General features: G+C 47.1%; 2 protein-coding genes across 9 annotated transcripts in view; one reads left to right on the top strand and one right to left on the bottom strand.

The window, feature by feature from the left end:
- Nucleotides 1-16424, bottom strand: part of LRCH2 (leucine rich repeats and calponin homology domain containing 2) — a 121666-nt gene extending 105242 nt beyond the window's left edge. For all 5 annotated transcript variants that reach the window (XM_056540276.1, XM_056540278.1, XM_056540277.1 and 2 more), the window contains exon 1: nt 16090-16424. In XM_056540276.1, the coding sequence (XP_056396251.1) occupies nt 16090-16420 (331 nt within the window). In that variant the 5' untranslated portion in view covers nt 16421-16424. The remainder of the gene's footprint in view (nt 1-16089) is intronic.
- A 13057-nt stretch (nt 16425-29481) lies between these two features.
- Nucleotides 29482-103442, top strand: LOC130291508 (UAP56-interacting factor-like). 4 transcript variants are annotated; one of them, XM_056540293.1, is made up of 9 exons: nt 29482-29548; nt 68485-68619; nt 69781-69926; nt 76651-76760; nt 77083-77164; nt 81320-81372; nt 81809-81883; nt 81982-82102; nt 102791-103442. In XM_056540293.1, the coding sequence occupies exons 1-9, from the start codon at nt 29497-29499 to the stop codon at nt 102884-102886; spliced, it is 870 nt and encodes a 289-aa protein (XP_056396268.1). In that variant the 5' UTR covers nt 29482-29496; the 3' UTR covers nt 102887-103442. The 4 variants fall into 4 exon arrangements, with proteins under 4 accessions (XP_056396268.1, XP_056396265.1, XP_056396266.1 ...); XM_056540290.1 differs by lacking the exon at nt 29482-29548 and adding an exon at nt 43356-43489 and having other exon boundaries at nt 102791-103438; XM_056540291.1 differs by lacking the exon at nt 29482-29548 and adding an exon at nt 43357-43489 and having other exon boundaries at nt 76663-76760; nt 102791-103421.
- The last annotated feature ends 40737 nt before the right edge of the window (nt 103443-144179 follow it).

The following is a 144179-nucleotide window of genomic DNA, read 5'->3' as shown; positions in this document are numbered from 1 at the left end:
TTTGCAGCCAGTAGTAAAGGAGCGCGGACAACACTGATTAACGCTATGCTATGGCGTAAATGGTATCGGGACATCCCTAGTTTCTACTATATTGCAATGAAGGTTACAGCCTGGCCCTTTAAAGTGTACCGGTCATTAGCAAAAACTTTATACATTATAATGTAGAATATTATTCTACTATTATACTATATGTATATTTGTAACATGCATTGATTTAAAAAAAAAATGTGTATATTTTTGTCCCTGAAGCTATTGCCTTTGTGTCTCTGTAAGGAGTCCAAATACAGGAAGTGTGGGTGGACAAGCGGGGCCCTGTGCACAGAGGACAAGCGGGGCCCTGTGCACAGAGGACAAGGAGGGCTCTTTACACTAAGGCTCTGTGACACACTTCCATCTCACACAGGTGGATGATTGACAAGCCAGGAACATGCACAGAGCCCTACTTGTCCCGCCCTCACTTCCTGTATTTGGTCTCCTCACAGAGACACAAAGGCAATAGCTGTATATGACAAATATACATATGTTATTATCTATATTATATAAAAAAAGGTTTTGCTAATTAAATGTACACTTTAAAGAAACAATTTTCAACTAAGATAATCCTATCCATATATAAAATGTATAAATAGCTATAAACCAGTTTTAAACCTTGGTGTGCAAGGCCCTGCGAGAGCTTACACACCCCGTCATAACTGGTGAGGGCATCTTGTCTAGTGTTTAGCCCAGATAAGAATGTCTCCAGTATTCATATACAGTTACATAAACTAGCACTACATACAAACACATGTAAACAGATTACACAATGTCAAGGGATTTTTACATATAGCAGATTTGTAGTAGACATTTCTGCACTGAAATTCCTCTCCGTTCATCTGATTGGGGCTGTTTCTGCCGAATGTTCATGGATTATCTCTATCCAGATATTTCTGTAATAATTCTGCTGTGTGAATTCACTCTAATGAAGAACATCCCCATTGTAGCAGATATTAAAGTGGATCTAACAAGCCCTATTGTGCTGTATGTATTAATCTGCCTTAGAGAGAACCTGGCTTTGATGGCCATAGCAACCTACTGAGGCTGTACCGTGAAGGCTGAGCTGAAAGGTTGCTAAGCTTTTTTCAAGATGTGAGGACTAGATACGGATACAAGACACTTTCAAACCCATTCATCCTAAAAAAGGTAAATGCAGATGACAAGTCTACTGCAGAATCCAAAAATAAGAAGTGATCATATTCAGAAACCAAGTAATGTTGCAACATAACAGGGGTGTCTAAGTTTTTATCTGCTGTGGGCCACTTCATCGGAAATGTATGAATGTGTGGCCACATACCATTACTATCAGCCCCAACACCAACCACACATCATTATTATTAGAACCCCCCTCCCCAGCACATACCAATAGCACCCGACTAATCCCAGGCACTATGCTGCACCTCCCTATAAAAGGAGGCAGGAAACAACACAGTCGTTCTCTAGCAAGGTGGACAGGAAAGCGCCCACTCTTCCAGCAGCCAAGGGTGCACGCTCGGCCGCACACACACCGGTGATATGGGACATCACTACCCAGTCACTTACGTGATGTGGCATCATCACTCCTATGTGCCTGTTCACAAGCGGTCACTCAGGACTTGCATGTCAGTAGGAAATCCTGAGCGAGCAGCTTGGGGGGTGGGATTTGGCCCACATGATGGATGCCCTGGCACTACAACTACTGGAACTGATGGAGACCCAACTGCATGGTTCCCTGGGCTCTAGAGTCACCTGCCCTTCTATGCTACAGCCCAACTCCGGGTTTCTGATGGTTTTGGTACAACTTGCACAAAACAACTTGCATGTATGGTGCGCACCACATTAATTATGTTTTAGGGCATGGTTTAGGTAAGAACCAAAACAGGATACCGACTCTGATAAGTCTAACAGTTTTTGTATTCGACCAAAAGAACAAATATTTTGCTATATGTAATGATATCATGCAATTTGCAAATCAGCTTTTTTTGTGTGGGTGGAGGGGGGGCGGGGGAGGGGGTATGAAAACCCAAGAACTGAATTTTCCAGAGATAACTTAAAAGGGGTACTCCGGTGGAAAACTTTTATTTTTTTTAAATGAACTGGTGCCAGAAAGTTTAACCGATTTGTAAATTATTAAAAAAAATCTTTACCCTTCCAGTACTTTTCAGCAGCTGTATGCTACAGAGGAAATTCTTTTCTTTTTGAATTTCTTTTTTGTCTTGTCCACAGAGCTCTCTGCTGACACCAGATGCCCGTATCAGGAACTGTCCAGAGCAGGAGAAAATCCCCATAGCAAACCTATGCTGCTCTGGACAGTTCCTGACACGGACAGAGGTGTCAGCAGAGAGCACTGTGGACAAGACAAAAAAAAGAAATTCAAAAAGTAAAGAATTTCAACTGTAGCATACAGCTGCTAAAAAGTACTGGAAGGGAAAAGATTTTTTTAATAGAAGTAATTTACAAATCTGTTTAACTTTCTGGCACCAGTTCGTTTAAAAAAAATTAAAAATGATTTCCACCGGAGTACCCCTTTAATACTGTATTTATCAGCATACAACTTCCACTTTTAAAACCAAAATATGAGGCAGAAACCCTACTTGCGTGTTCTAGGCAGAAAAATAATTTTTCCTGCCTCTCAGAAAATCTGGACTGCAGATCTTGAACAAGCAGCTGGCGCTGCCGCCACTTTAAATTAGTGACCAGCGGCGGCTGCCGGGACTGATGTTGCGCTGAGGAGCTGCGCAGAGGACATGATTCACAAGCAGGGGAGCAGAGGAAAGATGTGACACAGGAGCAGACAGAGGGGAAGATATGGCGCAGGGGGATCAGAGGGGGAGGGGGATTATAAAGCAAAGAACGATCAGGGGGGGGGGGGGGAAATTATAAAGCACAGGGGGAGGAGACTCAAAAGCAAAGAACGATTAAGGGGTATGTGGGGGGGGGGGGGAGAATTATGCGGCCCGGAAGTGAGGGAGGGGTTATGTGGTAAATGGCAGGAATTTTTTACTCAAGTTTCCATGTTAAAATGAGGGTGCATGTTATATACGCCAATAAATACGGTAGTCAAAAGCGTCCCAAAATACAGTATGTGAACACAACCTTCCATCGTCTACTCCAAGTTTACTCTGTATAAAAATTACGCTTTATTTGTAAATAGACCCCAATATCAAAAGCTCATCTGAAACATTACAAAACAGCTCACGTGTTACCCACCGGATGCGGCTGGGCTGACATAGGCTGGGCACCGAGCTCTCCCAAACAATGACTGGCTGCTTTAGAAATCAGGAAGTTATTTTTGGATGGCGCTTTGTTAGATTTAACAGATACATCATCCTGAAGCCATAGCAGTAAATAGCTTCCTCCTTCATTTCCCAGGCACAAAAGAGGCAGCAGAGGAAGAGCGGTTACCAGCAGTAATCTGCAGTACTTAGGCTGTGCCATTACAGTGAATCCGTCATGGCAGACAGCTCCGCTAGATATGTAATCCTGCCCGATAGACACTGCGCGCAGCCTCAGCCTCCAGTCATCCAACAGTGTGGAATATAAGAGCCAACAACTTTATAATGGTGCTCGATATTAGGGCCGGGTCACATACTAGGTTTTAGTCATATGTGTAACCTCTTATAATTATACTAGACATTCCTATTTTGGGCTATTTTACTGATCTCCCTCCGAGTAACACAATGATCAACTTGAAAGAATAAACCTGACCCCATTGCATGACTGAGCACTGTAACCCTTTAGGTACAGGATGAGTACTAGGCCCCCTGTATAGCCTGTACATGACTGAGCACTGTGACCCATTAGGTACAGGATGAGTACTGGGCCCCGTGTATAGCCTGTACATGACTGAGCATTGTGACCCATTAGGTACAGGATGAGTACTGGGCCCCGTGTATAGCCTGTACATGACTGAGCACTGTGACCCATTAGGTACAGGATGAGTACTAGGCCCCCTGTATAGCCTGTACATGACTGAGCACTGTAACCCTTTAGGTACAGGATGAGTACTGGGCCCCATATATAGCCTGTACATGACTGAGCACTGTGACCCATTAGGTACAGGATGAGTACTAGGCCCCGTGTATAGCCTGTACATGACTGAGCACTGTGATCCATTAGGTACAGGAGGAGTACTGGGCCCCGTGTATAGCCTGTACATGACTGAGCACTGTGACCCATTAGGTACAGGATGAGTACTGGGCCCCCTGTATAGCCTGTACATGACTGAGCACTGTGACCCATTAGGTACAGGATGAGTACTGTGCCCCGTGTATAGCCTGTACATGACTGAGCACTGTGACCCATTAGGTACAGCATGAGTACTTGGCCCCGTGTATAGCCTGTACATGACTGAGCACTGTGACCCATTAGGTACAGCATGAGTACTGGGCCCCGTGTATAGCCTGTACATGACTGAGCACTGTGACCCATTGGGTACAGGATGAGTACTAGGCCCCCTGTATAGCCTGTACATGACTGAGCACTGTGACCCATTAGGTACAGCATGAGTACTGGGCCCCGTGTATAGCCTGTACATGACTGAGCACTGTGACCCATTAGGTACAGGATGAGTACTGGGCCCCGTGTATAGCCTGTACATGACTGAGCACTGTGATCCATTTGGGACAGGATGAGTACTGGGCCCCGTGTATAGCCTGTACATGACTGAGCACTGTGACCCATTAGGTACAGCATGAGTACTGGGCCCCGTGTATAGCCTGTACATGACTGAGCACTGTGACCCATTAGGTACAGCATGAGTACTGGGCCCCGTGTATAGCCTGTACATGACTGAGCACTGTGACCCATTAGGTACAGGATGAGTACTGGGCCCCGTGTATAGCCTGTACATGACTGAGCACTGTGACCCATTAGGTACAGGATGAGTACTGGGCCCCGTGTATAGCCTGTACATGACTGAGCACTGTGACCCATTGGGTACAGGATGAGTACTAGGCCCCCTGTATAGCCTGTACATGACTGAGCACTGTGACCCATTAGGTACAGGATGAGTACTATTAACCATTTAGATCACCGCTGTCAAAGCCTGGTGGGCTAGTGGGGTGGATCGCCCCTGCCCCCCCCGCAGTGCGATAGGGGGCGGGCAATCCACAGAGGGCTTACCTCTGCTTCCTGCTGTCCCGTGGCGCTGTCATTGATAGATCCTGGCTTGACCAGGCTCTATCAATGGATCGCAGATGAATGGAGTTCAATAGAACTCTACTCATCTGTCTGAGGAATCTAATGATTCCTCCTAAAAGTCTAATAAAAAGTGTTTAAAAAGAAAAATAAAGTTTTAATAAAAGTGTAAAAAGACATTGTTTTTGAGACAGAATCGGGATATATCGTCCCGTAAACAGAATCGGGATATATCGTGATATATATCGTGATATATATCGTATCGTCATACGTGTATCGCGATACGTATCGTATCGCCAAATTCTTGCCGATTCACACCCCTAACTGTGACCCATTATTAATATACATACAGCACATGCATCACTGAGCGCTGTTCCCCTTTAGGTACCATATTTATATCAATGGTGCATGACTGAGCTTTGTGCCCCTCCAAGTGACCGGTTTTTGTATGTATAGCCTGTACATGACTGAGCACTGTTCCCCTCCTAACTATTATATCTAGTGATTTGATCTGGCATGAACTTCTCGGCTATGCAGTTGCTGACTTTATCCTGCATAAATGAGTTCAGGTGCTCCGGTGGGCTGGAAAAGGTGGATACAGTCCTAAGAGAGCGCCTCTTAGGACAGGCTGAGCGATGAGGTTGGTGCAGAATCGAAGTACTGTAACTTCGCTCATCTAATTATATATGTATAGCCCGTGCATGACTGAGCGCTGTGCCCCTACAGGTATCAGATTGATATCTATGGCTCATACATGACTAAGCATCACTAAAAAGGGAGCTCTGTTGGCAATTCTGTCAAAACAATGTGAGTTTACCGGAGGAAATAAAAAAGCCAAACTGACCCAGAATGGGACTAGGCATAATGGCAATGTGAACCTTCCCTTATATATATGTAAAGCCTGTACATGACTGAACGCTGTGCCCCTTCTGGTACCAGATTAATATCCCCCATTGATTTAAAGGGCATTAGGCTGCATAGGTCACACGTGGGAAGTTCCGAAGAGGAATTTGATTCATATACTGATGGAATCCGCACAAACGTTAAACGCCAATTCTGGAGGAAGGTGAGCGTATGAACAGACAAGGCAGCACATGGCATTAACATTTTTTGATTTCTGCAAACGGAGGAGAATGGAGGCAATTACCATGGGCTCTGCTCCTGAGCAGTCCATCACCACTATGGAATAAAGAACCCATTTCATCAACCTACAATCCTCAGCTTGTAATTCTGGGGGGAGCAGCGCCAACAACAGTAGCCTCTCTTTTCTGCATATATTTCCAAACGTCCCAGGGACAGACCTGAAGGAGCCCATCGCTGGTGCCAACATGTATAGAGGGTCATACATGGATAAAGCAATACACAGACTTGTACCCATCCTCAGTACAATCTAAAAAGTACAGCACCCACTGGTTTTGTTCTCGCTCCGTAATCTAAAACGCTACAGTTAGCGGCCTCTGTTTCGCCTAGTTTTTTTTTTTTTTTCCATTTTTTTCTACAGATGACAGGCGGCTTTTTCAAGCTATTTTGATGTCTACATGACACAGACCACAGAAAAGTCAAAACAGTCTGGGGGGTGTATGGATATCGTTTACTGGCCAGAGTTTATTATTTTCATTTTACAGTCTTTTTCTTTTTGGTACGTTCACACATACAGGATCCTGCACAGATTTGATGCGCAGGATTTGTAGCTGCAGATTGGAAGCCGTGTTCAGTCATTTAGTTTACTTTGAAATCTGAATTTCCACCTGCAATTCCGCTTTGAATTTGCAGGCAGAAACTCAGCTTACTAAAATGTACTGTATAGTGAATGGGTTTCTGTTCACAAATTCACACTTCGGAATTTGTGAAGCGGAATTTGTCAACGGAAAATCAGCTTGAAAATTTCCGCCTGAAGAATGGCGTTGCTCATTCTTCAGGCGGAAATACTTGCGGAACACATTGCAGTCTATTGGAGACTGCAGTGTCCACGCGGTCCTAGCGCCGACTGATTCAGCCGCACTCAGAATCTCCGGGTGGAAATTTTCTGCCTGGAGATTCCGTAGTGTGAACCTAGCCTTAGGGTACGTTCACACGCGCTGATTTTTTTTAGCACATTTTCCGCTGCGTATTTGAAAGGGGGGCGGGCTCTTCTCGGCTGTCCGCAGCCGATTTTCCACAGCGGAAGGTACACTGCGGAAAATCCGCCGCAAGCCCCATTGAAGTCAGTAGGGACTGTGGCGGATTTTCCGCAGTGTAAATTCCGCCACGGAAAATCTGCTACGGACAGCCGAGAAGAGCCCGCCCACTTTCAAATACGCAGCGGAAAACCTGCTAAAAAATCCGCGCGTGTGAATGTACCCTTAGGGTGAGATTTATACGGTGTAAATCAGATCCTGTCTTTTTGGTTATTTTCACTATATAGCTTATCAAAACCTGTACAGAGGAAAACTGGAGCAGTTGCCATTAGCAACCAATCAATTGCTTCTTTCAATTCGTTAAAACCTGATGAAAAATAAAGAAAGCATTTTGATTGGTTGCTACGGGTAACTGCACCACTCTTACACGGGTTGTGATAAATCTCCCCCATAGTCATTTTCATCTCCTATCACTATGGCAGCCTTATCTGGGTAATGGCAGCATGCTATCATGTTCAGTCTGCCTAGGACTTACAGATGGTGGACGCGTTAGGATTATCAGCTTCCTACAAAACTGGCTGCTGCGTATGTGTGTACGACAGAGGAATATATATCTCTTATCTCTCCATACCAGTGTGCCTCCAGCTGTTGCAAAACTACAACTTCCAGCATGCCCGGACAGCCGAAGCCGAAGGCTGTCCGGGCATGCTGGGAGTTGTAGTTTTGCAACAGCAGGAGGTGCAATGGCTGGGAAAACACTGCCAAAGGCTGTCTAGGCATGCTGGGAGTCTTAGTTTTGCAACAGCTGGAGGCACGCTGGTTGGGAAACACTGCTCCATACACATGAAATGGATCTCACCCCCTAGTTGTACAACCTTCCAAAGTTATAATTCTACAGGCCTAATATAAAAAAGTTAAAATATTCCATTTTAATGTACATTTTCAAAGCATTCGAATCATACAAAATAATTTTTTTTAAAACCAACAATAGCAGCAATTACCAGTCCCTTCCTAAAAAATCCAGCTCTCATTGGAATTCCATGGCGAGAGATCACAAAGACCATAAATATACCCCTGCCTCCAGCAACAAAAGCTCCTTGTGCAGGCCGGGAAACATGAAAGCGAATGGGATAAATGGATGGGTAACAACACGCACATGGGCGCCTGGAATAATGACTGGTACACCACACACTACATGGGCCATGATCACAGACCCAAGAGGAATACCTGAGCACATGTATGGACGGGGGACGGAGAGCGATCCCTAAAGAGAGGTGGTAATAACCGTGATCACTAGCGACCGGCCTGGAAGACCCGACACCATCACTTATCACAGTATAAAGGGGAGAATACTAGGTGAAATGCACCTCCTGTATCCTCTATTAGAGACAGATTCATTACGAAGCAAAGCTGTGAAGGAAATTCTTCCTCCCTGTTGTAGGATTTGCAAGGCTGAAGAAGAGCACAGAAACCAGGGGACTCCCTGTTTCCAATAGAGAGCACTGACACACGATTGTTGGAAATGAATTAAAGGGGCAGATGACTATTCACCAGCACAGCATCTGCCTACACAGCAATAGAGGCAACCAAGCAAGGAGCCGCACTATATATTGATTCTTGTGAAAGGCTTAGCCAGATGCTAGAGGAAGGCGAGCCAGCCAGAAAAAGCATTCAGTCCAGGGAAACCATATAAAAGACTGTTACCGGCAGGATGTCTTCTTATACCTTACATTCATCTACTGGGAAAACACTCAAAACCTCTCTCTAATAAAATGTATCATATCTCTAAAAATGTCCCCGAGTGATACTTTGTTACTTTATTTTTATGAACCAGGAGGCTCAGGATGAACAGTTTTATACATATAACCTGCTTCTTAGGTGAAAAGCTTGCTGTTATGGTTAGGATGGGTAGGTATAATACAGGCTGGAGCGGTTAAATATAAGTATATGATGTGTGGGACCCCCACTAATAAGAATGGGGGGGCTCTTGTCCCCTAATGAATTAGAGGCGACTAAGCATCGGTACTCAGGCTTCATTCACATGGAGGATAAGTGAATAATTCTTATTATTTGTAGGGGTCCTAACAGTTGTGCCTTCACAGAGCAGATAGTTATCCCCCAGCAAAGGTGACAAGTATAATTCTAAGATAACTCCTTGAGGCTAGGTTTCCATTACTTTTTCTCTGTTTGAGGTTTTTTTTCCTTCTTACAAAATATTGCCATTTTTCTCCTAGAAGTCTATGGGAGGCAACAAAAAATTTAAAAAAACCCATGGCAGTCTAGCATCGGCGATCTTTTTTCTGACTGCCCCCAATTCTTGAATAGAAATTCTTGAGTCACAGGATAAGGTAATCACCAAAGTCACCAAATAAAAACACCAAGACTAAAGCCCAGTATTTAAAAATAAATAAAGAAAAACACACCAAGTGAAAACCTAGCTTTAACCCCTATCCATAAACATGAATGGAGGGGGCGTGGCGTGACTGCAGGGAGATTGCGGGGGGGGGGGGGGGGGGGGTCTCAGCAGCGAGCCCCCGCGATCAGACATCTTATCCTCTATCCTTTGGATAGGGGATAAAATGTTTTTGCCCGGAACACCCCTTTCGGGACTCAAAGACTTAAAGGGGTACTCCGGTGAAAACCTTTTTTCTTTTAAATCAACTGGTGGCAGAAAGTTAAACATATTTGTAAACTACTTCTATTAAGAAATCTTAATCCTTCCTGTACGTATTAGCTGCTGAATACTACAGAGGAAATTCTTTTCCTTTTTGGAATTCTCTCTGATGACATCACGAGCACAGTTCTCTCTGCTGATGTCATAATAATAACAACAACAACAACAACTCTTTATTTATTGTTGTCCTTAGTGGGATTTGAACCCAAGGCCCCAGCACTGCAAGGCAGCAGTGCTAACCACTGAGCCACCATGCTGCCCTTAGCATACATCTGCTATGCATGGTTGCTAAAATGGACAGAGATGTCAGCAGAGAGCACTGTGCTCGTGATGTCATCAGTGCTCCAAATAGAAAGGAATTTTCTCTGTAGCATTCAGCAGCTAATAAGTACTGGAAGGATTAAGATTTTTTAATAGAAGTAATTTACAAATATGTTTAACTTTCTGCCACCAGTTGATTTAAAAGAAAAAAAAAAAAAGGTTTTCACCAGAGTACCCCTTTAAGGCCTTAAATACTTTTTTCCTCCTCACCTTCTAAAAATCATAACTCTTTTATATTTTCATCCACAGACTAGTATGAGGGCTTGTTTTTGCACAACCAGTTGTCCTTTGTAATGACATCACTCATTTTACCATAAAATGTATGGCACAACCCAAAAAAAAATACTATTTGTGTTGGGAAATTGATAAGAGAAGCGCAATTTAGCAAATTTTGGAAGGTTCAGTTTTCATTCTGTACACTTTATTGTAAAATAGACCTGTTTTCTTTATTCTGTGGGTCAATACGATTAAAATGATACCCATGATTACATACTTTTCTATTATAATACCGCAAAAAAAAATAAAAAAAAAAAAAAAAAAAAAAATTGCTAAATGTACGTCCTGGTGCATTAAGTACCACCTAACCAGGGTGTACATTTATGGCCAGCATCCTTAAGGGGTTAAAGAGGGTACTTCGGTGGAAATTTTCAATCAACTGGTACCAGAAAGTTAAACAGATTTGTAAATTACTTTTAAAGAATCTTTAATCCTTCCAGTACTTATCAGCTGCTGTATAATACAGAGGAAGTTGTTTTCTTTTTAAATTTATTTTCTGTCTGTCCACAGTGCTCTCTGCTTATACAGCAGCTGATAAGTACTGGAAGGATTAAGATTTTCAAATAGAAGTCATTTACAAATCTTTTTTTTTTTTTTTTTTTTTTTTTTTTTTTATCAACTAGTGCCAGAAAGTTAAACAGATTTGTAAATGACTTCTATTTAAAATCTTAATCCTTCCAGTACTTAGCTGCTGTATAAGCAGAGAGCACTATGAACAGACAGAAAATAAATTCAAAAAGAAAAGAACTTCCTATGTATTATACAGCAGCTGATAAGTACTGGAAGGATTAAGAGTCTGTAATAGAAGTAATCTACAAATTTGTTCAACTTTCCGGCACTAGTTGATTTAAAAAAAATAAATAAATAAATAAAATAAAAAATTATATAATGAGCTGCTTTGCATATTCCCCTACTCAGAATGCCCACGGAGTGCTTAATGGCCTTCTGAAGCTCCGTTACACCAGGAGTGGTGGCCTCGCCCTGAGGTAAATACTCAGCCCCTTTAGCTGCTCTCAGGCCTCTTACCCCAGCCAAGCCAGATCACCCTGCTCTGTACTGACGAGTGGCAAAAACCACGAAACAGCTGTCTGCAGATGGGTAGAACCTTCCCTTTTGGGGAGTAGTATGGCTTGGCATTAATCCTGATCAGCTTTTTATATTCCTTAACAGGAGCTAAGCTGATACCAGGGAACACTACCTGAAAAGGTGATGTAATGAGCTGCTTGGCGCATATTATATATATATATTTATATTTCCACCGGAGTCCCCCTTTAAGGGGAAGGTAGAAGTTGGCATTGTGGATCTTGGCAAACACTTTTGGCATTTAAGTCCCACTTCACATGTGCATTTTGTAATTAGAGCAGCAATAAAATACGGTATGATTTTCCTCCATATAAAATCAGAGGCACACTGCGGGTACAGTATAGGCCAACATACGCTGTATATGGGGTATGTGCAACACAGACTAATTTTTTAATTTTTACTTGAAAAAGGGATGTATACGCCGATCACAACCATGTCCAGTATATGACAGCTCTGTTCTGGGTGGGACATATTTCCAGGGGATCTATGGGGTTTTCCATAGCAGGAGGCTGCACACCACACTACTCCTGCACACAAAATCAGCTACAACCATTGTCACAATGAAAAGTAATGCTAATGTGAATGGAGGCCAATAGTGACTTTTCAGGACCCAAAACAGCATTAGCATCTACTAATATAACCCACTGACAATAACAAGCAAGAAAGAGTGTCTTGGCAGAATGGTTTTCAATGCAGCAGATTTCTGGGCAGTCATGGGATCAGAAAAATACAAATTAACATGCAAGGGATCCGTCACATGGCATACACCAATGGTGCCCAGCAGGTGCCCCTACTGAATTATAATGGAGTTCATTGAGTTCTATTGTAGTATCCATCAATAGCACAGCTATTCTTTCCATTCTGCAATTTAAGACATAAATAAGCCTCTACTACAGGTCTGAACAGAACCTGAGGGGGTGTTTCCCAACCAGTGTGCCTCCAGCTGTTGCAAAACTACAACTCCCGTTGGCTGTCCGGGCATGCTGGGAGATGTAGTTTTGCAACAGCTGGAGGCACCCTGGTTGGGAAACACTGATCTATGACCTGGTGCACCAAGTACCCGGACAGGTGTGATTAATCTTGGCAGACTTATGTGTGCGTGTATATAATTTATATATACAAGCGCACACACACACACACACACACACATTATTTACAGCTAGATGTGTTTGTTTAGGGGCAGCATTGTTTATATTTCCCTGTTGCCCAAAGGGTTAAAGTAATAAAAAAGGGAGCGGGGATTTCCTGACAAAGAAAATCAGTGCATTCAGTCAGTGCAAGTGTTTCCCAGGGCAAAACCCCCAAAAAGGGATATCCTGTACTGTACATGTGCTGGAATGTAGTGAATGGAGAGAATACGCCAATAACTACAGATAAGAGACGTAGTGGATCCGCCCTCGGGGGCACAATCTCTATTTACTGAGCAAATGACCAGGACAGGAGCCCTTGTCTACAGTAAATGGAGAAACGTAACATTTGCAGTAAGAACTGAATAGACAGTACGGTGTGTATATATATATATATATATATATATATATATATATATACACACATACTATCAAAGTATGAACTACAGAGATTTCCTGAATGAATGAACACCGCTTGAAATCCTGTGCATAAAATCTGCGCAGCATACTGTATGTGTGAATAGACCCGTAGGGTACGTTCACACGTGCACTGATTTCAGTGTAAGCTGAATGACTGAACACAGCTTCTAATTTGCAGTTACAAATCCCGCGCAGGATCCTGTATGTGTGAACGTACCCTTAAAGGGGTACTCCGCTGCTCAGCATTTGGAACAAACTGTTCCGACGCTGGAGTCGGGAGCTTGTGATGTCATAGCCCCATCCCCTCAAAGCAAGTCTATGGGAGGGGGCAAGACAGCCCTCACGCCCCCCCCCATAGACTTGCATTGAGGGGGCGGAACAGTTCGTTCCAAATGCCGAGCAGTGGAGTACCCCTTTAAGGTTACAAACATGTTTTAAACGGTCTTTGTAAGGATACCACCGCCTGTTCCAATGGATTCCTCATAGGATATCATCACAAAAACCCCAAAATGAAGGGGGGGGCAGGGATTCCAATTAGTTCACAAAAACCCAGGGCACAAAGCCTCATGAGGACGGTGTTGGTGCACCGAAACATGTAGAGGGGGGCACATTTTTTTGTTTTTTTAAGATTGCTGGAACTGTGCTGCAATATCACTGATATGGGAATGGCCCCAATCTCTGAAGGTGGAACATAATAAAGCACAGTCACAGCACTATTCTTTTAACAATTTTGTTGGTCACCATACACTTTTGTTGGTCACCACAGTGCTCTCTGCTGACACCTCTGTCCACATCAGGAACTGTCAAGATTAGAATCATATCCCCATAGAAATCTTCTCCTGCTCTGGACAGTTCCTAACAAGGACAGAGGTGTCAGCAGAGAGCACCGTGGTCAGACTGGAAAGAACTTCACAAATTTCTCCATAGTATACAGCAGATGATAAATACTAGAAGGGTTAAGATTTTTTAAATCCCGTTCCAATGGCTTCCTCATAGGATACCACCGCCCGTTCCAATGGCTTCCTCATAGGATACCACCGCCCGTTCCAATGGCTTCCTCATAGGATACCACCGCCCGTTCCAATGGCTTCCTCATAGGATACCACCGCCCGTTCCAATGGCTTCCTCATAGGATACCACCGCCCGTTCCAATGGCTTCCTCATAGGATACCACCGCCCGTTCCAATGGCTTCCTCATAGGATACCACCGCCCGTTCCAATGGACTGTCAGACTCCAGCAGGTCATAACGCTTTCACATTGTTAGAGGTAACAAGAATACATCAATACGACTGTCTCAGAAATTGATGCCCCACGTTGGACACACCCACCAGACACTTAGAGATGACTTATCTGCCACCAACAAACAATCTGACCAAATAGATCAGATTTCTACTGATCACAAATCACCTGCTCTGTCACCACAATATAGGCTGTGATCAACACTATCACTCCGGAACAGCGTTTCCCAGCCAGCGTGCCAACTGCTGTAAGGGCATGCTGGAGGTTGTAGTTTTGCAGCAGCTGGAGGAACGCTGGTTGGAAAACACTGCTCTGGAGCCTGCTGTACGACACCCTCATTGTCAGCCTGTGCATCACATGCAATCTACCGGCATCATGTTACAGAGCAGATCAATATATAGATTTATGGGAAAAGTTCCGGGATAACTTGTCATTTATTGATGTTTTTGTGCTTAGGAGTCCAGTAGGCGGTGCTAATGACTGAGTTTACCTGACTGTCAGTTACTGATTAGAACCGCCCACTGGACTCCTAAGCCTGGAATGAGAATTAGATTGATAACGCTGAACCTCTTCCCATAAATAATTTAATACATACACATATATATATATATATATATATATATATATATATTAAAACAGCAACGCAGCACTGACAAAAATGACAGCTGCTGACATGGGCTAAATAAATCCACTTTAATTTGGGTTTGGATCGCTTGCTCCCACCTTTCCGCTGATTTCTAAGTAGTGCTGCTTTACACACATATATATATATATATTTATGCAGTACTACTTCACCATAGGTTCCTGGTGCCAGCGCCCCGACCAGATCACAGTCCAGTAATAGAAGATTGGCGCAGCACTCGATAAAATGCAAATAAAAGTGAATGTATTCCCACATGTCCAGAAGAAACAAGCAACGTTTCAGCTCCTTAATGGAGATTTTTTCTAGCTTGAAAAAAGCTCCATTAAGGAGCTGAAACGTTGCTCGTTTCTTCTGGACATGTGGGAATACATTCACTTTTTTACATTTTATCGAGTGCTGCGCCAATCTTAGATATATATATATATATATATATATATATATATATATATATATATATCTATCTATCTATCTATCTGGGCAGCATTAGTCGGCATGCCGTTTTATGACAGCGAATGTTGTTTTACTGGTCACTCGTGTAGTGGTCGCCAAACTGCACACCTTCAGCTGTTGCAAAACTACAACTCCCAGCATGCCCGGACAGCCGTTGGCTGTCCGGGCATGCTGGGAGTTGTAGTTTTGCAACAGCTGAAGGTGTACAGTTTGGGGACCACTGTTTTAGTACCAGCACACAATGTGACTAGTCTGAATGGTCACTAAAGTGTCAGTGAGCACAGCGATCAGACAGGAGATGGGGGCACTGTGGGATGTGAGCACAGCTGTGCCTATGGGAAAATACTACAATTCCCATCATGCCTGGGCAGCAATGGTGGGAGTTGTAGTTTTTAAACAGCTGGAGGTACACAGGTTGGAGACCACTGTTTTAGTGCCAGCAGTTGTCCCCAATGTGAATGGTCAGTCATGTGTCAGTGAGCTCAGTGACCAGACAGGAGATGGGGGCGCTGTGGGGTGTGAGCACAGCTGTGTCTATGGGACAATACAGGGGCTCTATGGAGGACGGTCCCTGACAATGGCCCCACCTGCTTGTGTGGTGTCCGTCAGATCATAGCCGGTGCCCGGGAACTCCCTCAGCTTACGGCCGCTCAGGTTGAGGATGCCGGAGGTGACCGCCTCCTCCAGGGCCCGGTCCAGGCTCCTCACCGTGTGCTGGTACAGGGTCCCCGTGCTCCAGTGAGGTCCATTGGGGAAGCTGGGGAACATAGACAACGAGCCCGGGCAGACAGGGTTCACAGCACTCCCTCCTCCGCCGCCACCTCCACCACCTTGCCCGGTCCCTCCTCCTCCACCGCCGCTCTGCCCACCGGTGCCCCCCGCAGCGGCAGCTGCCACCGCCGTCTGAGTCGCCGCCATTTCTGCCAAGGAATAGCCCTGCTATAATGACACCGTTAGCAAGTGTTCGGCTCCGGGCGCATGCGCGGTGTCGACTGATGGAGGGGGGGCTGTACCATGAGCGGAGACGTGCTGGGGGGGAGGCGAAACCAAAACAAAAGTGCGGCTCTGAGGGGCCCGTCACGTCATATGGGCAATGAGGTGCCCACACACTGGGGAGGGGAAATGGGAAAGGTATCATTAAATGGATACTTTATATTAGCTTGACAGAAAGAATAGGAAACCTACAGACTAAGGGCTTGTTCACACAACGGAAATTCTACGAGGAAACGTCAAAGGACATGTTCACACCTAGGAATTTCCGTGCGGTATTCAACATTGGAATCCCGCGCAGAGATTCCGCAGCAGCAGAGTCCCATTGTATTCCGTGCACAGCGCTAGATGTTTCTGGCTCAGAAGTTCTGTTTCCGCAGAATGAATGAACCTGTTCATACTCTGTGCGGACTCCGCACGGATTGCATAGCCATTTATGAGACGGCGCATTTCCCGGCGGACCTAGTGCCGACATGTTATGCCAGCGCCCACAGTCTACAAAATGTCCATGCGGACATTCCGAAGTGTGAACATAGCCTGAGCGGTTGGTGGAATTGGATTCTGCCAGAAGATGGAATGTTTTCAATATTCCAGAGCAACCTGCCAGAGGAGTTGGGGTACTGCGCTGTAGCAAATGGGGCGGCACTTAGGCTAAGTTCCCACTTGTTTTTTTTCTGGCAGTTTTTGGAATACAGCCACTGCAGTTTTTGAGCCAAAGTCAGAAGTGGATCCATAAGGGAGGAGAAGTGTAAGTCCTTCCTTTATATGTCCTATTCCTTTTGAATACACTTCTGGCTTTGGCTCAAAAACTGCAGTGGTAGTATTCCAAAAACTGCCAGAAAAAAACACAAGTGGAAACTTAGCCTTAGGGTGCGTTCACACTATGGATTTTCCAAGCAGTATAACGCTTGAAAATACGATGTAGCAGCCTCCCATTGTTTTCAATGGGATTCTGCTGCACTATTTATGCTAGTGAATTTCTGCGGCAGACGTTCCACCACAGAAACTCCAGACTCCACCAAAATAATGAACATGAATGAACAATGCGCTTGGAAATGCATTATCTATAGATAAGGCGCATTCCTGAGTGGTCCTAGCGCCGACCTGTTCTGCCAGCACTAGCTCCTGACAGAATCCTGACTGTGGAGATTCTGTAGTGTGAATGAGCCCTTACTGTCCACATGAGATTGCCACGGACACAAAGACCGATTTCAGAGGAGGCTGCAGATAGCAGAATATCCGTCCGGAATTTACTATTAAAAATTCTGGGGGTGAACAGGGCCAATTCACACTGTGATATTTCACATGGTCTTCAATGGCATTCTGCTGTACTGTGCACAAAGCAGAAAGTCTCATTGATAATGGGCTTTTCTGTTCGGAATCTGATGAAAAATAAACATGTTCAATCTGCATCAGGATCAAATTCCTTCATAGCGGAACTTCTGACGTCTTAACTTAGCGGCAGAATCCCATTGATATCAACAAGAGGCTGCTGCAAGCGGATTTTGTTTGGAATTTCCTCGTGGAACTTCCAAGCAGAATCTTTGTAGTGTGAACATTTACCTGTATTTACCTCATCCCAATGAGTGGTTGGAAAGATAATCATTGAGGCTCAATTATCAATAGTGTCCCTAAATGACAAAAATGCTCCTTGTATCATTGTGGAAAATATTCTTTGAAAGTTGTGTACGTGGTTTGTGGGATTTTTCACTACGATTATGTATTAGGTCTTAAAGGGGTACTCTGCCCAAAGGATAGGGGATAAGATGTCTGATCGCGGGGGGGTCAGCCGCTAGAACCCCCGCGATCGTCGTGCGGGCACCCCGGCATTCTGAACATTATGTTCAGAACAGGTATGTGATGACTGGTTCTGCCAGAATCCTTAGGGTTATTGCTTTCTAGCCCTTTTGTTATTTTGTTGCTGGGACTATGCCTCTGTGCTCCTGGGTGTGGTTCAGCTTGCTGAGTCAATTAGAATCCTCCTGCTAGCTGCACAGGAATATATATAAGGAAGTCTTTCTCAGTCTTGCCTTGTCTGTGAAAGTTCTTGTGACTGTAACTAGCTATCTCTGTACTTATATAGTTTATTCTGGTTCTGTGACTTTTTGGCTTGGCTTTTGACTACCCTTTGGCTCACTGTTATTGTACTCCATTCCCTCCTGGCTTGGACTTGACTTGTTGACTGCATATTCAGTGTGTGTGTGTTTAGGTTTATTTCTGTTAGTTTTGTGTGCCTCCAGCTGTTTCCAACCTTTTTCAGTTTTTGTAGTTTATTGTATTGACCAGTGACTGTCCATCACTTATTTAGGAAGGGACCGGCACCGTGGTTGTGGACACGCTTCCTAGGGCAGGGACAGAGGGAGTGGGCAAGTTCAGGGCTGCACTCTATCCCTGCCCGACGTGACAAGGTAAAGCAAATACAGTAGTCGGCACTAGCTCTTTCTCATGTCACTTGGCATCCGCAAGCTCAAACAACCAGTAGCGTAGCAAAACACACTCTGTCCCAAACCGAAGGCGAATGGAGCTCACCTTACAAAAATACACAAGCTTTCAATGCAGTGGCGACAATTGACACCATTATGTTCAGAATGCTGGGCCCCTTGGGACGTGCCGCCATGCCACCACTATTCATATCTATGGTAGGGGGCTGCATCCCTGGATATATCTCACTGTATATAATTCCTATTCATATTTTAATATCTGCTGTTTATCTAGTTTTGGTTCTTAGGCTGTTGGCTGTAGCTATATTCCTGATTCTATGTTTTCCTGATTCTTCCTGATTCTATATCTGCCCTGTGCTACTTTGTATTCCAGTTGTATTTTGTATTTTGATTTGTTGACTCTGTATTCCCGACTTGTACAGTATCCATTTATTATGTTGACCATGATGCCCCTGCACTTTATATAGAAAGGGACTGGGGCCCAGTTGTATCCACTATTAGAGTGGTTAAGCAAGTAGGCAGGGAAAGATGCTTAGGGTCAGCTTAGGGCTCACTCTTCCCTGTCTAACGCGACATAACTTTTCATGACACTCAATCGTGATAGCAACAAAATGTATGGCTCTCTCTGTTGGCCGAAGAGCCAATGCCAAGATCGACAACTTTTCACATGTCAAAAGTTGTTTTTAATGACAGTAACGCTTTAAAGTATACATTTAAAGTGGAACTCCTGCCCATTCTACAGATTGGACATGGAGAGATGCAGGTCAGCGCTGGTGTAAGGGCTGCACAAGGCTTTGCATGTTGCACTCTGGTCAGTAAGGAGTTACAGGCCTGGGCCAATCAGCAGCTGAGGAGGGGTATTTGATTCTTCCTCAGTCATCTGGCTCTTGTTCTTTATTTCAGCTTTGTTCTGGTTTTAGTCCTGTTGGTTTCAGTTCAGACTTGTTACTTTGCTTTAGCCATGGCTTTGTGGTTCTGGCCATATTGTTTAGCCTAGTCCTGTTTGTCCTGTGAGCTGTCTGTACTCATGGTTTTAATCCTGTTTAGTTTGTATCCTGATTTGTAAAGTATCCTGACTTTTGTTCAGACCTGTTTGTGTTTTGTATTCTGCCACTGTATAGGTCCTGATCCATTGCTTCTTGCCTTGCCGCTATTCCTGGTGTTGTTTTACTATGTTTAGTCTTGTGTGACCCAGAACCTGTACATTCTTATTTGTATAGAATTGTAATTTGTATTCAGACCTGTTTTTGTTTTGTACTCTGCCATAGTATAGGTCCTGATCCATTGTTTCTTGCTTTGCCTCTATACCCGGAGTTGTTTTATTGTGTTTAGTCTTGTGTGATCCAGAACCAATGTATCCTGATCTGTATAGTGTCCTGATTTCAGTAACCTGTTAACTCACATTCATTCCTTGAAAACCTGCCACTATTTCCCTGGTAACCTTTCTGTCAATGTTCTCATACTTGCTGTATATTGTTTTGGTCCTGAAGCTGTTAGTCAGTACACTATATACCTGCCAATATATCTCTCTGTTATATCTGCTTCTTACTACTTTGCATTCCTGCAGTTAAATATTATCCTGGTTCCCTGTCTGATTGATCTGGCTTGTTAACCCTTGGCATCCTGACCTGTTTCCCCAACCTCTGTGCAGTTCTGTTTTTGACCTGATGCCCCTGCCCTTTTTTTCAACTGTAAGTTTTTATTAAAGTATTTTAACATTAAAGAAAAATAAGACAAAAAAGACTATATATAGTGTAGAGACCCAACGGTCAAAAAGAAGATACATGCATTATAACAAGCAACATATGATATTTAGGCATCCACAGCCCATCATCCACACCTTCCCCCAGCTGGCCCCAGGCAGGGCCCATATAGGAGCAACGAAACACCGAAGCATATCAAAGGTAGGATGGGAGGGGAAGGGGAGCAAACCAAAAACAAATGTCAGAACACAAAGGCCTAGAGAATAATTCTCATAATCAAGCATGGATACATACACAAAAGAAAACACACATAGACAAACATGAAGCAGAGTCAGAGGATCAGTGTAAGAAAAGGATAAAGGTAGAAGAAAAGGGAAAGAGACTCAGAGTCAAGGATGCCATTGATCAGTAAAGCGATCCCATGGCTCCCAAACTGAGAGAAATAGAGGCACAGTATCATTCAAGGAGGCAGTAGGAGATTCAAGAGAGCGGATCTCACGGATACGGGCAGCAAGATCATCCTCAGAGGGAGGGATGGTCCTCTTCCAGTATTTTGCAATTAGAGTCTTTGCATCAAGAACTACGTGCATGAAAAGTTTGAACGGCTTCTTTGACAGGGCAAGATAGGAAAGATGGAGTAGATAAGTCAGGGGATCAAGCGGAACAGAAACACCCACCACAGCACAAAACAACCTCTGTACCATTCTCCAGTAATCCACTATAGGTCCAAAAGATGTGATAAAGAGTACCTAGACCCACCCCACAATGCCAACACTGGGGAGGAATGGCAGGGTTCAGCTTATTCAATATTTCAGGGGTATGATACCATCCCATCAGCATTTTGAATTGGGTTGCCTTGTAGGCCGTGCAAATGGACGCCTTAGAGGCGTGTGTTACGCCGAGCGCTCCGGGTCCCCGCTCCTCCCCGGAGCGCTCGCTACACTTCCCTCACTGCAGCGCCCCGGTCGGTTCCACGGACCCGGGGCGCTGCGTTACCACCTCCGGCCGGGATGCGATTCGCGATGCGGGTAGCGCCCGCTCGCGATGCGCACCCCGGCTCCCGTACCTTACTCGCTCCCCGTCAGTTCTGTCCCGGCGCGCGCGGCCCCGCTCCCTAGGGCGCGCGCGCGCCGGGTCTTTGCGATTTAAAGGGCCACTGCACCGCTGATTGGTGCAGTGGTTCCAATTAGTGTTTACACCTGTGCACTTCCCTATATCACCTCACTTCCCCTTCACTCCCTCGCCGGATCTTGTTGCCCTAGTGCCAGTGAAAGCGTTCCTTGTGTGTTCCTTGCCTGTGATTCCAGACCTTCTGCCGTTGCCCCTGACTACGATCCTTGCTGCCTGCCCCGACCTTCTGCTACGTCCGACCTTGCTTCTGTCTACTCCCTTGTACCGCGCCTATCTTCAGCAGCCAGAGAGGTTGAGCCGTTGCTAGGGGATACGACCTGGTCACTACCGCCGCAGCAAGACCATCCCGCTTTGCGGCGGGCTCTGGTGAAAACCAGTAGTGACTTAGAACCGATCCTCTAGCACGGTCCACGCCAATCCCTCTCTGGCACAGAGGATCCACCACCTGCCAGCCGGCATCGTGACAGTAGATCCGGCCATGGATCCCGCTGAAGTTCCTCTGCCAGTTGTCGCTGACCTCACCACGGTGGTCGCCCAGCAGTCACAACAGATTGCGCAACAAGGCCAACAGCTGTCTCAACTGACGGTTATGCTACAACAGTTACTACCACAGCTCCAGCAATCATCTCCTCCGCCAGCTCCTGTACCTCCTCCGCAGCGAGTGGCCGCTTCTGGAATACGACTATCCTTGCCGGATAAATTTGATGGGGACTCTAAGTTTTGCCGTGGCTTTCTTTCCCAATGTTCATTACACTTGGAGATGATGTCGGACCAGTTCCCCACTGAAAGGTCTAAGGTGGCTTTCGTAGTCAGCCTGCTGTCTGGAAAAGCCCTGGCTTGGGCCACACCGCTCTGGGACCGCAATGACCCCGTCACTGCCTCTGTACACTCCTTCTTCTCGGAAATTCGAAGTGTCTTTGAGGAACCTGCCCGAGCCTCTTCTGCTGAGACTGCCCTGTTGAACCTGGTCCAGGGTAATTCTTCCGTTGGCGAGTATGCCGTACAGTTCCGTACCCTTGCTTCAGAATTATCCTGGAATAATGAGGCACTCTGCGCGACCTTTAAAAAAGGCCTATCCAGCAACATTAAAGATGTTCTGGCCGCACGAGAAATCCCTGCTAACCTACATGAACTCATCCATCTTGCCACTCGCATTGACATGCGTTTTTCCGAACGGCGTCAGGAGCTCCGCCAGGATATGGACTCTGTTCGCACGAGGCGTTTCTTCTCCCCGGCTCCTCTCTCCTCTGGTCCCCTGCAATCTGTTCCTGTGCCTCCCGCCGTGGAGGCTATGCAGGTCGACCGGTCTCGCCTGACACCCCAAGAGAGGACACGACGCCGCATGGAGAATCTCTGCCTGTACTGTGCTAGTACCGAACACTTCCTGAAGGATTGTCCTATCCGTCCTCCCCGCCTGGAAAGACGTCCGCTGACTCCGCACAAAGGTGAGACAGTCCTTGATGTCTACTCTGCTTCTCCACGTCTTACTGTGCCTGTGCGGATGTCTGCCTCTGCCTTCTCCTTCTCTGCTGTGGCCTTCTTGGACTCTGGATCTGCAGGAAATTTTATCTTAGCCTCCCTCGTCAACAGGTTCAACATCCCGGTGACCAGTCTCGCCAGACCCCTCTACATCAATTGTGTAAACAATGAAAGATTGGACTGTACTATACGTTTCCGCACGGAGCCCCTTCTAATGTGCATCGGATCTCATCACGAGAGGATTGAACTGTTGGTCCTCCCCAATTGCACTTCTGAAATCCTTCTTGGACTTCCCTGGCTTCAACTCCATTCCCCAATCCTGGATTGGTCCACTGGGGAGATCAAGAGTTGGGGGCCCTCTTGTTCCAAGGACTGCTTAAAACCGGTTCCCAGTAAACCTTGCCGTGTCCCTGTGCTTCCTCATGTAACCGGTCTCCCTAAGGCCTATATGGACTTTGCGGACGTTTTTTGCAAAAAACAAGCTGAGACTCTACCTCCTCACAGGCCTTATGATTGTCCCATTGACCTCCTCCCGGGCACTACTCCACCCCGGGGCAGAATCTATCCTCTGTCCGTCCCAGAGACTCTTGCCATGTCTGAATACGTCCAAGAAAATTTAAAAAAGGGCTTTATCCGTAAATCCTCCTCTCCTGCCGGAGCCGGATTTTTCTTTGTGTCCAAAAAAGATGGCTCTCTACGTCCTTGCATTGACTACCGCGGTCTTAATAAAATCACGGTTAAGAACCGCTACCCCCTACCCCTCATCTCTGAACTCTTTGATCGTCTCCAAGGTGCCCATATTTTTACCAAACTGGACTTAAGAGGTGCTTATAATCTCATCCGCATCAGAGAGGGGGATGAATGGAAAACGGCATTTAACACCAGAGATGGACACTTTGAGTATCTGGTCATGCCCTTTGGTCTATGCAACGCCCCTGCCGTCTTCCAAGACTTTGTTAATGAAATTTTTCGTGATCTCCTATACTCCTGTGTTGTTGTATATCTGGACGATATCCTGATTTTTTCTGCCAATCTTGAAGAACACCGCCAGCATGTCCGTATGGTTCTTCAGAGACTTCGTGATAATCAACTCTATGCCAAAATAGAGAAATGTCTGTTTGAATGCCAATCTCTTCCTTTTCTAGGATACTTGGTCTCTGGCCAGGGACTACAAATGGACCCAGATAAACTCTCTGCCGTCTTAGATTGGCCACGCCCCTCCGGACTCCGTGCCATCCAACGTTTTTTGGGGTTCGCCAATTATTACAGGCAATTTATTCCACATTTTTCTACCATTGTGGCTCCTATTGTGGCTTTAACAAAAAAAAATGCCGATCCCAAGTCTTGGCCTCCTCAAGCGGAAGACGCCTTTAAACGACTCAAGTCTGCCTTTTCTTCGGCTCCCGTGCTCTCCAGACCTGACCCATCTAAACCCTTCCTATTGGAGGTTGATGCCTCCTCAGTGGGAGCTGGAGCTGTCCTTCTACAAAAAAACTCTTCCGGGCATGCTGTTACTTGTGGTTTTTTTTCCAGGACCTTCTCTCCGGCGGAGAGGAACTACTCCATCGGGGATCGAGAGCTTCTAGCCATTAAATTAGCACTTGAGGAATGGAGGCATCTGCTGGAGGGATCAAGATTTCCAGTTATTATTTACACCGATCACAAGAACCTCTCCTACCTCCAGTCTGCCCAACGGCTGAATCCTCGTCAGGCCAGGTGGTCTCTGTTCTTTGCCCGATTTAATTTTGAAATTCACTTTCGGCCTGCTGATAAGAACATTAGGGCCGATGCTCTCTCTCGTTCCTCAGATGCCTCTGAAATTGAACTCTCTCCTCAACACATCATTCCTCCTGACTGCCTGATTTCCACTTCTCCAGCCTCCATCAGGCAAACTCCTCCAGGAAAGACCTTTGTTTCTCCACGCCAACGCCTTGGGATCCTCAAATGGGGTCACTCCTCCCATCTCGCAGGTCATGCGGGCATCAAGAAATCTGTGCAACTCATCTCTCGCTTCTATTGGTGGCCGACTCTAGAGACTGATGTGGTGGACTTTGTGCGAGCCTGCACTATCTGTGCCCGGGATAAGACTCCTCGCCAGAAGCCCGCTGGTTTTCTTCATCCTCTACCTGTCCCCGAACAACCTTGGTCTCTGATTGGTATGGATTTTATTACTGACTTACCCCCATCCCATGGCAACACTGTTATTTGGGTGGTCGTTGATCGATTCTCCAAAATGGCACATTTCATCCCTCTTCCTGGTCTTCCTTCAGCGCCTCAGTTGGCTAAACAATTTTTTGTACACATTTTTCGTCTTCACGGGTTGCCTACACAGATCGTCTCGGATAGAGGCGTCCAATTTGTGTCTAAATTCTGGAGGGCTCTCTGTAAACAACTCAAGATTAAATTAAATTTTTCTTCTGCATACCATCCTCAATCCAATGGACAAGTAGAGAGAATTAACCAGATCTTGGGTGACTATTTACGACATTTTGTTTCCTCCCGCCAGGATGACTGGGCAGATCTTCTACCTTGGGCCGAATTCTCGTATAATTTCAGAATCTCTGAATCTTCCTCCAAATCTCCGTTTTTCGTGGTGTACGGCCGTCACCCTCTTCCCCCCCTCCCTACCCCCTTGCCCTCTGGTCTGCCCGCTGTGGATGAAATTTCTCGTGATCTTTCCACCATATGGAAAGAGACCCAAAATTCTCTCTTACAGGCTTCTTCTCGCATGAAGAGATTCGCAGATAAGAAAAGAAGAGCTCCTCCCATTTTTTCCCCTGGAGACAAGGTATGGCTCTCCGCTAAATATGTCCGTTTCCGTGTCCCGAGCTATAAGTTGGGACCACGCTATCTTGGTCCTTTTAAAGTTTTGTGTCAAATTAATCCTGTCTCTTACAAACTTCTTCTTCCTCCTTCTCTTCGTATCCCTAATGCCTTTCACGTCTCTCTTCTTAAACCTCTCATCCTCAACCGTTTTTCTCCTAAATCTGTTCCTCCCACTCCTGTTTCCGGCTCCTCGGACATCTTCTCTGTCAAAGAGATTTTGGCCTCTAAAAAGGTCAGGGGAAGAACTTTTTTTTTAGTGGATTGGGAGGGTTGTGGTCCAGAAGAGAGGTCCTGGGAACCTGAGGACAATATCCTGGACAAAAGTCTGATCCTCAGGTTCTCAGGCCCCAAGAAGAGGGGGAGACCCAAGGGGGGGGGTACTGTTACGCCGAGCGCTCCGGGTCCCCGCTCCTCCCCGGAGCGCTCGCTACACTTCCCTCACTGCAGCGCCCCGGTCGGTTCCACGGACCCGGGGCGCTGCGTTACCACCTCCGGCCGGGATGCGATTCGCGATGCGGGTAGCGCCCGCTCGCGATGCGCACCCCGGCTCCCGTACCTTACTCGCTCCCCGTCAGTTCTGTCCCGGCGCGCGCGGCCCCGCTCCCTAGGGCGCGCGCGCGCCGGGTCTTTGCGATTTAAAGGGCCACTGCACCGCTGATTGGTGCAGTGGTTCCAATTAGTGTTTACACCTGTGCACTTCCCTATATCACCTCACTTCCCCTTCACTCCCTCGCCGGATCTTGTTGCCCTAGTGCCAGTGAAAGCGTTCCTTGTGTGTTCCTTGCCTGTGATTCCAGACCTTCTGCCGTTGCCCCTGACTACGATCCTTGCTGCCTGCCCCGACCTTCTGCTACGTCCGACCTTGCTTCTGTCTACTCCCTTGTACCGCGCCTATCTTCAGCAGCCAGAGAGGTTGAGCCGTTGCTAGGGGATACGACCTGGTCACTACCGCCGCAGCAAGACCATCCCGCTTTGCGGCGGGCTCTGGTGAAAACCAGTAGTGACTTAGAACCGATCCTCTAGCACGGTCCACGCCAATCCCTCTCTGGCACAGAGGATCCACCACCTGCCAGCCGGCATCGTGACAGCGTGTTCCCAAATCACCCGCCACTGAGGGAGAGTAATAGAGGTTTGGAGGGCTTCCTCCCAGCTATGCATATAGCGATGTGACGGGGCCCCACCACCTGGGGACATAAGAAGGACAGAATAGATATCAGAAAGAAGTCCCTTCTGCGGCCCACTCTGACACAGTCGTTCTAAACTTGTGGGTAAGGACACAGCCATAGACCCCTGCCTGGAGGACATATAATGATGAAGCTGTTGGTAGTGGAACTCTTCAGACGAAGGGAGATTCCAGCGAGAGACCAGTTGGTCAAAGGACAGAAGAATACGTGAAAGGGGGTCAACCACATCAGCCCAACAGAAAAGACCCGAGAACCTCACTCCCGGACCATTCCCAAGGTCAGACCAGAGGGAAAAGCAGGATGGTAAAGAAAAGACTGGAGGGGAGAGAAAGAGGAGTAGGATGCCCCTGCACTTTAATCCAGTGGAAAAACTGCCACCCAGTTGTGGATCCATTGTTTACAGCAGATATACAAGGAAAGGGGCTCTGGGTGAGAGCAGAGCCGCACTATTCCCTGCCCTATGTGACAGCTGGTCTGTCAGGTTGCCAAGGCAACCACATGGGACCCGGTGAGTTCCGTGCATGAGTCCTATTAATTAGAACTAGACTTATGCACATGAACTTGCTAGGCATTGTGCAGTTACCTTGACAACCTGCCGCCCAGTGTGCACCTGCACTTTTCCATGATAATCTGAAGAACAGGCAGGAATATAACTTACCAGGTACAGGAGGCCCCAACCATGACATGTCCTACACTTTCAGTATCCTAAGAAGCCAAATAGAAAATGGTTGTCCTAAACCAACAACCCCTTTAAAAGAGGTTATTGACTTTGGACTATCCCTGTTTGTCAGAAGAGTCCATTGACAATAAGCTGATAACACGATGTCTCCCTGCGGGGATCTGCAATACCAGGCACCACCCATGACCTACAATGATGCAATGTTTGGATATTTGGAAAAGCTATACAAATAGGCTGCATTGGACTAGGCCCACCAAGGTAGCAGGAGATTCTATGGTGGGTCCAGTCTCTGGCCCCAAAGCTTCAGTGGAACCAATAAAAACATCTTAGTGTATAAAGCAAGAAATGTGGATCAGCACATGTTCTGTTCAGATGAAGGATGGGCGCTCAGAATTATTTCCTCATGTGGCCCCAAAGATCCCTAGCCCATGTATCCTATTTATCAAGTCCCTCATGATCCTGTTGGATATGTTTTGAAACAATGTCTTCTTTTGTACAAGTTTTTGTTGGGTATTCTTATGAACCCTTTAATGTAAATTGTACTCTATGGGAGATTTATCAAAACCTGTGTAGAGGAAAAGTGGTGCAGTTGCCCATGGCCCAGATTGTGTCTTTAATTTTTCACAGATCTCTTTAAAAATTAAAGAATTAATCTGATTGGTTGCCATGGGCAACTGCACCACTCTTCCTCTGCACTGTTTTTGATAAATCTCCCCCATAAATGAGCTGACAAGGTTCTTATATAGGGCAGAATTGTTCTGTAAATACTTAGAGAAAGGAAACTACCTACATTTATATATAGTAAGGATCACACTATAGGATCGGTCTCCTTGACATCATTCCAGCTATGAAACCAGGTACATGAAATATATAGCACACGCTGTTGCTATGCCAACGCAGTTATGCTTAATACTAGCTCATCATTTCCATTTTGCAATATGTAAATGGAATTCCATCAGATTTTATAACAGTGTTCTCTTATTCTGAAAATCGCATAGAAACAGAAGTGTCAGTAGGCATTGCCCAGGATAGATTGCCCATATGCCAGGATAGAACATTGTCTTGTTAACCCATTCCCTTCTACATCACCAGATAGTCCTCTACTCTGTGATCTCGTCTAACCTTCTATTATACATTGTCATCATGTTACATCTTGGGAACAGTAGTGTGTATTAGTATTATTAGTTTAGTAGGGCCTCAATCTATAGTTAGAAGTAAAAAGAGGATCAGACAAGGACTTATGGGTTGTGGATTAAAGTAGGACTCAAACTGATTCGTACTGTAAAAATATCAATGACAAAATTTGAAATGGAACCCTAACATACCTACAACTCCTTGGCTGTGACCCACCAGTCTAAGCAGAGGACATGAACTAAGATGTCAGTCTTTTAGATGTGTTAGAAGCTTACATTCAAGTGTAGGGTCAGATTATGGTTTGTGGAGGCCCTGTGAAAAAATACCACCGCTGCAACACAGATGCCAAATTACCATGCCAGCCCCCTAGGTCCCTCAAGGTGGAGGTGCTGGCCCTATTCATGTAGGTTCAGGAGCAGAGAATCCTATGCGAGCCTTGGAGAAAGGACCTGGTAGCAGCCTGCAGGACAGATTCAGAGGTGAGTAAAAGCAAAGGGGGGGGGGGGGGGGATGAGGTGTTGGACAGTACTGAATTCTGGATCCCCTTTAGAATGTCAAAAGAGGCTGCATCCTGGTATATCTATAGTTTCTGACAGCAGGGAGCCTCCTTTAAAGGCAGTTTATCAGTAATTTGAACCCTTAAAGGGGTACTCCAAAGGGGATAAGATGTCTGATCGGGTACTCCAAAGGGGATAAGATGTCTGACCACAGGAACGGGAGTCCGTGATGTCACGACTCAGCCCCTGTGTGATGTCACGCCCTGTCCCCTCAATGCAAGTCTATATGAGGGGGCGTGATGGCCGTCACGCCCCCTCCCATAGACTTGCATTGAGGGGACGGGCCGTGACATCATACGGGGGTGGAGTCGTGACGTCACGGACTTCCGTTCCCGTGGTCGGGACCCAGACCCTCCAGTGCTTCCAGACAAGAAAGAGGTGGGTGCCGCATGCTATATTGCGGGGGTCCCCAGCGGCGGGACCCCCACGATCAGACATCTTTTCCCCTATCCTTTGTATAGGGGATAAGATGTCTAGGGGTGGAGTACCCCATTAAGACTGGAAAGAATTCTATATGGAGTTTAGAGGGTACCATCACATATATCTGGTGGTCCAATAACGGGTTCATCTTTTATTACTGTAGTCTCGATCTTGTACCTTTAAAGGGTACCTCTCATCACATAAACTTTTGATATATTTTAGATTAATGAATGTTGAATATCTTTCCAATAGCATGTTAATGAAAAATATGCTTCTTTCTATTGTATTTTTCCCGATCAGTCCTGTCAGCAAGCATTTCTGACTCATGCTGGAGTCCTAAACACTCAGAGCTGCCAGCCTGCTTTGTTCACAGCCAAACAGGCTGTGAGCAAAGCAGGCTGGCAGCTCTGAGTGTTCTCCTTTGTGAAAAAAGCAGACTGGCAACTCGTAGTGTTTAGGACTCCAGCATGAGTCTGAAATGCTTGCTGCCAGGACTGGTAGGGAGACCCCTAGTGGTCATTTCTTCTAAGTGGAAAATTTAAATAGAAAGAAGCATATTTTTTAATAACATGCAATTGTAAAGTTATTCTGCATACATTAATCTATAATATATCAAAAGTTTTTTTTTTGATGAGAGGCACCCTTTAACCCCTTAAGGACGCAGGACGTAAATGTACGTCCTGATGAGGTGGTACTTAACGCACCAGGACGTACATTTACGTCCTAAGCATAACCGCGGGCATCGGAGCGATGCCCGTGTCATGCACGGCTGATCCCGGCTGCTGATCGCAGCCAGGGACCCGCCGGCAATGGCCGACGCCCGCGATCTCGCGGGCGTCCGCCATTAACCCCTCAGGTGCCGGGATCAATACAGATCCCGGCATCTGCGGCAGTTCGCGATTAAAATGAACGATCGGATCGCCCGCAGCGCTGCTGCGGGGATCCGATCATTCATAACGCCGCACGGAGGTCCCCTCTCCTTCCTCCGTGCGGCTCCCGGCGTCTCCTGCTCTGGTCTGTGATCGAGCAGACCAGAGCAGGAGATGACCGATAATACTGATCTGTTCTATGTCCTATACATAGAGCAGATCAGTATTAGCAATCATGGTATTGCTATGAATAGTCCCCTATGGGGACTATTCAAGTGTAAAAAAAAATGTAAAAAAATGTAAAAGTAAAAAAAAAGTGAAAAATCCCCTCCCCCAATAAAAAAGTAAAACGTCCGTTTTTTCCTATTTTACCCCCAAAAAGCGTAAAAAACATTTTTTATAGACATATTTGGTATCGCCGCGTGCGTAAATGTCCGAACTATTAAAATAAAATGTTAATGATCCCGTACGGTGAACGGCGTGAACGAAAAAAAAGTCCAAAATTCCTACTTTTTAAATACATTTTATTAAAAAAAAATTATAAAAAATGTATTAAAAGTTTTTTATATACAAATGTGGTATCAAAAAAAAGTACAGATCATGGCGCAAAAAATGAGCCCCCATACCGCCGCTTATACGGAAAAATAAAAAAGTTATAGGTCATCAAAATAAAGGGATTATAAACGTACTAATTTGGTTAAAAAGTTTGTGATTTTTTTTAAGCGCAACAATAATATAAAAGTATATAATAATGGGTATCATTTTAATCGTATTGACCCTCAGAATAAAGAACACATGTCATTTTTACCAGAAATTGTACGGCGTGAAAACAAAACCTTCCAAAATTAGCAAAATGGCGTTTTTTGTTTTAATTTCCCCACAAAAATAGTGTTTTTTGGTTGCGCCATACATTTTATGATATAATGAGTGATGTCATTACAAAGGACAACTGGTCGCGCAAAAAACAAGCCCTCATACTAGTCTGTGGATGAAAATATAAAAGAGTTATGATTTTTAGAAGGCGAGGAGGAAAAAATGAAAACGTAAAAATTAAATTGTCTGAGTCCTTAAGGCCAAAATGGGCTGAGTCCTTAAGGGGTTAATGCAAAAGTAGACGAATTCAGGGTAGAATTGTTCCGTATTCTTTCCACCTTGATGCATTGTGGTTCAGCCCTTAAGAAGAGAAAGGAAAAGAAAAAGCACTGGCCTAGAGAGTAAAAGGTTTCCCTGTTTTGTATTTCTGACTAACAGAAAAACATCTCAATATGGTGCCGTAGAGACGCATCATACAGCAGCACACTGAGTGCGCCCATATAGATGGAGCATTAGCCAAATGGTTTCTAAACAAAGTATAGGTCGTTCTAAAACCAGTGGGTTGTCGTGCTTGCGGGTTACATAAAAGTCAAGCCTTTGAAAAACATTATGTTGGCCATACAACTGCATGTAAATGTAACATAAGGAGAATGAATACAGCTATACATTGGGCTAACAGTTACATTACACTGTACAATGCATGGCAAAATGTCAACTATCTAAAGTACTTACCAAATGAATAGTGTCCTTTGTCCCATCATTTTCTCCTATAACCCCAGTATAGTATTTGGGAAAATTAACAAGATTTCTATAGAAACCTAAACATTTAAATATAGATATGTACTGTAGCCTGTCCCATAACTAGAAATGCTAATTCCTCCATGGGAACCAGCCAGCCAGAATCCAGTGCGGTAAATTAGATGAAAAGGGTCGCCACATTGATGACAGTCACTTATACCGTATATACTCGAGTATAAGCCGACCCGAGTATAAGCCGAGGCCCCTAATTTCACCCCAAAATCCCAGGAAAAGTTATTGACTCGAGTATAAGCCTGGGGTGGGAAATACATCATCCCCCCCCCGTCATCATCCAGACCCCCGTCATCATCACCCTGTCATCATCCCCTTGTCATCATCCCACACCCCCCCTTCATCATCCCCTTGTCATCATCCCCTTGTCATCATCCCACACCCCCCCTTCATCATCCCCTTGTCATCATCCCCTTGTCATCATCCCACACCCCCCTTCATCATCCCCTTGTCATCATCCCCTTGTCATCATCCCACACCCCCCCTTCATCATCCCCTTGTCATCATCCCCTTGTCATCATCCCACACCCCCCCTTCATCATCCCCTTGTCATCATCCCCTTGTCATCATCCCCACCCCCCTTCATCATCCCCTTGTCATCATCCCCACCCCCTTCATCATCCCCTTGTCATCATCCCCTTGTCATCATCCCCACCCCTTCATCATCCCCTTGTCATCATCCCCTTGTCATCATCCCCTTGTCATCATCCCACACACCCCCCCTTCATCATCCCCTTGTCATCATCCCCTTGTCATCATCCCACCCCCCCTTCATCATCCCCTTGTCATCATCCCACCCCCCTTCATCATCCCCTTGTCATCATCCTACACCCCCCCTTCATCATGCCCTTGTCATCATCCCCACCCCCCTTCATCATCCCCCCTTCATCATCCCCTTGTCATCATCCCACACCCCCCCTTCATCATACCCTTGTCATCATCCCCTTGTCATCATCCCCACCCCCCTTCATCATCCCCTTGTCATCATCCTCTTGTGAACTATCCGCCCTCAGTGGTCTTCAACCTGCGGACCTCCAGAGGTTTCAAAACTACAACTCCCAGCAAGCCCGGGCAGCCATCGGCTGTCCGGGCTTGCTGGGAGTTGTAGTTTTGAAACCTCTGGAGGTCCGCAGGTTGAAGACCACTGCGGCCTTCGACATCATCAAGCCCCCTCTCACCCCCTTTAGTTCTGTACAGTACTCGCCTCCACTCGGCGCTGGTCCGGTGCTGCAGAACTGTCCGGAGTGGAGGTGGTCCGGTGGGATAGTGGTTCCGGGCTGCTATCTTCACCGGGGGCGCCTCTTCTAAGCGCTTCGGGCCCAGAATAGAGGCGTTGCCTTGACGATGACGCAGAAGGACGTTGGTAATGAACGTACCTCTGCGTCGTCGTCAAGACAACGTGACTATTCTGGGGCCGGGCCGCGCCCCCGGTGAAGATAGCAGCCCGGAACCACTATCCCACCGGACGACCTCCTCACCGGACAGTCCTGCAGCACCGGACCAGCGCCGAGCGGAGGTGAATACTGTACAGAACTAAAGGGGGGCGAGAGGGGGCTGGATGATGTCGAAGGCCGCAGTGGTCTTCAACCTGCGGACCTCCAGAGGTTTCAAAACTACAACTCCCAGCAAGCCCGGACAGCCGATGGCTGCCCGGGCTTGCTGGGAGTTGTAGTTTTGAAACCTCTGGAGGTCCGCAGGTTGAAGACCACTGCGGGTGGAGAGTTCACTCGAGTATAAGCCGAGGGGGGGTGTTTTCAGCACGAAAAATCGTGCTGAAAAACTCGGCTTATACTCGAGTATATACGGTACTTATAAGTAGTAATACAAACAGCAACATAACTAGCGTATTTTTCGTCATATAAGACGATCCGGCATATAAGACGCACCCAATTTTAAAGCATAAAAATCTAGAAAATAAAGATTCTGAACCAAATACAATGTAAAGTATAGGACAGTGATCTTCAACCTGCGGACCTTCAGATGTGGCAAAACTACAACTCCCAGCATGCCCGGGCTGGGAGTTGTAGTTTTGCAACATCTGGAGGTCCGCAGGTTGAAGACCACTGGTATAGGAGGTAATACTCACATGTCCCTGCCGCTCCGGACCCGTCACCGCTGCCCTGGATGTCGCCCTCCATCGCTTTCGCCGCATCCCCGGGGTGTCCCAGTCGCTCCGGAACGTCTCTGCTGCTCGGTATCCTCGCTCTCCGTCGCCACCATCACATCGCTACGCACGCTGCTCCTATTAGATGATGGGACGGCGTGCGCGACGACGTGATGATAACGAAGTAGAGCGCCGGCCATGCAGGGGATCCCAGCACCTTTTAGCAGACACCAAGGCGGCAGTTAAGGTCCCTCCCGGTGTCCGGTAAGCTGCTTGGGACACCGCGTTTTCACCGCGGCGGTCCCGAACAGCCGGGTTAGTGTCACTTTCGCTTCAGACGCGGCGGTCAGCTTTGATCGCCGCGTCTGATGGGTTAAAACAGGGCATCACCGCGATCGGTGATGTCCTGTATTAGCCGCGGGTGAATGTGTTTTTGCCGTATAAGACGCACAAACTTCCCCCCCCCCCCCCCCCCCCCAGTTTTGGGCAAGAAAAAATGCGTCTTATATGGCGAAAAATAAGGTACATGTAAAGTGGTCCCTCAAGTTACAATATTAATTGGTTCCAGGATGACCATTGTATGTTGAAACCATTGTATGTTAGGACCATAATTCTATGGAAACCTGGTAATTGGTTCTGAAGCTCCAAAATGTCATCCAAAAATAGGAAAAAGTGAGGATTAAAGAAAAATAAGTAGATGACTAATAAAAATGTGGTGACTGGGGTGTTGCAGTATGTAGCAGGGTCTGGTGGTATTAACCCTGGGGGCAAGATGTTGTTAACCCCTTAGTGTTCGTGATGCCAGGGTGCAGTTGTTTCGGTATAATAACCACCGAAAACCAGCCCAGAAACGTTATGCAATAAAGGAATGTCCATGGCAAGGGTTTGGCAATAACTGGAACTTTTACTTGGAATATTCAGGAAACAGTCTTTACAGTAATGCAGTTTCCACAGAGGCAACCGGGACACAGGATACCTCGCAGGCTTGCTTGGACTTATGAGGATATTTATACAGGCCACTGTGCTACTAATATATTCCTTAGCTGAGTAGTAGTCACTGGATATGTAGAGAGAATTGTAACTCACATTTTAGAAGTGGCTGCTGTTCCTTAGGCTTTGGCCTAGATGTAATTGTGCAGGAATTTACGCTGCTTTGGGGTACAGGATGAGAAGCAGGAACTAAGAGCCCTAACTGAGAGACTACAGCCCCTTATATACTAGGGGGGTTGGACTAAAGCCCATTGGTTGCTAATGCCTGGGGTTCCTGTGCCCAAGGAACTCTGGGTATATCACATGACAGTAGGTCACATGACCAAGGAAGGTCCTATACATTTCATACAAACTGTACAACTTTATACATATGAACAATAGATACACATAATGAATATACATTGCATTTATATGAGACAACAAGGGAGGGAGCCCTGCAGGAGAGCCTTATGTGACTCTTCCTGAGGGGACTTAAAGGGGTATTCCGCCCCTAGACATTTTATCCCCTATCCAAAGGATAGGGGATAAGATGTCAGATCGCCGCGGTCCCGCTGCTGGGGACCCCTGGGATCCCCGCTGCGGCACCGCGCTATCATTACTGCACAGAGCGAGTTCGTGATGTCACGGCCCGCCCCTTTCAATACAAGTCTATGGGAGGGGGCGTGGCGGTCGTCACACCCCCTCCCATAGACTTGCATTAAGGGGACGGGCCGTGATGTCACGAGGGGCGGCGCCATGACGTCACACAGCTCCGTCCCCTGTATCACCCGTCATTACGCACAGAGCGAACTCGCTCTGTGCTGTAATGATAGCGCGGTGCCGCAGCAGGGATCCCAGGGGTCCCCAGCAGCGGGGACCACGGCGATCTGACATCATATCCCCTATCCTTTGGATAGGGGATAAGATGTCTAGGGGCGGAATACCCCTTTAACCCCTTAAGGACTGAGCCCTTTTTCACCTTAAGGACTCGGCCATTTTTTGCAAATCTGACCACTGTCACTTTAAACATTTATAACTCTGGAATGCTTTTAGTTATCATTCTGATTCCGAGATTGTTTTTTCGTGACATATTCTACTTTAACGTAGTGGTAAAATTTTTTGGTAACTTGCACCCTTTCTTGGTGAAAAATCCCAAAATTTGATGAAAAATTTGAAAATTTTGCATTTTTCTAACTTTGAAGCTCTCTGCTTGTAAGGAAAATGGATATTCCAAATAATTTTTTTTTATTCACATATACAATATGTCTACTTTATATTTGCATCATAAAATTGATGAGTTTTTACTTTTGGAAGACACCAGAGGGCTTCAAAGTTCCGCAGCAATTTTCCAATTTTTCACAAAATTTTGAAACTCGCTTTTTTTCAGGGACCAGTTCAGGTTTGAAGTGGATTTGAAGGGTCTTCATATTAGAAATACCCCATAAATTACCCCATTATAAAAACTGCACCCCCGAAAGTATTCAAAATGACATTCAGTAAGCGTTTTAACCCTTTACGGGTTTCACAGGAATAGCAGCAAAGTGAAGGAGAAAATTCACAATCTTCATTTTTTACACTCGCATGTTCTTGTAGACCCAATTTTTGCAAGGGGTAAAAAGGAGAAAATTTTTACTTGTATTTGAAACCCAATTTCTCTCGAGTAAGCACATACCTCATATGTCTATGTTAATTGTTCGGCGGGCGCAGTAGAGGGCTCAGAAGGGAAGGAGCGTCAAATGGTTTTTGGGGGGCATGTCACCTTTAGGAAGCCCCTATGGTGCCAGAACAGCAAAAAAAAACACATGGCATACCATTTTGGAAACTAGACCCCTCGGGGAACGTAACAAGGGGTAATGTGAACCTTAATACCCCACAGGTGATTCACGACTTTTGCATATGTAAAAAAAATATATATTTTTTTTACCTAAAATGCTTGGTTTCTCTAAAGTTTTACATTTTTAAAAAGGGTAATAGCAGAAAATACCCCCCAAAATTTGAAGCCCAATTTCTCCCGAATCAGAAAACACCCCATATGGGGGTGAAAAGTGCTCTGCTGGCGCACTACAGGTCTCAGAAGAGAAGGAGTCACATTTGGCTTTTTTGAAGGAAATTTTGCTCTGGGGGCATGCCGCATTTAGGAAGCCCCTATGGTGCCAGGACAGCAAAAAAAAACCCACATGGCATACCATTTTGGAAACTAGACCCCTCGGGGAACGTAACAAGGGGTAAAGTGAACCTTAATACCCTACAGGTGTTTCACGACTTTTGCATATGTAAAAAAAAATAAAAAAATTTACCTAAAATGCTTGGTTTCCCAAAAAATTTACATTTATACAAAGGGTTAAAGCAGAAAATACCCCCCAAAATTTGAAGCCCAATTTCTCCCGATTCAGAAAACACCCCATATGGGGGTGAAAAGTGCTCTGTTGGCACACTACAGGTCTCAGAAGAGAAGGAGTCACATTTGGCTTTTTAAAAGCAAATTTTGCTCTGGGGGCATGCCGCATTTAGGAAGCCCCTATGGTGCCAGGACCGCAAAAAAACCCCACATGGCATACCATTTTGGAAACTAGAGCCCTCGGGGAATGTAACAAGGGGTTAAGTGAACCTTAATACCCTACAGGTGTTTCACGACTTTTGCATATGTAAAAAAAAATAAAAAAATTTACCTAAAATGCTTGGTTTCCCAAAAAATTTACATTTATACAAAGGGTTAAAGCAGAAAATACCCCCCAAAATTTGAAGCCCAATTTCTCCCGAGTACGGCGATACCCCATATGTGACCCTTAACTGTTGCCTTGAAATACGACAGGGCTCCAAAGTGAGAGCGCCATGCGCATTTGAGGCCTAAATTAGGGATTGCATAGGGGTGGACATAGGGGTATTCTACGCCAGTGATTCCCAAACAGGGTGCCTCCAGCTGTTGTAAAACTCCCAGCATTCCTGGACAGTCAACGGCTGTCCGACAATACTGGGAGTTGTTGTTTTGCAACAGCTGGAGGCTCCGTTTTGGAAACCGTGGCGTACCAGACGTTTTTCATTTTTATTGGGGAGGGGAGGGGGGCTGTGTAGGGGTATGTGTATATGTAGTGTTTTTTACTTTTTATTTTATTTTTTGTGTTAGTGTAGTGTAGTGTTTTTAGGGTACAGTCGCACGGGCGGGGGTTCACAGTAGTTTCTCGCTGGTAGTTTGAGCTGTTGCAGAAAATTTGCTGCAGCTCAAACTTGCAGCCCGATACCTACTGTAATCCTCCGCCCATGTGAGTGTACCCTGTACATTCACATTGGGGGGGACATCCAGCTGTTGCAAAACTACAACTCCCAGCATGCGCTGAGAGACTGTACATGCTGAGAGTTTTAGTTTTGCAACAGCTGTAGGCACACTGGTTATGTATCACGGAGTTTGTGACCTTACTCAGTGTTTCAAAACCAGTGTGCCTCCAGCTGTTGCAAAACTACAACTCCCAGCATGTACGGTGCATCGTGTAAGGTGACTGCTGGGAGTTGTAGTTTGCAACAGCTGGAGGCACACCGGTCGTGAAACAATGAGTTAGGTAAAAAAAAAAACTAAGTTTCACAACCAGTGTGCCTTCAGCTGTTGCAAAACTACAACTCTCAGCAGTCACCGACAGCCAACGGGCATGCTGGGAGTTGTAGTTATGCAACCAGCAGATGCACCACTACAACTCCCAGCATGCACTTTAGCTGTTTGTGCAAGCTGGGAGTTGTAGTTATACAACAGCTGAAGGTACACTTTTCCATAGAAAAAATGTGCCTCCAGCTGTTGCAAAACCATAAGTCCCAGCATGCCCATAAGGGAATGCTGGGAGTTGTGGTGGTCTGCCTCCTGCTGTTGCATAACTACAGCTCCCAGCATGCCCTTTTTGCATGCTGGGAGCTGTTGCTAAGCAACAGCAGGAGGCTGTAACTCACCTCCTGCTGCTGCTCCATCGCAGGACTGTCCCACGCCGCCGCCGTCGCTCCTGGGGCCCCGATCCCAACATTAACGCCGGGGATCGGGGTCCCCAGCACCCGGGGTCGTCTTCCCGCACCCGCTCACGCCCTCCGGAAGAGGGGCGGAGCGGGTGCGGGAGTGACACCCGCAGCAGGCGCCCTGATTGGTCGGCCGGTAATCCGGACGACGAATCAGGGCGATCGTGAGGTGGCACCAGTGCCACCTCACCCCTGCAGGCTCTGGCTGTTCGGGGCCGTCAGAGACGGCCCCGAACAGCCAGTTATTCCGGGTCACCGGGTCACTGGAGACCCGATTGACCCGGAATCGCCGCAGATCGCTGGACTGAATTGTCCAGCGATCTGCGGCGATCGCCGACATGGGGGGGCATAATGACCCCCCTGGGCGATATGCCGGGATGCCTGCTGAAAGATTTCAGCAGGCATCCGGCTCCGGTCCCCAACCGGCTAGCGGTGGGGACCGGAATTCCCACGGGCGTATGGATACGCCCTGCGTCCTTAAGGACTCGGGATGCAGGGCGTATCCATACGCCCTGCGTCCTTAAGAGGTTAAGTATGGCACAGGACAGGTCCTGTACCGGGACACCACAAAGATAAAGCAAGTCCTTACATATAAAAGTAAGAAAGATCTGCTGGAAGCTGTAATCACTGTCTATGTAGAGGACAGGAGCTTCTTCAGGGTCCTGTACTGGAAAATGGAGCCGCCCCACCTGGTGTAAAGGGTAGTACAGAACATGTAATACCTCCCTGTACTGTAGAGGGCGCTACCAGACAGAAATTCAGTGCATACACTTCAGTAATACATGGGGTTTTACCAGTAAAATGCCCATTCTGATTGGTTGGTTCTTCCAGACATTGACACGTTTCACAGATCTGGACTGTCTGTACATTGTATGTTACAATGGTCCAGAAAAGTGTTGAAACTATTGTATGTTGAGGCCATTGTAAGTTGAGGGATCACTGTACATGATCAGCAGCCAAATGATGGCTAGTAGGGTCATATATCAGATAAACACAGCAAAACATATAAAGTAGTTACACAGCAAAAAAGTCACAATGGTGTTTATATCCCCAAAGAAGTAACAGCACCTCAGGGAATCCTCTCAGCCTCTAGACCAAGGGAACCTCATGTTGTGCAGCGCACCAGTGGTTCTCAACCGGAGCAATGAGAGAACCTGCCAGGAAAAAGGGGAAGTTGGCTACAAGATGCACTAGGATGCCTGCTGCATAACAATATCGCAGGTGATGAAGTGCATCCTACGAACTAGTGACTCTACCTGCGGCCACAATAGGCCAGAAGCATCGCTACTTCCTGATACACATAATGGCCCTGATTTACTAAGAGTGTTGTGTAGGTTTCTTTGTGGGTTTTAATTCCCTACAAATTCCCAACAGTTTTCCTCAGCTGAAATCCACCACATTTTCTGTGGAAACCCTAGTAAATATGTTGGATTTTTGTGAAAATGTCGGGAACAAGCCCTTTTTGTGTGTGACCACGCCCCTTTTCCTGATGGTCACACCCCTTTTTCAGGTTTTCTTAGTAAGATGGAGAGTTAGTAGGATTTTTTTCAACTCTGGCGCAAATTCTGGCACAGACAGAATTTCTGGCGCAATGTGCCAAAATCTGGCGCACAGCCCGACATGTCGGGTTTGCAATAGTAAATGAGGGCTAGTGACGTTGCCTTGATGACGACGCACAGGGACGTTCATGCGCAGGGACATCACGGACGTCCCTGTGCTTCGTCATCAAGGCAACGTCACTAGTCCGGGGCCGGCCCGGAGCGGAGAAGATGGCCTCCCGGCGAAGATGGACAACCTGGAACGACTAACCCTCCCCACCGGACGGTCCCTGCAGCATAGATGGCCCGGACCAGCTCACCCTTCCTTCCCACCGAGGGGAGGTGAGTAGAAAACTAAAGGGGGTCTGGAAAATAACGAAGGCCGCAGTAGTCTTCAACCTGCCGACCTCCAGATGTTTCAAAACTACAACTCCCAGCATGTCCAGACAGCCGATGGCTGTCCGGGCATGCTGGGAGTTGTAGTTTTGCAACATCTGGAGGTCTGCAGGTTGAAGACCACTGAGAAGGGATTGACAGGCAGAGAGTTCACTCGAGTATAAGCCGAGGGGGGCGTTTTCAGCATTAAAAATAATATACTTGAGTATATACGGTAACATGTCTTTAAATTTTGCAGAATTCCGGACTAAATCTTATTAAAGCCAATAGGGCTTTAAATTGTAGCTGAGTTTTGTGTTTTGAACACACAGAAATTCTTAAATTGTGCAAAACTGCAAAAATTCGGCAGCAAGCTTTGCAGAACTGAATTTTAACGGAACCACAGAATTTCCATCTTGTGAACATAGCCTAAAAATTCTGTGTCAAATTCCTTTTCAAATTCTGCAGCGATTCTGTGCCAATTCCACTGCAATCAGAAGATAGCAGATTTGAAGAATTTCCTGACCATAATGATTCCTCGCCAATTTCTCTGTGTGAACATACCCCAAGAGGAACATCAGAGAGGGCGAGAACCGGTGTGCACTGCCTATGTGTTTGCTATATTAGTGTTTTTTATGCTGCTGAAATATTTACAAATACAGGAATTTATTTGTATAACCCCCCCCCGGTGTTAAAACCCCAAACCCCGCTCTCCCCCAACCCCCGTTTAAAACCACAATCCCCGCTCTCCCCTAAACATACATACATACTGCAGAGTCCAGCAGTGGCGTGCAGAGGCAGCAGCGGTGGCGACATGTGCGGGAGGAGTGGCCGGCGTGTGAGCCCAGGGAGCCAATGCGCTCGCTGATTGACAGGCAGGGAGTGAGTGCAGGCTGAATGAATATGGACCAATTGCCTGGCTGGCATCGGTCCGGATTCAGGCGTGACGTCACGCCAGCCTGCAGACAGCCACTAGGAGGGAGACCCCCTAGTGGCCGGTTTTCAAACGTAATTTTAAAATTTTTAATAAAAAAAAATGAAAATATATTAGAGATATGTTGTAGTATATATGTACTACAACATATAAAAAATAAAAAACTTGATGACAGTGCCCATTTAAGGTCTCTGAAGTCACTGGTCACCTCCGTGGGCCCGGCTACACTGTATAGACTCTTCCATCTGTCACTCAGTAAAGCTACCGTTGTCTGTAACTTGGTGTCTGAGTCATTATTGCCCCCGTGCCTAGCCCAGGATCCAGTGGAATACCTTTGGGTGGCATTGAGGATAAACCACGCCCTGGTGTCACGAATTCAAGGGATTCATGCCATCTGCCCTGCATCTCACCCCATACCACATTAAAAAAAAAAAACGAACATGTGGGTATGAGGAAGGAAGTCTAAGAAAAGCCAAGTCGTCTCTGTCCTGTAGCATTAGTGTTGAGTAGCGCCACCTGCTGGGAAACAAAATTTTTCACTATGGTGTAAACGTAGCAGCGTTCCTAGTGGTGTGAATACTAAGCATGTATCAGTTCCATCAGTGTTTCCCAACCAGGGTGCCTCCAGCTGTTGCAAAACTACAACTCCCAGCATGCCCGGACAGCCAACGGCTGTCCGGGCATGCTGGGAGTTGTAGTTTTGCCAAAGCCGGAGGCACCCTGGTTGGGAAACACTGAGTTACATTGTATCCCCAGTGTAATTGTGTTACACTCCCGCACTGTGACATGCAGTATCCCAAGTGCCCACCAGCAGGGTCTGCCCACCAGTAAGAGCTCATGTCCCTATTTGGCATCCTCAGGAGATGGCACAGAGCCAGGACATGCGCTCCAGCCTGGAGAGGGCACACATTCAGCACCCTGCTGTAGTCGGTGGCCATTGTGCCTGATCACAGGGAGCTCCAGGGGCAGCTATGGAGGTGGGGGAGAGTCAGCCTGAAGTTGAGATCCAGGAGAATAAGAAAATTGACATGTCCTTGGGTAGGTCACTGTTCCTTATTCTGTGCTACATTGCGGAAAGTTTTCTGCTGACATCACAAGGGTTATTTATAATGTACATGTGCTCTGAGCTACAGACTAGTGTATAACACCTGTTATATTTCTATTATATATGTCTAACATTATTATTAGAACCTGTAAGGCCGCTTCTAGTTATATTAGAAGGACTTTGGGGCTACTATAATGTGTCGTAAATTATCAAAATACATCCCAGTAAGAAAAAAACATACTTCACAATATCTTAGCTATTGGGGTAGATCATTGTTTCCCCACAAATGTGCCTCCAGCTGTTGCAAAACTACAACTCCCAGCATGCCTAGACAGCCTTTGGCTGTTTGGACATGCTGGGAGTTGTAGTTTTGCAACAGCTGGGGGCACACTGATTGGGGAACAGTGGGGAAGGTGCTTTTAGCATTTACGCTAATTCATTTAGAAATACGAACATGTGGGATAATGTACAGTTATTATTTGTTTGCTATATTGAGTTTTATTATATGGTAAACCCCCCACCCCCACCCCTCCCACCCCTTTATTAACCTAAAAGCAACTCGTGATTTGGTGGAATTGGCCCATACAGGTATTGCATGGAAAGTTATATAAAATGGTAATCTAGAATTAGGAAAACAGAGCTGATTTCTTTAAAAAAAATTTAGCCAAAACCAACACAGGGAAAACTGTAATGGAAAACTTTTTATATGTTGTACATCTTGGCAAAACATTAACCTTTGTAATATACTTTATAAGAATATCAACTCCCCATACCACCCAGAGCATAATCCTGTATGGCTGCAGCATCATCTTTGTCCCAGCTGAGGCACAGGCAGGGACAAAGTCCAGTGAGTGAGGGTGGAACTAGTACTCCTCTGTGCTCACTCCTGTCCTATCTAATAGACTTATGTCTGAAAACAGAGAGGAGGTGGTTACAGAGCAGCCTGCAGTGATTGGATGAAGAGACCCAGCACTGCATAGCAGAGGAAGTGAATGCATGGTGAGTGAGGGCGGGCTCAGTGCTTGTCTCTGAAGCATCCCTTCTTGAGCTGTGGATGTCAGAATGAGTGAGCAGCAGAACAGAGGGATTTGTGAGACAAATACAGAAGCTAGACACATAAAAAAGACATGTAAAGCATCTGCATGACCTGTAATACGACAGGTATGCTTTAAAGGAAATCTGTCACCAGTGTCACCTACACTAACCTGTCGGTACCGACAGGTAGTGCAGGTGACACTGATGACAACGGTACTTACCTTGTCCCATTTTGTGCAGGGGATCTCCAGTAATCTCCTCCGTTAGCTGTTAGCGGTGACGTCAGTAAGCTCCGCCCGTGCCCCTAGCAGGTTGCCCGGAGCGGAGTTAACGGAGGAGCTTACCGAAGATCCCTGCCACGGAATGGGACAAGGTGAGTACCGCTGTCATCAGTGTCACCTGCATCAGTACTGACAGGTTAGTGCAGGTGACACTGGTGACAGATTTCCTTTAAAACCACTAAAGAAAAAAAACACTGCTCACCTTTTCAGTCCCCCCCAATCCAGTGCAGATGCTCCAGGGGTTCTCCACCGGTCTTTGTCTTAAAGGGGTTATCCAGGAAAAAACATTTTTTATATATCAACTGGCTACAGAAAGTTAAACAGATTTGTAAATTACTTCTATTAAAAAATCTTAATCCTTTCAGTACTTATGAGCTTCTGAAGTTAAGGTTGTTCTTTTCTGTCTAAGTAATCTCTGATGACACGTGTCTCGGGAACCGCCCAGTTTAGAAGAGGTTTGCTATGGGGATTTGCTTCTAAACTGTGCGGTTCCTGAGACACATGTCATCAGAGAGCACTTAGACAGAAAAGAACAACCTTAACTTCAGAAGCTCATAAGTACTGAAAGGATTAAAATTTTTTAATAGAAGTAATTTACAAATCTGTTTAACTTTCTGGAGCCAGTTGATTATATATATATATATATATATATATATATATATATATATATACATATATTGTAAAGATTCCTCCTTGGGGATTAGCTCTGGGATCGGCCTGGACACTGCCACGGGACACGTTTCCACTCAAACCCGCAGACAACAGTTATTCATGCAAGCCTGGCACCTCGCCAGCTTTATTTAGACAGGTTGCAGGGGAAAACAAACATAACGCAGGAACAAAATAAAATCCTAGACTGTCTGGTCACTGACTACACATATCAGCATGCCCTGACTACTATCTGGTGAGCTACCCTCAGCCAGTCAAACATGTGACTGCAACCTGCTACTCACAGTTCACACCACTTCTTGGACCACTCGCAGCACCTTCTGCGTGTTACCTAAACAGGGCCCGTGTGTCTCCCCCTCTAACAGCCAGCATACTGTATCCCAGGGAGAGCCCCAACTATTCTGTTTTCTTTCCTTTTAAACACACCTCCCCTTCCTGATACCTCATTAATCAGGCCACAGGTGGAGCATTCTGCAGAGTTAGCAAGGGAAATACACCCTTTCCTTGCCACACTGCCACAATACATATATATATAAAAGTTTTTTTTTCCTGGACAACCCCTTTAATGTGCTAGTAATGGCGATAACTGGCCACAGCAGTCACAGGCTATATGTGCTGGCATCATGGCTCAGGACAGAGTGGTGATGCCAATAGTAGGACACGTGGGAGATAACTGGGGCCACAGATTGCCTGCACTGATCAACAGCTTCAATAGACAGGACAATTATTTATTTATTTTATTATTTATTCATTCATTCATTGCTATTGCTTTATATAGTACAACAGTAATATGTGCACATTCTGAGGCTCTTCCCTTGGCAGTTCCCAGTAGACATACAAGATTATTTTTAGCAATACATGACTTAACACCGACTAATATATCCAAAAGACCAATGACTGTTCATACCCTAAAAATGCTTCCTGTTAAGTGTCAACGCTCATAGGCCTGTATACTATTATTTTCAGCTGAAACTTTAGTATCCTATAGGATGCCAAGCAGAGCATGACGCCAGATCACTAGTTTCTCCTTTGCCTTGGAGAAGAAGTGGTGTCAGGTTGTGTACCCCATAAACCCTAAGTCTCCAAACTGTGGAGCTCCAGCTGTTGCAAAACTCTCAGCATGCCCGGGCAGTTTGCTGGGAGTTGTAGTTTTGCAACAGTTGGAGCTCCACAGTTTGGTGATTACTGCCGTAAACTGATCGCTGTGAGGTTAGTGTCTCTAAACCTTAGCATTTGGCTGACAACCAACTTTCCCTTAAAAAGTTTAAAGCTAGGTTTCCACTTGGTTTTTTTTCTGGCAGTTTTTGGATATCTGCCACTGCAGTTTTTGAGCCAAAGTCAGAAGTGGATCCATAATGGAGGAGAAGTCTAAGTTCTTCCTTTATATGTCCTATTCCTTTTGATTATACTTCTGGCTTTGGCTCAAAAACTGCAGTGGCAATTTTCCAAAAACTGCCAGAAAAAAAACCAAGTGGAAACCTAGCCTTAGGGTATTTTAACACGGCAGACTTTTTCACAATTCCACTGAAATTTGGTTCAGTAAAAGCTGCAGAACATAAATTTTCCCAAGGAATTGCGGCAGAATTGCTGTTATCTAAACACAGAATTCTGCTGGGGCCCCCTGCAATCTCCTGTACGGGGCCGCAGCAGTCTACAGGAAGTGCTGTGTTGTCCCCAGCAGAAAGCTGCGACAGACACGCCCCCTCCATGTATCTCTATGGGATACATGGAGGGGGCGTGTTGGCTGCCGCGTCATGCACGGCCCCGTACAGGAGATCGCAGATAGGGAATAAGTTATATTGCACTACAGTTCTCCTTTAAAGAGTAGCTCCCACCATCCTTTTTTTTTTCTTTCTGTCCCTGCCTTTACATTTTTTTTTACTATATTAAAAGTGCCTTTTTGCCTGCCTGGTAGTGTGCTCACTTACCAGGCAGACTTCCCCATCAGGTGCGATGTCACTGATGCCTGCTGGGGCCGACACTTCCGCCCTTAGTTCATCTATACAGGGTGTGTCAGGCCCAAGGCCTGATTATTAAAATCCTATATGTGTATTATAACTGTAACTGTGTAATGTCTTATCCAAGACATGGGTGAGGGGTCATTCAGACGGTGTATCCTTTTTGTGTATTGCCTTTTATTGGGGGTCTGGCTGTTTGTTTGTATCTCCTTTGAAGTCAGAGGCCCTTTGAAGCAGCAGGATGTAAGGGCACTCTGGTCCCATCATATAATCAACCAGATAAGAGGGCCAGGAACAGAGATGCCCCCCTGGTGGGATCAGAGGGGAGGGGGGAATGGAGTCTCCCTCCAAAAAGGCAGATATATAATACTTAACAATGCTAGACTCGGGGTGTTCAAGGCTGAGCCAAAAGCTGACAAGAGCTGGACTCACGGCTATACCATCATGCTGTAAGAACTTCATTTTTGTTTTCTGAACTTGTCTTGCAAAACTCTTTTATATATTTTTATACCTGTATGTCATTTGTTCCTGTATTTTTATATAGTCAGCACTGTGATACCTTTTATCAGATTAAATGTTTAATTAATCAGCTCTGGTCTTTGATCTCTAAATATATGAGCTCACCTTTCTGAAGGCAGCTCTGGTGCAAACACGTTTATCTCAGGGTTAATTTGGTGACTTGCTGGGACTAGTAGTGGATACCCAGAGGTCTGGCGGCTTTAACCCTTGCACCATCACACTCTCTCTAGCGTCTTAGCTGGACCGATAGGGTGTGATCGTGACAGAGTGCCTCCAGCTGTTTCACCACTACAACTCCCAGCTTGCCCTGACATCTATTGGCTGTCAGGGCATGCTGGGAGTTGTAGTGGTTAAACAACTGGAGGCACCCTGTGTTGAAAGCAATAACTTTGTTAGGGCCGTGGCGCTACCCCGAACCCCCGAACCCTAACCTCCCTCCCTCTCTCCCCCACCCCCCGCAAGAGACATACCCGAGTGTGCAGAGCAGCAGCAGTGGCGTGTAGATGCCGGGAGGCGGGGCTGGCGTGTGAGGCCAGGGAGCCAATGCGCTCTCAGCGCTCGCTCCCGTCTGTCTGATTGACAGGCAGGGAGTGAGCGCAGGCTGAATGAATTAGGACCGATGCCCGGCTGTCACGCCCCCTCCCGTAGGCTTGCATTGAGGGGCGGAGCGTGACGTCACACGCTCCGGGGACTGATTACAAACGGGGTGCCGCGTGCAAGATCCCGGGGGTCCCCAGCGGTGAGACTCCCGCGATCATGCATCTTCTCCCCTAACCTTTGGGGAAAAGATGTCTAAGCACCGGCGAACCCCTTTGAGTTCAAGCCCCACTGATTCCGCCGCAAAATTCCGCTAAATATAAGACTAGTCTCATATTTTGATTGAATGCAGAAAGCAGAATATCCGCAACGGAATGCCTGCTACGGAAATTCTGCTGGTTGCAATTCATTACGTCATAATTTCGGTCGGAATTCTTCCACAGAATTTCACACGGAAATTGCGTCATGTGAACATACCCATAGCCTTTTATACAGAACTAGTAACATCTGACAGAAGAAGGGTGTTATATGTCCTCTTTGAAAAGCAAATAATTGTAATAGATCTGCATTCAGCATCTGTAGTATTGTAAAGATCAACCAGGTACATGATATGTATATTGTAGAAAATGACAGTATCTTTATTTTCTTCAATTTTTATTTTCCTTTTGATCAAAGCAAATTGTTTGAAAATGACTTGAAGCCTGAACGGAGAATTCTGTATATGCATGCCTCCTTGCAGTGCCAGCATATACTTATGTCATCTTCAAAAAGCTTAGATGTTCTGATATATTATTTACAGGTACATGTGTTTGGTTGTAAATTCTATTAAGAACATTACAATGTGTCAGCTGTCTGGATGGCGACAAAAGGAGCAACAAGTCAGATCCGTACATCTGACTATAGAATACATAGAAGCAAAACCACAAAACCACAGATCTGCAAGGAGATCAAAATCATAAAACCTCAACATGGTCTGGTTACCATATGTAGTACAAACAATATGATAGAGAATGTTGCTAACTAGTTGAGCTTAAAGGAGAAGTCTTGTCCTAAAAAGTACTGAAAATTATATCTCCATATATCCTCCATATATCTCTATGGGAGAGCCGAAGCTAGCCGAAGGACTCTCCCATAGAGATATATGGATGGGGCGTGTCGGCCCCCACTTCAGCCTGGGGTCATGATGCACCGCTCCAGGAGAGAAACGGGCCCCATACAGGAGTTTGCAGAGGGTCTCAGAGGTCTGTTTTCTAGTAATTTTTAGGATAAGAAATCTTTAAAGGAGAACCCCAGTGAATATTAACTTATCCCGTCCACAAGTAGATGGTACACACTCCATTCATTTCTATGGGAGCGCCAATAATGCCTGAGAGCTGTGCTCAGGTCTTTTCGACACGCCCATAGAAATGAATGGAGCGCATGCTGCCTGCAGCTCCTCACTGAGAACCGTTGTCCTTTCAGGAGATTGTGGGGGTCCCAGCGGTTGGACCTCCTGCGATCAGTTACCTATCCCTTATCCTGGGGATAAGTACATTTTCAATGGATATCTCCTTTAACCACCTATAGCGGGCCCAGGTCCTCTAGCGGGCCCAGGTTGCACTACAGCTATACAACCACATGTAGCATATTTGCTGTGTATTTTCTGCACTAAATTTCTGTTGCAGAAAATGCACTGCATTTATAATACCAGCAATTAGTGGATGAAATTTATTCAGCATATTCTGCAGGAAAAAAAAGTCAGCATAAAACCTGTGTAGCAAAAGACTTGTGCGGATCTCTGTGGATTTACCACAGATTTAATACCCTTTTTTTTTTAAATATGAAGCATGGCTTTTAAAAAAGACCTTTAGGGATCCCCATACCATCCAGAACATAATCCTGTCTGGCTGCAGCATTATCTTTGTCCTAGCTGAAGCACAGGCTTCAAAGTCCAGTAAGTTAGTGGGGGCAGCACTAGCACTCCTCTGTGCTCACTCCTGTCCTATCAGACTGCAGCATGAAAACAGAGAGGAAGGGGTTACAGAGCACCCTGCAGTGATTGGATGAAGAGACCGAGCACAGAAAACTCAGGGAGGAAGATGCAGGGTGAGGGAAAGAGAAGGAGATGCCCCCTTAAAAGCACAGGATGAAAAAACCATGTTTAAAAATGTTAGCAACAGATAGAAGGTATTTGTGAGAGAACTATAGGTGCTAGACACATAAACATATATGTACAAGAACTGCCAAACATATGCATCGGAAACAACGCCTGCATGCATTGACCACTGGTGACAGATGTTACTGATAACCCCAGAAAGGTCACACAGCCATTAACCGATGTAGGTGGGCACAGTTTCGGACGTATGCATTTGGCAGCTTGTGTGGATGCAGCTTAAAAGTCCAGCAGGTGGAAGCACCATGTAAAGCCACTCACATGGTGCTGGGGGCATTAAAACAGGTGATTGGCAAATAACCTGTTAGGGTCACATGTGCCGTATGTTGCTGTGTATTTGCTGCTGCATATTCTTCTATGTGACCACAATGAAAAGTTTGAATGGAGCGGTGGTCGAGCTTGTGTCCTGCTCCTCTATTTACTGTCTAAGGAGCTGATAGAAACAGCTCATGAATATTCCCATAGAGTGGTAGAAATGACCAAGCAGCACCAGAATCTCAGACACAGACCTGAATGACGAACATAATTACTAAATTGGAAATATAAAGAAAGGGACAGGCGTCCTGCACTCACCGCGTAAGATCTGGTCAGACAGCTGCCATCTCGGGCTGCTCCTCCGGTAGGGTCTTCAAGACAGCGTGGGGTGCTCAGAGATGACCTCCGGCGGTTTCACGCATAGGAATGCGCTTCGTCCGGCCTCGAGGCCGGACGAAGCGCATTCCTATGCGTGAAACCGCCGGCAGTCGCCTCTGAGCGCCCCACGCTGTCTTGAAGACCCTACCGGAGGAGCAGCCCGAGATGGCAGCTGTCTGACCAGATCTTACGCGGTGAGTGCAGGACGCCTGTTCATTTCTTTATATTTCCTATAGATGATTTCTGATTGAATTGTCCTAGCACCGCCGTGTATGGTTGTTCTGGTCTCCTACCTAGCGTGAGCATATCCATCTTGTGTGTGAGGGCTGAAGGTATTGGTGCCACTGTTTGTTCCTTTTGATTGGATAATTACTAAATAAATAACACAAGGAGGTCATTTGCTAATGTTATGCCGACATCTGGTTATGCACCCAAATTGTGTTGCATGCTTTGTGTGCCAGAACATGCGACCAAAACTCCAAAAAACCTGCCAACTCTCCATTTAACGTAAAAAACTAGCGTTACAGCCGAAAAGGGTCCGTGTCCCGACAGTCACATTGACTAATGTTCTTGCTTAAAATGTGGTGGATTTGAGCTCTGGAAAAGCCGACAGCTCAGAGTTGTATCACTGTGGTCTCATTGTAGCATTGCGTTGAATTCTATTAGGCTAGGTTTCCACACAGGTTTCTTATTGGCGTTTTTTTGAGAACTGCCACTGCAGTTTTTGGGCCAAAGTCAGGAGTGGATCCATAGGGTGGGAGAAGTATAAGTCCTTCCTTTATATTTCCCATTCAAAAACTGCAGTGGCAGTTTTCCAAAAAATTTCAGAAAAAAACTTGTGTGGAAACCCACCCTTACTGTGTTCTCAATGCAGTTTAATTGTATAACTATGGTCTTTTTGTGGCATTGTATCATGTCCTGGATAACAAATCCCATATTTGCTAATAATGGACTCCGTGACAGCTGTTATACATCTTTATCTGACAATCCTATCTAGTGGAGTTACTCTTTCCACAGCAGTGAACTAATCCAACAAGTGTTTAATGATGATAAAGCTTAAAGGGAATCTGTCAGATGTCCCATGATGCCCAAACCACGGGCAGTATGAAACAGCCACAGGTACCCTCACTACTATCAGGGCCGTCTTTCATTTTCATTGGACCCAGACACACCCTACAGACACACATTACAGACACACACTACAGACACACACTACAGACACACACTTATAGACACACACTACAGACATACCCTACAGACATACACTTATAGACACACACTACAGACGTACACTTATAGACACACACTACAGACACACACTACAGACACACACTACAGGCACACACTTATAGACACACACTACAGACGTACACTTATAGACACACACTACAGACACACACTACAGACATACCCTACAGACACACACTACAGACATACCCTACAGACACACACTACAGACACACACTACAGACACACACTACAGACACACACTACAGACACACACTTATAGACACACACTGCAGACATACCCTACAGACATACACTTATAGACACACACTACAGACATACACTACAGACACACACTACAGACACAAACACTACAGACACACAATGCAGACACGCACTACAGACATGCACTACAGACACACACTACAGACACACACTACAGACATACCCTACAGACATACACTTATAGACACACACTACAGACATACACTTATAGACACACACTACAGACACACACTACAGACATACACTTATAGACACACACTACAGACACACACGTATAGACACACACTACAGACACACACTACAGACTGTTATGATTCGGCTAGCTGGATGTGGATCCTCTGTGTCAGCGAGGGATAGGCGTGGACCGTGTCAGTGGACCGGTTCTAGGGTTGCTACTGGTTTTCACCAGAGCCCGCCGCAAAGCGGGATAGTCTTGCTGCGGCGGTAGCAACCAGGTCGTATCCACCGGCAACGGCTCAACCTCGCTGACTGCTGAGAAGGCGTGGGACAGAAGGACTAGGCAGAGGCAAGGTCAGACGTAGCAGAAGGTCGGGGCAGGCGGCAAGGTTCGTAGTCAATATGGATAGCAGGAGATCTGGAACACAGGCTTTGGACAACACTAAATGCTTTCACTGGCACAAGGCAACAAGATCCGGCAAGGAAGTGCAGGGGAAGTGAGGTTATATGGACAGGGAGCAGGTGGAAGCTAATTAGGCTGATTGGGCCAGGCACCAATCACTGGTGCACTGGCCCTTTAAATCTTAGAGAGCTGGCGCGCGCGCGCCCTAAGGAGTGGAGCCGCGCGCGCCAGGACGTGACAGCCGGGGACCGGGACAGGTGAGTGACTTGGGACGCGATTCGCGAGCGGGCGCGTCCCGTTATGCGAATCGCATCACTGCCGGCAATGTCAGTGCAGCGCTCCCGGTCAGCGGGTCTGACCGGGGCGCTGCAGAGAGAGGAACGCCGCGAGCGCTCCGGGGAGGAGCAGGGACCCGGAGCGCTCGGCGTAACAGTACCCCCCCTTAGGTCTCCCCCTCTTTTTTCGGGATGTTTCTCCATCCGGGATGAGGCCTGTATGAGGGATTTTTGAGTCTCTTTCCAGATGGTGGAGAAGTTCGGCAAACCTCATCAACAGCGGGCAAACCAGAAGGAGTGGGGAGGGGGGGAAAGAGGGTGAAGCTGGGCACGGGGCAAGGTGTTACCAGGACGGGGGCTATGAGGAGGAGACACAGCATAGTCCTGATAGGCCTTGGGGAGACCAGGTAAAGGAGGAGACACGGAGGTTTGACTGACGGGACTGGGAGCAGACGTGAGGCAATTTTTATGGCAAGAAGCACCCCAGCTCTTGATCTCCCCGGTGGTCCAATCAAGGGTAGGAGAGTGGCGTTGGAGCCATGGCAGACCAAGGAGGACTTCAGAGGTGCAGTTGGGCAAAACAAGAAGTTACATTTTTTCGTGATGTCGTCCAATGCTCATGAGCAGGGGTTCTGTGCGGTAACGCACAGTGCAGTCCAATTTCACTCCGATGACCGAGGAAATGTAGAGCGGCTTGACAAGACGGGTCACCGGGATGCAGAACTTATTCACCAAAGAGGCCAGAATAAAATTTCCAGAAGAACCAGAGTCCAAGAAGGCCACGGCTGAGAAGGAGGAGTTGGCAGAAGGAGAAATCCGCACGGGCACGGTGAGACTTGGAGAAGCAGACTTCGTACCAAGAGACGCCACTACCACGTGAGCTGGGTGCGTGCGTTTCCCAGACGTGGAGGACGAATAGGGCAATCCACCAAGAAGTGTTCAGTACTAGCGCAGTACAGACATAAATTATTATCCCTACGGTGAGTCCTCTCTTCATGGGTCAGGCGAGACCAATCCACTTTCATAGCCTCCTCGGCAGGAGGCACAGGGGTAGATTGCAAAGGATACTGTGAGAGAGGTGCCCAGAGATCAAGGTCTTTTTCCTGGTGGAGCTCCTGGTGTCTCTCAGAAAAACGCATGTCAATGCGGGTGGCCAAATGGATAAGTTCTTGCAGGTTGGCAGGAATCTCTCGTGCGGCCAGCACATCCTTGATGTTACTGGATAGGCCTTTTTTAAAGGTCGCGCAGAGAGCCTCGTTATTCCAAGATAATTCGGAAGCGAGAGTACAAAATTGGATGGCGTACTCGCCTACTGAAGAATTACCCTGGACCAGGTTCAGCAGGGCAGTCTCAGCAGAAGAAGCTCGGGCTGGCTCCTCAAAGACACTACGGACTTCAGCGAAGAAGGACTGGACTGTGGCTGTGGCAGGATCATTGTGGTCCCAGAGCGGTGTGGCCCAAGACAAGGCCTTTCCAGAAAGAAGACTCACTACGAACGCCACCTTTGACCGTTCTGTAGGAAATTGGTCCGACAACATCTCAATATGTAGGGAACATTGAGACAAGAAGCCACGGCAGAGTCTAGAGTCCCCATCAAATTTGTCCGTCAGGGACAAGCGGAGGCAAGGAGCGGCCACTCGCTGCGGAGGAGGTGCAGGAGCTGGCGGAGGAGATGGTTGCTGCTGTAGCAGTGGCAGAAGTTGCTGTAACGTGGCGGTCCACTGTGACAGCTGCTGTCCTTGTTGGGCAATTTGCTGAGATTGCTGGGCGACCACCGTGGATAGGTCAGCGAGACTTGGCAGCGGCACCTCAGCGGGATCCATGGCCGGATCTACTGTTATGATTCGGCTAGCTGGATGTGGATCCTCTGTGTCAGCGAGGGATAGGCGTGGACCGTGTCGGTGGACCGGTTTTAGGGTTGCTACTGGTTTTCACCAGAGCACGCCGCAAAGCTGGATGGTCTTGCTGTGGCGGTAGCAACCAGGTCGTATCCACCGGCAATGGCTCAACCTCGCTGACTGCTGAGAAGGCGTGGGACAGAAGGACTAGGCAGAGGCAAGGTCAGACGTAGCAGAAGGTCGGGGCAGGCGGCAAGGTTCGTAGTCAAAGAGGAATAGCAGAAGGTCTGGAACACAGGCTTTGGACAACACTAAACGCTTTCACTGGCACAAGGCAACAAGATCCGGCAAGGAAGTGCAGGGGAAGTGAGGTAATATAGCCAGGGAGCAGGTGGAAGCTAATTAGGAGCGGAGCCGCGCGTGCCAGGACGTGACAGCCGGGGACCGGGACAGTCGAGTGACTTGGGATGCGATTCGTGAGCGGGCGCGTCCCGCTATGCGAATCGCATCCCCGCCAGCAATGTCAGTGCAGCGCTCCCGGTCAGCGGGTCTGACCGGGGCGCTGCAGAGAGCAGGGAACCGGAGCGCTCGGCGTAACACAGACACACACTACAGACACACAATACAGACATACACTACAGACACACACTACAGACACACACTACAGACACACCCTACAGACACACACTACAGACACACACTTATAGACACACACTACAGACACACACTTATAGACACACACTACAGACATACACTTATAGACACACACTACAGACATACACTACAGACATACACTTATAGACACACACTACAGACACACACTACAGACACAGAATACAGACATACACTACAGACACACACTACAGACACACCCTACAGACACACACTACAGACACACACTACAGACATACACTACAGACACACACTACAGACATACACTTATAGACACACACTACAGACACACACGACAGACACACACTTATAGACACACACTACAGACATACACTACAGACACACACTACAGACATACACTTATAGACACACACTACAGACACACACTACAGACACACACTTATAGACACACACTACAGACACACACTACAGACACACACTACAGACACACACTACAGACATACACTACAGACACACACTACAGACATACACTTATAGACACACACTAGAGACACACACTACAGACACACACTTATAGACACACACTACAGACACACACTACAGACACACACACTACAGACACACACTACAGACACACACTACAGACATACCCTACAGACACACACTACAGACACACTACAGACATACCCTACAGACACACACTACAGACATACACTTATAGACACACACTACAGACACACCCTACAGACACACACTACAGACACACACTACAGACACACACTACAGACATACCCTACAGACATACACTTATAGACACACACTACAGACACACACTACAGACACACACTACAGACATACCCTACAGACACACACTACAGACATACCCTACAGACACACACTACAGACACACACTACAGACATACACTTATAGACACACACTACAGACATACACTTATAGACACACACTACAGACACACACTATAAACACACCCTACAGACACACACTACAGACACACACTACAGACACACACTACAGACACACACTACAGACATACACTACAGACACACACTACAGACATACACTTATAGACACACACTACAGACACACACTACAGATACACCCTACAGACATACACTTATAGACACACACTACAGACACACACTACAGACATACACTTATAGACACACACTACAGACACACACTACAGACATACACTTATAGACACACACTACAGACACACACTACAGACATACACTTATAGACACACACTACAGACACACACTTATAGACACACACTACAGACACACACTACAGACACACACTACAGACATACACTACAGACACACACTACAGACACACACTTATAGACACACACTACAGACACACACTTATAGACACACACTACAGACACACACTACAGACACACACTACAGACATACACTACAGACATACACTTATAGACACACACTACAGACACACACTTATAGACACACACTACAGACACACACTACAGACACACACTACAGACATACACTACAGACACACACTTATAGACACACACTACAGACACACACTACAGACACATACTACAGAAATACACTACAGACACACACTACAGACACACACTACAGACACACACTACAGACACACACTAAAGACACACACTACAGACACACTACAGACATACCCTACAGACACACACTACAGACACACACTACAGACACACACTACAGACACACGCTACAGACATACACTTATAGACACACACTACAGACACACACTACAGACACACCCTACAGACACACACTACAGACACACACTACAGACACACACTACAGACATACACTTATAGACACACACTACAGACACACTACAGACATACCCTACAGACACACACTACAGACACACACTACAGACATACCCTACAGACACACACTACAGACACACACTACAGACACACACTACAGACATACACTACAGACATACACTTATAGACACACACTACAGACACACACTTATAGACACACACTACAGACACACACTACAGACACATACTACAGAAATACACTACAGACACACACTACAGACACACACTACAGACACACACTACAGACACACACTAAAGACACACACTACAGACACACTACAGACATACCCTACAGACACACACTACAGACACACTACAGACATACCCTACAGACACACACTACAGACATACACTTATAGACACACACTACAGACACACCCTACAGACACACACTACAGACACACACTACAGACACACACTACAGACATACCCTACAGACATACACTTATAGACACACACTACAGACACACACTACAGACACACACTACAGACATACCCTACAGACACACACTACAGACATACCCTACAGACACACACTACAGACACACACTACAGACATACACTTATAGACACACACTACAGACATACACTTATAGACACACACTACAGACACACACTATAAACACACCCTACAGACACACACTACAGACACACACTACAGACACACACTACAGACACACACTACAGACATACACTACAGACACACACTACAGACATACACTTATAGACACACACTACAGACACACACTACAGATACACCCTACAGACATACACTTATAGACACACACTACAGACACACACTACAGACATACACTTATAGACACACACTACAGACACACACTACAGACATACACTTATAGACACACACTACAGACACACACTACAGACATACACTTATAGACACACACTACAGACACACACTTATAGACACACACTACAGACACACACTACAGACACACACTACAGACATACACTACAGACACACACTACAGACACACACTTATAGACACACACTACAGACACACACTTATAGACACACACTACAGACACACACTACAGACACACACTACAGACATACACTACAGACATACACTTATAGACACACACTACAGACACACACTTATAGACACACACTACAGACACACACTACAGACACACACTACAGACATACACTACAGACACACACTTATAGACACACACTACAGACACACACTACAGACACATACTACAGAAATACACTACAGACACACACTACAGACACACACTACAGACACACACTACAGACACACACTAAAGACACACACTACAGACACACTACAGACATACCCTACAGACACACACTACAGACACACACTACAGACACACACTACAGACACACGCTACAGACATACACTTATAGACACACACTACAGACACACACTACAGACACACCCTACAGACACACACTACAGACACACACTACAGACACACACTACAGACATACACTTATAGACACACACTACAGACACACTACAGACATACCCTACAGACACACACTACAGACACACACTACAGACATACCCTACAGACACACACTACAGACACACACTACAGACACACACTACAGACATACACTACAGACATACACTTATAGACACACACTACAGACACACACTTATAGACACACACTACAGACACACACTACAGACACATACTACAGAAATACACTACAGACACACACTACAGACACACACTACAGACACACACTAAAGACACACACTACAGACACACTACAGACATACCCTACAGACACACACTACAGACACACACTACAGACACACACTACAGACACACGCTACAGACATACACTTATAGACACACACTACAGACACACACTACAGACACACACTACAGACACACACTACAGACACACACTACAGACACACACTACAGACATACACTTATAGACACACACTACAGACACACTACAGACATACCCTACAGACACACACTACAGACACACACTACAGACATACACTTATAGACACACACTACAGACACACTACAGACATACCCTACAGACACACACTACAGACACACACTACAGACACACGCTACAGACATACACTTATAGACACACACTACAGACACACACTACAGACACACACTACAGACACACCCTACAGACACACACTACAGACACACACTTATAGACACACACTACAGACATACACTACAGACACACACTACAGACACACCCTACAGACATACACTACAGACACACACTTATAGACACACACTACAGACACACACTACAGACACACCCTACAGACATACACTACAGACACACACTTATAGACACACACTACAGACACACACTACAGACACACACTTATAGACACACACTACAGACACACACTACAGACACACACTTATAGACATACACTACAGACATACACTACAGACACACACTACAGACACACACTACAGACATACACTTATAGACATACACTACAGACACACACTACAGACATACACTTATAGACACACACTACAGACACACACTACAGACATACACTACAGACACACACTACAGACATACACTTATAGACACACACTACAGACACACACTACAGACATACACTACAGACATACACTTATAGACACACACTACAGACATACACTACAGACATACACTTATAGACACACACTACAGACACACACTACAGACATACACTACAGACACACACTTATAGACACACACTACAGACATACCCTACAGACACACACTACAGACACACACTACAGACATACACTACAGACACACACTACAGACACACACTACAGACATACACTTATAGACATACACTACAGACACACACTACAGACATACACTACAGACACACACTTATAGACACACACTACAGACACACACTACAGACACACACTTATAGACACACACTACAGACATACACTACAGACATACACTACAGACACACACTACAGACATACACTTATAGACACACACTACAGACACACACTACAGACATACACTTATAGACACACACTACAGACACACACTACAGACATACACTTATAGACACACTACAGACATACACTTATAGACACACACTACAGACACACACTACAGACATACACTACAGACATACACTACAGACACACACTTATAGACACACACTACAGACACACACTACAGACACACACTACAGACACACACTACAGACATACACTACAGACACACACTTATAGACACACACTACAGACATACACTTATAGACACACACTTATAGACACACACTACAGACATACACTTATAGACACACACTACAGACATACACTTATAGACACACACTACAGACATACACTTATAGACACACACTACAGACACACACTACAGACATACACTACAGACACACACTACAGACACACACTACAGACACACACTACAGACATACACTACAGACATACACTACAGACAATGGGAAATGGGCTATATGAGGGAAATGTCTTTGTGGAGTGGGAGGGGGCAGCTTTGTGAGGGGGAACATAGGTTCTAGGAGTGAAAATGGCTATATGAGGGGGACCTGCTATAAATGGGGAATAGAGACTATATGAGGAAGACCAGCTATATGAGGGGGAACATGGGCTATATGATGGGTAATATAGACTATAGGAGAGGCACCAGCTATATGAGGGGTACTTCTATATGAAATTCATATAGCCCATGTTCCCCCTCATTTAGCCCATGTTCCCCCCTCATACAGCCACTGTCCCCCTTCATACAGCCCTGTCCCCCCTCATACAACCAATGTTCCCCCTGATATAGCCTATTCCCTTCATACAACTAATCCCCTCCAACTAAGCCCCAAGACAAGCGCAGATCCTTTACTGTCTGGCAGGTGCGTACTAAAATCCCCTTATGGTGGAGAACCCCTTTAAATATTTGGATATGAAATGGGGAGGAATAAACTTAATGTACCTGGCCTGCACTCTGTTACTTCCTCCAACGCGGCTCCTGCAGTACCATAGAGCGCTGGCAGGAAGTGACATCCTGCCATCGCTATGCATTGCTGGGAGAAAGTCACAACCCGGGGCACAGTAGGTAGCCGGCTAAGCCACCGCAGGGCTGTGAAATGCTGTGCCGAGCCACAGCCATGGGATGCTGAGCTACCGCCATGTGATGCCAAGCTGAGCCGCCACGGGGCCGTGGGAATCCGGGCCGAGCTGCTGCATGAGTCGGGGGCCGTTCAAGCAAGTAACTGCCAGATTTTGCTAAAGGTCAAATCGAAATAATTGCAATTTATTTGGGATTGCGATATATCGTGCAGGCCTAGCATGGGGCTAAAGGGCTAGCTGCTTTGGGCTCAGGAATGACAGGGGCCAAGGCAGCTGCCCCTTTTGCCCCGTGTTAAATATGGCCCTGACTACTATGCATCATGGTTTACACTGTGGCATTACAGGGAAATCATATTTTTAAAGGTTACCTGTCTCCTGTTTCATATGATTTACTCTAAAATGTGTGGGCATTAAGCACCGTCCTATTGACTGCAGTGCAGTTTGGGTCTAAATCTGGATCTACTTCGGAAGTTCTGCTGAAGAACTTCCATAGTGCATAGAGCAGTAGATTGCCTTTGAGTAATATTTCCGTAAGGGCTGTAACAGAGCTCCACGCTGTCCATGCTGCTCTATAGTATATAAGTATTCATCCCTACTGTACAACAATATGTAAACACAGACCAAATCTCTCGTGTCCATAGCTTCTGTAACACAGCCTTCTGGATATACAATGACTCCGATCTTTGCAAGCCCATTATGAGTGAGCGCTGGGCACGTGGTATTGTTTCTGCTGTCGTCTGGCATTATCTCTTACTCAGGCGCTCTGACTGCATCGAGCCACTTAACAAATCTTTTGTGCTCCATAATACGGCTCAGACGATAGTCACCCTTGAGGCACAATTTCAATCTTTAAGACTGCAGAATAAGATGGAGAGCCGAGGATATACATCTACAAAGGGAATCAGGGCAGTGATTGTTGAATAATACGAAAAAAAACATACACACAGGATGCAACAGTGATTTTACTGGGCCCGGCCCTCTCTGCCTGTATACAGAACCATTCATTTTAGACAGCCAAAATGTACTGAGGGTATTCTTCTTATTATTCAGGAGAGAACACTGCTCTGCACTAAAGGCTTTTACTTTAACGGATATATTTCTATTCCATTGAACATAAATATCAGGAAAGTCTATTTCTTATGGCGCAAAGTAATTTTGGACCCTCTGAAGATTTTAAGGCCTTCCATGTAACCAATTCTCTGTAGTAGAGCACCAAATTCTGGCTTTGCTTATTAAAATCCCCAGTCATTTTCTAAGCCTCTTGAATGAGTCAAACAATGACTTGAAGGAAAGCTGCATTCCAATAGGTGTGCCACCTATTCTTTATTCTTTATGAGTGCTACTTTACATATTGTTTCCCCAAATTTCCAGTGGAGCAAGTATGATCTATAAGTCTCCACATGTCTTTATGGCACTTTCCTCAAGAATAATCCTTACCCTGTAAGTCTAATAGGACCCATGGACGGCTGTTACCTGAAATTAACAACCCCACTAAAGAACAAGAATTATACATTAATAATAACATTAATGCTTATGAAGAAATATAAAATCCCATCCCTTCCCCAATATCGCGCCACACCCCACCCTTCAATTCCCTGGTTGAACTTGATGGACATATGTCTTTTTTCGACCGTACTAACTATGTAACTATGTAACATTCCTTTTTGTACTGTCCAGGTCCATCAGGGGGCACTCTAGCACTTAAAAACCCTATCCCCTATTTACAGGGGGGTCTGACTACTGGGACTTATCCCCTATCTGATTGTGTGGGGGCCTGACTACAGGGCCCCTGACAGTCTCCATTACGGTGCCCCAACTGCATGGATCAGTATGAATGCATGCAATCTATGCATTGTCAATGGGGGCGCCAGAGATACCTGAGTATACAATGCATGGAGCGCGTGTGGACACACTGCTCCATACAGTAGAGCCGAGGCCCCATTCTGGAGACTGCAAGTGTCCCAGTGGTCAGACTACTGTAACCCCTATCATGTGGATAGAAAATAGGTTTTTAAGTGAAAGATTACTTATTTTACAAAGGGCTATGGTAACATACAAATGCTGGCCACTTTATTAGGTACGACTTGCTAGTACTGGGTTGGGCCCCCTTTTACCTTCATTCCTTGTGGCATACTTTCTATAAGGTGCTGGAAACATACCTCAGAGATTTTGGTCCATATGGACATGATGGCATCACACAGTTACTGCAGAATTGTTGGTCGCACATCCATATGTGAATCTCCTGTTCCACCATATCCCAAAGGTTCTCTATTGGATTGAGATCTGGTGACTGTGGAGGCCACTGGAGTACAGTGACCTCATTGTCAAGTATGAGATGATGTGATGTTTGTGACATGGTGCATTATCCTTCTGGACGTAGCCATCAGAAGATAGATCCAGTGTGGTTATAAAGGATGGACATGGTCAGCAACAATACTCAGGCTGTTGTGTTTATGCAATGCCCAGTTGTTACTAAGGGGCCCAAAGTGTGCTAAGAAAATGTCCCCCATACCATTGCACCCCCATCAGCCTGATGGATGCATCCATGCTTTCATGTTGTTTACGCTAAATTTTGACTCATCAGACCAGGCAACATCCAGTCTTCCATTGTCTAATCTTGGTGAGCCTGTTTGAATTGTAGCCTCCTTTTCCTGTTCTTAGCTAACGGGAGTGGCACCTGGTGTGTGTTCTTTTGCTGCTGTAGCCCATCTGCTTTAACGGTTCAATGTCTTGTGCCTTCAGAGATGGTATTCTGCATGCCTTAGTTGTAATGAGTAGTTATTAGAGTTACTGTTGCCTTTCTGGTATCTCAAACAAGTCTACCTATTCTCCTCTGACCTCTAACGGCAACAAAACATTTTAATTCACACAACTGCCACTCAATGGATATTTTCTCTTTTTCTGACCATGCTCTGTAGATCCTAGAAATGGCTGTGCATGAAAATCCCAGTATATCAGCAGTTTCTGAAATACCCAGACTAGCCTGTCTGGTATCAACAATCAAACTCTTTTTTTTTTGGGAGTTTGACGACCGTCATTTTGAGGGGGCGCAACAGGCAATAACAGGTCCCGATGGACCCCATAATAGTAAATGTGGTCTGTCGGGCGGCACTATTTTCAGGGAGAATAGTGGGAGAAAAGAGACGGTGCAAGCACAATTTTTTCTCCCGCTATTCTCCCCAGCGGTCCTGATGTCCTATTCTCCCCAGCGGTCCTGATGTCCTATTCTCCCCAGCGGTCCTGATGTCCTATTCTCCCCAGCGGTCCTGATGTCCTATTCTCCCCAGCGGTCCTGATGTCCTATTCTCCCCAGCTGTCCTGATGTCCTGATGTCCTATTCTCCCCAGCGGTCCTGATGGCCATCACACTACCAGGTCATAATGGTAGTGTGAAAGGGGCCTTAAAGGTGTACTGTGGTGCAAGACAACTTATCCCCTATCCAAAGTGTCTGATCGCGGGGGTCCAACTGCTGGAATTCCCCGCAATCTCCTGCTCCGTGCAAGGGGACTGTCGACCCTCCCAGGAAGTGGTGGGCAACAAGCTCCCTCCATGTATCTCTATGGAATAGCCAGAGATACACAAACTTTGTACGGAGGGTCGACGTAGCTCAGTTCATGGGGAGAGCAGGGACACCGTGCAGAAGATCATGGGGGTCCCAGTGGTCGTACTCTTTATAATCAAATACTTATCCCCACAGTACTCCTTTAAGTGTCATTGGTCCATTATCATAAAGATGACACATCTCAGTAATGTGTACGGAACGGAAGCTGAGCCCTCCCCCCATCCCTTCTGTGTCTGACAGGAACAGTTGCTGAAAGAAAAATCTGCATCGCCTTTTACTTGCTGGACACTTTAAGTAGAATCCTGTCATCTCCAACGTTTAATTGCACGACTGTCTTTATGATGGGGGAAGTAACAAGGACATGTATCTATTATGCATTCAATGGCTTCAAAGAACTACCCCTCCCACAATATTATCAAGAATGACAGCGCAGATCACAGGATATCAGACGGGAGCCCTGTCTGCGTGCTTTGTGCGGATACTGTTCCCTCGCCGTGGGATATATATTCCTCATCAGCTGAAGTATACAGCGGTCGTACAGCGGCCTCAGGTTACACAATTTCCACAATACATTGGGCTTTCATGGACCACTGTGATATGAAAGAGCATTCAAGGCCGCAGAATATTACATTATAATACAATACATTACAATAATTCATGTTTTCCATGGATTTTCAATATTTTCACAATGTGACATATATATGTAAATATAACTGGAAAGATGTTATAATACAAAACCACTGTAAATATCAAATACAACTGAACTTTTGTATATATAAAGTCCGAGAAGAGAAGGTTCAGTGTAGTAGTGTAACACTCACGTTTCTGAAGACAGGCACTCCGGTGGATGTGGATCCGCTGGACCTGTGTGGCAGATGACTCGGACCGTACCAGGGAGCGGAGTCTAAGGTGTGGCTGGTTTTCACCAGAGCCCGCCGCAAAGAGGGATGGACTTGCTGCCGCAGGCGGTACCCAGGACGCTACCCCTGGCACGGCTCGACCACACAGGTGGCTGAGGAGATGCGAGGCACAGTAGCAGTAGAAGGTCAGGGCAGGCGGCACAGTAGCGTAGTCAAAGCGAAGCAGGAGTTCAGTAGGCAGGCGGCAGAGGAGCAAGGTCAAGTCACAAGAGATCTGATACACGGCAAGGCAATACAGAGGAACGGTTTCTCAAAGGCACAAGGCAACAAAGATCCGTCAGGGAACTGAGGAGGGTGGAGGAATTTATAAATGAGCCACAGGTAGATTACACTAATGAGCGTACTGGCCCTTTAAATCTTAAAGCTCCAGCGCGTGCGCCCTAGGGGACGGGGACGCGCGTGCCAGAGCAGAGAGGCAGGAGAAACACCCGGAGAGTGACGGACTGGGGCTCGCATGCGGGCGTGTCCCGCGATGTGAGTCCCAGCCCCGTCGGCAGCAGAAGGTAAGGGGACCATGCGCTCATGGCCAGCGTGTGTGGCCGGAGCGCATAATGTAACAAGTAGGTGCAGTTAAAACAGAAATATTGGAACACTAACACCGACGTGTTTCGGATCCTTCCTGACCCTTAGTCGGGGCTTAGTTAAAGGGTACCTCTCATCAAATAAACTTTTGATATATTTTAGATTAATGAATGTTGAATAACTTTCCAATAGCATGTTAATGAAAAATATGCTTCTTTCTATTGTATTTTTCCTGATCAGTCCTGTCAGCAAGCATTTCTGACTCATGCTGGAGTCCTAAACACTCAGAGCTGCCAGCCTGCTTTGTTCACAGCCAAAAAGGCTGTGAACAAAGCAGGCTGGCAGCTCTGAGTGTTCTCCTTTGTGAACAAAGCAGACTGGCAGCTCGTAGTGTTTAGGTCTCCAGCATGAGTCTGAAATGCTTGCTGCCAGGACTGGTAGGGAGACCCCTAGTGGTCATTTCTTCAAAGTGGAAAATTAAATAGAAAGAAGCATATTTTTTAATAACATGCAATTGTAAAGTTATTCTGCATACATTAATCTATAATATATCAAAAGTTTTTTTGATGAGAGGTACCCTTTAACTGTAATTGTACTCTTATCTAGTCTATATGGAATTGGCTAGTTTTATACCATTTTTATTGAGTTTGTTTACGTGTGTGTAGTGCAGTGTTTCCCAACCAGGGTGCCTGCAGCTGTTGCAAAACTACAACTTCCAGCATGCCTGGACAGCCAAAGGCTGTCCGGGCATGCTGGGAGTTGTAGTTTTGCAACAGTTGCAGGCACCCTGGTTGGGAAACACTGGTGAAGTGAATGGATTACCAGGATTTACAATATTTACAGATTTACAATATTTTTAACCTACAATGGTCATCCAGGGACATATCATTAAAGCATTACGATATGTAAATGTGTCTGGCAAGATGTTATAATACAAAACCACTGTAACTAAAAAATACGCCTGAACTATTGTAATTGTAAAGTCCAGGAAGAGAATGTTCAGCATAGTAGGTGCAGTTAAACAGGAATACTTAATTGAAACATGGACAAGACACAGCAACTGGAACACTTATGCCGATGAGTTTCAGAGCCCTTCCGACCCTTAGTCATGGCATTATAAGATGTAATTGTATCCTTATCTAATCTATATGGCATTTTCTAGTTTTCTACTATTTTTATTAAGTTGTTTTAGTGTGCGTAGAGCATTGTTTCCCAACCAGTGTGCCTCCAACTGTTGCAAAACTACAACTCCGAGCATGCTGGCAGTTGTAGTTATGCAACAGTTGGAGGCACACGGATTGGGAAACACTGTTGTGTGTATATATTTATCACTCAAAAGCAATGCCTGTGTTGACTTTAAAGTCAATTTCCTTTTCAGATGACATTATAAAACTTCAAAAAGAAGAGTCAGACGTTCAGTCCACCTCGAATCAGACCGGCCAACATGGCAGACTAAAAAGGGGCAATTTCCAAAATAAACGATACTTTCGAAATCCACCAAGAAATCAACAAGGTAAGGGCTGAGTAATACACAGTGGGGCAAAAAAGTATTAAGTGAGCCACCAATTGTGCAATAGAGAGGCCTGCCATTTTTATCATAGGTATACCTCATCTATGAGAGACATAATGAGAAAAAAAATCTATAAAATCACATTGTCTGATTTTTAAAGAATTTGTTTGCAAATTATGGTGGAAAATAAGTATTTGGTCAATAACAAAAGTTCATTCTTTCTCCTCCAAACACAGCGATTTTAGTTTTTACCAAAAAGTTCTACTTTGGTTTAATCTGACCATATTACATTCTCCCAATACTCTTCTGGATCATCCAAATGTCTCTAGCAAACTTCAGACGGGCCCGGACATGTACTGCCTTAAACAGGGGGACATGTCAATCACTGCATGATTTGAGTCCCTGGTGGCGTAGTGTGTTACTGATGGTAGCCTTTGTTACTTTGGTCCCAGCTCTCTGCAAGTCATTCGCTAGGTCCCCCCGTGTGGTTCTGGGATTTTGGCTCACCGCTATTGTGATCAATTTTACACCACGAGGTGAGACCTTGCGTGGAGCCCCAGATCGAGGGATATTAGGTCTTGTATGTCTTCCATTTTCTAATAATTACTCCCACAGTTGATTTCTTCACACCAAGCTGCCTGCCTATTGCAGATTCAATCTTCCCAGCCAGGTGCAGGTCTACAATTATGTTTCTGGTGTCCTTCGACAGCTCTTTGGTCTTGACCATAGTGGAGTTTGGAGTGTGACTGTTTGAGGTTGTGAACAGGTGTCTTTTATACTGATAACAAGTTCAAACAGGAGCCATTAATACAGGTAATGAGTGGAGGACAGAGGAGACTCTTAAAGAAGAAATTACAGGTCTGTGAGATCCAGAAATCTTGCTTGTTTGTAGGTGACCAAATACTTATTTTCCACCATAATTTGGAAATAAATTCTTAAAAAATCAGACAATGTGATTTTATGGATTTTTTTTCTCATTATGTCTCTCATAGTTGAGGTATACCTATGATGAAAATTACAGGCCTCTCTCATCTTTTTAAGTGGGAGAACTTGCACAATTGGTGGCTGACTAAATACTTTTATGCCCCACTGTAATAACCTTGCTGGCTTTAATTTTAGGATAACACATTTTAGGGCTATTTTTTACTTATTTTTTTTCCTTAGGTCCTGGCAGACCTAAACCAGGTTTCAGACAGCAAAGGTTTCCAGGTATGATCAGAAACAACACGCTTGGTCCAATAACAAGACGAAGAGCCGCCGCTTCACTGAATGGTGTGAGCCCACTCAATAGGCCAAATCTGCCCACAACGGTAATTATTTGTTTAAAGCAAAATTCACACCATACCCCCGTGGACCCTTTAAATCCCAGTGTTGACAATAAAGTCCTTGAGAGATTCACAAGGCAGTCCTGGAGATCTCCAAGAGATTCACAAGGCGGTCCTCGATCCTGGCTGCCATCCACCTATTAGTTACAATGGAGGGCAGCTTTATAGATAAAGGGCCCTATTACACGGCACATACCTGAACAGTAAACGAGCAGTGATCTCGTAGATTGCCATTTGATTACAGAGTCTGACACATGTGAACACACCCTTACACTGTCAGCCTGCAGCTGCTGTATTCATTAAAATCTGCTCCTCTGCCTGTAAAATTATACAGTACAAGGCACGCAGCATGATATAAACCCACCTCATTCTTTACGAAAGGGTCCCAATAAAGTTATTTTTCCCCCACAAGAGAAAACAAATAAATATATGTGTGTATATGGCATGGCTGCATGGGATGAGAAGAGGTTGTGACTTGAGTTGTAGTGGCTGGTCATAGGTTGTGATGTAAGCTGTAGGGGCTGGTCAGAGGTTGTGATGTAAGCTGTGGAGGCTGGTCAGAGGTTGTGATGTAAGCTGTAGGGGTTGGTCATAGGTTGTGATGTAAGCTGCAAGGGCTGGTCAGAGGTTGTGATGTAAGCTGTAGGGGCTGGTCAGAGGTTGTGATGTAAGCTGTGAGGGCTGGTCAGAGGTTGTGATGTAAGCTGTAGGGGCTGGTCAGAGGCTGTGATATAAGCTGTAGGGGCTGGTCAGAGGTTGTGATGTAAGCTGTGGAGGCTGGTCATGGGTTGTGATGTAAGCTGTAGTGGCTGGTCAGAGGTTGTGATGTAAGCTGTAGGGGCCGGTCAGAGGTTGTGATGTAAGCTGTAGGGGCTGGTCAGAGGCTGTGATATAAGCTGTAGTGGCTGGTCAGAGGTTGTGATGTAGGCTGTAGTGGCTGGTCAGAGGTTGTGATGTAAGCTGTAGGGGCTGGTCAAAGGTTGTGATGTAAGCTGTAGTGGCTGGTCAGAGGTTGTGATGTAAGCTGTAGTGGCTGGTCAAAGGTTGAGATGTAAGCTGTAGGGGCTGGTCAGAGGTTGTGATGTAAGCTGTGGAGGCTGGTCAGAGATTGCGATGTAAGCTGTAGGGGTTGGTCAAAGGTTGTGATGTAAGCTGTAGGGCCTGGTCTGAGGTTGTGATGTAAGCTGTAGGGGTTGGTCAGAGGTTATGATGTAAGCTGTAGGGGCTGGTCAGAGGTTGTGATGTAAGCTGTGGAGGCTGGTCAGAGGTTGTGATGTAAGCTGTAGGGGCTGGTCAGAGGTTGTGATGTAAGCTGTGGAGGCTGGTCAGAGGTTGTGCTGTAAGCTGTAGGGACTGGTCAAAGGTTGTGATGTCAGCTGTAGGGACTGTTCAGAGGTTGTGACGTAAGCTGTAGGCACTGGTCAGAGGTTGTGATGTAAGCTGTAGGGACTGGTCAAAGGTTGTGATGTCAGCTGTAGGGACTGTTCAGAGGTTGTGACGTAAGCTGTAGGCACTGGTCAGAGGTTATGATGTAAGCTGTAGGGGTTGGTTAGAGGTTGTGATGTAAGCTGTAGGGGTTGGTCAGAGGTTGTGATGTAAGCTGTAGGGGCTGGTCAGAGGTTGTGATGTAAGCTGTAGTGGCTGGTCAGAGGTTGTGATGTAAGCTGTAGGGGCTGGTCAGAGGTTGTGATGTAAGCTGTAGGGACTGGTCAAAGGTTGTGATGTAAGCTGTAGGGGTTGGTCATAGGTTGTGATGTAAGCTGTAGGGGTTGGTCAGAGGTTGTGATGTAAGCTGTAGGGGCTGGTCAGAGGTTGTGATGTAAGCTGTAGGGGCTGGTCAGAGATTGTGATGTAAGCTGTAGGGGTTGGTCAGAGGTTGTGATGTAAGCTGTAGTAGCTGGTCAGAGATTGTGATATAAGCTGTAGTAGCTGGTCAGAGATTGTGATATAAGCTGTAGTGGCTGGTCAGAGATTGTGATATAAGCTGTAGTGGCTGGTCAGAGGTTGTGATGTAAGCTGTAGTGGCTGGTCAAAGGTTGTGATGTAAGCTGTAGGGGCTGGTCAGAGGTTGTGATGTAAGCTGTGGAGGCTGGTCAGAGATTGCGATGTAAGCTGTAGGGGTTGGTCAAAGGTTGTGATGTAAGCTGTAGGGCCTGGTCTGAGGTTGTGATGTAAGCTGTAGGGGTTGGTCAGAGGTTATGATGTAAGCTGTGGAGGCTGGTCAGAGGTTGTGATGTAAGCTGTGGAGGCTGGTCAGAGGTTGTGATGTAAGCTGTAGGGGCTGGTCAGAGGTTGTGATGTAAGCTGTGGAGGCTGGTCAGAGGTTGTGCTGTAAGCTGTAGGGACTGGTCAAAGGTTGTGATGTCAGCTGTAGGGACTGTTCAGAGGTTGTGACGTAAGCTGTAGGCACTGGTCAGAGGTTGTGATGTAAGCTGTAGGGACTGGTCAAAGGTTGTGATGTCAGCTGTAGGGACTGTTCAGAGGTTGTGACGTAAGCTGTAGGCACTGGTCAGAGGTTATGATGTAAGCTGTAGGGGTTGGTTAGAGGTTGTGATGTAAGCTGTAGGGGTTGGTCAGAGGTTGTGATGTAAGCTGTAGGGGCTGGTCAGAGGTTGTGATGTAAGCTGTAGTGGCTGGTCAGAGGTTGTGATGTAAGCTGTAGGGGCTGGTCAGAGGTTGTGATGTAAGCTGTAGGGACTGGTCAAAGGTTGTGATGTAAGCTGTAGGGGTTGGTCATAGGTTGTGATGTAAGCTGTAGGGGTTGGTCAGAGGTTGTGATGTAAGCTGTAGGGGCTGGTCAGAGGTTGTGATGTAAGCTGTAGGGGCTGGTCAGAGATTGTGATGTAAGCTGTAGGGGTTGGTCAGAGGTTGTGATGTAAGCTGTAGTAGCTGGTCAGAGATTGTGATATAAGCTGTAGTAGCTGGTCAGAGATTGTGATATAAGCTGTAGTGGCTGGTCAGAGATTGTGATATAAGCTGTAGTGGCTGGTCAGAGGTTGTAATGTAAGCTGTAGGGGTTGGTAAGAGGTTGTGATGTAAGCTGTAGGGGTTGGTCAGAGGTTGTGATGTAAGCTGTAGGGGCTGGTCAGAGGTTGTGATGTAAGCTGTAGAGGCTGGTCAAAGGTTGTGATGTAAGCTGTAGGCACTGGTCAGAGGTTGTGATGTAAGCTGTAGGGGTTGGTAAGAGGTTGTGATGTAAGCTGTGGAGGCTGGTCAGAGGTTGTGCTGTAAGCTGTAGGGACTGGTCAAAGGTTGTGATGTCAGCTGTAGGGACTGTTCAGAGGTTGTGACGTAAGCTGTAGGCACTGGTCAGAGGTTGTGATGTAAGCTGTAGGGACTGGTCAAAGGTTGTGATGTCAGCTGTAGGGACTGTTCAGAGGTTGTGACGTAAGCTGTAGGCACTGGTCAGAGGTTATGATGTAAGCTGTAGGGGTTGGTTAGAGGTTGTGATGTAAGCTGTAGGGGTTGGTCAGAGGTTGTGATGTAAGCTGTAGGGGCTGGTCAGAGGTTGTGATGTAAGCTGTAGTGGCTGGTCAGAGGTTGTGATGTAAGCTGTAGGGGCTGGTCAGAGGTTGTGATGTAAGCTGTAGGGACTGGTCAAAGGTTGTGATGTAAGCTGTAGGGGTTGGTCATAGGTTGTGATGTAAGCTGTAGGGGTTGGTCAGAGGTTGTGATGTAAGCTGTAGGGGCTGGTCAGAGGTTGTGATGTAAGCTGTAGGGGCTGGTCAGAGATTGTGATGTAAGCTGTAGGGGTTGGTCAGAGGTTGTGATGTAAGCTGTAGTAGCTGGTCAGAGATTGTGATATAAGCTGTAGTAGCTGGTCAGAGATTGTGATATAAGCTGTAGTGGCTGGTCAGAGATTGTGATATAAGCTGTAGTGGCTGGTCAAAGGTTGTGATGTAAGCTGTAGGGGCTGGTCAGAGGTTGTGATGTAAGCTGTGGAGGCTGGTCAGAGATTGCGATGTAAGCTGTAGGGGTTGGTCAAAGGTTGTGATGTAAGCTGTAGGGCCTGGTCTGAGGTTGTGATGTAAGCTGTAGGGGTTGGTCAGAGGTTATGATGTAAGCTGTGGAGGCTGGTCAGAGGTTGTGATGTAAGCTGTGGAGGCTGGTCAGAGGTTGTGATGTAAGCTGTAGGGGCTGGTCAGAGGTTGTGATGTAAGCTGTGGAGGCTGGTCAGAGGTTGTGCTGTAAGCTGTAGGGACTGGTCAAAGGTTGTGATGTCAGCTGTAGGGACTGTTCAGAGGTTGTGACGTAAGCTGTAGGCACTGGTCAGAGGTTGTGATGTAAGCTGTAGGGACTGGTCAAAGGTTGTGATGTCAGCTGTAGGGACTGTTCAGAGGTTGTGACGTAAGCTGTAGGCACTGGTCAGAGGTTATGATGTAAGCTGTAGGGGTTGGTTAGAGGTTGTGATGTAAGCTGTAGGGGTTGGTCAGAGGTTGTGATGTAAGCTGTAGGGGCTGGTCAGAGGTTGTGATGTAAGCTGTAGTGGCTGGTCAGAGGTTGTGATGTAAGCTGTAGGGGCTGGTCAGAGGTTGTGATGTAAGCTGTAGGGACTGGTCAAAGGTTGTGATGTAAGCTGTAGGGGTTGGTCATAGGTTGTGATGTAAGCTGTAGGGGTTGGTCAGAGGTTGTGATGTAAGCTGTAGGGGCTGGTCAGAGGTTGTGATGTAAGCTGTAGGGGCTGGTCAGAGATTGTGATGTAAGATGTAGGGGTTGGTCAGAGGTTGTGATGTAAGCTGTAGTAGCTGGTCAGAGATTGTGATATAAGCTGTAGTAGCTGGTCAGAGATTGTGATATAAGCTGTAGTGGCTGGTCAGAGATTGTGATATAAGCTGTAGTGGCTGGTCAGAGGTTGTAATGTAAGCTGTAGGGGTTGGTAAGAGGTTGTGATGTAAGCTGTAGGGGTTGGTCAGAGGTTGTGATGTAAGCTGTAGGGGCTGGTCAGAGGTTGTGATGTAAGCTGTAGAGGCTGGTCAAAGGTTGTGATGTAAGCTGTAGGCACTGGTCAGAGGTTGTGATGTAAGCTGTAGGGGTTGGTAAGAGGTTGTGATGTAAGCTGTAGTAGCTGGTCAGAGATTGTGATATAAGCTGTAGTGGTTGGTCAGAGGTTGTGATGTAAGCTGTAGTGGACTGGTCAGAGGTTGTGATGTAAGCTGTAGGGGCTGGTCAGAGGTTTTGATGTAAGCTGTAGGGACTGGTCAGAGGTTGTAATGTAAGCTGTAGGGGTTGGTAAGAGGTTGTGATGTAAGCTGTAGTAGCTGGTCAGAGGTTGTGATGTAAGCTGTAGTGGCTGGTCAGATGTTGTGATGTAAGCTGTAGGGGCTGGTCAGAGGTTGTGATGTAAGCTGTAGGGGTTGGTCAGAGGTTGTGATGTAAGCTGTAGTGGACTGGTCAGAGGTTGTGATGTAAGCTGTAGGGGCTGGTCAGAGGTTGTGATGTAAGCTGTAGTGGACTGGTCAGAGGTTGTGATGTAAGCTGTAGGGGCTGGTCAGAGGTTGTGATGTAAGCTGTAGGGTTTGGTCAGAGGTTGTGATGTAAGCTGTAGTGGACTGGTCAGAGGTTGTGAAGTTAAGCTGTAGGGGCTGGTAAGAGGTTGTGATGTAAGCTGTAGGGGCTGGTCAGAGGTTGTAATATAAGCTGTAGTGGCTGGTCAGAGGTTGTGATATAAGCTGTAGTGGCTGGTCAGAGGTTGTGATGTAAGCTGTAGTGACTGGTCAGAGGTTGTGATATAAGCTGTAGTGGCTGGTCAGAGGTTATGATGTAAGCTGTAGTGGCTGGTCAGAGGTTGTGATGTAAGCTGTAGGGGTTGGTCAGAGATTGTGATATAAGCTGTAGTGGTTGGTCAGAGGTTGTGATGTAAGCTGTAGGGGCTGGTCAGAGGTTGTGACATCGCCCTTTTTTCTAATCCCTAAACACACTTTTTAAAGTGGTGCTTACATTTTTTCAGCAATTTTGGACTTTGGAATTTTTTGGGACATTGAGGTATATAAGATGTCAAAAGAAAATCCATTAAAGGAATACTGTAGTGGAATATCACTTATCCTCTTTCCAACACGCCCTCTCCATGTATCCCATAGAGCTACACATGTCTGCCGCGGTTTCCTGCGGGGTCGGCACTTCATGCGGACTGCCGAGGCCCTGTACAGGTCCTTCGGATAGAGGGTAAGTTATATTCCACCACATGATTCCTTTAAGCCTTGTAAGCTCTAAGGTATGGTCTCCATGGATCGGACTTGTTCTTCCAGAATATCCTACAGATGTTTTATCAAACTGAGCTGTCAGGAATTTGGAGGCCACATCAACACCTTAAAGGGGTACTCCGCCATGCCCCCTCCCATAGGCTTGCATTGAGGGGGTGGAGCTTGACATCTCGAGGAGGTGGGGCCGTGACATCACGATACTCCGGCTCCTGTATCGCCCGTCATCAGCCATGGAGCGTACTTCCCTCCGTGCAGCTGGTGAACAAGGGTGCTGCAGGAGAGATCGGGGGTCCACAGCGGCGGTACCCCCGTGATCAGACATCTTATCCCCTATCCTTTGGATAGGGGATAACATGTCTAGGGGCGGAGTACCCCTTTAAACTCTTTGTCCGCTTCAGGGACTAACTGTTCACTTGTTGCTTAATATATCCCACCCCTTGTTAGGAAATAATCAGTTGACTGATATATGTATTGATAGTGTTTCTATATAACTACTGTATAATCTTTAGTCTTTTTTACAGAATTCTCAGAAAGTGGTAAAAACTCAGACTCAAAATGTCCAACTTAACCCAAGGAAGTATAGAGCGGCAAATATTACTTCACAGACATTAACCAGAAGGTAAGAGAGGATTATTGGCAATTCCTTTTGCCACCTGAACAGATTTGCATCTATAACATAATTGTACTATAGGACTGGAGGTGCACTTTATAGAGGTGTTCAGGAGTTAGAAGAAAAGGTTTGCATTACTACAACCAGCTCCATTCTTGTTTATGAGTTGTACCTGGTATTGTAACTCATCAGTGTGGAAGTTAATTGGACTAAGCTGCAATACCAGACACAGCCCGTGGACAAGAGTGGTGCCTTTCTGGAAAGTAAAACAGAAGCTTTTTTTCTTATCTCAAACAAATCCTGTTAATTACCATATTTTGTATTTCTGTAGGTTTAATACACAGACTAGAAGACCACAAATACGAGATGGGCAAAAGCAGCAAAGAACAAATACAGTCAACCAGAACAAAAGAGTAAGTGAACAGGCCAAATGGATGGTCAATGCCAAACTATGATTTGTAATTGAGAGAAAAATAGAAAAATGGCGAGGGCAGCGCCTTGTGTAATCCTACGAGTAGAGAGGGGGATGTAAGGGTCTGAATTATAGACTCTCACCAGGGTTAACCCTTAAAGGGGTATTCCAGGCAAAAACTTTTTTTTATATATCAACTGGCTCCGGAAAGTTAAAAAGATTTGTAAATGACTTCTATTAAAAAATCTTAATCCTTCCAATAGTTATTAGCTTCTGAAGTTTTCTGTCTAACTGATCAATGATGATGTCACGTCATGGGAGCTGTGCATGATGGGAGAATATCCCTTGCATGATGGGAGAATATCCCCATAGGAGCTGGACAGCTCCCGGGACGTGAGTCATCAGAAAGCAGTTAGACAGAAAACAGCAACTCAACTTCAGAAGCTAATAACTATTGGAAGGATTAAGATTTTTTAATAGAAGTAATTTACAAATCTGTTTAACTTTCCGGAGCCAGTTGATATATATAAAAAAAGTTTTTGCCTGTAATACCCCTTTAAGGTTATGTGGGGTATCTAGAGGATTGCAGGCCGTAGGAGCTTGACCGGTATCCAGGGCACGGGATCCAGTAGTTTGGCAAGAGAAGATAAAAGAAAAAATACTCCAAAGTGGCGCTATCCAGTAAACATGAAGGCCATGGGATGCTTTCTTAATCAGCAAACTGTAATTTTTACATGGTGGAAATTCTACAGCAGACGTTTCTGCTGCGGAAATCCCGATTCCGGAGTCCGCAGAAAGAATAGACATGTCTATTCTTTCTGTGAAATTCGGCATGGAAATGCATTGCCCCCTACAAAACAGCGGTCCTAGCGCCTGCATGTGTTGCCAGCGCTCCGTTGTCACAGGGATGTCCGCACCCTGGGGTCTGATTTTAACGGGGTGCGGCGTGCAAGATCACGGGGTCCCCAGGGGCGGGACCCCCGCGATCAGGCATCTTATCCCCTATCCTTTGGATAGGGATAAGATGTCTAAACGCTGGAGTACCCCTTTAAGGATTTTGTTAACATCAGCTGTTACATCACTACTTATTATACCTTTTTTATGACATTATTTCTATAATGTGACGTCACAGTGTTCATTATTCTTGCATTGTGACATATTTGTTATTCCTGTTACAATTTTTTTGTGACATCCCTTTGTAAATTACCTTTGTACTGTGACATCACTGTCCATGCATTATTTCTCTATTGGTGACATCACTATTTAAAGGGGTACTCCACTGGACAGCTTTCGGAAGTAAATGTTCTGAATGCTGTTTTCGCACTGCGGAGGTCGGCCAAGCCCCTCATGACATCACTCCACACCCCCTCAATGCAAGTCTATGGGAGGGGTTGTGACACAGTGGTGTCATGGTACAATGGTATGAAACATCTGTTCATAAAAGTAAGTTAATAGAGGAAATAAATAAAAAAAATGATAGCTTTGCTTTTGTTTCTGTCTTTATGGGGGATCAAATAAATTAATGATGTGGGTGCTTTAAAATATTTAGTGCATTTTTTAAACATCTGGCAAGTTACACTTGGTGTCAAAATATGCACCGTAAATGACAAGTAATTTTTTTTTAAATACCTTTAATACTCCAATGGAAATCATTTTATATTTTTTATTAACTGGTGCCAGAAAGTTAATCTGATTTGTAAATTACTTTTATGTAAAAATCTTAATCCTTCCAGAATTTATCAATTGCTGCCAGAGGTGTCAGCAGAGAGCACTGTGGTCAGGCAAAACAATAATTCAAAAAGAAAAGAACTTCCTGTGGAGCATACAGCAGCTGCTAAGTACTGGAAGGATTAAGATTTTTCTGTAATATATATTTTTTATATTTTATAGGATTAAGATTTTTGCATAAAAGTAATTTACAAATCTTTTTAACTTTCTGGCACCAGTTAATTTAAAAAAAAATTTTTCCACCTCTTTCCCTTAACCCCTTAATGACCACGGACGTATATTTAAATCCTGTGGCCGGCTCCCGATCTGTGAAGCGCGCTCAGAAGCTGAGCACGCTTCGTATCTGCAGGGTCACGGTTGCTATCAGCAAGGACCCGCGGTTAATACCGGACATCGCCGATCAGGCTGATGTCCGGTATTAACCCTTTAGACGTCGCAATCAAAGTTGATTGCGCCATCTAAAACGGGAGAATACACTGCCGGTTAGCTCAGCGAAGCTGTTCGGGATTGCGGCAGTGAAATTGCGGCATACCGAACAGCTGACAGGACAGCGGGAGGTGTCTTACCTTGCTCCCGGCTGTCCGATTGGCATTTGATTGCTCCAAGCCTCAAAACACTGATCAATGCATTCCTATGGCAATGCATTGAACAGTGCCTGCAATCAGTGTATGCAGTGTTTTAGCCCCTAGAGGGAGCTATAACACTGCATAAGAAAAGTAAAAAAAAAAAGTTACCGTATTTTTCGCCCTATAGGACGCACCGGCGTATAAGACGCACCCAATTTATAGGTGCAAAATCGAAAAAAAAAGGAAAGATTTTGAACCCAATAGTGGTCTTCAACCTGCGGACCTCCAGATGTTGCAAAACTACAACTCTCAGCATGCCCGACAGCCGTTGGCTGTCTGGGCATGCTGGGAGTTGTAGTTTTGCAACATCTGGAGGTCCGCAGATTGAAGACCACTGCATAGGAGGTAATACTCACGTGTCCCCGCCGCTCCGGACCCGTCACCGCTGCCCTGGATGTCGCTCCATCGCTGTCGTCGTGTCCCCGTCGCTCCGGAACATCTCTGCTGCCGGCCGAGTATCCTCGCTCTCCGTCGCCGCCATCACGTCGTTACGCATGCCGACGCACGTGCGCGACGACGTGATGACGAGGAAGGAGAGCGCCGGCCATACAGGGGATCCCTGAACGGAGAAGACACCGAGGAGGCAGGTAAGGTCCCTCCCGGTGTCCTGTAAGCACTAACCCGGCTATTCAGTCGGGCTGTTCGGGACCGCCGTGGTGAAATCGCGGCGGTCCCGAACAGCCTGACTGAACAGCCGGGTTAGTGTCACTTTCCCTTCAGACGCGGTGGTCAGCTTTGATCGCTGCATCTGAAGGGTTAATACAGGGCATCACCGCGATCGGTGATGTCCTGTATTAGCTGCGGGTCCCGGCCGTTGATGGCCGCAGGGACCGCCGCGATAGGGGTGTATTCGCCGTATAAGACGCACCGACTTTTCCACCCCAGTTTTGGGGAAGAAAAAGTGCGTCTTATACGGCGAAAAATACGGTAATAAATGTGATTCAACCCCTTCCCTAATAAAAATCAGAATCACCCCCCTTTTCCCATGTGTAAATAAAAACAAACATATGTGATATCACCACGTGCGTAAATGTCCGAACCATAAAAATATATCATTAATTAAACCGCACAGTCAGTGGTGTACGAGCAAAAAAAATTGAAAGTCCAAAATAGTGTATCAAAAAGTCTGATCAAAACAAAAATGGTACCAATAAAAACTTCAGATCATACCTCCCCATTTGTGGAAAAATAAAAAAGTTATAGGGGTCAGAAGATGACAATTTTAAACGTATATATTTTCGTGCAGGTAGTTATGATTTTTTCCAGAAGTCCGACAAAATCAAACCTATATAAGTAGGGGATCATTTTAATCATATGGACCTACAGAATAAAGATATGGAGTCATTTATTTTTACCGAAAAATGCACTGCGTAGAAACGGAAGCCCCCAAAAGTTACAAAATGGCGGTTTTTCTTAAATTTTGGCGCACAATAATTTTTTTTCCGTTTCGCTGTAAATTTTTGGGTAAAATGACTGATGTCATTACAAAGTAGAATTGGTGGTGCAAAAAAAAAAAAGCCCATCATATGGAATTTTAGGTGCAAAATTGAAAGGGTTATGATTTTTTTAAATGAAAGGAGGAAGAAACGAAAGTGCAAAAACTGAAAAACGCTTGGTCCTTAAGGGGTTAAAGAGGTACTTTTTGTCAGTGAGATTGAAGCCCAAAGACAGGTTTGGGTGAAAAGTGGAGAAGATTTTGGCACATCAAGTGCAGAATACCCAACAATTGTAGCATAAAACAAACTAAAAACTCAACTTATTCTTCCAATAGGTTTACAGATTTTTTTTTCTTCCTTTTTTAGTTAATGCAACAAGTCACTATGAATCGTGGAAAAAGACAGACAACTCCAAGAAGGTCATTAAACATATTAATTAATTATCATTAAAGGAGTAGTCCCGTTTAGAAAAAATTTCAAAGTCTCAGATTGCGAAGGGTCTGACTGCTGGGACCCCCCGCAATCTCCTGCCTGGCACCCCAGATCTCCCCATTCACAGAGCTGTGTAGACCACTGCACGGAGGGGAGGTCAGCACGACCCCTCAATGCATCTCTATTGGAGAGTGGGAGATACACGAGTACAGTGCTTCGGCTCTCCCATAGAGATGCATGCAGGATGTGTGCCGATCTCCGATCCATCTCCATGCAAGAGATTGCGGGGTGTCCCAGTGGTCGAACCCCCTGCGAACTGACACTTATCCCCTATCTTTTGGAGAGGGGATTCATTTTCCTAAACTGGATAATCCTTTAAAGTCATTTGGAACTTGTAATGAATGTGTTCTTCTTCTTCACTAGGTGGCAAAACAATGACTCTTTTGGGTCCACTTTAACTGTGTCTGTGCCCAATCCTAAAGCTGGTTTGGCCCCTCAGTGAGTAGACATTTTTACATCTTACAATATAATTTCAATTACTAAAAAGCTTTTTAATGAAACTTGTAAGTAATTTGGGTTTTTTTTTTATACCAAAGATCCAAAAAACCAGCATTGAAGCGACCAGGAGGGAGATTTAGGAAAACAGAAGCCCAGTCTACAGACCCTCCTCCAAAAGGAGTTCCCCTGAGATTCAATTTCCGGGCTACGGCCAATCATGTGAGTTATTAGAAATGACCACGTTTTTAGTATACTGTATGTTTGGCTTTATTTTTGAGCCACGTACAAACCATTTCTGTGTTGGGTTGAACACATCATCAAACATTAAAGAGGTGTTCCCATCTCATCCACAGGACATGCCATAAATGTTTCAGAGATGTCCCACCTCTGCGACCCTGCACCTTTTCTGCATTGAGAAAACACGGAAACAGCCGAATGGCCTGTTTCAAGCAGTTTACGTAACTACCATAAACATTAATTGAAGTTGCATAAACAGTGTAGAAATGTAGAACGGCCAAGAAGGACTCACATCTATCAGACATTTGTGGCATACTTCTGGATATTAATGTTGAATAGGGGAATACCGCTTTAAAGCTACGTTCACACTGTAATGTCCATTTATTTGTTTTTGTATTTTTCTGTTTAGGTGTGCATTCACATACTAATTTGTTCTGAGCAGTCTACTATTCATTCTGGATTGGGAATGGTTAATGCTCAGAACCAATGAGAGCTCAGATGTGTCTATTTTAACCATAGTTCTCCTACATTCTTGGCTGTTATTTTGTTCAATAAGGCTACTAATAACTGCTAATGTCTGTTTGTGCAATACTCTGACTATGTCTGCTTGAGCATTTACCTTGTATTTTTCTTGTGATTTTATCTGAGTTTTAGCCATGGTTAAATAGTCTTGTTTATTGTAGATTTTAGTCTGTGTTACATTTGTCAGTTTTAGGATTAGTATGTCCGTTTTGTTAGTCTGTGTTCACACTGTGTTAGGGTGGGTTCACACTACGTTTTCTCCCATACTGGAGCGCATACGGCAGGGGGGAGCTAAAACCTCGCGCTCCCGTATGCCTTCGTATGCGCTCCCGTATGTCATTCATTTCAATGAGCCGGCCGGAGTGAAACGTTCGGTCCGGTCGGCTCATTTTTGCGCCGTATGCGCTTTTACGACCGGACCTCAAACCGTGGTTGACCACAGTTTTAGGTCCGGTTGTAAAAGCGCATACGGCGCAAAAATGAGCCGACCGGACCGAACGTTTCACTCCGGCCGGCTCATTGAAATTAATTACATACGGGAGCGCATACGAAGGCATACTGGAGCGCGAGGTTTTAGCTCCCCCCTGCCGTATGCGCTCCCGTATGGGAGAAAACGTAGTGTGAACCCACCCTTAGTCTAGTGTTACCTGTGCTCTGTATGTAATTATTCCTGTTTGGTATCCTGGAGTTCATTTAGACTAATCTGGTTCTGGTCTAGAGTTACATGTGTTATATATCTGTTTCCTACTGGGTCAGCATCCTGATCACATGGTGAAGTGTGCCCGCTGGCCAGTAGTCTATTTGGGTTTATTATAATGGCTAATCCTTTTGTGGAGTGGGGTGTCCAGTTTGTTTGTTCTGTGTCCCAGTGTGAGGAGTGTCCTATGTTCCTGATCAGTTTAGTGTCTAGCTTTCAGTTCTTCTGCTCATCCTCTGCAATTCTTGGATTCTGCTGTATACCTGTTCCATTCCTAGTCTTGTTCGTTTATCTGGATTTCGGTTTGTGAACTGTTTGTTTATACACTAAATTCTGCCCTGTTAGTATTTGTATCCTGCCTGGTATATCTGGTTGTCTGGTAGTTTTCCGTTTCTGTTTCTGGCCTGTGGCCGACTATGTATATTATTTGATTTTATGCCACTGCACTGTAGCGCAGGGAGGGAACAGCTCCAAGTTGTTGATCCACCGTTTAGGGTGGATGGGCAAATAGGCGGGAAGAGTGTTACTAGGGACAGCTTAGGGCTCATTCTCCCTGTCCCCCCAGTAGGTCATGACACTCACATAGTATTTGGTCAGACTTAGGTACATATTTTAAACAGCATTTTGAGCCAAAACTAGGAATGGAGCCAACACAGAGGACAACTAACCAAAATGAGGCGAAGAATTTTTTTTTTATAAAAAAAAAAAAAAAAAAGGACTGTACTCTCTGGCCTCTTTAAAGAGCATACAGAAGAACAAATGTCCATCCAGCATCCAAGTTGTGAAATAATCAGTCTTATTTTATTTTCGGATCATATTCATGAGGAGAATATACAGACATGGAAAAACCTCTGACCTGTTTCATGTTGTTAGCACTTAGTCATAGACTCTATGACTAAGCGCTAACAGCGTGAAAAGCATCAGAGGTTTTTCCGTGTCTGTATATGTTCTTCATGAATATGATCCGAAAATAAAATAAGACTGATTATTTCACAACTTGGATGCTGGACATTTGTTCTTTTGTATGCTCTTAAAAACACATAGGGAACATAGCCTAAGACTAGATTCATAACACATGTTGGATTATTTTCAAAAAGATGTTTTGAGGTATACCACAGTGTACCTTCGGTGTGGCCACAGACTTTAAATAATCAAAAAAAACTAAAAAGAGGCTTTTTATTCTATGATAATTTATTGCACATTTGGGTATCCTAAGTTAACCTCGTTGTATCCATTTCATTGTAAGCTGCACCTTTCCTGCAGTTTACTTGTGACTGTGTCTTGTTAGCCAGAGATTTGTTAATACATGGGCATGGATGTGTTGCTGCACTTCAAGTGTGTAATCAGCCAGATTTCCGCCTGGGTATAATCAGCTATATGCCAGGACTCTGAGGAGCCCATCGTGATCAGTGGGAACAAAGCACTACAATTTTGTTCTGCCTGTTGAAAATTACCTTCCAATTGCCTACCGGCACTCTATAAGCAACCCAGGCCACGTGGTGGACCTACCTATCAATATTCTGGACCACCAGCTTCCTGCTGGATTATCAACGGAAGCCTCAAATTAGGCTGCAGGGAATCTTTATCCTCAGAGTCATCCTCCTCATCCGCAGCTTAATAGAGACACATAGCAAGGATTCCTTGTTCGTGGAAGTGAATTCCAGGGTTTAGGAGGTGGCAGAGTCACCTGAAAAGGAATTGTTGCCTTGTTCCAATACTCCTTTGGACTTTTATCTTTTTATCTTTCCAAGTTATTTGAGGAAACGATCTGAAAGAATGAATTTATTAATATATTATTATTGCTTCTAGCTTCTAAGGAGTACATTGCTTAAATGGTCTGTGATGAGGTGCTGTCTGTGATAAGGTGCTGTCTGTTTTAAGGGTCTGTCTGTAATGAGGTGTTCTCTGTGATGAGGGGATTTCTGTTATGAGGGGATGTGTGTGATGAGGGGATGTGTGTGATGAGGGAATGTCTGTGATGTGGTGTTGTCTGTGCTGAGGGGCTGTCTGTGATGAGGGGCTGTCTGTGATGTGGTGTTGTCTGTGATGAGGGGCTGTCTGTGATGAGGTGTCTGTGATGTGGTGTCTGTGATGAGGGGATGTCTGTTACGAGGTGTTGTCTGTGATGAGGGGTTGTCTGTGATGAGGTGGTGTCTGTGATGAGGTGTTGTCTGTGAAGAGGTGTTGTCTTTGATGGGGTGTTGTCTGTGATGTGGTGCTGTCTATGATGTGGTGCTGTCTTTGATGAGGTGCTGTTTGTGATGAGGCATTGTCTGTTTTGAGGGGCTGTCTGTGATGAGGTGTTGTCTGTGATGAGGTGTTGTCTGTGATGAGGTGTTGTGTGTGATGAGGGGATGTCTGTGATGAGGTGTTGTCTGTGATGAGGTGTTGTCTGTGATGAGGTGTTGTCTGTGATGGGGTGTTGTCTGTGATGAGGTATTATCTGTGATGTGGTGCTGTCTGTGATGTGGTGCTGTCTGTGATGTGGTGTTGTCTGTGATGTGGTGTTGTCTGTGATGTCGTGTTGTCTGTGATGAGGGGTTGTCTGTGATGAGGTGTCTGTGATGTGGTGTTGTCTGTGATGGGGTGTAGTCTGTGATGAAGTATTATCTGTGATGTGGTGTCTGTGATGAGGTATTATCTGTGATGTGGTGTTGCCTGTGATGTGGTATTGTCTGTCATGAGGGGTTGTCTGTGACTAGGGGTTGTCTGTGACGAGGGGTTGTCTGTGATGAGGGGTTGTCTGTGATGAGGTGTTGTGTTTGATGATGTGTTGTGTGTGATGAGGGAATGTTTGTGATGAGGTGTCTGTGATGAGGTGTCGTCTGTGATGAGGGGATGTCTGTGATGAGGGATTGTCTGTGATGAGGTGTAGTCTGTGAAGAGGTGTTGTGTGTGATGAGGGTATATCTGTGATGAGGTGTCTGTGATGAGGTGTTGTCTGTGATGAGGTGTTGTTTGTGATGAGGTGTTGTCTGTGATGAGTTGTCTGTGATGAGGTGCTGTCTGTGATGTGGTGCTATCTGTGATGTGGTGCTATCTGTGATGAGGTGTTGTCTGTGATGGGGTGTTGTCTGTGATGGGGGTGTTGTCTGTGATGGGGTTTTGTCTGTGATAAAGTTTTGTCTGTGATGGGGTGTCTGTGATGTGGTGTTGTCTGTGATGTGGTGTCTGTGATGTTGTCTGTGATGTGGTGTAGTCTGTGATGAGGTATTATCTGTGATCTGGTGTCTGTGATGAGGTATTATCTATGATGTGGTGATGTCTGTGATGTGGTGTTGTCTGTGATGAGGTGTCTGTGATGAGGTGTTGTCTGTGATGGGGTGTTGTCTGTGATGTGGTGTCTGTGATGTGGTGCTGTCTGATGTGGTGTTGTCTGTGATGAGCGGTTGTCTGCGATGAGGTGTCTGTGATGTGGTGTAGTCTGTGATGTGGTGTTTTCTGTGATGAAGTATCTGTGATGTGGTGCTGTGCTGAGGTATTATCTGTGATGTGGTGTTGTCTGTGATGTGGTGTTGTCTGTGATGTGGTGTTGTCTGTGATGTGGTGTCTGTGATGTGGTGTTGTCTGTGACGAGGGGTTGTCTGTGACGAGGGGTTGTCTGTGACGAGGGGTTGTGTGTGATGAGGTGTTGTCTGTGATGAGGTATCTGTGATGAGGGGATGTCTGTGATGAAGTGTCTGTGATGTGGTGTTGTCTGTGAGGAGGTGTCTGTGATGAGGTGTCTGTGATGAGGGGATGTCTGTGATGAAGTGTCTATGATGTGGTGTTGTCTGTGATGTGGTGTCTGTGATGTGGTGTTGTCTGTGATGTGGTGTCTGTGATGAGGTGTTGTCTGTGATGAGGTGTTGTCTGTGATGAGGTGTTGTCTGTGATGGGGTGTTGTCTGTGATGAGGTATTATCTGTGATGTGGTGCTGTCTGTGATGTGGTGCTGTCTGTGATGTGGTGCTGTCTGTGATGTGGTGTTGTCTGTGATGTGGTGTTGTCTGTGATGTGGTGTCTGTGACGTGGTGTTGTCTGTGACGAGGGGTTGTCTGTGACGAGGGGTTGTGTGTGATGAGGTGTTGTCTGTGATGAGGTATCTGTGATGAGGGGATGTCTGTGATGAAGTGTCTGTGATGTGGTGTTGTCTGTGAGGAGGTGTCTGTGATGAGGTGTCTGTGATGAGGGGATGTCTGTGATGAAGTGTCTATGATGTGGTGTTGTCTGTGATGTGGTGTCTGTGATGTGGTGTTGTCTGTGATGTGGTGTCTGTGATGAGGTGTTGTCTGTGATGAGGTGTTGTCTGTGATGAGGGGATGTCTGTGATGAGGGATTGTCTGTGATGAGGTGTAGTCTGTGATGAGGTGTTGTGTGTGATGAGGAAATATCTGTGATGAGGTGTCTGTGATGAGGTGTTGTCTGTGATGAGGTGTTGTTTGTGATAAGGTGTTGTCTGTGATGAGTTGTCTGTGATGAGGTGCTGTCTGTGATGTGGTGCTATCTGTGATGTGGTGCTATCTGTGATGAGGTGTTGTCTGTGATGGGGTGTTGTCTGTGATGGGGGTGTTGTCTGTGATGGGGTTTTGTCTGTGATAAAGTTTTGTCTGTGATGGGGTGTCTGTGATGTGGTGTTGTCTGTGATGTGGTGTCTGTGATGTTGTCTGTGATGTGGTGTAGTCTGTGATGAGGTATTATCTGTGATCTGGTGTCTGTGATGAGGTATTATCTATGATGTGGTGATGTCTGTGATGTGGTGTTGTCTGTGATGAGGTGTCTGTGATGAGGTGTTGTCTGTGATGGGGTGTTGTCTGTGATGTGGTGTCTGTGATGTGGTGCTGTCTGATGTGGTGTTGTCTGTGATGAGCGGTTGTCTGCGATGAGGTGTCTGTGATGTGGTGTAGTCTGTGATGTGGTGTTTTCTGTGATGAAGTATCTGTGATGTGGTGCTGTGCTGAGGTATTATCTGTGATGTGGTGTTGTCTGTGATGTGGGGTTGTCTGTGATGTGGTGTTGTCTGTGATGTGGTGTCTGTGATGTGGTGTTGTCTGTGACGAGGGGTTGTCTGTGACGAGGGGTTGTGTGTGATGAGGTGTTGTCTGTGATGAGGTATCTGTGATGAGGGGATGTCTGTGATGAAGTGTCTGTGATGTGGTGTTGTCTGTGAGGAGGTGTCTGTGATGAGGTGTCTGTGATGAGGGGATGTCTGTGATGAAGTGTCTATGATGTGGTGTTGTCTGTGATGTGGTGTCTGTGATGTGGTGTTGTCTGTGATGTGGTGTCTGTGATGAGGTGTTGTCTGTGATGAGGTGTTGTCTGTGATGAGGTGTTGTCTGTGATGGGGTGTTGTCTGTGATGAGGTATTATCTGTGATGTGGTGCTGTCTGTGATGTGGTGCTGTCTGTGATGTGGTGTTGTCTGTGATGTGGTGTTGTCTGTGATGTGGTGTCTGTGATGTGGTGTTGTCTGTGACGAGGGGTTGTCTGTGACGAGGGGTTGTCTGTGACGAGGGGTTGTGTGTGATGAGGTGTTGTCTGTGATGAGGTATCTGTGATGAGGGGATGTCTGTGATGAAGTGTCTGTGATGTGGTGTTGTCTGTGAGGAGGTGTCTGTGATGAGGTGTCTGTGATGAGGGGATGTCTGTGATGAAGTGTCTATGATGTGGTGTTGTCTGTGATGTGGTGTCTGTGATGTGGTGTTGTCTGTGATGTGGTGTCTGTGATGAGGTGTTGTCTGTGATGAGGTGTTGTCTGTGATGAGGTGTTGTCTGTGATGGGGTGTTGTCTGTGATGAGGTATTATCTGTGATGTGGTGCTGTCTGTGATGTGGTGCTGTCTGTGATGTGGTGTTGTCTGTGATGAGGTGTTGTCTGTGATGAGGTGTTGTCTGTGATGGGGTGTTGTCTGTGATGAGGTATTATCTGTGATGTGGTGCTGTCTGTGATGTGGTGCTGTCTGTGATGTGGTGTTGTCTGTGATGTGGTGTTGTCTGTGATGAGGGGTTGTCTGTGATGAGGTGTCTGTGATGTGGTGTTGTCTGTGATGGGGTGTTGTCTGTGATGAAGTATTATCTGTGATGTGATGTCTGTGATGAGATATTATCTGTGATGTGGTGTTGCCTGTGATGTAGTGTTGTCTGTCATGAGGGGTTGTCTGTGACTAGGAGTTGTCTGTGATGAGGGGATGTCTGTGATGAGGGATTGTCTGTGATGAGGAGGTGTCTGTGATGTGGTGTCGTCTGTGATGTGGTGTCTGTGATGTGGTGTTGTCTGTGATATGGTGTCTGTGATGAGGGGATGTCTGTTACGAGGTGTTGTCTGTGATGAGGGGTTGTCTGTGATGAGGTGGTGTCTGTGATGAGGTGTTGTCTGTGAAGAGGTGTTGTCTGTGATGGGGTGTTGTCTGTGATGTGGTGCTGTCTATGATGTGGTGCTGTCTTTGATGAGGTGCTGTTTGTGATGAGGCGTTGTCTGTTTTGAGGGGCTGTCTGTGATGAGGTGTTGTCTGTGATGAGGTGTTGTCTGTGATGAGGTGTTGTGTGTGATGAGGGGATGTCTGTGATGAGGTGTTGTCTGTGATGAGGGGTTGTCTGTGATCAGGTGTCTGTGATGTGGTGTTGTCTGTGATGTGGTGTTGTCTGTGATGTGGTGTTGTCTGTGATGAGGGGCTGTCTGTGATGAGGTGTCTGTGATGTGGTGTCTGTGATGAGGGGATGTCTGTTACGAGGTGTTGTCTGTGATGAGGGGTTGTCTGTGATGAGGTGGTGTCTGTGATGAGGTGTTGTCTGTGAAGAGGTGTTGTCTTTGATGGGGTGTTGTCTGTGATGTGGTGCTGTCTATGATGTGGTGCTGTCTTTGATGAGGTGCTGTTTGTGATGAGGCATTGTCTGTTTTGAGGGGCTGTCTGTGATGAGGTGTTGTCTGTGATGAGGTGTTGTCTGTGATGAGGTGTTGTGTGTGATGAGGGGATGTCTGTGATGAGGTGTTGTCTGTGATGAGGTGTTGTCTGTGATGAGGTGTTGTCTGTGATGGGGTGTTGTCTGTGATGAGGTATTATCTGTGATGTGGTGCTGTCTGTGATGTGGTGCTGTCTGTGATGTGGTGTTGTCTGTGATGTGGTGTTGTCTGTGATGTCGTGTTGTCTGTGATGAGGGGTTGTCTGTGATGAGGTGTCTGTGATGTGGTGTTGTCTGTGATGGGGTGTAGTCTGTGATGAAGTATTATCTGTGATGTGGTGTCTGTGATGAGGTATTATCTGTGATGTGGTGTTGCCTGTGATGTGGTATTGTCTGTCATGAGGGGTTGTCTGTGACTAGGGGTTGTCTGTGACGAGGGGTTGTCTGTGATGAGGGGTTGTCTGTGATGAGGTGTTGTGTGTGATGATGTGTTGTGTGTGATGAGGGAATGTTTGTGATGAGGTGTCTGTGATGAGGTGTCGTCTGTGATGAGGGGATGTCTGTGATGAGGGATTGTCTGTGATGAGGTGTAGTCTGTGATGAGGTGTTGTGTGTGATGAGGGTATATCTGTGATGAGGTGTCTGTGATGAGGTGTTGTCTGTGATGAGGTGTTGTTTGTGATGAGGTGTTGTCTGTGATGAGTTGTCTGTGATGAGGTGCTGTCTGTGATGTGGTGCTATCTGTGATGTGGTGCTATCTGTGATGAGGTGTTGTCTGTGATGGGGTGTTGTCTGTGATGGGGGTGTTGTCTGTGATGGGGTTTTGTCTGTGATAAAGTTTTGTCTGTGATGGGGTGTCTGTGATGTGGTGTTGTCTGTGATGTGGTGTCTGTGATGTTGTCTGTGATGTGGTGTAGTCTGTGATGAGGTATTATCTGTGATCTGGTGTCTGTGATGAGGTATTATCTATGATGTGGTGATGTCTGTGATGTGGTGTTGTCTGTGATGAGGTGTCTGTGATGAGGTGTTGTCTGTGATGGGGTGTTGTCTGTGATGTGGTGTCTGTGATGTGGTGCTGTCTGATGTGGTGTTGTCTGTGATGAGCGGTTGTCTGCGATGAGGTGTCTGTGATGTGGTGTAGTCTGTGATGTGGTGTTTTCTGTGATGAAGTATCTGTGATGTGGTGCTGTGCTGAGGTATTATCTGTGATGTGGTGTTGTCTGTGATGTGGTGTTGTCTGTGATGTGGTGTTGTCTGTGATGTGGTGTTGTCTGTGATGTGGTGTCTGTGATGTGGTGTTGTCTGTGACGAGGGGTTGTCTGTGACGAGGGGTTGTCTGTGACGAGGGGTTGTGTGTGATGAGGTGTTGTCTGTGATGAGGTATCTGTGATGAGGGGATGTCTGTGATGAAGTGTCTGTGATGTGGTGTTGTCTGTGAGGAGGTGTCTGTGATGAGGTGTCTGTGATGAGGGGATGTCTGTGATGAAGTGTCTATGATGTGGTGTTGTCTGTGATGTGGTGTCTGTGATGTGGTGTTGTCTGTGATGTGGTGTCTGTGATGAGGTGTTGTCTGTGATGAGGTGTTGTCTGTGATGAGGTGTTGTCTGTGATGGGGTGTTGTCTGTGATGAGGTATTATCCGTGATGTGGTGCTGTCTGTGATGTGGTGCTGTCTGTGATGTGGTGCTGTCTTTGATGTGGTGTTGTCTGTGATGTGGTGTTGTCTGTGATGTGGTGTCTGTGACGTGGTGTTGTCTGTGACGAGGGGTTGTCTGTGACGAGGGGTTGTGTGTGATGAGGTGTTGTCTGTGATGAGGTATCTGTGATGAGGGGATGTCTGTGATGAAGTGTCTGTGATGTGGTGTTGTCTGTGAGGAGGTGTCTGTGATGAGGTGTCTGTGATGAGGGGATGTCTGTGATGAAGTGTCTATGATGTGGTGTTGTCTGTGATGTGGTGTCTGTGATGTGGTGTTGTCTGTGATGTGGTGTCTGTGATGAGGTGTTGTCTGTGATGAGGTGTTGTCTGTGATGAGGGGATGTCTGTGATGAGGGATTGTCTGTGATGAGGTGTAGTCTGTGATGAGGTGTTGTGTGTGATGAGGAAATATCTGTGATGAGGTGTCTGTGATGAGGTGTTGTCTGTGATGAGGTGTTGTTTGTGATGAGGTGTTGTCTGTGATGAGTTGTCTGTGATGAGGTGCTGTCTGTGATGTGGTGCTATCTGTGATGTGGTGCTATCTGTGATGAGGTGTTGTCTGTGATGGGGTTTTGTCTGTGATAAAGTTTTGTCTGTGATGGGGTGTCTGTGATGTGGTGTTGTCTGTGATGTGGTGTCTGTGATGTTGTCTGTGATGTGGTGTAGTCTGTGATGAGGTATTATCTGTGATCTGGTGTCTGTGATGAGGTATTATCTATGATGTGGTGATGTCTGTGATGTGGTGTTGTCTGTGATGAGGTGTCTGTGATGAGGTGTTGTCTGTGATGGGGTGTTGTCTGTGATGTGGTGTCTGTGATGTGGTGCTGTCTGATGTGGTGTTGTCTGTGATGAGCGGTTGTCTGCGATGAGGTGTCTGTGATGTGGTGTAGTCTGTGATGTGGTGTTTTCTGTGATGAAGTATCTGTGATGTGGTGCTGTGCTGAGGTATTATCTGTGATGTGGTGTTGTCTGTGATGTGGTGTTGTCTGTGATGTGGTGTTGTCTGTGATGTGGTGTCTGTGATGTGGTGTTGTCTGTGACGAGGGGTTGTCTGTGACGAGGGGTTGTGTGTGATGAGGTGTTGTCTGTGATGAGGTATCTGTGATGAGGGGATGTCTGTGATGAAGTGTCTGTGATGTGGTGTTGTCTGTGAGGAGGTGTCTGTGATGAGGTGTCTGTGATGAGGGGATGTCTGTGATGAAGTGTCTATGATGTGGTGTTGTCTGTGATGTGGTGTCTGTGATGTGGTGTTGTCTGTGATGTGGTGTCTGTGATGAGGTGTTGTCTGTGATGAGGTGTTGTCTGTGATGAGGTGTTGTCTGTGATGGGGTGTTGTCTGTGATGAGGTATTATCTGTGATGTGGTGCTGTCTGTGATGTGGTGCTGTCTGTGATGTGGTGTTGTCTGTGATGTGGTGTTGTCTGTGATGTGGTGTCTGTGATGTGGTGTTGTCTGTGACGAGGGGTTGTCTGTGACGAGGGGTTGTCTGTGACGAGGGGTTGTGTGTGATGAGGTGTTGTCTGTGATGAGGTATCTGTGATGAGGGGATGTCTGTGATGAAGTGTCTGTGATGTGGTGTTGTCTGTGAGGAGGTGTCTGTGATGAGGTGTCTGTGATGAGGGGATGTCTGTGATGAAGTGTCTATGATGTGGTGTTGTCTGTGATGTGGTGTCTGTGATGTGGTGTTGTCTGTGATGTGGTGTCTGTGATGAGGTGTTGTCTGTGATGAGGTGTTGTCTGTGATGAGGTGTTGTCTGTGATGGGGTGTTGTCTGTGATGAGGTATTATCTGTGATGTGGTGCTGTCTGTGATGTGGTGCTGTCTGTGATGTGGTGTTGTCTGTGATGAGGTGTTGTCTGTGATGAGGTGTTGTCTGTGATGGGGTGTTGTCTGTGATGAGGTATTATCTGTGATGTGGTGCTGTCTGTGATGTGGTGCTGTCTGTGATGTGGTGTTGTCTGTGATGTGGTGTTGTCTGTGATGAGGGGTTGTCTGTGATGAGGTGTCTGTGATGTGGTGTTGTCTGTGATGGGGTGTTGTCTGTGATGAAGTATTATCTGTGATGTGATGTCTGTGATGAGGTATTATCTGTGATGTGGTGTTGCCTGTGATGTAGTGTTGTCTGTCATGAGGGGTTGTCTGTGACTAGGAGTTGTCTGTGATGAGGGGATGTCTGTGATGAGGGATTGTCTGTGATGAGGAGGTGTCTGTGATGTGGTGTCGTCTGTGATGTGGTGTCTGTGATGTGGTGTTGTCTGTGATGTGGTGTCTGTGATGAGGGGATGTCTGTTACGAGGTGTTGTCTGTGATGAGGGGTTGTCTGTGATGAGGTGGTGTCTGTGATGAGGTGTTGTCTGTGAAGAGGTGTTGTCTGTGATGGGGTGTTGTCTGTGATGTGGTGCTGTCTATGATGTGGTGCTGTCTTTGATGAGGTGCTGTTTGTGATGAGGCGTTGTCTGTTTTGAGGGGCTGTCTGTGATGAGGTGTTGTCTGTGATGAGGTGTTGTCTGTGATGAGGTGTTGTGTGTGATGAGGGGATGTCTGTGATGAGGTGTTGTCTGTGATGAGGTGTTGTCTGTGATGAGGTGTTGTCTGTGATGGGGTGTTGTCTGTGATGAGGTATTATCTGTGATGTGGTGCTGTCTGTGATGTGGTGCTGTCTGTGATGTGGTGTTGTCTGTGATGTGGTGTTGTCTGTGATGTGGTGTTGTCTGTGATGAGGGGTTGTCTGTGATGAGGTGTCTGTGATGTGGTGTTGTCTGTGATGGGGTGTAGTCTGTGATGAAGTATTATCTGTGATGTGGTGTCTGTGATGAGGTATTATCTGTGATGTGGTGTTGCCTGTGATGTGGTATTGTCTGTCATGAGGGGTTGTCTGTGACTAGGGGTTGTCTGTGACGAGGGGTTGTCTGTGATGAGGGGTTGTCTGTGATGAGGTGTTGTGTGTGATTATGTGTTGTGTGTGATGAGGGAATGTTTGTGATGAGGTGTCTGTGATGAGGTGTCGTCTGTGATGAGGGGATGTCTTTGATGAGGGATTGTCTGTGATGAGGTGTAGTCTGTGATGAGGTGTTGTGTGTGATGAGGGTATATCTGTGATGAGGTGTCTGTGATGAGGTGTTGTCTGTGATGAGGTGTTGTTTGTGATGAGGTGTTGTCTGTGATGAGTTGTCTGTGATGAGGTGTTGTCTGTGATGAGTTGTCTGTGATGAGGTGCTGTCTGTGATGTGGTGCTATCTGTGATGTGGTGCTATCTGTGATGAGGTGTTGTCTGTGATGGGGTGTTGTCTGTGATGGGGGTGTTGTCTGTGATGGGGTTTTGTCTGTGAAAAAGTTTTGTCTGTGATGGGGTGTCTGTGATGTGGTGTTGTCTGTGATGTGGTGTCTGTGATGTTGTCTGTGATGTGGTGTAGTCTGTGATGAGGTATTATCTGTGATCTGGTGTCTGTGATGAGGTATTATCTATGATGTGGTGATGTCTGTGATGTGGTGTTGTCTGTGATGAGGTGTCTGTGATGAGGTGTTGTCTGTGATGGGGTGTTGTCTGTGATGTGGTGTCTGTGATGTGGTGCTGTCTGATGTGGTGTTGTCTGTGATGAGCGGTTGTCTGCGATGAGGTGTCTGTGATGTGGTGTAGTCTGTGATGTGGTGTTTTCTGTGATGAAGTATCTGTGATGTGGTGCTGTGCTGAGGTATTATCTGTGATGTGGTGTTGTCTGTGATGTGGTGTATGTGATGTGGTGTTGTCTGTGATGTGGTGTCTGTGATGAGGTGTTGTCTGTGATGAGGTGTTGTCTGTGATGGGGTGTTGTCTGTGATGAGGTATTATCTGTGATGTGGTGCTGTCTGTGATGTGGTGTTGTCTGTGATGTGGTGTTGTCTGTGATGTGGTGTCTGTGATGAGGTGTTGTCTGTGACGAGGGGTTGTCTGTGACGAGGGGTTGTCTGTGACGAGGGGTTGTGTGTGATGAGGTGTTGTCTGTGATGAGGTATCTGTGATGAGGGGATGTCTGTGATGAAGTGTCTGTGATGTGGTGTTGTCTGTGAGGAGGTGTCTGTGATGAGGTGTCTGTGATGAGGGGATGTCTGTGATGAAGTGTCTATGATGTGGTGTTGTCTGTGATGTGGTGTCTGTGATGTGGTGTTGTCTGTGATGTGGTGTCTGTGATGAGGTGTTGTCTGTGATGAGGTGTTGTCTGTGATGAGGTGTTTTCTGTGATGGGGTGTTGTCTGTGATGAGGTATTATCTGTGATGTGGTGCTGTCTGTGATGTGGTGCTGTCTGTGATGTGGTGTTTTCTGTGATGAGGTGTTGTCTGTGATGAGGTGTTGTCTGTGATGAGGTGTTGTCTGTGATGAGGTGTTGTCTGTGATGAGGTGTTTTCTGTGATGGGGTGTTGTCTGTGATGAGGTATTATCTGTGATGTGGTGCTGTCTGTGATGTGGTGCTGTCTGTGATGTGGTGTTGTCTGTGATGTGGTGTTGTCTGTGATGAGGGGTTGTCTGTGATGAGGTGTCTGTGATGTGGTGTTGTCTGTGATGGGGTGTTGTCTGTGATGAAGTATTATCTGTGATGTGGTGTCTGTGATGAGGTATTATCTGTGATGTGGTGTTGCCTGTGATGTAGTGTTGTCTGTCATGAGGGGTTGTCTGTGACTAGGAGTTGTCTGTGACGAGGGGATGTCTGTGATGAGGGATTGTCTGTGATGAGGTGTTGTTTGTGATGAGGTGTTGTCTGTGATGAGTTGTCTGTGATGAGGTGCTGTCTGTGATGTGGTGCTATCTGTGATGTAGTGCTATCTGTGATGAGGTGCTGTATGTGATGGGGTGTTGTCTGTGATGGGGGTGTTGTCTGTAATGGGGTTTCGTCTGTGATGGGGTTTTGTCTGTGATGGGATGTCTGTGATGTGGTGTTGTCTGTGATGTGGTGTCTGTGATGTTGTCTGTGATGTGGTGTAGTCTGTGATGAGGTATTATCTGTGATCTGGTGTCTGTGATGAGGTATTATCTATGATGTGGTGTTGTCTGTGATGTGGTGTTGTTTGTGATGAGGTGTCTGTGATGAGGTGTTGTCTGTGATGGGGTGTTGTCTGTGATGTGGTGTCTGTGATGTGGTGCTGTCTGATGTGGTGTTGTCTGTGAAGAGGGGTTGTCTGTGATGAGGTGTCTGTGATGTGGTGTTGTCTGTGATGTGGTGTTGTCTGTGATGAGGTGTCTGTGATGGGGTGTTGTCTGTGATGTGGTGTCTGTGATGTGGTGCTGTCTGATGTGGTGTTGCCTGTGAAGAGGGGTTGTCTGTGATGAGGTGTCTGTGATGTGGTGTTGTCTGTGATGTGGTGTAGTCTGTGATGAAGTATCTGTGATGTGGTGTCTGTGCTGAGGTATTATCTGTGATGTGGTGTTGTCTGTGATGTGGTGTCTGTGATGTGGTGTTGTCTGTGATGTGGTGTTGTCTGTGACGAGGGGTTGTCTGTGACGAGGGGTTGTGTGTGATGAGGTGATGTCTGTGATGAGGTATCTGTGATGAGGGGATGTCTGTGATGAAGTGTCTGTGATGTGGTGTTGTCTGTGAGGAGGTGTCTGTGATGAGGTGTTGTCTGTGATGAGGGGATGTCTGTGATGAAGTGTCTATGATGTGGTGTTGTCTGTGATGTGGTGTCTGTGATGTGGTGTTGTCTGTGATGTGGTGTCTGTGATGAGGTGTTGTCTGTGATGAGGTGTCTGTGATGTGGTGTAGTCTGTGATGAAGTATTATCTGTGATGTGGTGTCTGTGATGAGGTGTTGTCTGTGATGAGGGGATGTCTGTGATGAGGTATTATCTGTGATGAGGTATCTGTGATGAGGGGATGTCTGTGATGAAGTATCTGTGATGAGATGTTGTCTGTGATGTGGTGTCTGTGATGAAGTGTCTGTGATGTGGTGTTGTGTGTGATGAGGTGTTGTGTGTGATGAGGTGTTGTCTGTGATGAGGTATCTGTGATGAGGGGATGTCTGTGATGAAGTGTCTGTGATGTGCTGTTGTCTGTGAGGAGGTGTCTGTGATGAGGTGTTGTCTGTGATGAGGGGATGTCTGTGATGATGTGTCTGTGATGAGGTGTTGTCTGCGATGTGGTGTCTGTGATGAAGTGTCTGTGATGTGGTGCTGTCTGTGATGAGGTGTCTGTGATGAGGTGTCTGTGATGAGGTGTCTGTGATGTGATGTTGTCTGTGATGTGGTGAAGTCTGTGATGAGGTGTTATCTGTGATATGGTATCTGTGATGAGGTGTTATCTGTGATGTGGTGTTGTCTGTGATGTGGTGTTGTCTGTGATGTGGTGCTGTCTGTGATGTGGTGTTGTCTGTGATGTGGTGTTGTCTGTGATGTGGTGTTGTCTGTGATGAGGGGTTGTCTGTGATGCGGTGTCTGTGATGTTGTCTGTGATGTGGTGTAGTCTGTGATGAGGTATTATCTGTGATGTGGTGTCTGTGATTGTCACGATGCCGGCTGGCAGGAGGTGGATCCTCTGTGCCAGAGAGGGATTGGCGTGGACCGTGCTAGTGGACCGGTTCTAAGTCACTACTGGTTTTCACCAGAGCCCGCCGCAAAGCGGGATGGTCTTGCTGCGGCGGTAGTGACCAGGTCGTATCCACTAGCAACGGCTCAACCTCTCTGGCTGCTGAAGATAGGCGCGGTACAAGGGAGTAGACAGAAGCAAGGTCGGACGTAGCAGAAGGTCGGGGCAGGCAGCAAGGATCGTAGTCAGGGGCAACGGCAGGAGGTCTGGAACACAGGCTAGGAACACACAAGGAAACGCTTTCACTGGCACAATGGCAACAAGATCCGGCGAGGGAGTGAAGGGGAAGTGAGGTATAAATAGGGAGTGCACAGGTGAACACACTAATTGGAACCACTGCGCCAATCAGCGGCGCAGTGGCCCTTTAAATCGCAGAGACCCGGCGCGCGCGCGCCCTAGGGAGCGGGGCCGCGCGCGCCGGGACAGGACAGACGGAGAGCGAGTCAGGTACGGGAGCCGGGATGCGCATCGCGAGCGGGCGCCACCCGCATCGCGAATCGCATCCCGGCTGGAGACGGTATCGCAGCGCACCGGGTCAGTGGAGCTGCCCGGAGCGCTGCGGTAGCGAGAGTGAAGCGAGTGCTCCGGGGAGGAGCGGGGACCCGGAGCGCTCGGCGTAACAGTGATGAGGTATTATCTGTGATGTGGTGTTGTCTGTGATGAGGGGTTGTCTGTGATGAGGTGTCTGTGATGAGGGGTTGTCTGTGATGAGGGGTGGTCTGTGATGAGGTGTTATCTGTGATGTGGTGTCTGTGATGAGGTGTTGACTGTAATGAGGTGTTGTCTGTGATGAGGGGCTGTCTGTGATGAGAGGTTGTCTGTGATGAGGGGTTGTCTGTGATGAGGGGTTGTCTGTGATGAGAGGTTGTCTGTGATGAGAGGTTGTCTGTGATGAGGGGTTGTCTGTGATGAGGGGTTGTCTGTGATGAGGGGTTGTCTGTGATGAGAGGTTGTCTATGATGAGGGGTTGTCTGTGATGTGAGGTTGTCTGTGATGAGGGGTTGTCTGTGATGAGGGGTTGTCTGTGATGAAGTGTCTGTGATGAGGGGTTGTGTGTGATGTGGTGCTGTCTGTGATGAGGTGTCTGTGATGAGGTGTCGTCTGTGATGAGGTGTTGTCTGTGATGAGGGGATGTCTGTGATGTGGTGTTGTCTGTGATGAGGTGTTGTGTGTGATGAGGGGATGGATGTCTGTGATGTGGTGTTGTCTGTGATGAGGTGTTGTGTGTGATGAGGTGTTGTCTGTGATGAGGGGTTGTGTGTGATGAGGGGTTGTGTGTGATGAGGTGTTGTCTGTGATGAGGGGTTGTCTGTGATGAGGGGTTGTGTGTGATGAGGTGTTGTCTGTGATGAGGGGTTGTCTGTGATGAGGAGTTGTCTGTGATGAGGTGTTGTGTGTGATGAGGTGTTGTGTGTGATGAGGGGATGTCTGTGATGAGGTGTTGTCTGTGATGAGGTGTTGTGTGTGATGAGGGGATGTCTGTGATGAGGTGTCTGTGATGAGGTGTTGTCTGTGAGGAGGTGTCTGTGAGGAGGTGTCTGTGATGAGGTGTTGTCTGTGATGAGTAGTGTTGAGCGGCATAGGCCATATTCGAATTCGCGAATATTCGCGAATATATGGACGAATATTCGTCATATATTCGCGAATATTCGCGTTTTATTTTCGCATATGCAAATATTCGCGTGTGCAAAAATTAACATATGCGAACATTTGCATACACAAAAACCCGCACAAGCAAAAATTCGCATATGCGAAAATTCGCACACCAGTCTCACACAGTAGTATTAGAGCCTTCTTTACACTACACAAGCTGGAAGCAGAGAGGGATGATCACTGTTATGTGTACTGTGAAAAAAATAAAAAAAAACAAAAAAAAAAAACGAATATTCGTAATTACGAATATATAGTGCTATATTCGCGAATATTCGAGAATTCGCGAATATGCGATATTCGCGAATAAAATTCGTATTGCGAATATTCGCGAGCAACACTAGGGATGAGGTGTCTGTGATGAGGTGTCCTCTGTGATGCGATGTCGTCTGTGATCAGGTGTCTGTGATGTGGTGTTGTCTGTGATGAGGTGTCGTCTGTGATCAGGTGTCTGTGATGTGGTGTTGTCTGTGATGAGGTGTTGTCTGTGATGTGGTGTTGTCTGTGATGAGGGGATGTCTGTGATGAGGGGCTGTCTGTTATGAGGGGATGTCTGTGATGACGGGCTGTCTGTTATGAGGGGATGTCTGTGATGAGGGGCTGTCTGTTATGAGGGGGTGTCTGTGATGAGGGGATGTCTGTGATGAGGTGTTGTCTGTGATGAGGTGTTGTCTGTGATGAGGTGCTGTCTGTGATGTGGTGTTGTCTGTGATGAGGTGCTGTCTGTGATGAGGAGTTGTCTGTGATGTGGTGTCTGTGATGTGGTGTTGTCTGTGATGTGGTGTCTGTGATGAGGGGATGTCTGTGATGAGGGGCTGTCTGTTATGAGGGGATGTCTGTGATGACGGGCTGTCTGTTATGAGGGGATGTCTGTGATGAGGGGCTGTCTGTTATGAGGGGGTGTCTGTGATGAGGGGATGTCTGTGATGAGGTGTTGTCTGTGATGAGGTGTTGTCTGTGATGAGGTGTTGTCTGTGATGAGGGGATGTCTGTGATGAGGGGATGTCTGTGATGTGGTGTCTGTGATGTGGTGTTGTCTGTGATGTGGTGTCTGTGATGAGGTGTTGTCTGTGATGAGGTGTTGTCTGTGATGAGGTGCTGTCTGTGATGTGGTGTTGTCTGTGATGAGGTGTTGTCTGTGATGTGGTGTTGTCTGTGATGAGGTGCTGTCTGTGATGTGGTGTTGTCTGTGATGTGGTGTCTGTGATGAGGGGTTGTCTGTGATGAGGTGTTGTCTGTGATGAGGGGATGTCTGTGATGAGGTGTTGTCTGTGATGAGGGGATGTCTGTGATGAAGTGTCTGTGATGTGGTGTTGTCTGTGATGTGGTGTCGGTGATGAGGTGTCGGTGATGTGGTGTCTGTGATGAGGTGCTGTCTGTGATGAGGTGTTGTCTGTGATGAGGTGTTGTCTGTGATGAGGGGATGTCTGTGATGAGGGGCTGTCTGTGATGAGGGGATGTCTGTGATAAGGGGCTGTCTGTTATGAGGGGATGTCTGTGATGAGGGGCTGTCTGTTATGAGGGGATGTCTGTGATGAGGGGATATCTGTGATGTGGTGTCTGTGATGAGGTGTTGTCTGTGATGAAGTGTTGTCTGTGATGAGGAGTTGTCTGTGATGAGGAGTTGTCTGTGATGAGGAGTTGTCTGTGATGAAGTGTCTGTGATGAGGGGATATCTGTGATGAGGTGTTGTCTGTGATGAAGTGTCTGTGATGAGGGGATATCTGTGATGAGGTGTTGTCTGTTATGAGGGGATGTCTGTGATGAGGAGTTGTCTGTTATGAGGGGTTGTCTGTGATGAGGAGTTGTCTGTGATGAGGAGCTGTCTGTGATGAGGAGTTGTCTGTTATGAGGGGATGTCTGTGATGAGGAGTTGTCTGTGATGAGGAGTTGTCTGTGATGAAGTGTCTGTGATGAAGTGTCTGTGATGAGGAGTTGTCTGTGATGAGGAGTTGTCTGTGATGAGGAGCTGTCTGTGATGAAGTGTCTGTGATGAGGGGATGTCTGTGATGAGGAGCTGTCTGTGATGAGGAGTTGTCTGTGATGAAGTGTCTGTGATGAGGAGTTGTCTGTGATGAGGAGTTGTCTGTGATGAGGGGTTGTCTGTGATGAGGAGTTGTCTGTGATGAAGTGTCTGTGATGAGGAGCTGTCTGTGATGAGGTGTTGTCTGTGATGAAGTCTCTGTGATGAGGAGCTGTCTGTGATGAGGGGTTGTCTGTGATGAGGAGTTGTCTGTGATGAGGAGTTGTCTGTGATGAAGTGTCTGTGATGAGGAGCTGTCTGTGATGAGGAGTTGTCTGTGATGAGGAGTTGTCTGTGATGAGGAGTTGTCTGTGATGAGGAGTTGTCTGTGATGAGGAGTTGTCTGTGATGAAGTGTCTGTGATGAGGAGCTGTCTGTGATGAGGTGTCTGTGATGAGGAGCTGTCTGTGATGAGGTGTTGTCTGTGATGAGGGTTTGAATGTATACCATTTTTCTTGGTGAACCATTTCAATGATGCAGTATTTACTTCTGCAACAATAATAGCGTTTGATAGGTTGTCTAAGTCTTCAGAATACTAGCTGGATGCCTGATATTTTGTGACAAGTTTTAAGATTTATTTATTTTTAACCTTCATGTTTCATTGTTGCACAGTGAGAAGAAAAAACACTGATGTGAGATTGTGTATTTTCCAGACAAATGTCACACTGAATGAACGGTTTTCTACACTGAAGATAAGAGGACAGTATACACCAGCAAGAAGAGGGGCGCGGATGGTCATGATCAATTAACATCAGTTCCATTTTGAACCATATGGAGCTCTACCGTTCTTCACCAGGACTTTGGGTGTGGATAGAAAACAAGTCGTGTAAAACAACACACTGAAGAACCAAGAATCACAACTCCCATCATGCTCATATTGTACACAATAAAGTTATGAGCAGTACGACTTATTTGGGGAGATTTGTTCAAACGTGTGCAGAGGCAAAGTTGACCAGTTGCCCATAGCAACCAATCAGATGGCTTCTTTTATTTTTAACTGCTCCACTTTTTCTCTACACAAGTTTAGACATATCTCCCCCATTGTCTTCTTTCTGTAGTGTTACAAACTATGAGATTAAGAACTTTTTACGATTGAGATCTATTATATTTTTACCCCTTTTTCACCACAATAAGTTTTTTTTTGCTTATGTCTTTTTATTTGATGGATTTTCCTCTTAACGCACACCCTTCATATTAGCATACAGTATATTGTGAAACAAAACAAAAAATTGGGGTGGAATAAAAAAAATAGGTATTTCCCATTTTTGGGGTGTTTTCTTAGTTGACCATTTGGTAATAATGACATTACTCTACGGTTACAGCGATGCCATGTACAATAAATAGAACAAGAGGGGAGAGCGCTCCATAGCGCAAGACTGGAGGAAGAGTGAGGGTGATCACATACAAAATACAGCTTACCCTGTAAAGTTGTGTACCGTCATACACAACAATGATGTGCACATAATTGGGGGAGATTTATCAAAACCTGTCCAGAGGAAAAGTTGCCCATAGCAACCAATCAGATCACTTCTTTAATTTTTCACAGGCCTTCCTAAAAATGAAAGAAGCGATCCGATTAGTTGCTATGGGCAACTGGGCAGCTTTTCCTCTGGACAGATTTTGATAAATCTCCCTCAATAAGTGCATACAAGGTCCCGTCTGCAGCTTCCAGCCTGGAATCTTATAGTACAAATGGCGGCTTCACACGGAGCAAATGGCAGGATCAATACAGCGCGGACCGGACCACAGGAGACAATCCGGTAAGATGCAGGAGGGTTTATTTCAGCCTCCGAGTCTGCCGGGTCATGAGTACGGGGCCGGAGTATAGTGACGTCACAACTCCGCCCCTTGTGACATCACGCCCCACCCCCTCAATGCAAGTCTATGGGAGGGGGCGTCCGCCCCCTCCCATAGACTTGCATTGTGGGGATAGGGCGTGACATCACACGGGGGCGGAGTTGCGAAAACACAATACTCCGACCCCGTAGTCGTGACACGGCAGAAACTATTAGCTAGGTGTTTTTAACACAGCGGATCTGTGGCAGCTGCGGCTGAGACTGTTTTCACCACAGGGTGCCTACAGTTGTTTCCCCACTACAACTCCCAGCATGCCCTGACAGCCAATAGATGTCAGGGCAGGCTGGAAGTTGTAGTGGTGAAACAGCTGGAGGCACCACTAAGGGCGGAAGTCAGGCCCCCCCAGCAGGCGTCAGTGACGTCATGCCTGCCGGGGAAGTATGCCTGGTAGTGAGCACACTACCAGGCAGAAAAAAAAGCATTTTTAATATAGTAAAAAAAAAATGTAAAGGCAGGGAGGTGGTTAGGGATAGATGGGCAATAGGCAGGGACAGAAAGAAAAAAAAAAAGGGATGGTGGGAGCTACTCTTTAAAGGAAAGGGAACAAATTGGGACCAGTAGCTAAGGTGTGCTGGATAACAAGCTCACAGCAATAAGCGGTTAACTGGATCCCAATATATGTTCCCAGCAAGTGATTGTGCAATACTCACTATACACATATGACCCTGCTACTGCTGGAATTTTAAACATAGTTGTGGGGTATATTTTAAAAAGATAAACAATAAAGGTTGTTTTTAAGCGGGGTTCTAGTAAAGGGTTATCACAGTGAGGGGGCAACCCCTTAACGGTTATTATTGATAGTTATAAATGTAACATATGCAACTTATTTACTGTAGACCTACAAAAAGCATGCTGCAGCCACATGGCATAATAGCAAAAAGGAGATTTTTTAACACTTACCGTAAAATCTCTTTCTCAAAGGATCCATTGGGGGACACAGACCGTGGGTGTAAGCTGCTGTCTCTAGGAGATGAGACACTATGGCAACAAAAACACTTGGCTCCTCCCAGCAGGATGTACCCGCCTTCAGGCTCTGAGCCAATCAGTTGAAGTTCCAGAGCAATAGGAGGAGACTAACAGGTCAAGAAAAACCTCAAACTGTCCGAGAACCAGAAAAACATAACTGAACACACCCTCGGACAGAGAACCAAGGAAAATCCCAAAAGGGTGGAAGCTGTGTCCCCCAATGGATCCTTCGAGAAAGAGATTTTACGGTAAGTGTTAAAAAATCTCCTTTTCTCTATGGGCTCCATTGGGGGACACAGACCATGGGACGTACCAAAGCCGTTCCACTACCGCCTGCAACACTTTACGGCCCAGACTAGCATCAGCCGATGTGAAGGTATGAACTCGGTAGAACCTTGAGAAAGTGTGCAAAGATGACCAGGTAGCCGCCTCTATTCTGGAGAGCCCAGGATGCCCCAAAAGAATGCGTAGAATGAGCCACAACCCTGTAAGGAGGAATCTTCCCCTTACAGCGGTAGGCCTCCGAAATGGCAGACCGAATCCACCGAGAAATGGTGGCCTTGGAAGCAGGTTGTCCCTTGCGACGACCTTCCATAAGGATGAAAAAGGAATCACACTGACAAAACGAAGAAGTGATGGAGAGATAAGACCGAACAGCCCAAACTACATCCAGCTTGTGTAGTAAGCGCTCCTTAGGATGAGAAGGAGCAGGACAAAAAGACGGGAGGACAATGTCCTCATTGAGATGAAAGGCCGAAACCACCTTAGGCAAAAAGGAGGGATCTGGCTGGAAAACAGCCTTGTCTTGGTGGATCACCAGAAACGGAGAACAGCAGGAGAGAGCTGCCAATTCAGACATCCTCCGGATGGAGGTGATAGCAACAAGAAACGCCACTTTCCAAGAAAGGAGGCGGAGAGACACCTCTCTAAGGGGCTCAAAGGGTGCACCCTGGAGGGCACTCAGAACCAAATTTAAGTCCCAAGGGGGAGAGGGTGACCGATAAGGAGGAACAGCATGCGCCACTCCTTGAAGGAAGGTCCGGACATGAGAATAGAAGCCAGGGGCCGCTGGAAAAGAACAGTAAGGGCCGAAACCTGACCTTTAACCTCTTCAGGACATAGGGCGTATGGATACGCCCTGCATTCCGAGTCCTTAAGGACCAAGGGCGTATCCATACGCCCGTGGGAATTCCGGTCCCCACCGCTAGCCAGTTGGGGACCGGAGCCGGATGCCTGCTGAAATCGTTCAGCAGGCTTCCCGGCATATCGCCCAGGGGGGTCACTATGCCCCCCCATGTCGGCGATCACCGCAGATCGCTGGACAATTCAGTCCAGCGATCTGCGGCGATTCCGGGTCAATCGGGTCTCCAGTGACCCGGTGACCCGGAATTACTTGCTGTTCGGGGCCGTCTCTGACGGCCCCGAACAGCCAGAGCCTGCAGGGGTGAGGTGGTACTGGTGCCACCTCACGATCGCCCTGATTCGTCGGCCAGATTACCGGCCGACCAATCAGGACACCTGCTGCGGGTGTCACTCCTGCAACTCGCTCTGCCCCTCTTCCGGAGGACGTGAGCGGGTGCGGGACGTGCACCCCGGGTGCTGGGGACCCCGATCCCCGGCGTCAATGTTGGGATCGGGGCCCCAGGAGCAGCGGCGGCGACGACGAGGGACTGACTTTCCGGCGTGGATCGTTGGAGGTGAGTGACAGCCTCCTGCTGTTGCTTAGCAACAGCTCCCAGCATGCAAAAAGGGCATGCTGGGAGCTGTAGTTATGCAACAGCAGGAGGCAGACCACCAGAACTCCCAGCATTCCCTTATGGGCATGCTGGGACTTATGGTTTTGCAACAGCTGGAGGCACATTTTTTCTATGGAAAAGTGTACCTTCAGCTGTTGTATAACTACAACTCCCAGCTTGCACAAACAGCTAAAGTGCATGCTTGGAGTTGTAGTGGTGCATCTGCTGGTTGCATAACTACAACTCCCAGCATGCCCGTTGGCTGTCGGTGACTGCTGAGAGTTGTAGTTTTGCAACAGCTGAAGGCACACTGGTTGTGAAACTCAGAGTTTTTTTTTACCTAACTCAGTGTTTCACGACCGGTGTGCCTCCAGCTGTTGCAAACTCCAACTCTCAGCAGTCAATGTACACCATGCACCGTACATGATGGGAGTGGTAGTTTTGCAACAGCTGGAGGCACACTGGTTGTGAAACACCGAGTTAGGTCACAAACTCAGTGATACATAACCAGTGTGCCTACAGCTGTTGCAAAACTAAAACTCTCAGCATGTACAGTCTGTCAGCGCATGCTGGGAGTTGTAGTTTTGCAACAGCTGGATGCACTCACATGGGCGGAGGTTTACAGCAAGTATCTGGCTGCAAGTTTGAGCTGTTTGAGCAAATTTTCTGCCGCAGCTCAAACTGCCAGCGAGAAACTACTGTGAACCCCCGCCCGTGCGACTGTACCCTAAAAACACTACACTACACTAACAAAAAATAAAAAGTAAAACACTACATATACACATACCCCTACACAGCCCCCCCTCCCCAATAAAAATGAAAAACGTCTGGTACTCCACTGTTTCCAAAACGGAGCCTCCAGCTGTTGCAAAACAACAACTCCCAGTATTGTCGGACAGCCGTTTACTGTCCAGGCATGCTGGGAGTTTTGCAACAGCTGGAGGCACCCTGTTTGGGAATCACTGGCGTAGAATACCCCTATGTCCACCCCTATGCAAGTCCCTAATTTAGGCCTCAAATGCGCATGGTGCTCTCACTTTGGAGCCCTGTTGTATTTCAAGGCAACAGTTAAGGGTCACATATGGGGTATCGCCGTACTCGGGAGAAATTGTGTTACAAATTTTGGGGGGTATTTTCTGCTTTTACCCTTTTTAAAAATTAAAAATTTTGGGAAAAACAAGCATTTTTTTTTTTTACATATGCAAAAGTCGTGAAACACCTGTGGGGTATAAAGGTTCACTTAACCCCTTGTTACGTTCACCGAGGGGTCTAGTTTCCAAAATGGTATGCCATGTGGGTTTTTTTTTGCTGTCCTGGCACCATAGGGGCTTCCTAAATGCGGCATGCCCCCAGAGCAAAATTTGCTTTCAAAAAGCCAAATGTGGCTCTTTCTCTTCCGAGACCTGTAGTGCGCCAGCAGAGCACTTTTCACCCCCCTATGGGGTGTTTTCTGAATCGGGAGAAATTGGGCTTCAAATTTTTAGGGGTATTTTCTGCTATTACCCTTTTTAAAAATGTAAAATTTTTGGGAAAACAAGCATTTTAGGTAAAAATAATAATTTTTTTTTTACATTTGCAAAAGTCGTGAAACACCTGTGGGGTATAAAGGCTCACTTTATCCCATGTTACATTCCCCGAGGGGTCTAGTTTCCAAAATGGTATGCCATGTGTTTTTTTGCTGTTCTGGCACCATAAGGGCTTCCTAAATGCAACATGCCCCCCAAAAACCATTTCAGAAAAACGTACTCTCCAAAATCCCCTTGTCGCTCCTTCCCTTCTGAGCCCTCTACTGCGCCCGCCGACACTTTACATAGACATATGAGGTATGTGCTTTCTCGAGAGAAATTGGGCTACAAATACAAGTAAAAATTTTGTCCTTTTACCCCTTGTAAAAATTAAAAAATTGGGTCTACAAGAACATGTAAGTGTAAAAAATGAAGATTGTGAATTTTCTCCTTCACTTTGCTGCTATTCGTGTGAAACACCTAAAGGGTTAAAACGCTGACTGAATGTCATTTTGAATACTTTGGGGGGTGTAGTTTTTATAATGGGGTCATTTATAGGGTATTTCTAATATGAAGACCCTTCAAATCCACTTCAAACCTGAACTGGTCCCTGAAAAATACAGAGTTTGAAAATTTTGTGAAAAATCGGAAAATTGCTGCTGACCTTTGAAGCCCTCTGGTGTCTTTCAAAAGTAAAAACACGTCAATTTTATGATGCAAACATAAAGTAGACATATTGTATATGTGAACCAAAAAAAATGTATTCGTAATATCCATTTTCCTTACAAGCAGAAAGCTTCAAAGTTAGAAAAATGCAAAATTTTCAAATTTTTCATGAAATTTACGGATTTTTCACCAAGAAAGGATGCAAGTATCGACAAAAATTTACCACTATGTTAAATTAGAATATGTTACGAAAAAACTATCTCGGAATTAGAATGATAACTAAAAGCATTCCAGAGTTATTAATGTTTAAAGTGACAGTGGTCAGATGTGCAAAAAACGCTCCGGTCCTTAAGGCCAAAATGGGCTTGGTCCTGAAGGGGTTAAGGGAACTGAGAGACAACCCTAGTTCCAACCCCGAATTCAAAAAGGAGAGAAGACGGGGAACCAAGAAGGTTACCGGGGAGAAGTCTTGAGCTTCACACCAACAAAAATAAGACCGCCAAGTACGGTGGTAAATTCTTGCGGAGGAGGGCTTACGAGCCTTGAGCATGGTGTGAATGACTTGGGAAGAGAACCCGCGGGCCCTCAAAACCGCGGTCTCAACGCCATCAAATGCAGCAACTGTAAATTGGGGTGGCAAAAAAGGACCCTGAGAGAGCAGGTCCGGACGGAGCGGAAGGCGCAGTGGAGTGTCTTCCAGGAGCCTGACTACGTCGGCGTACCATGACCTTCGGGGGCCAATCTGGAGCTACCAGAATGGCGGGGATGTCCTCTGCCTTGAGCTTCCTCAGCACCCTGGGAAGGAGCGGAAGAGGAGGGAACAGATAGAGTAGGGCAAACCCCGCCCAAGGAATCACTAGGGCGTCCACAGCCAGAGCCTGAGGGTCCCGGGACTTGAACACAAAAGGAAGGATCTTCCGATTGTGCCGGGACGCGAAGAGGTCCACGTCCGGAATGCCCCAGAGGTCGCAGAGTTGTGCGAAGACCTCTGGATGTAGAGACCACTCGCCGGGGTCGGTTGAGGACCGACTGAGGAAGTCCGCTTCCCAGTTGAGCACCCCCAGAATGTGAATCGCCGAAATGGCCGGAACCTTGCTCTCCACCCAGGTGAGAATCTTGGTCACCTCGGCCATGGCCGCCGAGCTGCGAGTGCCGCCCTGTCGATTTATGTACGCCACGGCCGTGGTGTTGTCCGACTGAACGCGGACAGGATGGGACTGAAGACGGGACTCCCAATGAAGAAGACAAAGAAGAATCGCCCGTAATTCTAATTTGTTTATCGGAAGAAGGGTCTCCTGGGGAGACCAGAGTCCCTGAACCGTCCAATCCCTGAACACACCGCCCCAGCCCGACAGGCTGGCATCCGTTGTAACAACCTGCCAGTGAAGGGGAAGAGACGACCGCCCTTGGAGAAGAAGGGGGGAGCGGAGCCACCAGAGCAGAGACTGACTGACCCTGCGAGGGAGAACAATCTGACGATCGAGGGACAGAGGAGACCTGTTCCATCAGGAAAGAATTGCCAGTTGAAGGGGGCGGTAATGAAACTGGGCAAAGGGTACGGCCTCCATAGTTGCCACCATCCGACCCAGGACTTCCATACAAGTGTGGATGGAAACTGATACCCGGGACTGAAGGGACCGGACTCCCGACCGGAGCGCCAGACGTTTGTCCGGCGGAAGACAAATCCGGGCAGATGCCGTGTCGAATTGAAGTCCCAGGAAGGTTAGAGACTGGATAGGGCGGAGGACTGACTTGTCCCGGTTGACCACCCACCCAAAGCGAGTCAGAGTGTGGAGAGTGACGTCCAGATTCTCCAGAGTCTGGGCTCTGGTTGGAGCCTTGATGAGAAGGTCGTCCAGATAGGGTATCACCGAGATTCCCCTCAACTGTAACAGGCCCATCACTGGTGCAAGGATCTTTGTAAAGACCCGAGGAGCCGTGGCTAGACCGAAGGGGAGAGCTACAAATTGAAAGTGCCCCTCCGGAACCGCAAAGCGGAGGTACTAGCCGCTAGGTGACCCACAGCAAAAGCAGAACAACGGGCTGCCTGCATTGAAGCTGTGCACAGGAAGTCCCCAGCTTTAGAGCATTGGAGAGCCAGAGCAGATAGATCCTCTGGGGGGGATCCCGCTAACATATCCTGATGGAGCTTTTGGCACCACTCCGCCAGGCCCTTGGACACCCGTGTCAAGGCGAAGATGGGAAGAAGAGAAGAGCCAGCTGCTTCAGTGGCAAACTTCACTAAGGATTCTACCTTCTTATCCGTGGGATCCTTGAAGGCAGCGGCATCTGCCAGAGGCAGTGTTGTCGCCTTAGAGATCTGGGAAATTGGTGGATCCACTGAGGAAGAGGAAACCACCTTAGTGACAAGGTCCTTGTCAAATGGATAACGTTCTTGAATTGTCTTGATTCCCGGAAACCTCTTGTCTGGATGTTTGCATGCGGTTTCCAGAATGTCGTCAAAGTCAGCGTGAGAGCTGAACCTTTGAAGTGCCGGCTTAGCACGATGAAAGGATACTCCTGGATTGACATCTGAAGATCCTGGGTCCTCTAAGTGAAAGGTGTCTCTTAGGGCTGTCACCAATGAGTTCACCGTTGCAATTGAGTCCGAGCGGTCCTCTGAGTCAGATGCCGGCTCGGAAGCCTTGTCCACCAGTTCACCAGGGGAATGAGAATGAGTAGAGGCAGTCCTAGAGGGGGGCGACCCTGACCGAGTACGCGACTCTGGCGTGGCAGAGCGGCGACTCCGAGAACATCCTCTAAATGAACGACGGTTGTGCCCAGATGACCGGGGGGGGGGGGGGGCGTTTATGCGCCCGGGGGAAGAGAGCGGGCGGAAAGTAAGCCGGCGCTGAAGCTGCATATAAGGCGCTGACATGGTAGCACAAGCACACACGCACACACATATGAAGTGCACCAAGCACACACACACATAAGTGTAGCGCCGCATGAAAAATGCCCCCTCAGGTGCCACTGCTCCCCCAGAATAAAGTACAGCCCTTGCATAGGCTAGCCCATAAAGTGTAGGTGGGCCTAAACAGGGGGTCTCCAGAGGTTGCCAGTTCGTACCTATGGAGAAAAAAGGGGGGAAAGTACTTACCTCAGTCAGAAGAACTTACCTAAAGGAGTCTTCAGTGAAGTCTTCAGTCAGCTTTAGTTACCTGCATCACGCCTGGCTGCTATGCGCAGGTAAATAGGGGGACCCGGACCCATGAGGTACCACCCAAGCGCTGACCGTTGGCGAGGGAGGGTTAACAGCGCAAATACGCAATGTCTGTGCCCCCTCACTCGCAATGGGGAAACGGGAAACCGGAGTCCCTGAGTCCCCACCTGAAAACAGAAAAGAAAAGGAATAAAAAACTAACACGTCCTTAACTAGGAAAACAAAAAAACAGAAGACCTGGTCTGGAGCAATCCAGACCCGTCCACCTCCTTCAGACACTAAGCTTAAACTCATTGGCTCAGAGCCTGAAGGCGGGTATATCCTGCTGGGAGGAGCCAACTGTTTTTGTTGCCATAGTGTCACACCTCCTAGAGACAGCAGCATACACCCACGGTCTGTGTCCCCCAATGGAGCCGATAGAGAAATCTTTATTAAATACAGAACTAAAGGACATATATTTAAAATACATGAGATAGCAGCAACTGTTATATGAACATCCCGGGAGCTCAGATAGCGGTAATGGCTAGTTACAGCTCTATACAAGGTCTCACACTGGAGGGATGACCTATGCATGTAGTATACATATAAGAAAAAGCAAGGTCCACAACATCAATAGTTATACAGCATATACATGAGAACAATACCCACTTCAGAAAGCCAAATCAGGAGCACCCAACAACACCCACCTCTACGTTGTTTCGGAACATCTTTCCCATCCATTACCCTGCCCCTTCCACACCTCCCCATCCGTTACACTTTATTTCTATTATTAAAGACCTTATTTACACACTATATTGGTTGAACTTAGTTTGTTAGGGACAAGCAGATTGTACTCCTGTTTTAGTCCCTATGAACAAGTCTTTTTTTTTTTTTATTTCCACACCCCTGGGCTGCGAACATCATCCTTAAATTTCGGCAAATTTTTTTTTCATACTATACAATCCAAACCACTGGTAATGGTATCAATTAAGCAAAGCTCAGTAATCACATATAACAAGTTATTGTCGAAAAAGCAAAACAAAATGTTTCATACAGATCTCATTTGTTGCAATTTATTCCCAGTAGGTGGCAGTCTAGTAACACTGAAGTGGACTGGTATTGGCTGATCCATTAGATAGCTTCAATTACAGTAACTTCTTTATACAGAATAATTCAGCTACAGTCTAGTGCAGTGGTCTCCAAGCTGCTGACCTCCAGATGTTGCACAACTACAACTCCCAGCATGCCCGGACAGCCGTTGGCTGTCCGGGCATGCTGGGAGTTGTAGTTTTGCAACATCTGGAAGTCCGCAGGTTGAAGACCACTGGTCTAGTGAGTATATATAACTGCTCGACATAATCTGAACACAGAATAAACCTGGTCCTCAAGGAGTTAACATTAATCTGCCACAGACAATAATGGCACTGATCTTCTAGTGCTTGTTAAAGGGGCACACATGAAAAATGAACCGTGGTCATAACTAATGTATATTTGATTACCTTTGATACTAGACGTTAATAATAAAAATTTAGATAAGCAAAGGTTGATCTAGAGGTGACAACTAGGAGGAGCTAACTGCGAATGATTTATACATTCTAAAGTTCTTGCTGCCTGCAGGCTTACCACATATACAGGGTGGGCCATTTATATGGTTACACCTTAATAAAATGGGAATGGTTGGTGATAGTAACTTCCTGTTTGTGGCACATTAGTATATGTGAGGGGGGAAACTTTTCAAGATGGGTGGTGACCATGGCGGCCATTTTGAAGTCGGCCATTTTGAATCCAACTTTTGTTTTTTCAATAGGAAGAGGGTCATGTGACACATCAAACTTATTGGGAATTTCACAAGAAAAACAATGATGTGCTTGGTTTTAATGTAACTTTATTCTTTCATGAGTTATTTACAAGTTTCTGACCACTTATAAAATGTGTTCAATGTGCTGCCCATTGTGTTGGATTGTCAATGCAACCCTCTTCTCCCACTCTTCACACACTGATAGCAACACCGCAGGAGAAATGCTAGCACAGGCTTCCAGTATCCGTATACACTGCTATATACTACTATATACACCGCAGGAGAAATGCTAGCACAGGCTTCCAGTATCTGTATACACTGCTATATACACCACAGGAGAAATGCTAGCACAGGCTTCCAGTATCCATATACACTGCTATATACTACTATATACACCACAGGAGAAATGCTAGCACAGGCTTCCAGTATATGTATACACTGCTATATACTACTATATACACCGCAGGAGAAATGCTAGCACAGGCTTCCAGTATCCGTATATACTACTATATACTACTATATACACCGCAGGAGAAATGCTAGCACAGGCTTCCAGTATCCGTATACACTGCTATATAATACTATATACACCGCAGGAGAAATGCTAGCACAGGCTTCCAGTATCCATATACACTGCTATATACTACTATATACACCGCAGGAGAAATGCTAGCACAGGCTTCCAGTATCCGTATACACTGCTATATACTACTATATACACCGCAGGAGAAATGCTAGCACAGGCTTCCAGTATCCATAGTTTCAGGTGCTGCACATCTCGTATCTTCACAGCATAGACAATTGCTTTCAGATGACCCCAAAGATAAAAGTCTAAGGGGGTCAGATCGGGAGACCTTTAGGGCAATTCAACTGGCCCACGACGACCAATCCCCTTTCCAGGAAACTGTTCATCTAGGAATGCTCGGACCTGACACCCATAATGTGGTGGTCACCATCTTGCTGGAAAAACTCAGGGAACGTACCAGCTTCAGTGCATAAAGAGGGAAACACATCATCATGTAGCAATTTCACATATCCAGTGGCCTTGAGGTTTCCATTGATGAAGAATGGCCCCACTATCTTTGTACCCCATATACCACACCATACCATCAATTTTTGTGTTCCAACAGTCTTGGAGGGATCTATCCAATGTGGGTTAGTGTCAGACCAATAGCGGTGGTTTTGTTTGTTAACTTCACCATTCACATAAAAGTTTCCTCATCACTGAACAAAATCTTCTGTGTAAACTGAGGGTCCTGTTCCAATTTTTGTTTTGCCCATTCTGCAGCACCTGAAACTATGGATACTGGAAGCCTGTGCTAGCATTTCTCCTGCGGTGTATATAGTAGTATATAGCAGTATATAGAGAAGAGGGTTGCATTGACAATCAAACACAATGGGCAGCACATTGAACACATTTTATAAGTGGTCAGAAACTTGTAAATAACTCATGAAAGAATAAAGTTACGTTAAAACCAAGCACATCATTGTTTTTCTTGTGAAATTACCAATAATTTTGATGTGTCACATGACCCTCTTCCTATTGAAAAAACAAAAGTTGGATTTAAAATGTCCAACTTCAAAATGGCCGCCATGGTCACCACCCATCTTGAAAAGTTTCCCCCCTCACATATACTAATGTGCCACAAACAGGAAGTTACTATCACCAACCATTCCCATTTTATTAAGGTGTATACATATAAATGGCCCACCCTGTACATTAAATGAATAATACATGCTATCTTTGCACCATGTCTTTAAAACACGTTAAAGTGCCTATTTATGGAATCTCCGTCCTCATAATTGCTGGACCCCCTTACTGTTTAGCCTCCTCTTCCAGGTTTAACACCAAATAGTAATATATTAACCCTTTAAATACTACGCTATTGTCTTGTGGTCGCTCTTTCAATACATCCCTATCTAATGATGTGTATTTGGACCTGACCAAGCTAATCATTCCTGTCCGCAGCGGTGGAGTCAGTGATGATAATCTCCAAAGTGTAAAAGTACAAAACAATAAGAAAGTGTCATTTATCATTAACAAAAATTGGTCTCCTATAAAAAAAAAAGGCTTAAATTATTTCCTACTGCACAGTATGTCTGCTCCAGCTGAACGCTCAGGTGATATGGCTTCAAGCGGATCCAAACAGTGCCTGAAAGGTCCTATTGTCTTACAAAAGGATCTGTTGGGTCTCCACAGAACCTGCCAGACAAACATTTTAGGCTCCGCACTTTTCCAGTATCTATAATGCCCCAAACAGTAATAATGCCCCCCTTGATATGTGGGGAAAAGACTGTAGGTCCCCCACAATAGGTAGTTAGGTTGCTTCTGTAGGTAGACAGGCCCCTTCAGGTATCTTCCCCCCCATCACATAGGTGCCCCAAGTAGGTAGGGTGCCCCAGATAGCTGTTCCCTGTATGAAAACCCCTATATAAGCTATGTAGGTAATAGTTAGACCCCCTTTTTGCTTGGTAGTTAGTCCCCATATTAGCTAGGCAGGAATTTTATAGATAGTCCCCCATATTAGGTAGGCAGCAGAAGTCCCCCACATAAACTAGGCAGCAGAATTCTCACATATTAGCTAGGCAGCAGAAGTCCCCCACATAAACTAGGCAGCAAAATTCTCACATATTAGCTAGGTAGCAGAAGTCCCCCACACTAGGTAGGCATCAGATGTCCCCACATTATGTAGGCAGATGTTTCCCTACATTAGGTAGGCAGCAGCCCCCACCTAAGGTAGGCAGCAGTTCCTCACATCAGGTGGGCACCAGTTTCCCCACAATAGGTAGGAAGCAGTTCCCCCACATTAGGTAGGCAGCAGTTCCCCCACATTATGTAGGCAGCAGTCCCCCGCCTTAGGTAGGCAGTAGATCCTCCACATTGTGTGGGCAGTAGTTCTCTGACAATAGGTAGGCAGCAGTTTCTTACATTAGCTAGGCAGCAGTTCCTCACATTAGCTAGGCAGCAGTTCCCCCACATTAGGTAGGCAGCTGTTCACCACTGTCACGATTCGGCTTGCGGGTTGTGGATCCGCTGTGTCAGCGAGGGATTGGCGTGGACCGTGCTAGTGGACCGGTTCTAAGAGGCTACTGGTTTTCACCAGAGCCCGCCGCAAAGCGGGATGGTCTTGCTGCGGCAGTAGCAACCAGGTCGTATCCACTAGCAACGGCTCAACCTCGCTGACTGCTGAGAAGGCGTGGGACAGAAGGACTAGGCAGAGGCAAGGTCAGACGTAGCAGAAGGTCGGGGGCAGGCGGCAAGGTTCGTAGTCAGGATGGGTAGCAGAAGTTCAGGTACACAGGCTTTGGACACACTAAACGCTTTCACTGGCACAAGGCAACAAGATCCGGCAAGGGAGTGCAAGGGAGGAGATCAGATAAAGCCAGGGAGCAGGTGGCAGCCAATTAAGCTAATTGGGCCAGGCACCAATCATTGGTGCACTGGCCCTTTAAGTCTCAGAGAGCTGGCGCGCGCGCGCCCTAGAGAGCGGAGCCGCGCGCGCCAGCACATGACAGCAGGGGACCGGGACGGGTAAGTGACCTGGGATGCGATTCGCGAGCGGGCGCGTCCCGCTGTGCGAATCGCATCCCCGACGGCCATGACAGTGCAGCGCTCCCGGTCAGCGGGACTGACCGGGGCGCTGCGGGGAGAGAGACGCCGTGAGCGCTCCGGGGAGGAGCGGGGACCCGGAGCGATAGGCGTAACAGTACCCCCCCCCTTAGGTCTCCCCTTTTCTTTGTCCGGTAACTGCCTCCCCTGGGATGAGGACACCGGGAAAGAATGGAGGGTTTCCTCAACGGGAGGCAGCACAGCAGGAGTGGGAATGGGGAGGGAGGGCAGAGGGCGAAGCCTGGCATGGGGCAGTGTGACACCAGGACGGGGGCCATGAGGAGGCACAGAGGCTTGCCTGACGGGACTGGGAGGGGGGAGAGGCACTTCCCATGGCAGGCAGAGTCCCAGTTCTTGATCTCCCCGGTGGTCCAATCAAGGGTGGGGGAATGAAGCCGGAGCCATGGCAGACCGAGGAGGACCTCAGAGGTACAGCCGGGGAGAACGAAGAGCTCAATCCTCTCGAGGTGGGGTCCAATAGACAACAGGAGGGGTTCTGTGCGGTAACGCACGGTGCAGTCCAATCTGGCTCCGTTGACCGCGGAAATGTAGAGCGGCTTGACGGGACGGGTCACCGGGATGCTGAATTTATTCACAAAGGACTCCAATATAAAATTTCCAGAGGCACCAGAGTCCAAGCAGGCCACGGCTGAGAGGGAGGAGTTGGCTGAAGGAGAAATCCGCACGGGCACCGTGAGACGTGGAGAAGCAGACTTAGAACCAAGAGACGCCACACCCACGTGAGCTGGGTGCGTGCGTGCGTTTCCCAGGCGTGGAGGACGGATAGGGCAATCCACCAAGAAATGCTCGGTACTGGCACAGTACAGACAGAGATTTTCTTCTCTACGGCGATTCCTCTCTTCCTGGGTCAGGCGAGACCGATCCACTTGCATGGCCTCCTCGGCGGGAGGCCCAGGCGTAGACTGCAAAGGATGCTGTGGGAGAGGTGCCCAGAGATCTAAGTCTTTTTCCTGGCGGAGCTCTTGGTGTCGCTCAGAAAAACGCATGTCAATGCGGGTAGCCAAATGGATGAGTTCTTGGAGGTTGGCAGGAATCTCTCGTGCGGCCAGCACATCCTTGATGCGACTGGATAGGCCTTTTTTAAAGGTCGCGCAGAGAGCCTCGTTATTCCAGGATAGTTCAGAAGCAAGAGTACGGAATTGTATGGCGTACTCGCCAACGGAAGAATTACCCTGGACCAGGTTCAGCAAGGCAGTCTCAGCAGAAGAGGCTCGGGCAGGTTCCTCAAAGACACTTCGGACTTCAGCGAAGAAGGACTGGACTGTGGCTGTGGCAGGATCATTGCGGTCCCAGAGCGGTGTGGCCCAAGACAAGGCCTTTCCTGAAAGAAGGCTTACTACGAACGCCACCTTAGACCGTTCTGTAGGAAACAAGTCCGACAACATCTCCATATGCAGGGAACACTGAGACAAAAATCCACGGCAGAGTCTGGAGTCCCCATCAAATTTGTCCGGCAGGGACAAGCGGAGGCTAGGAGCGGCCACTCGCTGCGGAGGAGGTGCAGGAGCTGGCGGAGGAGATGGTTGTTGCTGTAGCAGAGGCAGAAGTTGCTGTAACGTGGCGGTCAACTGCGACAGCTGCTGTCCTTGTTGGGCAATTTGCTGCGATTGCTGAGCGACCACCGTGGTAAGGTCAGCGAGACTTGGCAGCGGCACCTCAGCGGGATCCATGGCCGGATCTACTGTCACGATTCGGCTTGCGGGTTGTGGATCCGCTGTGTCAGCGAGGGATTGGCGTGGACCGTGCTAGTGGACCGGTTCTAAGAGGCTACTGGTTTTCACCAGAGCCCGCCGCAAAGCGGGATGGTCTTGCTGCGGCAGTAGCAACCAGGTCGTATCCACTAGCAACGGCTCAACCTCGCTGACTGCTGAGAAGGCGTGGGACAGAAGGACTAGGCAGAGGCAAGGTCAGACGTAGCAGAAGGTCGGGGGCAGGCGGCAAGGTTCGTAGTCAGGATGGGTAGCAGAAGTTCAGGTACACAGGCTTTGGACACACTAAACGCTTTCACTGGCACAAGGCAACAAGATCCGGCAAGGGAGTGCAAGGGAGGAGATCAGATAAAGCCAGGGAGCAGGTGGCAGCCAATTAAGCTAATTGGGCCAGGCACCAATCATTGGTGCACTGGCCCTTTAAGTCTCAGAGAGCTGGCGCGCGCGCGCCCTAGAGAGCGGAGCCGCGCGCGCCAGCACATGACAGCAGGGGACCGGGACGGGTAAGTGACCTGGGATGCGATTCGCGAGCGGGCGCGTCCCGCTGTGCGAATCGCATCCCCGACGGCCATGACAGTGCAGCGCTCCCGGTCAGCGGGACTGACCGGGGCGCTGCGGGGAGAGAGACGCCGTGAGCGCTCCGGGGAGGAGCGGGGACCCGGAGCGCTAGGCGTAACAACCACATTAGCTAGGTCGCAGTTCCCCCACAATAGGTAGCCAGCAATTCCCGACATTAGCTATGTAGCAGTTCTCAACATTAGCTAAGCAGCAGTTCCCCCACATTAAGTAGGCAGCGGTTCCTCCACATTAGGTAGACAGCAGTTTCCCACATTAGCTAAGTAGCAGTTCCCCCACATTAGGAAGGCAGCAGTTCCCCACATTAGCTAGGCAGCAGTCCCCCGACCCGCCCAATTTCCCCCAACTACTTACTGTTAAAATGATTAATATACAATATAACTTATGCAAGGGTATACAAGATGGCTGACAAGAGTCAAACCTAAAATGGATGCCATGACCTTTAGGAACAGTTAAGCTATAGCTGTATACTATAGATAGAATTGCTGAGGTATGCATAACTATACTATTCTAGGAAGGGTACTAATGTCCAATCAGTATGTAAGTTAAGCATGACATAATGTATACACCCTTAAGTTAAAGATATACTCAAACCAACCCACTAGGAGGAGATATATAGAGATAAGTATATTTATGGATATAAGGCTGAGTACAACCACGCCCACATATGTACAGAACACACCCATAAGTACGGTATTTAAGAAGACTGCAGGATCATTAAGGCATCATTATGGAAGCATCATAATGGAAGCATCATTAAGGAGACCTCACTCATTCATGGAGGACGAGGAGGGCATCATGAAGCAAGACCATTGAAGTAAGCCAAGCTAAGAGGAAGGAGGCGGAGCCAGACAAGTCTGATGAAGGAGGAAGCCATCTTAGATGAACTTTCCATGATGGATCCAGCCCACACAACCCTCACTTGGTGAGATTGTTCTCAGAACATGCCTATACTTCCTAATGTCATTATTGTAATACTTAAGCAAGAACTGTTATTAACATAAGATTTACTAGTTTGTTCTGTTTACCATATTTGTCTATGAGCCTAAAATAAATGTATGATTGTTTACTTAATTTGACATAACCTGAGTAATTTATTCCTCTCCAATGGTGACTGTGTCAAATGAAATTTGACCAGTATAAGAATGTAACACTTACCTGCTGCTGTTCTTCTTCCCTGACGGCTCCAGCGGCTCCCTCAGCACGGCCTCTTCCTCTGTGCTCCGGTGTCGTGCTCCGGAGCGCATAGGAAGGATTAGGCCTCTTGTGAGTGATTGACATGGTGAGGAGCCAATGGCTCTTCACCCTATCAAACTTTTCACCGAGTGCCACATTTAAATGTGAGTGCTGTTCTGGACAGCGGCACTGTACCCTAGAAGCGTGAATGTCCCACTGGATCTAGAACGATTTGGAGGTATGGTTTTTATGTTATGGCTGGTCGGTGAACACTGTGCAGGCCTTTCTCCAGCTACGACAATCTCTGGTTTACATAACTAGAAATGAGATTCAATTTACTGTCAAAAACATTCACATTCAGTTTTCCCTTCCATTGTGTTTCAGTGATTCCAGTGATCAGAGCACAAATTGTCGGAGATTGTGGGGCAGTGTGCATTCTGAAACGGGCGCAGGGAGAGTCCGTGTTAGGGCATTGGGCGGTGTGTGGGCTGGGAAGGGCGCAGGGAAGGTTCGCATTAGAGGCTGAGTACGGGCTAGAAAGGGCAAACTTAGAGAGTGGGGAATGCCCGAGCTGTAAAGGGAGCAGGGAGGGTCCACGTTAAGGGTGGGGCGGTTTGCGGGCTGTGAGGGTAAAAGGTAATAGAATTGAACGTTTTGGAGGGTAAGGCGAGTCTTTGTGTATGAGGAAAAGGAATTGTATGGTTGAAACAGGTGATGGAGTCTTTAGTAAAGGTTAGGAAGTGTCACGATGCCGGCTGGCAGGTAGTGGATCCTCTGTGCCAGAGAGGGATTGGCGTGGACCGTGCTAGTGGATCGGTTCTAAGTCACTACTGGTTTTCACCAGAGCCCGCCGCAAAGCGGGATGGTCTTGCTGCGGCGGTAGTGACCAGGTCGTATCCACTAGCAACGGCTCAACCTCTCTGACTGCTGAAGATAGGCGCGGTACAAGGGAGTAGACAGAAGCAAGGTCGGACGTAGCAGAAGGTCGGGGCAGGCAGCAAGGATCGTAGTCGGGGGCAACGGCAGGAGGTCTGGAACACAGGCTAGGAACACACAAGGAAACGCTTTCACTGGCACAATGGCAACAAGATCCGGCGAGGGAGTGAAGGGGAAGTGAGGTAAAAATAGGGAGTGCACAGGTGAACACACTAATTGGAACCACTGCGCCAATCAGCGGCGCAGTGGCCCTTTAAATCGCAGAGACCCGGCGCGCGCGCGCCCTAGGGAGCGGGGCCGCGCGCGCCGGGACAGGACAGACGGGGAGCGAGTCAGGTACGGGAGCCGGGATGCGCATCGCGAGCGGGCGCTACCCGCATCGCGAATCGCATCCCGGCTGGAGACGGTATCGCAGCGCACCGGGTCAGTGGAGCTGCCCGGAGCGCTGCGGTAGCGAGAGAGAAGCGAGCGCTCCGGGGAGGAGCGGGGACCCGGAGCGCTCGGCGTAACAGTACCCCCCCCCTTGGGTCTCCCCCTCTTCTTAGAGCCTGAGAACCTGAGGAGCAGACTTTTGTCTAGGATGTTGTCCTCAGGTTCCCAGGATCTCTCTTCAGGTCCACAGCCCTCCCAATCCACCAAAAAGAACCTTTTTCCTCTGACCGTCTTGGAGGCCAGTATCTCTTTCACTGAGAAGACGTCAGAAGAACCGGAGACAGGAGTGGGAGAAACTAACTTGGGAGAGAAACGGTTGATGATGAGTGGTTTAAGAAGAGAGACATGAAAGGCATTAGGAATACGGAGAGAAGGAGGAAGAAGAAGTTTGTAAGAGACAGGATTAATTTGGCACAAGACTTTGAAAGGACCAAGATAGCGTGGACCCAGTTTGTAACTGGGGACACGAAAGCGGACATATTTAGCGGAGGGCCATACCTTGTCTCCGGGAGCAAAAATGGGGGGAGCTCTTCTTTTCTTATCGGCAAACTTTTTCATGCGAGATGAAGCCTGTAAAAGAGAATCTTGGGTCTCTTTCCATATGGTGGAAAGATCACGAGTCACTTCATCTACAGCGGGCAAACCAGAGGGCAAGGGAGTAGGGAGGGGGGGAAGAGGGTGACGGCCGTACACCACGAAAAATGGGGATTTGGAGGAAGATTCAGAGACTCTAAAGTTATACGAGAATTCGGCCCATGGTAGAAGATCTGCCCAATAATCCTGGCGGGAGGAAACAAAATGTCGTAAATAATCACCCAAGACCTGGTTAATTCTTTCTACTTGTCCATTGGATTGAGGATGATATGCAGAAGAAAAGTTTAATTTAATCTTGAGTTGTTTACAGAGAGCCCTCCAGAATTTTGACACGAATTGGACGCCTCTATCCGAGACTATGTGTGTGGGCAACCCGTGAAGACGAAAAATGTGTACAAAAAATTGTTTAGCCAACTGAGGCGCTGAAGGAAGACCAGGAAGAGGGATGAAATGTGCCATCTTGGAGAATCGATCAACGACCACCCAAACAACAGTGTTGCCACGGGATGGGGGTAGGTCTGTAATAAAATCCATACCAATCAGAGACCAAGGCTGTTCGGGGACAGGCAGAGGATGAAGAAAACCAGCGGGCTTCTGGCGAGGAGTCTTATCCCGGGCACAGACAGTGCAGGCTCGCACAAAGTCCACGACATCCGTCTCCAGAGTCGGCCACCAATAGAAGCGAGAGATGAGTTGCACAGATTTCTTGATGCCTGCATGACCTGCGAGATGGGAGGAGTGACCCCATTTGAGGATTCCGAGGCGTTGGCGTGGAGAGACGAAGGTCTTTCCTGGAGGAGTTTGCCTGATGGAGGCTGGAGAAGTGGAAATCAGGCAGTCAGGAGGAATGATGTGTTGCGGAGAGAGTTCAACTTCCGAGGCATCCGAGGAACGAGAGAGAGCATCGGCCCTAATGTTCTTATCGGCAGGCCGAAAGTGAATTTCAAAATTAAATCGGGCAAAGAACAGAGACCACCTGGCCTGGCGAGGATTCAGCCGTTGGGCAGACTGGAGATAGGAGAGGTTCTTGTGATCGGTGTAAATAATAACTGGAAATCTTGATCCCTCCAGCAGATGCCTCCATTCCTCAAGTGCTAATTTAATGGCTAGAAGCTCTCGATCCCCGATGGAGTAGTTCCTCTCCGCCGGAGAGAAGGTCCTAGAAAAAAAAACACAAGTAACAGCATGCCCGGAAGAATTTTTTTGTAGAAGGACCGCTCCAGCTCCTACAGAGGAGGCATCAACCTCCAATAGGAAGGGTTTAGATGGGTCAGGTCTGGAGAGCACGGGAGCCGAAGAAAAGGCAGACTTGAGCCGTTTAAAGGCGTCTTCCGCTTGAGGAGGCCAAGACTTGGGATTGGCATTCTTTTTGGTTAAAGCCACGATAGGGGCCACAACGGTAGAAAAATGTGGAATAAATTGCCTGTAATAATTGGCGAACCCCAAAAAACGTTGGATAGCACGGAGTCCGGAGGGGCGTGGCCAATCTAAGACGGCAGAGAGTTTGTCTGGATCCATTTGTAGTCCCTGGCCAGAGACCAAGTATCCTAGGAAAGGAAGAGATTGGCATTCAAACAGACATTTCTCTATCTTGGCATAAAGTTGATTGTCACGAAGTCTCTGAAGAACCATACGGACATGCTGGCGGTGTTCTTCTAGATTGGCAGAAAAAATCAAGATATCGTCCAGATATACAACAACACAGGAGTATAAGAGATCACGAAAAATTTCATTAACAAAGTCTTGGAAGACGGCAGGGGCGTTGCACAGGCCAAAGGGCATGACCAGATACTCAAAGTGTCCATCTCTAGTGTTAAATGCCGTTTTCCATTCATCCCCCTCTCTGATGCGGATGAGATTATAAGCACCTCTTAAGTCCAGTTTGGTAAAGATGTGGGCACCTTGGAGGCGATCAAAGAGTTCAGAGATGAGGGGTAGGGGGTAGCGGTTCTTTACCGTGATTTTATTAAGACCGCGGTAGTCAATGCAAGGACGTAGAGAGCCATCTTTTTTGGACACAAAGAAAAATCCGGCTCCGGCAGGAGAGGAGGATTTACGGATAAAGCCTTTTTTTTAAATTTTCCTGGATGTACTCCGACATAGCAAGAGTCTCTGGGGCGGACAGAGGATAGATTCTGCCCCGGGGTGGAGTAGTGCCCGGGAGGAGGTCAATAGGACAATCATAAGGCCTGTGAGGAGGTAGAGTCTCAGCTTGTTTTTTGCAAAAAACATCCGCAAAGTCCATATAGGCCTTAGAGAGACCGGTTACAGGGGGAACCACAGAGTCACGGCAAGGGGTACTGGGAACCGGTTTTAGGCAGTCCTTGAAACAAGAGGGCCCCCAACTCTTGATCTCCCCAGTGGACCAATCCAGGGTTGGGGAATGGAGTTGAAGCCAGGGTAGTCCAAGGAGGATTTCGGAAGTGCAATTGGGGAGGACCAAAAATTCAATCTTCTCGTGATGAGGTCCGATGCACATTAGAAGGGGCTCCGTACGGAAACGTATGGTACAGTCCAATCTTTCATTGTTTACACAATTGATGTAGAGGGGTCTGGCGAGACTGGTCACTGGGATGTTGAACCTGTTGACGAGAGAGGCCAAAATAAAATTTCCTGCAGATCCGGAATCCAAGAAGGCCATAGTAGAGAAGGAGAAGGCAGAGGCAGATATCCGCACAGGCACAGTAAGACGTGGAGAAGCAGAGTAGACATCAAGGACTGTCTCACCTTTGTGCGGAGTCAGCGTACGTCTTTCCAGGCGGGGAGGACGGATAGGACAATCCTTCAGGAAGTGTTCGGTACTGGCACAGTACAGGCAGAGATTCTCCATGCGGCGTCGTGTCCTCTCTTGAGGTGTCAGGCGAGACCGGTCGACCTGCATAGCCTCCACGGCGGGAGGCACAGGAACGGATTGCAGGGGACCAGAGGAGAGAGGAGCTGGGGAGAAAGAACGCCTTGTGCGAACAAAGTCCATATCCTGGCGGAGCTCCTGACGCCTTTCGGAAAAACGCATGTCAATGCGAGTGGCAAGATGGATGAGTTCATGTAGGTTAGCAGGGATTTCTCGTGCGGCCAGAACATCTTTAATGTTGCTGGATAGGCCTTTTTTAAAGGTCGCGCAGAGGGCCTCATTATTCCAGGATAATTCTGAAGCAAGAGTACGGAATTGTACGGCGTACTCGCCAACGGAAGAATTACCCTGGACCAGGTTCAGCAGGGCAGTCTCAGCAGAAGAGGCTCGGGCAGGTTCCTCAAAGACACTTCGAATTTCCGAGAAGAAGGAGTGTATAGAGGCAGTGACGGGGTCATTGCGGTCCCAGAGCGGTGTGGCCCATGACAGAGCTTTTCCAGACAGAAGGCTGACTACGAAAGCCACCTTAGACCTTTCAGTAGGAAACTGGTCCGACATCATCTCCAAGTGCAGGGAACATTGGGAAAGAAAGCCACGGCAGAATTTAGAGTCCCCATCAAATTTATCCGGCAAGGATAGTCGTAGACCAGAAGCGGCCACTCGCTGCGGAGGAGGTGCAGGAGCTGGCGGAGGAGATGATTGCTGAAGCTATGGTAGTAGCTGCTGTAGCATCACGGTCAGTTGAGACAGCTGTTGGCCTTGTTGCGCTATCTGTTGTGACTGCTGGGCGACCACCGTGGTGAGGTCGGCGACAACTGGCAGAGGAACTTCAGCGGGATCCATGGCCGGATCTACTGTCACGATGCCGGCTGGCAGGTAGTGGATCCTCTGTGCCAGAGAGGGATTGGCGTGGACCGTGCTAGTGGATCGGTTCTAAGTCACTACTGGTTTTCACCAGAGCCCGCCGCAAAGCGGGATGGTCTTGCTGCGGCGGTAGTGACCAGGTCGTATCCACTAGCAACGGCTCAACCTCTCTGACTGCTGAAGATAGGCGCGGTACAAGGGAGTAGACAGAAGCAAGGTCGGACGTAGCAGAAGGTCGGGGCAGGCAGCAAGGATCGTAGTCGGGGGCAACGGCAGGAGGTCTGGAACACAGGCTAGGAACACACAAGGAAACGCTTTCACTGGCACAATGGCAACAAGATCCGGCGAGGGAGTGAAGGGGAAGTGAGGTAAAAATAGGGAGTGCACAGGTGAACACACTAATTGGAACCACTGCGCCAATCAGCGGCGCAGTGGCCCTTTAAATCGCAGAGACCCGGCGCGCGCGCGCCCTAGGGAGCGGGGCCGCGCGCGCCGGGACAGGACAGACGGGGAGCGAGTCAGGTACGGGAGCCGGGATGCGCATCGCGAGCGGGCGCTACCCGCATCGCGAATCGCATCCCGGCTGGAGACGGTATCGCAGCGCACCGGGTCAGTGGAGCTGCCCGGAGCGCTGCGGTAGCGAGAGAGAAGCGAGCGCTCCGGGGAGGAGCGGGGACCCGGAGCGCTCGGCGTAACAGGAAGGTTATATTAGGCTCAAGAACAGTTAGGAAGGTTGAGATGGTTATAAGGGATGGGGGGGCTCCCACATGGTGCCTTCACCTTGATGTGGTAAGGGAGCTTGCGTGCCTTGTTGATCCTATTAGCTAAATTGGCTGGAGCTAATGCTCCTGCTGGAGTCACCTGTGCCAGACAGGTCAAAGAGGAGAGGCCAGACTAAGGCTGGGTTCACACTACGTTTTCTCCCATATGGGAGCGCATATGGCAGGGGGGAGCTAAAACCTCGCGCTCCCGTATGTGACCGTATGCGCTCCCGTATGTCATTCATTTCATTGAGCCGGCCGGAGTGAAACGTTCGGTCCGGTCGGCTCATTTTTGCACCGTATGCGCTTTTACAACCGGACCTCAAACCGTGGTTGACCACAGTTTTAGGTCCGGTTGTAAAAGCGCATACGGCGCAAAAATGAGCTGACCGGACCGAACGTTTCACTCCGGCCGGCTCATTGAAATAAATGACATACGGGAGCGCATACGGTGACATATGGGAGCGCGAGGTTTTAGCTCCCCCCTGCCGTATGCGCTCCCGTATGGGAGAAAACGTAGTGTGAACCCACCCTAAGTAAGGCACCCATAAGAAAGGGCTTACAATCCAGTTACTTTCGCTACCATTAGATTTCTTTTCCAAGTCCATTGGATTTGGTGCAGATTTTGAAGCTGAAATGCTGGAGATTTATTTGTGTGGCCCGGTCAAAAGGGATTATCCAGTCAAAACTGTTTATAAAACTACGATCCCGGGCTTGCAAATAAAATTAAAAAAGTGTATAAGAACCTCCCTAGCTCTCTGCCGGGCTCCAGAATCAGGGGGTCCCCTCTACAGCTGCTGACTCTTCCAGAGACATCGTGGAAGAAAGTGAAGGGCTAAGGTGGTCCTCTGTTTCTGTGTGGGCACTGTTATTGCATGGTGCACCAAAGGGAGCAGCAAACTCCCAGCACATGGTGGTCGGGAGGGCACATGAAGGCTGCCTGGGCTAGATGGAGAAACTGGGAAAAGCAAACTACAGTGGTCCCTCAACATACGATTGTAATTCGTTCAAAACGACCCATCGTTTGTCGAATCCATCGTATGTTGAGGGATTCGTGCAATGTAAAAAGTGCATTTAATACTCACCTGTCCCCGCCGCTCTGGACCGCGTCCTCACCGCTCCCGATGCTGTCCCGCTGCTCCGGCGTCTTCTTCAAGATCCTCCGGCTTCTTCCGCATCTTCTCCGTTGTCCGGGCCTCGCTTTCTGGTGACGTTACGACGTTGCTACATTGGCACGGCGTGCGCAGGACGTAATAACGACGCCGGAAAGTGAGGTCCGGACCCTGGAGCAGATGCAGAACACGCCAGAGTATCGCGAAGTGGACCCGGAGCAGCAGGGGTAGGTAAGTGAACCTGTCCGGGATGCTTAAACTGCTATCCGACAGCAGCTTAAGCATTTAGCGCTGTCGAATAGCAGTTAATGCGATGGCCCCGACATATAAAAGCATCGTATGTCGATGCTGACATCCACATGCGATGGCCTCTGAGAGGCCATTGTATGTCGATTTGATCATATGTCGGGGCCATCACATGTCGGGGGGTTACTGTATTATAATCTGAAGACATCACTTGTATTGTGTATTTGTGTAACTGTAATTATTATTATTATTTGGGCTAATCTCTGCTGTCCAAGAATCTGTATACTTCCTGTGTTGTATTTCCCAATTTAGCACAGAGTCCACACCACAGAGCACAGTCCACACCACAGAGCACAGTCCACACCACGGAGCACAGTCCACACCACAGAACACAGTCCACACCACGGAGCACATTCCACACCACGGAGCACAGTCCACACCACAGAGCACAGTCCACACCACAGAGCACAGTCCACACCACAGAACACAGTCCACACCACGGAGAACAGTCCACACCACGGAGCACAGTCCACACCACGGAGCACAGTCCACACCACAGAACACAGTCCACACCACAGAGCACAGTCCACACCACAGAGCACAGTCCACACCACAGAACACAGTCCACACCACGGAGCACAGTCCACACCACAGAACACAGTCCACACCACAGAGCACAGTCCACACCACAGAGCACAGTCCACACCACAGAACACAGTCCACACCACGGAGTACAGTCCATTCCACAGAGCACAGTCCACACCACAGAGCACAGTCCATACCACAGAACACAGTCCACACCGCGGAGTACAGTCCACACCACAGAGCACAGTCCACACCACAGAGCACAGTCCACACCACAGAACACAGTCCACACCACAGAGCACAGTCCACACCACAGAACACAGTCCACACCAGAGAGCACAGTCCACACCACAGAGCACAGTCCATACCACAGAACACAGTCCACACCATGGAGTACAGTTCACACCACAGAGCACAGTCCACACCACAGAGCACAATCCATACCACAGAGCACAGTCCCCATCACAGAGCACAGTCCACACCACAGAGCACAGTCCATACCACAGAGTACAGTCCATACCACAGAGCATAGTCAATACCACAGAGCAAAGTCCACACCACAGAGCACAGTCCACACCACAGAGCACAGTCCATACCACAGTCCACACCACAGAGCACAGTCCACACCACAGAGCACAGTCCACACCACAGAACACAGTCCACACCACAGAACACAGTCCACACCACGGAGCACAGTCCACACTACGGAGCACAGTCCACACCACAGAGCACAGTCCACACCACAGAGCACAGTCCACACCACGGAGCACAGTCCACACCACAGTCCATACCACAGAGCACAGTCCATACCACAGAGCACAGTCCACACCACAGAGCACAGTCCATACCACAGAGTACAGTCCATACCACAGAGCACAGTCCACACCACAGAGCACAGTCCACACCACAGAACACCGTCCACACCACAGAGCACAGTCCACACCACAGAGCACAGTCCACACCACGGAGTACAGTCCATACCACAGAGCACAGTCCATACCACAGAGTTTAATCCATACCACAGAGCACAGTCCACACCACAGAGCACAGTCCACACCACAGAGTACAGTCCATACCACAGAGCACAGTCCACACCACAGAGCACAGCCCACACCACGGAGTACAGTCCACACCACAGAGCACAGTCCATACCACAGAGCACAGTCCATACCACAAAGCACAGTCCACACCACAGAGCACAGTCCACATCACAGAGCACAGTCCATACCACAGTCCACACCACAGAGCACAGTCCATACCACAGAGCAGAGTCCACACCACAGAGCACAGTCCACACCACGGAGTACAGTCCACACCACGGAGTACAGTCCACACCACAGAGTACAGTCCACACCACAGAGCACAGTCCATACCATAGAGCACAGTCTATACCACAAAGCACAGTCCATACCACAGAGCACAGTCCACACCACAAAGCACAGTCCACACCACAGAGCACAGTCCACAACACAGAGCACAGTCCATACCGCAGTCCACACCACAGAGCACAGTCCATACCACAGAGCAGAGTCCACACCACAGAGCACAGTCCACACCACAGAGCACAGTCCACACCACAGAGAACAGTCCACACCACAGAGAACAGTCCACACCACAGAGCACAGTCCATACCACAGAGCACAGTCCATACCACAAAGCACAGTCCATACCACAGAGCACAGTCCACACCACAGAGCACAGTCCACACCACAGAGCACAGTCCACAACACGGAGTACAGTCCACACCACAGAGCACAGTCCATACCACAAAGCACAGTCCACACCACAGAGCACAGTCCACACCACAGAACACAGTCCACACCACGGAGTACAGTCCATACCACAGAGCACAGTCCACACCACAGAGCACAGTCCATACCACAGAACACAGTCCACACCGCGGAGTACAGTCCACACCACAGAGCACAGTCCACACCACAGAGCACAGTCCACACCACAGAACACAGTCCACACCACAGAGCACAGTCCACACCACAGAACACAGTCCACACCAGAGAGCACAGTCCACACCACAGAGCACAGTCCATACCACAGAACACAGTCCACACCATGGAGTACAGTTCACACCACAGAGCACAGTCCACACCACAGAGCACAATCCATACCACAGAGCACAGTCCACATCACAGAGCACAGTCCACACCACAGAGCACAGTCCATACCACAGAGTACAGTCCATACCACAGAGCATAGTCAATACCACAGAGCAAAGTCCACACCACAGAGCACAGTCCACACCACAGAGCACAGTCCATACCACAGTCCACACCACAGAGCACAGTCCACACCACAGAGCACAGTCCACACCACAGAACACAGTCCACACCACAGAACACAGTCCACACCACGGAGCACAGTCCACACTACGGAGCACAGTCCACACCACAGAGCACAGTCCACACCACAGAGCACAGTCCACACCACGGAGCACAGTCCACACCACAGTCCATACCACAGAGCACAGTCCATACCACAGAGCACAGTCCACACCACAGAGCACAGTCCATACCACAGAGTACAGTCCATACCACAGAGCACAGTCCATACCACAGAGCACAGTCCACACCACAGAGCACAGTCCATACCACAGAGTACAGTCCACACCACAGAGCACAGTCCATACCACAGAGTTTAATCCATACCACAGAGCACAGTCCACACCACAGAGCACAGTCCACACCACAGAGTACAGTCCATACCACAGAGCACAGTCCACACCACAGAGCACAGCCCACACCACGGAGTACAGTCCACACCACAGAGCACAGTCCATACCACAGAGCACAGTCCATACCACAAAGCACAGTCCACACCACAGAGCACAGTCCACACCACAGAGCACAGTCCATACCACAGTCCACACCACAGAGCACAGTCCATACCACAGAGCAGAGTCCACACCACAGAGCACAGTCCACACCACGGAGTACAGTCCACACCACGGAGTACAGTCCACACCACAGAGTACAGTCCACACCACAGAGCACAGTCCATACCATAGAGCACAGTCTATACCACAAAGCACAGTCCATACCACAGAGCACAGTCCACACCACAAAGCACAGTCCACACCACAGAGCACAGTCCACAACACGGAGTACAGTCCACACCACAGAGCACAGTCTATACCACAAAGCACAGTCCACACCACAGAGCACAGTCCACACCACAGAGCACAGTCCATACCGCAGTCCACACCACAGAGCACAGTCCATACCACAGAGCAGAGTCCACACCACAGAGCACAGTCCACACCACAGAGCACAGTCCACACCACAGAGAACAGTCCACACCACGGAGTACAGTCCACACCACAGTCCATACCACAGAGCACAGTCCATACCACAAAGCACAGTCCATACCACAGAGCACAGTCCACACCACAGAGCACAGTCCACACCACAGAGCACAGTCCACAACACGGAGTACAGTCCACACCACAGAGCACAGTCCATACCACAAAGCACAGTCCACACCACAGAGCACAGTCCACACCACAGAGCACAGTCCATACCACAGAGCACAGTCCACACCACAGAGCACAGTCCACACCACAGAGCACAGTCCACACCACAGAGCACAGTCCACACCATGGAGTAAAGGATGTGGCTGTGCACTATAGCAATGCTATAAGTGATCTATGATACAAAGGGCCACCAAATATTATTTTTATAGTGTCACAATTTAAGATCTATGATAAACAATAGATTTATCTTGGATTTTCTTATTCGTTAACTTCATTAGGATTAATCAGAGATCATGGCGATGTGGTGAGTGTAAATGGGCTTTAATGGAGGTGTATTCATGCTTAGTGCCTATGGCAGCATGAGATGTAAATATGGCCCAGACTTCAGACAGGTCTGCTTCAGCACTGGACAAGTAAGGTGACAGACGACAGTGATAAAACTGGAGAAGAGACATGAGTACTATACAGACATGGAACATGCATCTTTAAATTCTATCCATCTATGACTTATTTGGGCTAAAATCCATGTCAAGATGATCCTGTTGGGGCATGCTGTGTATTGAAAAAAATGCCATGTGCATAAAACATGCACTTATAAAAATAGAAGTGTGAGTAAAACCGATGTCAGCCTTTTATCAATGAACAAAACAAATTATACAGATTAAAACTACATAAGTGTAAATGAGCCCTGAGGGAGACCTTTTGCATGTTTAGACACGTGACTATAGATATACTGTAAGCAAATTTCATCCTTAGAACAAGGCAGAGACGGCAAATGCTATAAAACACTACTTAGTTCTCAGGAAAGGGGTCTGTTTGCTCACATAGAGGCCCTAAGGCTTCATTGTTTCTGTCAGAAGTGGTAAAGAAGTGTTACGGTTACAGTCACTGGAAAAAGTTCAATTACTTTGGCATTTTCGCTCACATAATGTGGGCAAATACTCTTGTACAGGAAAAAAAATGTGTATGTAAGTAAGTAGAAAATTGTGACACAATTCATTACTGGAGCCCAAAAGACTGTTCACAACACCCGCAATCTTTCAGAGGCTAGTTTGCATCCAAGATGGATGATGGTCTTATCTCTAACTATCCATGCCACTATGGGTGAGGCTACCACCACCTATTGCAGCATGTCCAGATAAGCCAGTGTTTCCGTTTGTTGCAAAACTACAACTCTCAGCATGCCTAGACAGCCTTTGGGCAGAGGCACCAGTGTTTGCAGTACTGACCACGACATCTATAGGATTAAAGAAGATATAAGGTGATTTTAGTACATATCTGCCATACAGTAATGGACATGCTTAGGAAGGATCCGTGCTTATCTTGGAGCTAAATGGCTGTGTTGTTAGATTAACAGGGGCGGACTGACCATCCGGTCCGTTCGTCCAGGAAAAGAGCCCACCGCCGCTGCTACTGAGGATCCGGGACACTTGTCCTGGATCCCCAGGTAGACATTGCTGCCTTCTGCTGTATGTGCGGTTCACACATATACAGCAGATGGCATCCTCTGTGTGAGCCACATCTACGGCCTACACAGAGGAGACATGACCTCCGTGCCCACGCAGCATGCAGTGAAGGCGCCAATGATGTCACTCATCGGTGTCTGCACTGTGGAGGATAGAAGACGCAGGCCCCTGCTGCAGAGAGGATCGCTGCATGGGACATCAGGTAAGCATCATTTTTTTTTATTACAGGAAGTGTGGGGGAAGGGGGGTTAATTCTGCGGCCTATACCTACGGGGAAGGGGGGGGGTTAACTCTGCTGCTTATACTTACAGGGAAGGGGGGGGTTAAATCTGCTGCCTATACCTACAGTGAAGCGGGGGGGGGGGTTAACTCTGCTGCTGCCTACACCTACAGGGAAGGGGGGTGGTTAATTCCGCTGTCTATACCTACAGGGAAGGGGGGTTAACTCTGCTCCCTATACCTACAGGGAAGGGGGGTTAGCTGTGCTGCCTATACCTACAAGGGGGGGGTTAACTCTGTTGCCTATACCTATAGGGAAGGGGGGTTATCTGCTGCCTATAACATAACTACGGGGAAGGGGAGGTTAACTCTGCTGCCTATACCTACAGGGATAGGGGGTTAACTCTACTGCCTATACCTACGAGGAAAGAGGAAGGAACTCTGTTGCCTATACCTACGGGGAAAAGGGGGAGGGAACTCTGCTGCCTATACCTACGGGTAAAGTGGGGGAACTCTGCTGCCTATACTTATGTGGAAAGGGGGGAACTCTGCTGCCTATACCTATGGGGGGGGGGGACTCTGCTGCCTATACCTGCTGGGGGGAACTCTGCTGCCTATACCTGCTGCGGGGGAACTCTGCTGTCTATACCTACTGCGGGGGAACTCTGCTGCCGCCCATACCTACTGCAGGGGAACTTTGCATCCGCCTATACCTACTGCGGGGAAACACTACTGCCTACCGAATGTGGGAGACTTCTGTTGCCTAGCTAATGTGGGTAGATGGACCGTAAGAGTAGGAGATATCGGCGCTAGATGGAGGAGCCAGGAGGAGTAGCAGCATAAAATCAAAGCAGGTTTATTAGATGCAACGCGTTTCGCTGCGCATGCGCAGCTTCATCAGGCATGACAAGATTGGGCTTGCATGGGGTATTTATCTGCTGCGGATGATGACATTTACACTTTCAGGCGCTTCCCATTGTTGTGTGTGTGCACACAACCAACTCTGGTAAGCGGCGTGGGATAGATCTTTTCCCCCTCCCTATGGGCCTGACCTGCTGATCCTGCACATGGAGCGCCTTCTGTTTTCCTTTTAGATTACTAGCTAATGTGGGGGAACTCTGCTGCCTACACCAAATGTGGGGGACTATCTACTATGTTCCTGCCTTGCTAATATGGGGACAAACTACCAAACTAATAGGGCTGCCTTCTACCTACATAGGGGGTTTTCATACAGGGGACAGCTATATGGGGGATTTACCTATAGGGAGATGACTACCTACCTGGGGGACATTAACTACTTGGGCGCATGACCTACAAGGGGCTACTACCTCCTAGGGACAATGCCTACCTGGGGGCATTACCCACCTGGAACTTCCATAAGCAACCCCTTATTTTCTGTCCGCTAACACAAAATATGCCCCTCCCGAAACTAGATGCTGGATACTGACTACCTACTTGCTGGCTACCTGGATGCCTAACTACTTACCTACATGCCGGGCTATCTATTTACCTACATACATGGCTGCCTAACTACCTACCTACATACTTAGCTACCTAACTATGTATATACCTGGCCTTCATACATGGATGCCTAACTTCTAGCTAGCCACCTACCTACTTACCTACTTGGCTAGTCACCTACCTACATTTCTGGCTTCCTGATCTACCTACCTAGTTATCTATTTTCCTGGCCACCTCCCTACCTGCCCTTTTACTGTGCAGGACACCAAGTAGGGCATTATTACATTTTGTGGGCCTATAGATGGGCAGAGTGTAGAGGAGGGGAGGGCACTGGAAAATGTAGAGTCTGACATGTTTGTCCTGCACATGTGAAGAGATCAACATGGTGGACTGATCCCAGCAGAGAAGAAAAGGAAAGAGAACGATCAGAAAAGACATAATTGTCCCAAGTTGTCCCGAGTCCCAAGATGTAACTGTAATCCCTTATATTGCACAGATCCTGTGTACTGCTGTTATCTACTGCCATATGGTCCTGTATATAATCACTTATATTGTATACAGATCTCTGTACAGCTGGTATCTACCGCCATATGGTCCTGTATATAATCACTTATATAGTATACAGATCCTTTAAAGTATACTGGTCTGTGTATAGTGGTTTTAGTTAGTACAGTATGGCGGTATTATCCGGCTATTGTGTAGTGGTATATATTTCCTCCTTGTATACCAGTATTTTATTGGTCATGGAAATTTACCTACGTCAAAGTGTTTCATACATACATTTTTTTTTTGGTCCGGGGGCCCCGATTGTTGTCAGTCTGCCCCTGGAGATTAACATAACACTGTGGCTATCTTTTTGTGAACTTGGTATTTGTTGTTGGAGTTTCCTTCTTTAACTACAAATCCCATAATTCCTTGTTTCCTCCCTCCCACACATCAGCCACCCCACCCATTAACACACAAATGAGCTGCATTCCATTCAAAAGACCAGTGTTTTCTAACCAGGGTTCCTCCAGATGTTACTAAAATACAATTATTTGCAGAACGATCTCTCACCCATTAAAGCAGGACAGGCTCCCTCTTTGGCCCCTTTCACACTATAAAAACTATATATACCTCCATTATAAACATAAGTCATAAAAATCATGAAATTTGGCTGTTAGAAAATCCCATTATAGTCTAAGGGATTTTTCTAATAGCCATTTTAACCAGTTATGGCCCGTTATTAATAACGCCCGTTATTTTGTGACGGGTGAATGAACGGAAGAAATAGTGCATGAACTATTTCTCCCGTTCACTCGCCTGTCACAAAATATCGGGGGTTATTAATAACGGGCGATAACGGGTTAAAACGGCTATTAGAAAAATCCCGTAGACTATAATGGGATTTTCTAACGGCCGTTTAAAGGCCGGTTTTCAAGATTTTTATGACGGACGTTTATAATGGAGGTATTTTTATAGTGTGAAAGGGGCCTTAATGAAATGTGACAGCCAACCTCAGCTGGCAGACTTGGGGGCATCCATTAGACCCCAAATCTTCCATGACAACCCATAGGGGCCTTATGTACACCTCGGCTCCTCCACCCACAATCTGCTCTATAACAGTAGAGGTGTGATCATTTATTCATGAGATAGGCTTGTAGTCAGCATTTCCCAGTGTCATACCTTACTGGAAATGCCTGGATGAGTCAGGTTTCTGTGCGGATGTAGTGGCTTATAAAGTCCCAAAGATTTTTTATTTTTTTTTGCTGAGTAACTATTTGCCATAAATAAAAGTGAAAATCTATTGTATTTGTTTTTATGTAGTTTTTATGTTGATCTCCAAAAAGTTCTAAAATCTATTGTCACCTTTATTGTAGTTTAGTATTGGCGATGCTCTACAACTCCGATTGTGAAGCAAAGGCAGTGTTTCCCAACCAGTGTGCCTCCAGCTGTTGCAAAACTACAACTCCCAGCATGCCCGGACAGCCAAAGGCTGTCCGGGCATGCTGAGAGTTGTAGTTTGGCAACCAATGGAGCCACCCTGGTTGGAAAACACTCAGTTAAAGGGGTACTCTGCTGGAAAAAAAAATCTTAAAGGGGTACTCCACTGACCAGCGTTCGGAACTAAATGTCCCGAATGCTGTTTTCGTGCTGCCTGGTCGGCCACGCCCCTCCTGATGTCCTGGTCACGCCCCCTCAATGCAAGTCTTTGTGAACGGGCGTGATGGCTTTAGACCTGCATTGAGGGGGCATGACCATGACGTCACGAGGGGCGGGCTGACCCCCACAGCGCAAAAACAGCGTTCTGAACATTTAGTTCAGAATGCTGGCCAGTGGAGTACCCCTTTATTTCTTCCAGTACTTATCAGCTTCAGTATGCTCCAGAGGAAGTTATTTTCTTTTTGAATTTCCTTTCTGTCTGACCACAATGCTCCTTGCTGACACCTCTGTCCTTTTTAGGAACTGTCCAGAGTAGGAGCAAATCCCCATAGCAAACCTATCCTGCTCTAGACAGTTCCTGACATGGACAGAGGTGTCAGCAGAGAGCACTGTGGTCAGACAGAAATTCAAAAAGAAAAAGAACTTGCTTTGGAGCATATAGCAGCCGATAAGTACTGGAAGGGTTAAGATTTTTAAATAGAAGTAATATACAAATCTGTTTAACTTTCTGGGATCAGTTGATTTAAAAAAAAAAAAATGTTTTCCAGCAGAGTACCCCTTTAAGGAGTCAACTGAGTTATCTACGAGGTAGGACTGTTGCACTACTGAAGTTTATATGAATTCCATAAGTGCCCCAAGACCAGAATGAGCGAATAGGGCATATTGGGTAACCACAATGGGGGAGATTTATCAAAACCTGTCCAGAGGAAAAGTTGCCCATAGCAAAAAAGAAAGCGAGGGGGGCTCACCTATCCAGTATAATGGCCCGGGTGCTACTAACAGCGAAAAAATACCAAATTGCATAAAGAATAGAAAGGATCGCACACCCAAATTGAATTTGGTAATCAAGTTAATCTTTATTGTACAAAAAAAAAACTCCTTATATACAAAACATACAAATATACCATCACTACATAGGACAGCAAAGGACATCTAAAACCAATTAAAAACACTCAAAAAAGAGCAAAAGTACAACATGGGGAGGGGCCATGAACCCCCTTCCCCAAGTCCTTTCCTGCAGAAATAATAAATACAACAAAGCTGCTACTCCATGCACAGTATTAACAAGTGCAATAATCCCCAAAATACAGAAGATAAAAAATAAATAACTGAACATGAATAATAGAAGATAGCAAACCACAGGCGGAGGAGCAGCTGAATGTGGTATAGCAGGACAGGACAGCCAACTCTCTGGTGACTTCCTCAGGGGTGTTGTCAGAGCAACCAATCAGATCACTTCTTTCATTTTTAACAAGGCCTCTGCAAAATGAAAGAAGCGATCTGATTGGTTGCTATGGGCAACTGGCAATGTTTCCTTTGCACAGGTTTTGATAAATCTCCCCCGATGATTGTAAATCCTGATAGCCATAATAATAATATTAATACATTTTGCTAGTTACTTACATGTTGCAGCTAAAACAAAGGCCAATTGTGGTACAAGTTCACTGGGTATTTAGTTCTAAAGAGCAAGACGTGGTCTATGACAGCTGACAAGGGGCCAGGGCACGCTCCGTACAGCACCTGTCATATCAGTTACATGATGCCCTCAGCTGGCACACCCTTATGTCTGTCTACTCCACATAGGGATGAGTTATAGTAAGGGGGAAAAAGGACTTAGCTAGAGGGGTGCAGAGGCAGCAGCTGCACCCAGTCCCTGAAGGGACCTAAAGACAACAGTATTATAAATGGTGCATTCGTATTCATTACTTGACATGTCCATGAATGCTTCTTGTATTAAAATCCCATTCTGAAGATGATATAGAGGTGAGCGGCCAGATATAGAAAGTTCCTTACATAGAAACATAGAATATGGCGGCAGATAAGAACCATTTGACCCCTCCAGTCCTTTCCTTTGTGACAGACATGTATCCCTTTCTCGTATAAAGAGATTCTTCAGCAGCTGCAGTGTATATTATACAGTTTTGAACACACCTCAGATGCTGCAGACCTTTTTTATGGAGAGAATATCACATCATTCATGGACATTTCCCCTTCTAAGGGTGCGTTCACACGCTATTACTAGCAGCGGGTTGCCTTACTGCGAGTTACGCTACCGTTGATTTAAATCGGTCCACAGACAGTCCGCAATAGTGTCAGATTTGCAGACTGTCCGCGGACCCATTCAAATAAATGGTAGCGTAACTCGCAGCGGGAAACCCGTTGCTAGTTACTACCGTGTGAACGCACCCTTAGACATTTTCACGGGACCGAATTTCTGTGCAGAATCCGGCAGAAAAATTCTTACAGAGGTACTTCAGTGGAATTTTTTTTAAATTAACTGGCTCCAGAAAGTTAAACAGATTTGTAAATTACTTCTATTTCAAAATCTCATTCTGCAAATATTCCACTGTGTGAACATGGCCTTAGTTGTTAAAAAGATGTTCTGCAGTTTTCTCTGCATTTATTTTTTTTGGTTGCAGTAGATGTGTCCCTGAATAAACCTGCCTTAGGATGCAAATATGGCTCTGACACCTGCTGGATATGAATAAATAAAGTACATGAGATGAAACAAGGCTTCTCTGTAGGATTGGTCCCGGCTATGATGTAAATTACGCTACTTGTAAATTATAATATTTTTTTTTGCATGACTACACTTACATCCATACATTAAAGCTGATTTGAAACTTTCTAAATTGGAAGGGCATATAGCAGTGGTCTCCAAACTATGGAATTCCAGCTGTTGCAAAATTACAACTCCCAGCCGTTGGCTGTCTGGGCATGCTGGGAGTTGTCTTTTTGCAACAGGTGGAGGTCCTCAGTTTGGAGACTACAGTACTAGCATATAGAAAAATAGTGGCTCCCAGGACTAGAAGTTTAGGTGCTTTAAGTTCATAACTAGAGATGAGCGAACTTTTCAAAAATTCGATTTGGCCGATTTGCAGAATTTTTTGAAAAAGTTTGTTTTGATCCGAATTTTTTCGCGGAAAATCTATATTAAAAAAGGCTATTTCTAGCCTACATACAGCCTCTATAGGGGTATAGAACACTTTGCTGAGTCCTAAAACGCATATGGAGTGTGCTGGGGTAGTGAAATAATACTGTTATTCAGAATAGCATGCAGATTACCGGCATCGCTTTAAGAATCACTGCCGCACAGCAGCACAATTAAAGAACCTGGTGGTGGCATCAGTGTCAGGAGACCATATAGTGACTGAATGACATAGCGTGGAGGTGTTGGCAGCATGAGGAGACCATATAGTGACTGAATGACATAGCGTGGAGGTGTTGGCAGCATGAGGACACCATATAGTGGCTGAATGACACAGCGTGGAGGTGTTGGCAGCATGAGGACACCATATAGTGGCTGAATGGCACAGCGTGGAGGTGTTGGCAGCATGAGTGTCACGATTCGGCTGGCAGGAGGTGGATCCACTGTGCCAGAGAGGGATTGGCGTGGACCGTGCTAGTGGACCGGTTCTAAGTCACTACTGGTGTTCACCAGAGCCCGCCGCAAAGCGGGATGGTCTTGCTGCGGCGGTAGTGACCAGGTCGTATCCACTAGCAACGGCTCAACCTCTCTGACTGCTGAAGATAGGCGCGGTACAAGGGAGTAGACAAAGCAAGGTCGGACGTAGCAGAAGGTCAGGGCAGGCAGCAAGAATCGTAGTCAATAAGGCAATAGCAGGAGGTCAAGTATACAGTAAGGACAAACACAGTAACGCTTTCACTAAGCTCTAAGGCAACAAGATCCGGCCAGGGAGTGCAAGGGAGGAGATCAGATATAGTCTGGGAGCAGGTGGGAGCCAATTAAGCTAATTGGGCCAGGCACCAATCATTGGTGCACTGGCCCTTTAAGTCTCAGGGAGCTGGCGCGCGCGCACCCTAGAGAGCGGAGCCGCGCGCGCCAGCACATGACAGCGGGGGACCGGGACGGGTAAGTGACCTGGGATGCGATTCGCGAGCGGGCGCGTCCCGCTGTGCGAATCGCATCCCCGACGGCCATGACAGTGCAGCGCTCCCGGTCAGCAGGATCGACCGGGGCGCTGCGGAGAGAGAGGCGCCGTAAGCGCTCCGGGGAGGAGCGGGGACCCGGAGCGCTAGGCGTAACAGTACCCCCCCCCCCTTAGGTCTCCCCTTCTCTTTGTCCGGTAACTGCCTCCCCTGGGATGAGGACACCGGGAAAGAATGGAGGGTTTCCTCAACGGCAGGCAGTACAGCAGGAGTGGGAATGGGGAGGGAGGGCAGAGGGCGAGGCCTGGCACGGGGCAGTGTGACACCAGGACGGGGGCCATGGGGAGGCACCGAGGCTTGCCTGACTGGACTGGGAGGGGGGAGAGGCACTTCTTATGGCAGGCAGAGTCCATAAAGACCTTAGGGAGACCGGTTACAGGGGGAACCACAGGGTCACGGCAGGGAGTACTGGGAACCGGTTTAAGGCAGTCCTTGAAACAAGAGGTGCCCCAGCTCTTGATCTCCCCTGTGGACCAATCCAGGGTTGGGGAATGGTGTTGAAGCCAGGGTAGTCCAAGGAGAATTTCGGAAGTGCAATTGGAGAGGACCAAAAACTCAATTTTTTCGTGATGAGGTCCGATGCACATTAGGAGGGGCTCCGTGCGGTAACGCACGGTGCAATCCAACCTGACTCCGTTGACCGCGGAAATGTAGAGTGGCTTGACGAGACGGGTCACCGGGATGCGGAATTTATTCACCAAGGAATCCAGAATAAAATTCCCAGAGGCACCGGAGTCCAAGCAGGCCAGGGCTGAGAGGGAGGAGTCGGCTGAAGGAGAAATCCGTACGGGCACCGTGAGACGTGGAGAAGCCGACTTAGCATCAAGAGACACCACACCCACGAGAGCTGGGTGCGAGCGTGCGTTTCCCAGACGTGGAGGACGGATAGGGCAGTCCACCAAGAAATGTTCGGTACTGGCACAGTACAGACAAAGATTTTCTTCCCTACGGCGATTCCTCTCTTCCTGGGTCAGGCGAGACCGATCCACTTGCATGGCCTCCTCGGCGGGAGGCCTAGGCGTAGATTGCAATGGAGACTGTGGGAGAGGTGCCCAGAGATCTAAGTCTTTTTCCTGGCGGAGCTCTTGATGTCTCTCAGAAAAACGCATGTCAATGCGAGTGGCTAGATAAATGAGTTCATGCAGGTTAGCAGGAATTTCTCGTGCGGCCAGAACATCTTTAATGTTGCTGGATAGGCCTTTTAAAGGTCGCGCAGAGGGCCTCATTATTCCAGGATAGTTCAGAAGCAAGAGTACGGAATTGTATGGCGTACTCGCCAACGGAAAAATTACCCTGGACCAGGTTCAGCAAGGCGGTCTCAGCAGAAGAGGCTCGGGCAGGTTCCTCAAAGACACTTCGAATTTCCGAGAAGAAGGAGTGTACAGAGGCAGTGACGGGGTCATTGCGGTCCCAGAGCGGTGTGGCCCAAGACAGAGCTTTCCCAGACAGAAGGCTGACTACGAAAGCCACCTTAGACCTTTCAGTAGGAAACTGGTCCGACATCATCTCCAAGTGCAGGGAACATTGTGAAAGAAAGCCACGGCAAAACTTAGAGTCCCCATCAAATTTGTCCGGCAGGGACAAGCGGAGGCTAGGAGTGGCCACTCGCTGCGGAAGAGGTGCAGGAGCTGGCGGAGGAGATGGTTGTTGCTGCTGTAGCTGAGACTGAAATTGCTGTAGCTGTGACTGAAGCTGCTGTAGCTGCGACTGGAGTTGCTGTGTCATGGTGGTCAAGTACGACAGCTGATGATCTTGTTGGGCGATCTGTCGGGCTTGCTGGGCGACCAGTGTAGTGAGGTCGGCGACAACTGGCAGAGGAACTTCAGCGGGATCCATGGCCGGATCTACTGTCACGATTCGGCTGGCAGGAGGTGGATCCACTGTGCCAGAGAGGGATTGGCGTGGACCGTGCTAGTGGACCGGTTCTAAGTCACTACTGGTGTTCACCAGAGCCCGCCGCAAAGCGGGATGGTCTTGCTGCGGCGGTAGTGACCAGGTCGTATCCACTAGCAACGGCTCAACCTCTCTGACTGCTGAAGATAGGCGCGGTACAAGGGAGTAGACAAAGCAAGGTCGGACGTAGCAGAAGGTCGGGGCAGGCAGCAAGAATCGTAGTCAATAAGGCAATAGCAGGAGGTCAAGTATACAGTAAGGACAAACACAGTAACGCTTT

Source organism: Hyla sarda, chromosome 9, assembly GCF_029499605.1.
Source record: "Hyla sarda isolate aHylSar1 chromosome 9, aHylSar1.hap1, whole genome shotgun sequence".
NCBI lineage: Eukaryota > Metazoa > Chordata > Amphibia > Anura > Hylidae > Hyla > Hyla sarda.
This window is presented reverse-complemented; position numbering and strand designations above follow the sequence as displayed.

Bases quoted from the DNA above. Each gene is read 5' to 3' on its own strand.
- LOC130291508 (XM_056540290.1), top strand. From the start codon at position 43,423: ATGGAGGTGGGGGAGAGTCAGCCTGAAGTTGAGATCCAGGAGAATAAG. The intron at 81,373-81,808 runs GTCATTAAACAT...CTTCTTCACTAG, and splicing joins AGACAGACAACTCCAAGAAG to GTGGCAAAACAATGACTCTT. The intron at 81,884-81,981 runs GTGAGTAGACAT...TTTATACCAAAG, and splicing joins AAAGCTGGTTTGGCCCCTCA to ATCCAAAAAACCAGCATTGA.